Below are 144179 nucleotides of genomic sequence, written 5' to 3'. Positions count from 1 at the left end.
CCTAATTTACATTCTGATATTTATCACATGGTGACATTTTGACTGCTGGCAGGTGATGTCAGTGGAAGGAGATGCTGCTTGCTTTTTTGGCTGTTGGAGCCAGCTGTAAACAGCTGTTATTTCCCACAATGCAATGAGGTTCACAGACAGAAAACTGTCATGACCATGGTCCTGACATCACACTGTGGGAGGGGTTTCACCACAATATCAGCCATAGAAAGTCCCCTGATGATCCGTTTGTGAAAAGGTAAAGTTTCTCATGGAAAAACTACTGATTGGGATGAAGTTCAATTCTTGGTCACAGTTTCTCTTTAAGTTAGCAATAGTAGATATGTCACTCATTACCTACCCGGCATAGGCAGTGAGCCCTTGGGAAAGGAATGCCATTCCAGTGGTTTAGTTGCCAAGCTAAGCTGCTCCATCAACTGACTTAACCAAGATTGTCGCCTTTCTGCCCACTCCTTGGTCTGGCTCCGGTACACAGGGCCGGCCTTAGGTTTCACCGCCTGAGCGAAACCTGATTTTTGAGCACCCCCCCCCCCCCCCGAACTTTTTGAAGCCGTGAAACATCACGTCAAATGCTCAGATCTCCGTGACACATCACATATGTATAATAGAAAAATACTAATAATAACCATGAAATGGATGGAAAGAGTGCATTATCCCAAATACAATTAAAAATGAAGGCTAGAACCTTTCAGGAATATTAATAAAAACTGTCAGTGGGACAGTTAGCCCCCCTCCAATTTGGATTGTTAGCACAGCACTAACAATTTAAACTGTGCGTTATAGCCCCCCCCCCCCCCCCCCCAAAAAAAAATGCCTTCAGACTCATTATAGGCAGGTAGCCAGGTATAGCTGCCCTCAGTATAGGATCTCATGTGTTGGTGCCCTCAATATAGGTAGCCAAGCATAGGTACCCCCATTATAGGAAGTCAGTTGTAGGTCTCCCCCCATAGGTAGCCAGATGTTGGTGCCCTCAGTATAGGTAGGCAGGGGTAAGTGCCCTCCCTCAGTATTGGTAGCCAGCTATAGTTGCCCCCAGTATAGGAAGTCAGTTGTAGTTCTCCCCCCATATATAGCCAGGCGTAGGTGCCTCCTGTATAGGTAGCCAGGTTTTGGTGCCCTCAGTATTGATGACCAGGAGTAGATGCCCTCCCTCAGTATAGGTAGCCAGCTATAGTTGCCCTCAGTATAGGAAGTCAGATGTAGGTGTCCCCAGTATAGGAAGTCAAGAGTAGGTGCCCTCAGTATAGGTAGCCTGCTATAGGTGCCCCCTTGAAAGCCGGCGCCCTGAGCGACCGCTCCGGTCGCTCAAGGTCCAAGGCCGGCTATGCCGGTACAACATGCAATGTAGTCTTTGACATTCTCTTTACATTACTTTAAATTACAGTCATTTTTTTTTAAATACTACATATAGTTTTGTTCTTTATAGATATGGTAGTTACATCATATTGATGATAAAAAGGTCAGTAAATTCCTGAAATATTTCACACACACGATTTCCTGTTTGTTTTCTGACTCTCATATAAGATATGGATAATGGTAAAATATATCACTAGCAGGCAAATTCCTGACATATTTCAGAACACAATTAAGCATTTCCTGTTTTCTCTGTAACACTTGGGCATGTGACACCTTCATTTCCTGTCCCCCTCTTCCCTCTTTTTCCTCATTCATTTCTTCTACTTAAAGAGGAACTTTAACCAAAGATTTACCGTAAGTCCATTCTAATCAGTAGCTGAAACCCCCTTTCAGGGTCATAACTAGACTTAATAGAGCCCCCCTGCAAAAATGTTAGCATGTGGCCCTCTTGGTCTCTGAACCCCATGCAGGTCACAGGATCTGGAGCCAGCGAATGGCAGCAGAGAGTGTTTTGCTGCGAAGCAGCATCTGGAAGCAGTAAAAAATTACACATGCTCCTGCAGACAGTTTTTGTGAGCGAATAAGGAGGGTCTTTTTTGCCAATTGGCTGCACTTGCGGTTGGAGAGAGGGAGAAGGAAGGGCCCCCAAAGCCTCTGGGCCCCCTGCAATGGTAGGGGCTGCAGGGGTTATTGCTACGCCCATGCCCCCTTTACCATGGGAAATCTTCATCTTTTCTCGAATAGATCACCAGGGGGTTCTGTATGGCTGATATTGTGGTAAAACCCCTCCCACAGTGTGATGTCAGGACCTAGGTCCTGAAATCACACTGTGGGAGCCTTGTTGCATTGTGGGAAATAATGGCTGCTTCCAATTCCAAAGCAACCAGTGTCTCCCTCTGTGCAAATGTATATCTATAAAAAAACCTTTGTAGCCTATTGCATTGGTAGGAGTTTTGATTATACAGTAGATAGTGGCAGTTGGTGCTGTCTGATTTTTTTCATGTCTTCCAGTAGCAGAGATGATGACTAGCAGACTCATAGTGGATCAATAGGCACCAGTGGCACTATAAATTGGGCGCCTAGGGTGACCAAATTATGCCTCAATGCCGATATGTTATTAGGCCCCTATGGCGGTGCCCCGAGAAGTTATGTCTTTCAACGGGGTGGTAGTGGTGGATTTGGTGTGTGTGTGTGTGTGTGTGTGTGTGGGGGGGGGGGTTAAGGATAGGCATGAGGGGGGGGGTTAAGGTTAGGCATCAGGTAGGTAGTTTGTGCAGGGGGGGGGGATTAGGGTTAGGAGTCAGGTAGGTAGTTTGTGCGGGGGGGGGGGGGGGATTAGGGTTAGGAGTCAGGTAGTTCGTTTGTGCGGGGGGGGGGATTAGGGTTAGGAGTCAGGTAGTTTGTGCAGAGGGGGGGGGGATTAGGGTTAGGAGTCAGGTAGATAATTTGTGCAGGGGGGGGATTAGGGTTAGGAGTTGGGTAGGTAGTTTGTGCAGGGGGGATTAGGGTTAGGAGTCGGGTAGGTACATTGTGCAGGGGTTTAGGGTTAGGCATCAGGTAGGTACTTTGTGTGGGGGGATTAGGGGTAGGCATCAAGGGGAGGACACTGTGTGAGAGTATGGTTAGGTTTAGCCATTGTAAAATATCGGTATTTAATACCAATATTTTACTATCAGCACCAAAATTTCCATGTGCCTTTTTTTGATATACACCATGCCCTGTGTGCATATACAGGCGGAGCTCGTAAAATGAGAATATTGTGCAAAAGTTCATTTATTTCAGTAATTCAACTTAAAAGGTGAAACTAATATATGAAATAGACTCACTGCATGCAAAGCGAGATATTTCAAGCCTTTATTTATTATAATTTTGATGATTATGGCTTACAGCTTATGAAAAAATCTAAATATCTAAATATTAGAATATTGTGAGAAGGTTCAATATCAATATCCTAGGCATAAAGTGTCTGACTCCATGGGCGTAACAATAGGGGCTGCAGCCCCTGCAGGGGGGCCCGGTGGGTCTTAGTTACGCCCCTGTCTGACATTAATCAGCTAATTCATCCAAAACACCTGCAAAGGGTTCCTGAGGCTCTAAATGGTCTCTCAGTCTGGTTCTGTAGGACTCCCAATTATGGGAAAAACTGCTGACCTGACAGTGGTGCAGAAAACCATCATTGACACCCTCCATAGGGAGGGAAAGCCTCAAAAGGTAATTGCAAAAGAAGTTGGATGTTCCCAAAGTGCTGCATCAAAGCACTTTAATGGAATTAGAAAGTGAAAGTTATGTGAAAGGAAAAAGTGTGGAAGAAAAAGGTGCACAAGCAGCAGGGATGAGCACAGCCTGCAGAGCAGTGTCAGGAAAAGGGCATTCAAAACTGCTGTGGACTTTCACAAGGAGTGGACTGGGGCTGGAGTTAGTGCATCAAGAGATATGGTATACAGACGATCCTGGAGATGGGCTTCAAATGTCGTATTCCTCTTGTCAAGCCGCTCCCGAACAACAAGCAATGCAGGAAGCGTCTTACCTGGGCTAAATAAAACAAAAATAACGGGTCTGTTGCTCAGTGGTCCTCTTTTCTGATGAGAGCAAATTTTGCATTTCATTTGGAATCCAATAACCCAGAGTCTGGGGCAAGAATGGAGAGGAACACAATCCAGGTTGGTTGAAGTCCAGTGTGAAGTTTCCATAGTCTGTGTTGATTTGAGGAGCCATGTCATCTGCTGGTGTTGTTCCACTGTGCTTCATTAAGTCCAGAGTCAACGCAGCTGTCTACCGGGAGATTTTGGATCACTTCATGCTTCCTTCTGCAGAGGAGTTTTATGGAGATGCTAACTTTATTTTCCAGGAGGACTTGGCACCCTCCTACACTGACAAAAGTAACAAACCTGGTTTGTTGACCATGGAATTACTGTGCTTGATTGGCCAGAAAACTCGCCTAACCTGAACCACATAGAGATCTATGGACCATTGCCAAGATGAAGATGAGAGACATGAGACTGAACAATGCAGGAGAGCTGAAAAAGAACCCGAGGTGGGGGGGGGGGGGGGGGGGGGGTAAAAACAGGGGAGAGGAATTCCCTGTTCAAAACTCCCACTAGGGGCGCTCCTACAGGATTTGGGCAGCTCGCTCTCCCTGGCTGGGCCCCCTGCTGCTCCCCACGCCTGCCTGTATTCTGTGAGAGAGTCAGACACACAGTCTCTCCTTGCAGCGTCGTGACCCAGAGGGAGCAGCTGTTTTTGTGGCTACCTGATCCGCTCAGCCCACCCGGCTCAGGTAGCCTACTTTTTTTCTCATTTTATGAGCCCACCTCGGGCTCTCTTGAAGGCCGTTATTGAAGCATGCTGGACTTCCATAACACCTCAGCAGGGCCACAGGCTGATCGCATCCATGCCACGCCGCATTGAGGCAGTAATTGATGCAAAAGGGGCCCAAACCAAGTACGGAGTGCATGATTATACTTTTCAAAGGTCCAACATTTTTTAATGTAAAATCTTTTTTTTTTATTGATTTCATGTAATATTCTAATTTTCTGAGATTTTGATTTTGGGGTTCTCATAAGCTGTGAGCCATAATCATCAAAATTATAACAAATATAGGCATGAAATATCTCGCTTTGCATGTAATGGGTCTATTTCATATATTAGTTTCACCTTTTAAGATGAATTACTGAAATAAATGAACTTTTGCACAATATTCTAATTTTATAATTTTACCAGCCTATAAATCAATTCTTTCACAAAAGGATATCTTCTGAAGGTACTGCGGCCGATGATTTTCCTCCAAGGTATGCTGTTGATAAAGGCTGAGTGTGAGTCATGCCCTCCCACACAGTCCTGGATTTTACCTGGTTAATCTCAGTGACTGTGTGTGGTAAGGTGGTGAACTGCCCACTGCACATGGTCTACAAGCAAGGCGTACCTGCAGGGGGGCAGCCTCTGCAACTGCAGGGGATCCAGGGCTGTGAGGGGACACCATCTACTAACCTTTCCTTCCTCCAATAAATTTTTCGCTACTACAATGTATGGCACCAATATTTTATTTGGAAATAAAGGTGCATTTTTTCAGTTTTGCGTCCGTCACTATTTACAAGCCCACAGTTTAAAAATTAACAGTAATATACCTTCTTGACATACATATTAACCTCCTTGCCGGATATCCCGAGCTGGGCTCGGGGTAACCAGCCGCGGAGGATTTCTCAGGCCCTGGTGGGCCGATGTACATATTTTTTTTTGTTGCACGCAGCTAGCACTTTGCTAGCTGCGTTTATAACGCGATCGCCGCCGATTCGCCGTTAAAGGGCCCCTCCCCCCGAGACCCCGTGCGCAGCCTGGCCAATCAGTGCCAGGCAGCACTGAGGGGTGGATCGGGACTCCCTCTGACATCACAATGTTGATGACGTCGCTGCGTCATCATGATCGTCGCCATGGCGGCGGGGAAAGCCCTAAAGGAAATCCTGTTCAGAACGGGATTTCCTTATGGGCAAGCGTGCCGGCGGCAATCGGAGAGGTGGGAGGGATGCCACAGGGAGGGGGGCATCATGTAGCTAGCGCTAGGCTAGCTACATGATAGAAAAAGAAAATTATGCAAAAAAAAAAAAAACCTTCCACCGGAATCAGAACGGCAGGGAGGTTAAAAAAATTCAGTCCCTAAAGTAACTAATTATGTATTTTTTTTAATTGTATATTTTTTTAAAAAAAAAAATTTACAATTTTTTTTGGGAGATAACTATCGTGGAGTGAGGGAGGTAAGGGGTTAATTTCAAATGTAAAAAGAATGTCTTTTAATTAAAAAAAAAGTTTGTTACACCATGTGTAAGTATGGTTTTTTGTGAATGACGGTGCCGTCTCATAGACAGCCGCGGTCATTCACACGGGAACTTAAAATTAATGAATGGGAACTGTGTTCCCATTCATATTGTTAACATCCTGTGTTTAAAAATTAGTTGCTGTGCTGTGGCAGAGGAGATTCCTGAGCTGAGGGATCAAATTATGGTGGTGTTTAGTCACGAATGAGGGGGAATTAGAGAGGCCAAACTCTCTAAATACATGCAGGGTGCATTTCCTTCTGTCCTGCGCAAGAGTTGAGGTCCACTTTAATGTCACTGTAAGCATTGAACTGAAGGGTGTGTGTGTGCGTGCGTGTGTGTGTGCGCGCGCATGCGCAAAGAGGAGAAAAGGGGGGGGGGCACAAAAATCATTGATTTTTCGCTGATGTGTTCACATTTAGATGGTGTTAAAGCCTTTCACATGCATATGTCCTAATAACCTTCTCCAAGCTGTCGCTGCTCTTATGATGCCTGTTTTATGTGGCATTGATTCCCATGTTGTGTGTAGCAGGCTTGCTTAAATGATCCCAGTACAGCCATCCAGTAGCTCTGTCTGTATCATAGCAATAACCATGATGGGCTCATGTAGCCTGCAGGTACATGTATTGATCACTGGGTCATTACGTGTGATCAGTGAGTGACTTGCTGACCTTTCATGTCTCTCAGTGTGACAATTGGAGGAATAGTCATAGCGAGACAAACATGTCTAAGGGCTGGAACCCACTAAAGCGATTTCTTGAGCATTTAGGGAGCAATTCAAAATGCTAGCGATTTCCCTAAACGCTCAGCTAATGTTAATGTATGGGCCAAATTCCATTGGAGCGATTGTGATTAGCGAAATCGCAAACGCAGGACATGCAGCATTTTTTGAGCCTTGGCGTTTCAATGTAAAGTATATAAACGCTGGCGTAATTGCTTGTCAAAACCTAGACAGAGCGATTTGCTAGCGTTTTGCAATTATAAAGCGCTACCTAGAAGGCCTTGTGCTTCCCACACGGCCTTGTGCTTCTCAGAGGGCCTTAAAAATAGCCTCCTAGTTCCTGGTGACGTCTGCTGGATGCTCGGAAGTGCTACAGAGCTGCAGGCTGCGTGCAGAAGGAGATTTGGGGCGAAATGCCGCGCAAATCATGGTTTACCTCAGAGTATCTGATTGCTAAAGTGCAGCCACATGAAGTGCTGTATAATAAAAGCTGCCAAGAGTACAAAAATCTTCAACAAGTCATCAAAATATGGAGTGCATTGAAAATTGGAAAGAAGTAGAAACTTCTTAATTCTTAAAAAAAGTTGACTTCAACCTAAAAGTAGAAAAATCTTGGGCTGTTAAATGCTGAAACCTGCAGTCTTTCCTTGACCGCTGCCAGTCCCCAAGGGCTACCAACAGTGGATGCTGACTATACATCCTCAGAGTTACCTTATCACCTTTACTGAGTCAATAATCACCTGACCTGTGATTGTGTGTGTTTTTCTGCCCACCATGTACTGTTGGTGTGCCTTGAAGACAGGGATGGGTAACTCCCATGTCGATTAAATAAATATGGCAACATCCATATCTTGTTCGTTGCAGTTGGCCTTTAAATGTTATATGATTATAAAACTATCTCCCCATAAAGATGTATGCCTCCAACAGCAATGTAATGGGGCTCATGTTAAGGCCATAAACCTATAGTCATAGTGTTTTTGAATATTGCACAATTTAACCTTTATAAAACTATAATGTTGAGTACATATGTACACACAATAGATCACTCAAAAAATACTATCTTGTTATTGTTATTGTTCTGTTATGTTTGCTTCATACAGATAAAATCTTGTACTTGAGGTTGTTTTTTAAAAAAATAAAAAAAAATAAAAAAAAAAGGTTGTCAAACAAGAAAAAGAGGCAAAAGAAAATAAAAGTGAAGTAAACTACAACTATTGTCTTTGTGTGACTTCTTTAATGTGTGTATTTACAACACACAATTGATGTCTATTTATACAATATATTGTATGAAGTATGTGATGCTGACACTCAAAGAGGTGTGTAGTCTACTTTAAAAGCTTAAACACTGGCTAAATTAAAAAAAAAAAAACCTTTCAAAATTTGAATTAACCAATCAAATTGCTAATCGCTAAGCGCAAATCTCTAATCGCAATCGCTTACAAAACGCTAAGCACCTTTTGCTAAACAATCACTAAAATGCCTGAAAACGCTTAATGAAACGCTTGTAAATCGCTCATTAAAAATACTAGCGATTGTGATTAGCGATAGTACTTTGTAGTGGGTTCCAGGCCTCAAAGGAGATCTGAACCTGGATTCTGAAAACTCTCACTAAATACTGGGATTTTTGTTTGCACATGGCAAGCCGCACATAGCCCATTAGACTCGATGCAGGAAAAAAGGGCGCAGGCAGGGCCGGTTCTAGACTTTTTGCTGCCTGAGGCAGACTTGTGAGAATGCTGCCCCCCGTATAGGTAGTATCATTGCCCCCAGTATAGGTAGCCTGGAGGGGGTAGCAGCCAGGAACAGGAAGCAGCGGGCATAGCGGTGGGAAGGGGGGTCAGACCCCCCCTCCCTCACCTGGAGCTCCCCCCTCTGCGCTTCCCCTCTAGCTAATTGAGCAGAATTTCTGTTTGTGTCAGGGAGCGAGCGGGGAAGCAATGACTCACCTGCTTCCAGTCTAGACCCTGCGTTTCACCGCTGCAATGCCGTTGACTGTACTACGGAAGTACAGTGGGCGGCATTGCAGGAAGAAATGCGAGCAGTGGAACGCAAGCAGGTGAGTCACTGCATTCACCGCTCGCTGCCTGACATAAGTAGTAATGCTGCGCAATTAGCTGGGGGGGGGAGCGCGGACGGGGGAGCCCCAGGTTAGGGAAGGGGGGTCTGACCCCCCTCCTCACTGCTTTGCACGCTGCTCATCCTTCCTGGCTGCTACCCCCTCTAGCTCTGCGGCCCTTCCCACCCACGGCCAGGCGGGCGTTGCCCCCACACTACCGCCACCTGAGGAAGCTGCCTTACCCCGCCTCATGGGCAGGACAGCTGTGGGCGCAGGAGCCCTTATGGAAAAAAAATGGCGCCGCCATGGGCGCCTATAATAAAAGCTGGATTTAGAGGCATACAAAGGAAATTTGGACGCGCGCCGGCGGCCGATAGCATGCGCCTTAGGGCACCAAAATGTAACCATTTTTGCCGCAAATCGCGGCTGCTGAGCGATGGATTTAACTGCCAGGCAAATTATCATAGTCAGTTTTTGTTTACTTTTACACAGTCTCCCACATTTTATAAATGGGTTTCATCTAGATTTCTATGTTGGAAAAATTCAACTTTTTCTTTTTATTATGTTTTAATGCACCATTTTTGAAATGTAGGTTATGCAGAACGCCCACTTGTGCCTGACCTGGGCCTTTAACACAAGTGAATTTTACGTATAAAAATTTAATGTGTGAAAGACGCGTTTCCTTTAAATGGGGAAGAATTGTCATAGATTATTCATGAAATGGCCAGCCCAGGCCTCATGTGTTCCACTCTTTCCCTGTTGTATTGATAAAGCACTGGTGCTGCAGGACGTGGCGACTTCAAGGACAGAACGTCAATTCCTATGCACACAGGCTGTCAATCACAGCGGCAATAGATAATTGGGCTCACACAGGAAATTAATAGCACACTCACTTACGGCTACACTGCCCATTGAACTAACAGCGTAGGGGTGAAATCAGGAATAGAGTTGGGCCGAACCTCCGATTTTCGGTTCGCGAACCCTGTTCGCGAACCTCCGCGAAAGGTTCGGTTCGCGAAAAAGTTCGCGAACCGCAATAGACTTCAATGGGGAGGCGAACTTTCAAAGTTTTAAAAAATTCTATACACTGCAAAAATGATAGAAAACATGTTTCAAAAGCTCTAATGCCTGGAGTCACACCTAATTGAGTGAAATACACTTCACTGCTCGAGGACCCACTCTCCCTCCCTCCTCCAAGCAAGGTCCTTTATACCATTTGCCTTCCTACACTAATTAGTTATGGAACAGCTGCTACACACTCTGCTAGGGAGTTTTTACTCTCCCTCCTCTCTGCTAGGGAGTTTTTACTCTTCCCTCCTCCCTCCTCCCACCTCCCACCTCCCTCCTACCCACCTCCCTCCTACCCTCCTCCCTCCTCCCTCCTACCCTCCTCCCTCCAACCCTTCAACCCTTCAACCTATTCCCTCCTCCCTCCGGGAGGAGGGTGTCTTCTGGCAGGGAATTATACTTTTTTAAAAGCCAGTATATATCATACCATAGCTGGGAATCGAACCCAGATCACACTGCATGGTGGACACGTCAGTGCATCACCCTAAGCACTGTACCACTACAGTAGTAAGTGAAGCTACCGTAAAATGTACCATTAATGCTCAATGCAATAGAACCATTAGGTTGCTTAAAGGAGAACTGTAGTGAGAGGTATATGGAGGCTGCCATATTGATTTCCTTTTAAGCTATACCAGTTGCCTGGCAGCCCTGCTGATCTATTTGGCTGCAGTAATAATAATAATTATAATCCAAACATTTGTATAGCGCTTTTCTCCTGTCAGACTCAAAGCGCTCAAGAGCTGCAGCCACAGGGACGCACTCAAGAGGCCACCCTGCAGTGTTAGGGAGTCTTGCTTTGAACTCCTTACTGAATAGGTACTTGACCTAGCCAGGATTCGAACCCTGGTCTCCCATGTCAAAGGCAGAACCCTTAACCAGTACACTATCCAGCCACTGTCGTGTGAATCCCACCAGAAACAAGCATGCAGCTAATCTTGTCAGATCTTACAAAAATGTCAAACACCAGATCTGCTGCATGCTTGTTCAGGGTCTAGGGCTAAAAGTATTGGAGGCAGAGGATCTGCAGGATAGCCAGGTAACTGGTATTGCTTAAAAGGAAATCAATATGGTAGCCTCCATATACCTTTCACTACAGTTCTCCTTTAAAGGGAACCTTAACTGAGAGTGATATGGCTGTTTCCTGTAAACAATACCAGTTGCCTGGCAGTCCAGCTGATCTTTGTGACTGCAATAGTGGCTGAATCACACCCTGAAACAAGCATGCAGCTAATCCAGTCTGACTTCAGTCAGAGCACCTGATCTGCATGCTTGTTCAGGGGCTGTGGCTAAAAGTATTAGAGACACAGGATCAGCAGGCGATTCAGGCAACTGGTATTATTTTAAAAGGAAAAATCCATATCCTTCTCCGTTTAGGTTCCCTTTAAGGATTTGTAGCATAAAAGCCAACTCACATTGGCTGGGATTCGAACCTGGGTCTCTCTGTATGGTGGACAAGCACACTATCCACTATACCAACTGAAGCTGGCCTGAAAATGCTGGCCTGAAAATGCTGGCCTGAAAATGCTGGCCTGAAAATGCTGGCCTGAAATTGCTGGCCTGAAAACAAGCTGCATGCTTGTTTCAGGGTGTGATGCAGCTTGTTTTCAGGCCAGCAATTTCAGGCCAGCAATTTCAGGCCAGCAATTTCAGGCCAGCTTCAGTTGGTATAGTGGATAGTGTGCTTGTCCACCATACAGTGAGACCCAGGTTCGAATCCCAGCCAATGTGAGTTGGCTTTTATGCTACAAATCCTTAAAGGGAACCTAAACGGAGAAGGATATGGATTTTTCCTTTTAAAATAATACCAGTTGCCTGAATCGCCTGCTGATCCTGTGTCTCTAATACTTTTAGCCACAGCCCCTGAACAAGCATGCAGATCAGGTGCTCTGACTGAAGTCAGACTGGATTAGCTGCATGCTTGTTTCAGGGTGTGATTCAGCCACTATTGCAGTCACAAAGATCAGCTGGACTGCCAGGCAACTGGTATTGTTTACAGGAAACAGCCATATCACTCTCAGTTAAGGTTCCCTTTAAAGGAGAACTGTAGTGAAAGGTATATGGAGGCTACCATATTGATTTCCTTTTAAGCAATACCAGTTACCTGGCTTATCCTGCAGATCCTCTGCCTCCAATACTTTTAGCCCTAGACCCTGAACAAGCATGCAGCAGATCTGGTGTTTGACATTTTTGTAAGATCTGACAAGATTAGCTGCATGCTTGTTTCTGGTGGGATTCACACAACAGTGGCTGGATAGTGTACTGGTTAAGGGTTCTGCCTTTGACATGGGAGACCAGGGTTCGAATCCTGGCTAGGTCAAGTACCTATTCAGTAACCCTAACACTGCAGGGTGGCCTCTTGAGTGCGTCCCTGTGGCTGCAGCTCTTGAGCGCTTTGAGTCTGACAGGAGAAAAGCGCTATACAAATGTTTGGATTATAATTATTATTATTACTGCAGCCAAATAGATCAGCAGGGCTGCCAGGCAACTGGTATAGCTTAAAAGGAAATCAATATGGCAGCCTCCATATACCTCTCACTACAGTTCTCCTTTAAGCAACCTAATGGTTCTATTGCATTGAGCATTAATGGTACATTTTACGGTAGCTTCACTTACTACTGTAGTGGTACAGTGCTTAGGGTGATGCACTGACGTGTCCACCATGCAGTGTGATCTGGGTTCGATTCCCAGCTATGGTATGATATATACTGGCTTTTAAAAAAGTATAATTCCCTGCCAGAAGACACCCTCCTCCCGGAGGGAGGAGGGAATAGGTTGAAGGGTTGGAGGGAGGAGGGTTGGAGGGTTGGAGGGAGGAGGGTTGGAGGGTTGGAGGGAGGAGGGAGGAGGGTTGGGAGGAGGGTTGGAGGGAGGAGGGAGGAGGGTTGGGAGGAGGGAGGAGGGAGGTGGGAGGAGGGAGGTGGGAGGTGGGAGGTGGGAGGAGGGAGGTGGGAGGTGGGAGGTGGGAGGAGGGAGGTGGGAGGTGGGAGGTGGGAGGAGGGAGGTGGGAGGTGGGAGGTGGGAGGGGGAGGTGGGAGGTGGGAGGTGGGAGGTGGGAGGTGGGAGGTGGGAGGTGGGAGGTGGGAGGTGGGAGGAGGGAGGTGGGAGGAGGGAGGTGGGAGGTGGGAGGTGGGAGGAGGGAGGTGGGAGGAGGGAGGTGGGAGAGGAGGTGGAGGTAGGAGGGAGGAGGGAGGTGGGAGGAGGGAGGAGGGAGGTGGGAGGAGGGAGGAGGGAGGAGGGAGGAGGGAGGCCAATTAAAATCTCACTAGCAGAGAGTGTAGCAGCTGTCCCATAACTAATTAGTGTAGGCAGACAACTGAGTCAAATGGTATAAAGGACCTAGCTTGAAGGGAGGGTGGGCGGATCCTCAAGCAGTGTGTTTGACCATAACATGTCTGCTGACAGTGAAATGGAGGGTAAAAATTTTGTTTTTTGATGCGAACTGGGCGAAGCGAACTTCCGCAAACGTTCGCCTGCGGGAGGCGAACGCGAACCACCGAAGTTCGCCAGGAACCGTTCGCCGGCGAACCGTTCGGCCCAACTCTAATCAGGAAGTCCTTCCTTGTAAACAGGGATATTTTTGTGCCATTTATTTACAAATAGTGCAGAAGAGAGATACCCTCACCAAAAAAAAAAAACAGTGGTTGCTACAGAATTTTCGTCAAAGTAATTTTCACATCAAAAATGTGTTTTGATTTGGAGAAAATATTTGTGAAAACATTGTACAGTATTTTCACAATATGGTCAAAGGGAACAAGTTTTTCTATCAGATGCGAACATTTGTTGAAAATGTGAAAAGAAAGCGGAATGTGCAGAAAATCGGTTTTAGAGCGACAATTCGCTAAAAAGAATATCAGCATTTTTGCTCATCACTGAAATAAACCAAGTTCCAGCACTAAGGCTTCAATTCATCAAGCATTACCGCATTCTATAATGTTGAAAACAGCTGAGATTACGGAGCATTTAGTAAAAAGTCAATTCATCAAAGCTGTTACCGCATGGTAAGCTGAAATTACCGAGCAGTGAGGTAAATTACCGACTTGTGCTGTAAACACCTCCAATACATGTCAGCAAATGTCAATTCATGAAGATCAGAGCATCCACAGTAACCTACTCCATATTTACCGGCAGCTCTTCTCTGTCAAAAAAAACAACTTCGAATGCCTTCCATGTGGCAATACTGTACCCCAAGAAATATATGCGCTATTTTGTCTACTTTTTTTTTTTTTAATCTTACAGCCTTTGATGAATTAATGCCTAAGTTGGGATGTGCCTCCTAGAGTCTAAATATAGATGGGCATGTTTTATTTTTCTGAAGCCAGTTCCCAAATATTTGTAGATTGTAAACTTGATAAGGCAAACCCCTCTTCTTCTTCTGTGGCATAGTTTGTACTTATTGTGTATTGATGCAAAAATACCTTATTACAGTACAACAGAAGGAATTTGCAGCTTTATCTGAGCTAGAGTAATCTCCCATGATGCTTCGCTGGGCAGATATGCCTTTATGTCCCTGAAAGACACATGCACATCCAGAACAGCTCCAGCTCATGTACGATATGCCTATTGCTAATTCATATTACAGTACCATACTAATCTAACATACATGCAGCTGTTTGGGACTTGTGGGTCCTCATCAGTGCAAAACATGGAATAGTATGGTTCTATGACAGTGTACCCAGATAGCTCATGGTAAATCAGAACCACTGGAACAGTGTCCATCTTTTGGAGGCGCTAGCGATGCACTGAAGGACAGCAGAACAACACCAAGGGACCAGATAGACTGCTAGGGGCTGGAAGAAGCCCCAGGTAAGTACACCTCTGTTATTAATTGTACATTATTAATAATAAAATATTAGCAAATCTTTAGCAAACACTTCTGTGGCCGTAAAGAGGGGGCGGAGCCTAGAAGAAAAGAACCATTTGATAAGTATGCATTTTATAATGTAGCATCCCACACACCCAGAAACAGATTGTGATTAAATGGAACCCTAGATGTAGTAACTTTGGGCCCACCCTTGATGGTCACCTGGCTTTTTTTATTTAGAGAAGGTTAGCATTAAAGGATACCCGAAGTGACATGTGACATGATGAGATAGACATGTGTATGTACAGTGCCTAGCACACAAATAACTATGCTGTATTCCTTTTTTTCTTTCTCTGCCTGAAAGAGTTAAATATCAGGTATGCAAGTGGCTGACTCAGTCCTGACTCAGACAGGAAGTGACTACAGTGTAACCCTCACTGATAAGAAATTCCACTTTTTACCTCTTTCTTGCTCTCAGAAGCCATTTTCTGCTAGGAAAGGGTTTTATAGTTGGAATTTTTTATCAGTGAGGGTCACACTGTAGTCACTTCCTGTCTGAGTCAGGACTGAGTCAGCCACTTACATACCTGATATTTAACTTTTTCAGACAGAGAAAGAAAAAAAGGAACACAGCCTAGTTATTAGTGTGCTAGCCTAGGCACTGTACATACACATGTCTATCTCATCATGTCACATGTCACTTCAGGTATCCTTTAACAAGGCCCAAGGTCTATCTCCAGGCCCTAGGCATTTGCCTAAATCGTCTTGTGGATGATCTGACACACCACCCCCTCCAGCCCAGTTTTGTAATTGGAGATGCTGCATTGTAAAACTAACTTCAGTCTCTATTTGCTATAATTCTTTTAAGGAAACTTGCTGAATAACGTGTCAATGCTGTTTATTGGTTGGTAATAGGCACTCATAATTCTCCTCTCTTGGTTTGTCTTCTTTTTTCACAGGTCTGCACAAAGCAGAAAGCAAAAATGTACTCCTCCACTATGCCACTATAGCACAACTGTACACACTGTATACTGATGTATATTCACTTTCCATTAGACATACGGAAACTCACTAGCAGCTCAGTGCAGGCAGAGGTGTCTGTTTATAAAGAATGTGTAAATCCACAGATCAAACAGATCTCACTGCTTTTACAGCTCTAAGCCGAGGGGAAATAAAGAAGAAGAAATGTGATTGTTTGCTGTGGGTTGCACTTTGCACATATTAATCTTTGTTCAGTACTTTTTACAAATTTCGTACAGCTCTTTGATATCATAGATTGGCAGGAAATAGTACTTCCTCATTGATAAACTTACAAATATGTGCACACTGGGGTCAGAGATAAAATGCTTAGTTGGCAAAGGGGAGATGTGCATATGGAAGACTGAGGTTCATGATAAACAATGAGTTATGGGGTGGCCAAAAGAAGAAGAGGGTCACGAGCAGCATCGGTGGGCTTGAGGAGCATCTGAGAAACCTCTGGATCATCTAGAGGCTTTCTACTGCCCAGGTAAGTAACTATTATACAGTACTTTTGTTGCAATACGTTTTTATTCGTTTTATAAGTAGTAATTGACATTGAATATTGCAGTACAAAATTGTTCAACAAATAACATGGGGTTGTGGTCTTCAGTCGTTAATTACACTATTACGTTGATTACACTATAATGAGATAGGTGCATCCTCAGTGACTCTTGGCTAATCCATGCTGGGGAAGCTCCACTGATTGAAAGGTGGATTATTGTGGTTCCTGCCGCCCAGTGAAGGGCAGAATAAGCTTAAATGACTCAGTATAGCCCATGGATGCATAATGTCAATGGTTCAAACCCCCCCACCCGAGAACCAATACACCTCATTATACAGCCTTTTCATTCTTTATAGAAGACATAGGGGCCCATATGCAATTAACTTTTTCTCCTAAGTTCTCTCCTAGAAGATAATTTTTCATCTTGTATTTCAAACATTTTTTCAGCAATTAAACAAAAAGTCAGTGAAAAAGTACTATCAAAATTATTCTGACTATTTTCTTGTATGTTAGTGGCTTAAAAAGTATTTTTTGGCAAGTTGTGAAGATATCATCTAGGAGAACACCTAGGAGAAAAAGGGAATTGGATATGGCTTGGATATGGCCCAAGGTGCCCATACATCTAGTGATCAACCAATAGACAGATCTCTCTCTGATAGAATCTGATCGGAGAGAGATCTGTTGGCCGCCATAAAACGCAGGCTGATTCCCAACAAATTTTACCATGAAATCTTTTGGCAACCAGACTTGTGATGCCGGTTCGCCACCCCAGCTGCTGCCCCCCTAGTGTACATGTACCCCCGTGCCGCTGGGTTCCAACCACGTGGGGCAAGAACCCAAAAGAACCTGGAAGAGTAGTCCGGCAGGTTACGTAAAGGTAAAGTATTCATGCGGGGCACGGGGAGGGGGGGAAGTCAGGGGGGGGGGGGGGGAGGCAGCACATGTACACTAGGGGGACAGCGGCTGGGGGTTTCCACCACATTCGTCGTCATTCATGATTATTGCATGCCATCACCACCGTGCACCCGATCAAGCATGTTGGCACGATGTTTTGGTGCATGTCCATTTGGGGCCTGCTTTTGGCAGCACCGATTTTCATCAGTGTCTCCATGAACAGTGTGCGAGCCGCCGATCGTGGCTCGCACACGTAAACACGCGGGGAAGAAATCCCCGCTGTTTACGTCAATACGGCGCTGCTGCTCATCTGACTTGATAATAATTATCGAATCAGACGGTCAATCAGTCGCCATATCGGTAGATGTATGGGCACCTTAACATTTCTCAAGAGGCCCGAAGACCTTCAGAGTAAACCGACAGAAGAAAGAAGAAGATCAGGGAGGAAAGCAAAGGATGAGCGAGAAAAGAATGTAGACCTGGGCTAATTTTTATACTTTTATTCCTCACGCAGATTTGTTTTTTAAAACAAATGTCCTTTGCTGAAACCCTATATTTGTGGATATTGGGAGAGGAGGGTGTAGATTTCAGGGTCACGGCACACTGTGAGGCAGATCACTCTTCCACGTTTTAGGCGAAATTCCTCCTAAGCCGTTCCGTGCTATAAAGTAAAAGGCACAGATAATCCGCCGCTAGAATGTCCCATACCACTGAATCTTTTAAACTCTCCTCTGATGTATTTCACAACTGCGCCCATAAAGCTTACGGCCGACACGAATATTACTAAAAGGATTTCATATCTGGGGCGGCCATAAGTCATCTTCTTGGGATGCTTTCAAACGCTGGTTGCATTAATACGATTACCATAAGGACGGAGCTCGGGCCCGCTGGACTCTCTCGAGCACAAGGAAAAAATATTTGTAGACCTTTGTAGGAAAGCCAGTGACATGGATGTAGATATCCATTTAATTGTGATGTGGTTACAAAGGGATCATATTCTAGAGAAGGCTGCCAAAGTGACCGGAGGAATGTATTAATGATTTATAGCGCTTCGGCATGTAGGTCACGATTACTGTATAGCGTCTGGGGCTCTGGTATGGCTAATAGACTGTATGGCCGTATGGGTGGGATTTCTGGGAATGTATATTGTTTAATCGTGACAGTAAGGCTCTGACTCATGGGTAATACAAAGTAAAAACGCTTTTAAAGTGCATTTATGTAAAATAGAAAGGTCAATGGTATTATTTAATCTGTCTTCACGGAAAGCATTGAACACAGCTCTCGATCGAATATTATTATTATTGTTGTTGTTTATTTAGCTCTGACGTCTTCGATGCTTTACAGAGTCCATAATCGCGTCACTGTCTTCAAATGGGCTCACAATCTAATCTCCACCAGCAGGTGTGTAACTGCTAATCGTGGGGCCCCCCAGCAAAATATTGATGGGGCCCCCTTAAAGTGACACTAAAGTGAAAAAAAAATAATATGATTTCATGAATTGGTTGTGTAGTACGGATAATTAATAGAGCATTAGTAGAACATTAGTAGCAAAGCAAATAGTCTCATTTTTTTTTCGATAAAGACAAAAGAAATACCGAGAGCCCAATATAGTGTAGTATGCAAAACAAAGGGTTGGAAATTAAAAGTATATAATGTATATACTCACAAACGTGGGTTACCTCCTAGGTAACCACTGTATAGGCAGGTGAGGAGATTAGACCTGTCCTCACTCAGGATTAAAAGTCGCTCTCTGTAGATAAGGAAATAAGGGGCAACACCCCTCCACCAGAGGTGGATATTGATAATTTAAGAGTGAACAGAGGCGCCAGCAGGATAAAAGGTTCTAAAAGGCTTAAAATCCCTCAGGAGGTGGTGGACAAGATACCGTCAGTTTTAGGACAACAGGTTTATTAATATACTCCAAAACAAACAGTGCAACGCGTTTCACGGGTATGTTCCCGCTTCCTCAGGCAATAAACAGATAGGAGGAGTACACTGTAAAGACCAATGTATGTGTGCTGATGGTTTTTGGTGTATAGTTGTGTTAACGTGAATAATGGGTAAACAATGCTGTGGTTAGAGGTATATTGGGAGAGGGGGTGAGGAGCTGTGCGGGGATTGTTATAAGAGTACAAATCGTAGTGAAAAAAAAAAGGGGGGGGGGAGAGGAAAAAAAAAAAAGGGAGGGTTAGGGAGAAAATAAGGGTGGCAAAACACAATGCAATCAGATGTAGCAAAATGCAGCAAAACAGACTCACCAGTATAGTCTCAAGGTCATGAATAGCGCCTCTGTACCGGTGAGTCTGAAGATCAAGGCTTATATACCTAAGGGCTCATTCACACTATGTGCTGCGCTGTCTGTTTTGACGCAATGCACATAGTGTACGATCCACATGGCAACATGAAAGTCCATAGACTTTCATGTTACCATTCACATTACAGGTGTGCGTTCCCATGCGTTACGATGTAACGCTTCTGGGGACATAAAATCGCACGACGCACACGTTTCCCGACGGGTACGGCTGCCGGCGTATGCGCTCTAGCGCTCCCCGACGTGCATTCCGTGCGTTGACCGTGTGATGGCAGCGCAAGCACGAAATCGTGTTCGTGCTTGCATTGTGTAGTGTGAATGAGCCCTAAGAGTATATGGGTGGACCAATTACATGGTTCATAAGGGGTGGGGGCTGTGTGATGGGCAGGTAATGTGTTTCTATGGGTGGGGAGGAGGCAAGATGGGGGGCGTGTTTGTGGGCCAATAGGAGCAGGGGACTGGTTATGTAACCTATTTTGGGCCAATAGGAGCAGGGGACAGGTTATGTAACCTATGTTGGGCCAATAGCAAGAGGGGATGTGGTTGTATAAGTTCGGGGAACAGAAAATAAACGAATGTGTGCAAAGTGAATCGATTCAGAGGCTGAATAGAGTAGTGGTCAAGGGCTCTGCCTCTGGCACAGGAGACCAGGGTTCGAATCCTGGCCAGGGTCAGTACCTATTTAGTAAGGAGTTTAAGGAAAGACTCCCTAATATTGCTGGGTCACCTCATGAGCACGTCCCCAAGAGGTTCTTTTTTATAGACTGCTTGGGGAAAGAAAGTATACATAACAAATATTCATTCTAACAGACATCAAGTGCATATTGGTGCATAATTGCGCCCTAAAAGACTGTAGGCATAAAAGACATAATTAATCGTTGACATACAATGATATAATAAAAGTCTACATATAAAAAAATAAATATAATATAAAAGGTATAATATAAGACATATGAAATCGTTGTAAAAGTATGTACAAGTATAAAAAGAAAAAAGATAAATGTATATAAAAAAAAAAAGGGGTGTATAAGATGAAGTTTAATTTAAAAGAGAGGACCGTTAAAAGAAACTAATATTGGATGAGTATTAATGAATTTTTTCCAGTTGTTCGTTGAGACATTATTAGTAAAAAAATAAATGTTAGATGACCCGCTGTAAACTTTGGTGGAGATGCCTGATGCATTGTAACTACAATTACTGTACAGTATTCCTCACTTCTGAGAAGTCATTTAATAACAGCTGTCTACATAACAAGGTCAGTACACTGATGCTCCTCATGGGGAGCTGTTGAGCCTACTTTTCACAGCACAAAGTATTCCAGATGCTAGCTAGCATTACCTGACTGCTGACTGTACAGCCTAGCAGCGCTGCTACCAGTTACCTGCCTCTCACTAATAGCACAACCTACCAGGTGTGCTGCTTATCATCATGTCTGGCTCGTCCCGTACTTCTGTAATTGCACTTTCTGCAGCCAAGTTCAGGGGACACCCCTCCTTCAAAACCCCATAACTTGGGAACTGAGCATCATACCGACTCAGGACCCAGTGCAACAGAAAGCCGGGAGTTTCAGCTTTCTAAAAATGGTCAGATGTGTTCATGGGGGAGCTAACAAAACTTTAACAAAAAGCTGCCAAACTTTCCAGATGGGATAATATGTAAGTACCGAAAAAATAAATAAGGTGCAACATCAGCCTGAATTAGGACCTTTTTACTCCAAAAATCTCAAAACTGCAAAGCGATTGCGATTTTACTATGCAATGGGTTTTGTGTGTGTTTTGTGTGTGTTTCACAATATTCTTTTTACTGGCCTCAATCAAACACAGAAAAAATGCAACAGAGTCCACCAGAGCAGGACCATCCACAAGGCAACCTAAGCAGGTTACTGAGGCCTAGTGAATGGTAGGGCACCCAACGGCCACTTTTGCTGTCTTGTCTCTCACCTCAGATTGCTAAATGGATGGGCCTCATTTCATCCTAATTCATCAATGGGGTCCGCAATAACCGTTTGAGAAAATCTGTACCTATCAGACCAAAAGCGTGTACTGCCCCATCCAACCAACATGTTCAAAACATGATAAAACCATTTAAAACCAAATCAGCAGGACTCCAGAAGCTGCAGGGGGCCCCATGGGGGGAGGCGCTTCTTTTTCCTGTCCTGAGAGACTGACAACTAAGGGCACAGAGAGGAAAAAAACTTTCTGCTCTCTGCACAATTGTTCTAATGGCTGCATCTGCTCAGCCACTGATAAGGAATCATACAACATTTTGCAGACAAAGATTTGTAGACTGTCCCTATTCAGTGTGCAGCATGGCCCTGCGTACAGTGCCCTGCCCCCAGCCTCTCCACACCCTACCCAAGTGCTCTGTACTGTAGTGATGCTGGAGTCTGTAGAGCCAGTTCTGCTCCATTAGAGGTGGACAGAGTGAGTATAATAAGCTGAGGCTGGGAGCACACTCGTCTGTCATTTACTGTATGCATTCTCTGCACACCATGTTTGTCTGTATGTGTGGAAACATGCACGATTTATCACAGAAGCAAATGTAATTGATAGAGGAAATGTGTGCAGTGCTTCACTGCTGTCCGTTTTTATCTGCATTGGAAAAACATATTCAAGTGTGCCCTAGCCCCTAGGTTCTCAACGTGTGGTACGCGTACCCCAGGGGGTACTTCTGATGGGTCCAGGGGGTACTCAGGCTTGATATACTTAACCAAGAATAACAAATTTAGGGTTTTAGAAAATTATAACTCTTATTTAAACAACACCAAATGAGAATTTCAGCTAATTAAAAGCAATAGTAAATGCTTGGAAATTGTTTAGAACCAATTATCATGTACTACAATTAAATATATATTTGTCGAGGGGTACTTGTGATAATGTTTACTATCCTAGGGGGTACTTGGTGAATACAGAGTTTTAAAAGGGGTACATACCAATAAAATGTTGAGAAACACTGCCCTAGCCAACCGAATAACATTGGTTCTCAGTCTACCGGTGCAGAAAGCAAGGGGTAAGGGGGCCCCATCCAAGTATTGCAGGGGGGCCCAGTGATTTCTAGCCATGCCCCTGAACAACGGCCCACATGCAATTCACTGTGTCTCCTGAGCTTTCTCCTAGGTGATTTCACACCTTGTCACTAAAATGCATTTTAAAGCCACCAGCAAGCACGAAAATACTCCGAATTGTTTTGCCAGTACATTTTCACATGCTTTTTGGTACTTTTGCAGTTGCAGAATGCTGAAAAGTTATTTTTCACAGTAGATGAAAAATTATCTCCTAGGAGAAAACCTAGCAGGAAAAGTGAATTGATTAAGGGCCAAGGTGTTAAATTGATAGTTAAAGTGCAAACAGTGCAAAATTGATAAAGTAAATGCATAAAGTAAGTAAGAGCGCGATCTGAGTTGGTGGGAATGTATTTAGACATTTGAGAGAAGACAATAATGTCTTAAAGGAATACTGTAGGGGGGGTCGGGGGAAAATGAGTTGAAGTTACCCGGGGCTTCCAATGGTTCCCTGCAGAGTGCAGACATCCTGCGCCCGCGCAGCCACTCACCGATGCTCCAGTCTCTGCTACCGGTTCACTTGTGGAATTTCAGACTTTAAAGTCGGAAAACCACTGCGCCTGCGCAGCCGTACCCTCCCTCCCGCTGACATCACCAGGAGTGTACTGCGCAGGCCCATAGTCTGTGCCTGCGCGGTACGCTCCTGGTGACATCAGCGGGAGCTAGGACACGGCAACGCAGGCGCAGTGATTTTCTGACTTTAAAGTCGGAAATTCCAGAAGTTAACTGGAGGCGGGGCCGGAGCATCGGTGAGTGGCTGCACGGGCGCAGGACGTCTGCGGGGGACCATTGGAAGCCCTGGGTAAGTTCAACTAATTTTCCCCCAACCTCCCTACAGTATTCCTTTAAAGTAAACTTGTAAGATGTTATTAACCTCCCTGGCGTTAACAGGTCCAGATTTGTACTCTTTACCGCCCAAGGTTGCTGTCATAAGCCACCCCCCTTCAGTGTAGGTAGCGAGATGACCCCTCCCCTTCCCTCCAGTATAGGTAGCCAGATGACCCCCTCCCCCCTAATATAGGTAACCTGATGACCCCCCCTCCAGTATAGGTAGCCAGATGACTCACTTAATCCCGCCTCCCCCCCCCCCCCTTGAGAATAGGTAGCCAGCTCGCCTTCACACCGCAGCAGCCATCAGTGTCACTAATTTCTCAGCTTGCCTCCAGTGCAAAAGCTTCCTCTTCCCCTCTGTCTCCAATGCTGCCCAAGTCCATAGCCGGCGGCCACAATGCAAACGTGCACAGAGAGCAAGGCGGTTGCTGCTCAGGCGGCTAGCAGCAGAGTACCACGGTCAGGTGCTCTCCTGATCTCACCTGCAAATGCTGCATAAGTTCAGCCTGCTGCTTTGATGCCCTTGCCCCTGTGGTGCCCTAGGCCATGGCCTAGGTCGGCCTTGGCCTAAATCCGGCCCTGGGAGTTATGATTATTTCCAGATTCAGGCTGGTTTCACAGTGGGACGTTAAAGTCCCACGTTACAGCAGCCAGTAACGCAGCCTAACTCACAGCACTGTAAAATCAATTGTGCTGTTCACAGTGCCCACGTTGCGTTACATTGTAACGCAGCACGTTTAAACAAAGTGCTTAATACTGTACGTTATACTGGGCTAAGCAGCGTTAGACTGCTTGCACATGCTCAGTAATGTTGGAGGAGGTCTCCCCTCCTCCTCTGCGGCCAGCCACATGGCTAATTAATATTCACTGCACTGCAGAGACTCGTGGTAGGACTGTAGTGTTGTCCAGATCATGAACGAATCGTTCATTTTATCCGGATCTTTTTTGTGAGTCGAATCATCCGGATCATCACAATGAAAGATTCGGTTCACAGTGGATGTCTGTCTGGAAGAAACAGGAACATACAGAATGTACAGTGCAGGGAAAGTGCTGTCCTGCTAGTCATTTCACCCAGTCTGCTTCCCTAGTAAAATGATTCAAATGATTCGGTTCAAAGATCCGGATCTTTTCAATAATTCTATTCAAATGATCCGAATCCTTAAAAAGATCCGGACTTCCTATCACTAACCTGGAGCGGCTGCTTTGAGAGCTGCATAACGCGGCTCAATCTGACGTCCAACTTCAACACCACCATGCGTTGCGTTAGGGGCACGTTATGCGACCATAACGTCCCCTAAAACGCAACGTCTTGGTGTGAAAGTAGCCTTAGGAACTAAAAGCCGTGCAATTTTTTCACAAGCTTTTAGACCCTAAAAATAATAAGAAAAAAAAAACATACCACATACAGATCTGCAGCAGTGCCTGCATATAACTCACTCTGGCTCGGGATTACTGCTCTGAGCTGCGGATTTCTGTCCCGAGCCTGAATTGGGATTACCGCTAAAGAGTAGGACCAATGTCACGAAAATCTTAACATTTAAAAAATATGTAAACACATACAAACAAGAAGTACAATCTTCCTGAGTAAAATGAGCCATACATTACTTTTCTCCTATGTTGCTATCAATTACAGTAAGTAGTAGAAATCGGACAGATTTTGGGCTAGTCCAGCTCTCCATAGGGGATTCTCAGCATGGGATTTATTCTGTATAAAGACACTACTTAAAAAAGATTGAGGGTGCATTTCCTCTTGTGAATCGCCATGGTAAAAATTTGCATGCGGATGCGAATTTCGCATGCGGGTGTATGTGAATTTTCATGCGAATTCGCATGGATGACGATGTATGCGAATTTAACCATGGCAGTGCTGGTGTGCTTTTCCATTGTTTCTATACGAATTTGCATGAAAATTCGCATGAAAATTCGCATACCCAAACCTCATGCGAATTTCCTATTAAATACATTGTATGCGATTCGCATAGCGGTATGCGGTATGCGAATTTTGATGGCTCTGCCATGCAATTTTTTTCTGCACAGAAAAACGCAAAGGAATCCTGACAAGTGGAAACAGTCCCATTCACTTGTATTGCTATGCGAATTTGCATGCGAATTCGCGATAGTGGAAATGAGCCCTAAGTGATAGGAGAAATAGGAGAAAAGTAATTTATCTTACTCAGGAAGAAACATACTTCCTATTTGTATATGTTTAAATATATTTTAAATTTTATGATTTTTGGCTTTTCGTGCACAATCGCAAATTTGTGTTTGCGCGCAAAAAACTCAGAGGAAACTCTTGCAAATGGAGAACACACACACTCCATGCATAGTGTCCTGGCTCAGATATAAACCTGTGACCCCAGCACTGCCAGGTGACAATGCTGTCCACTATGTCACCAAGCTCTCCCAATGTTCTACCTGTGTTTGTGTGGGTTTCCTCTGGGCACTTCAGTTTCCTTTCACATCCCAAAAACATATTAGTAGATTAAAAAGACATTGGCCACAGACAGTGGAAAGGTCAATACATTGTGAGTCTATCTGAGGGTGAGTTAGTGAAATGAATGGATGGATTCACAAAGGTTCTCTATTGATCGGAAATATTTTGAATGGCCAAGCACCAGAGCCGGGACAAGGTCCTGCAGCACCCAAAGCTGAGACACCACAGAGCGCCCCTCCAACCCTCCCACCCCAGACGTCACACACTGATTGCTATTAGAGTAATGCTGGGTATACACGGTAAGATTTTCCGTGCGATTTTGCGACCTGATCATTTTTCCCGCACGATTCCGCACTCGATTCTCTTCTATATCTTCTTTCGTTTTTCTGATCTTTTTCCATTCACTGCTATAAGTAATTGAGCGCGGAAACGATCGGGGGGAATATCGGACATGACGGATCTTATCTATCGGATCCATCTATTTGCCCATAGGCTTCTCTGCAGACCATTTTAAAAGGCCGGTGCTGCTTCGAATGGAGCTTTTACTATCCTGTTTGCTTTTTGACTCTTTAAAGTGAACCTGTAAGGATAAAAATAGTAAAACTTAGATGCTTACCTCATTAGAAAGAATCTAATAGATAGTTTTATCCAGAGGTTTCCCCCATCCTCCTCAAACCCATTGATCCTGGGACCAGGGGTGTAACTAGAGAGGAGTAGCCCATGCAATCGCAGGGGGGCCCAGAGCTGTGGTGGCCTCCAATTACTATCCTTCCATTCCTCCCTCAGGCCTGGAACCCACTGAAATCAGCAAACGCGAAACGCAACCGCTAGCGTTTTGTCTGAGCGGTTTGCAAGCGGATTCATGCGCGTTTTCGGCCGCTTTTTGCAACAGTGTATTTTTTTGCTCAGCGGTTGTGTAGCGTTTTGCGTTTCACGTTTTTATCCTGATTGGTCCTGTGAATTATTTTTCATTTTGTTACAGTGTGCTGAACCGCAAAACGTTAGCAAAACCGGCGCTCAGTTTAGGTTTTGCTGAGCGTTTCCGCTAGCGTTTCAATACTTTACATTGAAGCGCTAACGCTCCCAAAATGCTGCATGTCCTGCGTTTGCGTTTCTGGGAAACGCAAACGCTCCTGTGGAAGTTGCCTCATCTATTAACATTAGCCCAGCGTTTTGGCAAAGTGCTAGTGTATCGCAGCGCTGCCAAAACGCTGCCAAAAGCGCTCCTGTGGGTTCCAGCCCATACAGGGGACTGTAATTCAGATCAGGTGTTTTTGTTGCTACATTTCATATGGGTGTGAAGATCATGATGGCCACACTAGTTTTATGAACCTTTCGAGATGGGCATCAAGGCAATGAAGGGTGGCCAAGGGGAGGCAAGGGAAGGGGTGTGAATATTGAGGCTCCATTAAAGTTTTGCTGGGGAGAGGGCATGAATTGTAGTTACGCCCCTGGCTGGAACGCTCCAAACAAATCCAACAAGGACCCACATACAAATACTTGTTTCTCCTAGGTGATATTGTCACACTTTGTCAATAAGATGACTTTTAAACCACCAGCCAGCAATTAAAAAAAAACCAAAAAACTGACACTTACCTGGGGCTTCTAATGGCCCCCTGCAGCTGTCATGTCCCGCCCCGTCCTCTACGATCCTCCGTTTCCCGCCGCCGGTCACAGTCTATTTATTCGTCTAACTATTCTAACTACATCAGTGGACCTCAAACTAAGGAATGTGGCCCCTTGAGGCTTTTTTACCGCCCCCCCCCCCACACACACACACAAAATGTATTATAGATGTGGTCAACTACATCTTTAACCACTTTACCCCCGCCCGTATGGATGGCCAGGACCAGGAGGCCGCAATAGCAGCATAGGGGGCGATATACAGGCTGGGAACGCGAACAATCACTCGCGTTCCCATGCCTGTCGGCCGGTGACGGGCAAACTGGAGGTGCTCGCCGGCGGGTCCTGGGACATCGGAGCGGAGCTGCAAGGGCACCGATCGGCTGCTGGGGGCTGAGGGAAGCCCCAGGTGAGTAAATCTCATTTTTTTCAGTTGACTTAAGGTTCACTTTAATGACATTGTTCTGAGTGAGATTTACTTTGGTGCCTAACTAAGCCCAATATTTTGTATGTGTTTGGATAGCACTAGGAGAGGCTAGGTTTTACTTCTACTGCTGTCTGGATTCACTAAGAAGAGAATTAATGTACTTCCTGTTGCCTCCTAATGAGCCTGACAGGACAGGAAGTGAGTGCAAAGTTTCTAAGTAGGGGCACAAATTGAAAATAATGATAATAATAATAAAAATCTCTCTAGAAGTGATTTGAAAACTGCTATGCTTTTCGTATGGTCGATGACTTTGATGAGGAAATTTCTCACATTTGCTGTAACATTCAGGGCTGGCGCACACCTAGAGCGTTTCTAATCGCATTTCAAAATGCTAGCGCTTGTCTAATGTTTTTCTATGGGTTGGATCCCACCAGAGTGATGTGATTTTTGGAAAACCACAAACGCGGGTCCTGCAGAATTTTTGAGGCGATTCAGCCTCAATGTTAAGTATAGTAAAATTCAAAAATCACTCTAAAAAGCGCTGACCAGAGCGATTTTCCAATCAATTTTTCGGTACAGTTGTTAACTTTTAGGTCAAACTGTAAAACAAAAACCCCCAAAAACGCTACACCAAAACGCTCCAAAAATCGCTAGGCATACCTGGAAAATTGCTAGGCACATACCTGAAATCGCTTTGAAAAAATGCTTCAAAAAAAGCTTAGAGTTTGCGATTATGCTAGCGCTTTTAGGTGTGCACTGGCCCTTTATGGAATTGACATGGACTGACTGGATTTTAGAATAGCTGATCAGTTAGGCCTCTTTTTTTGTGGAAAAGAGGCCTTAAAGGGAAGGTTCAGGGAGGGTGGGTAAAAAATAAAAATCAATTTCCACTTACCTGGGGCTTCCTCCAGCCCGTGGCAGGCAGGAGGTGCCCTCGCCGCCGCTCCGCAGGCTTCCGGTGGTCTCCGGTGGCCGACCCGACCTGGCCAGGCCGGCTGCCAGGTCGGGCTCTTCTGCGCTCCAAGGCCTGGCACTTCTGCGTCCCACGCAGCCGCGCTGACGTCATCGGACGTCCTCCGGGCTCTACTGCGGTATTTTTTACCCACCCTCCCTGAACCTTCCCTTTAACCTCCTGGGCGATAATCCCGAGTAGCGCTAGGCTAGCTACGTGATTTTAAAAAAAAAAAAAAAAAAAGTGCTGCGCCCCCTCCTGGGCGATGTAATTGTATCGCCCAGAGGGTTAATTAGTTGCTGGCTACTTCATTGGCAGCAGCCAAACCCGGCAGGCCAATGCAAATTTCTTGGTCTGCACCTGCAAAGTTCTGTTGCATGTTAGGTCTCTTTTGCAGGGCAGTTGAACTGTGTGTTCAGTAAGCAGTTACCAGGCAGCAGTGATCAGTTGTCAGGCAGCAGCAAGCAGTTGTGAGGCTTTGTTCACACTACAAATCGATAATCGCAAACGCTGAGCGTTTTTTTCTGGCGTTTTCCTCAATAGTATTTTCAGCGTTTTTTTTAACTGTATGGGATAGCGTTTTTCTGCGTTTTCCAGCGTTTTGCGTTTAGCGATTTTACTGCACGTTTGTCGCTCTCCCATACAGGAAATGGCCACTACACAGGAAACAGGTGTTTTATGGGTAAACTGCAGTGTTTTATGGGTAATCTGCAATATTTACTGAGTAAAAGCGCAGGAAAAACACTGACTATTGTGAACAGCCCAGCGCTTCTGCGACGATTTTGAAGTGCTCCTATCTTTAACATTGAAGCGCTAATCGCTCAAAATCGCAGGTTACGCGTTTGCGTTTCGGCTAATCGCTGAAACACGCAAAACACTTAAATAAGAACCGCCACATATACTTAACATTGACCAAGCGCTTTTCAAAACGCTAGCGATTTCCAGCGATGCTGAAATCGCCTGAAAAGCGCTCTAGTGTTAATGGGCCCTGAGAGTTTGAGAGGCATTTCACTGCCTATCAACAGTCTCTGGAAAAGAGGCCTTAGGGCTGGAACCCACAGGAGCGCTTTTGGCAGCGTTTTGGCAGCACTGCGATACGCTAGCAGTTTGCCAAAACGCTGGGCTACTGTTAATGGATGGGGCTACTTCCACAGGAGCGTTTGCGTTTCCCAGAAACGCAAACGCAGGACATGCAGCATTTTGGGAGCGTTAGCGCTTCAATGTAAAGTATTGAAACGCTAGCAGAAACGCTCAGCAAAACCTAAACTGAGCGGTTTTGCTAGCGTTTTGCGGTTCAGCACACTGTAACAAAATTAAAAATAATTCACAGGACCAATCAGGATAAAAACGCAAAACGCAAAACGCTACGCACCCGCTGGGCAAAAAATACAATGTTGCAAAACACGACCAAAAACGCGCATGAATCCGCTTGCAAACCGCTCAGACAAAACGCTAGCGGTTGCGTTTCGCGTTTGCTGATTTCAGTGGGTTCCAGGCCTTAAAGGGAACCTTAACTGAGAGGGATATGGATGTTTAAAGAGAGTCTGAAGCTTCCGAAAATCACCCTTTTTTAGGGCTCGTTTCCACTATAGCAAATCCGCATGCAGGCACTGCATGCGGATTCGCATAGGCAATACAAGTGGATGGGATAGTTTCCACTTGTGCGTCGTGCGGGTGCGTTTTGGTGTGCAGAGGAAATCTGCACGGCAGGGCCGTCAGATTTCGCGTGCGGCTTGAATGCGGGCGAATCGCCCGCAATGCTTTTAATAGGGAAATCGCATGCGGCTTTGTCATGCGGTTTTCCCCGCGATTTCGCGTGCAATTTCGCATGTACTGCTATGACAATTTACACAGGCAGTGACATGGTTAAATTCACCTGCTTCTTAGCCATGCGAAATCGCATGCAGAATCGCGGGGAAAACAGCATGCGGAAACGCATCCGCATGCGATTTCGTCTGCGGTGGAATCCAGGCGATTCCGCACCGCAACAGTGGAAACGAGCCCTTAAGCACTAATGGTTTCGCTGAAACGCCGCTATTCCGCGGCAAAACGAGGCTTTAATCACCCCGAAATGCCCGGGGCATATTGCGGGGCTCCTTCCTGTTGGAGGCAGTGCTTTGAGCTGCAGCTCTGTCTCCATTTGTATATCTCCCGCGGATCTCCGCCTCCTTCCGCCCCTCTCAGTCTTCTTTCACTGAAAGGGGAGGAGGCGGAGTTCCGCGGGAGATAGATGCAAATGGAGGAAGAGCTGTAGCTCAAAGCTCTGCCTCCCCGGGCAGCAAAATCCATGACCAGGAAAGTCATGGATTTTTGCCCCGGTATTTGGGGGTGAATAAAGCCCTTATTTTGCCGCGGGATTGCAGTGTCAGCTAAACCATTAGTGCTTAACAAGACTGGCTTAACAAAGTCACTAAAAAAAAATGAGCTTAACTCACCTGGGGCTTCCCTCAGCCCCCTGCAGCCGATCGGTGCCCTCGCAGCTCCGCTCCGATGTCCCAGGACCCGCCGGCGAGCACTTCCGGTTTGGCCGTCACCGGCCGACAGGCATGGGAACGCGAGTGATTGTTCGCGTTCCCAGCCTGTATATCGCCCCCTATGCTGCTATTGCGGCCAGGAGGTCGCAATAGCAGCATAGGGGGCGATATACAGGCTGGGAACGCGAACAATCACTCGCGTTCCCATGCCTGTCGGCCGGTGACGGCCAAACCGGAAGTGCTCGCCGGCGGGTCCTGGGACATCGGAGCGGAGCTGCGAGGGCACCGATCGTCTGCAGGGGGCTGAGGGAAGCCCCAGGTGAGTTAATCTCGTTTTTTTTTAGTGACTTTAGGTTCACTTTAAGAGCCCATTCACACTTGAAAGAGCAAAACGCCAGCGATTTTTGCCAGCGTTTTGCGGGAGGGATTTTTCCGCGATTTCACGCAGAAAAATCACTGGACAGTGCAGCAATTTCTCCGCAATCGCGTTTTGCGCTTCTATAGCACTGAAACGTGATCGCCAGAAAATCGTCTGAAAATGGAGCAGGCTACTCTTTTGCGTTTGGCGATTTGCCCAAGTACGGATTAACGCAAATCGCCCAAGTAAGAACGGGCCCCATAGGGTATTAAAGCACTTGCGCTTTCAAAATCGCCGGCAAAACGCTCTAGTGTGAATGTGGCCTTAACAATACCAGTTGCCTGGCAGTCCTGCTGATCTCTTTGGCTGTAGTGGTTAAATCACACACCTGAAACAAGCATGCAGCTAATCCAGTCTGACTTCTGTCAGAGCACCTGATCTGCATGCTTGTTCAGGGGCTGTGGCTAATAGTATTAGAGACACAGGATCAGTAGAAGAGTCAGGCAACTATTTTAAAAAGAAAAATCCATATCCTTCTCAGTTTAGGTTCCCTTTAAGCTGGAGTTTGATCACTTTATAGCAGTGATGGCGAACCTATGGCACGTGTGCCTGAGGCGGCACGCGGAGCCATCTCTGTGGGTACGCGTGCGGTGTCCGCTACCATCACTAATCCCACAACCCCTGCCGCCGAGAACTCCGCATGCAGTGATGGGTCGTTCGCGAAGAGCCAGTTCTAAGAGCCGTTTCTCTTCAGCGAACGAGTCATGGCCACGCCCATTTTTCGGTGTGGCGCACTTCGCGTGCCACAAACCCCCCTCCCCCCCCATTGGCACTCAGTGATAAGTTGATTTTGGGTTACAGTTTGGGCACTCAGCCTCTGAAAGGTTCACCATCATTGCTTTATAGGCTCATTACTACAACCTTGGTGTGAGAACAGACAGGACATGAGAGAAAGGCGCCTTTACACACTGGTACGTTTTCATTGGGTTGTGTTACTCTATTTTACCGCAAAGTGACACTAAAGTAATGAAAAACTATGGGGCCTTTCATACCTACCGCGGTGTGATTCCATACACTGGAAGCGTCGCATATGACACGAAAGCAACAGCGTGTTGCAGGCCAATTTGTGCAGCGACGTGCAGAAGTCTTTTAAATCTATGGTGACGCAGATATTTTCAAATTTTTCGCATTCATGTTGAGGTGCGCATGCGTGGAAGTGTATTTTTTCAATATACGTCCATGCAATTTGTTGTTTCGGTCGCAGGAAGTGAGCGTTAGAGAGCCTCACATCTTGCTTGGCTTGCAGTGAGATTACGGTGCATTGCTGCGGTAATCTCTGAAGGCTGTTTTTGATGTCGCGGCAATCACACCGCAACGAAAACGCCGGTTTCAGGTGTAACCCGGCCAAAATCTTAGCTTAGCAGTAACACATTTACAGAGGAGCCAAGCCTTCTGCATTTTACCAAAAATCAAATAATCGCTGCGTAATATGTTGGCGCTTTATAAATACAATAAATAGATAAAATGTAAACGATGCCCAAATTCTTCAATGTAGTCTGTGAGGCAGGGTTCACACTTATCAAAATCACATGCAGTTTCCTGCATGGGAATTTGAATTTAAAGCCAACGCAAGTCAATAGGATCATTTACACTTAAGGCCTCTTTTCCATGAACTGTTCCCAGGCAGTGAAATGCCTCTCAAACTCTCACAACTGCTTGCTGCTGCCTAGTAACTGCTTGCTGCTGCCTGGTAACTGCTCGCTGCTGCCTGGTAACTGCTCGCTGCTGCCTGGTAACTGCTCGCTGCTGCCTGGTAACTGCTCGCTGCTGCCTGGTAACTGCTCGCTGCTGCCTGGTAACTGCTCGCTGCTGCCTGGTAACTGCTCGCTGCTGCCTGGTAACTGCTTGCTGCTGCCTGGTAACTGCTCGCTGCTGCCTGGTAACTGCTCGCTGCTGCCTGGTAACTGCTCGCTGCTGCCTGGCAACTGCTTGCTGAGCACACAGCTCAACAGTTCGTGAAAAAGAGGCCTGAATGAGAATACCACATATCCACCCAAAAAAAAAAATCTCAGGACAGTGCAGCATAATTTCACACATCATGTTCCTTTTCTCATAGACAATCATTAGTTACTGTGGAAGAACAGTGAGTATTTAAAGCACACCTGAACTGAGAGTAAGAAGAAGTTAATTTTTAGGCCTCTTTTCCACGGACTGTTGATAGGCAGTGAAATGCCTCTCAAACTCTCTCATCTGCTCACTGCTGCCTGGTAACTGCTTATTGCTACATGATAACTGCTTACTTCTGCCAGGTAACTGCTTGCTGAGCACACAGCTCAACAGTTTGTGGAAAGGAGGTCTAAAGCAAATCTCAAGGGATGTAGAGGTTCCCAAAATGTTTCGGTCATGGGCTGGGTCAACGTACTTCAGACTGCTGGGGGGCCGGAACGTACATAAAATGATGTTGAAAAACATTACATTGAATCTAGGTATTGATTCCGCCAATCATGGAAGGAGGGGAACTTCCAACAGCAGTCATTCAGTCATGCGGTGCCAAAAAGCGTCTTTGTGCAGTAGACAGTGAAACCATAGTTCCCAACTGTCCCTCTTTCAGAGGGATAGTCCCTCTTTGAGAGCACTGTCCCTCTGTCCCTCTTTCCTCCTCATTTGTCCCTCTATCAGGACTTTGTCCCTCTTTAATGTAAATATATATATTTCTCTACTAAAATTTGTGTTTGTTTGACTCGAAACTTTATTCCCATCCTTTAATTAACCATCTTAGCGGTATGGACGAGCTCAGCTCGTCCATCACCGCTGATGGCTGCCGCTCAGGCCCTGCTGGGCCGATTTTGTTCAAATAAAAAGCAGCACACGCAGCCGGCACTTGGCCAGCCGCGTGTGCTGCCCGATCGCCGCCGCTCTGCGGCGATCCGCCGCGAGCAGCGGCGAAAGAGGGTCCCCCCAGCCGCCTGAGCCCTGCGCAGCCGGAACAAATAGTTCCGGCCAGCGCTAAGGGCTGGATCGGAGGCGGCTGACGTCAGGACGTCGGCTGATGTCCATGACGTCACTCCGCTCGTCGCCATGGCGACAGGAGAAGCCAAACACGGAAGGCTGCTCATTGCGGCCTTCCGTGTTACTTTTGGCCGCCGGAGGCGATCAGAAGAACGCCTCCGGAGCGCCATCTAGTGGGCTTTCATGCAGCCAACTTTCAGTTGGCTGCATGAAATAGTTTTTTTTTTATTTAAAAAAAACCCTCCCGCAGCCGCCCTGGCGATCTTAATAGAACGCCAGGGTGGTTAAATTGATATATTACTAATTGTAAAATGTTAATATGAAGGAAAATGATCCAGGATATAAAGGACCAGTGTGGTTTGAATTATAAAACAACATATTTTTCTTATTAAATCTTTATGCTATGCCTGACTAGGGGTGTGATCAGAGGTGTGGCAGGGGTGTGGCTTAAGTGTCCCTCTTTCTGATCTCAAAAAGTTGTACACTACTCACGTGACAACCTGCTCGCTGGCTTCTACAGTATGTGGATGGGTGATGCCAGCACTGCTATTCTACAGTATATGCGGGCAGCCAATATTTAAAGGTGCAGTGGGCTGCATCTATAAGTTATAGATTTTGTGTTTGGGGGGCCAGTGTAAAAGCCTTGGCGGGCGGCATTCGGCACTGCTCTAGGGGATGCAGAGATTGTGGCTGCACAGGGGCCCATGGACCAGAGAGGCCCACCAAGGGCCGGCGCTACCATTAAGGCAAAGGAGGCAGCTGCCCCAGGGCCCCAGAGCTTGTAGGGGCCCCCAGTAGTTACAAGAGGAAAAAAAAATGTCTCAAATCGGCCTTATAGTTTTTGAGAAAATCGATTTTAAAGTTTCAAAGGAGAAAAAAAATACACATTTAAAAACCTGCCGACTTTAATGGTTAATAGCAAATCCACCTTAAATGCTAGAAACCCTAAATTTGCAGGATATGTTAAGGAGATCATTAGGAATAAGAGGAAAAAAACAATTTTTCAAAAAGACTTATAGTTTTTGAGAAAATCGATTTTAAAGTTTCGAAGGAAAAAGTATACTTTTAAATGCGGTAAATGTCACTTTTAGTAGCAAACCTAACGGTAGTGTAATTTTACATGCATCAAACGAAAGCGTAATAAATGTCCTGACGGGGTTTCCAGGGGGTCCATACGCAGCCACAGCGCTTTGGCCAGGGATCGCTATACAGCCGCAATATGGCTGTATGAAGATCCCTGGCATTTTTTCCTATTTTCCCAATTTTTTTTTTTTTTTTTTATGTTTAGAGTGTGGGAATTTTTTTTTTTTTTAATTATGTGGGGTCCCCCCTCCTGAAACTTTTTAACCCCTTGTTCCCCATGCAGGCTGGGATAGCCAGAATGTGGAGCTCCGACCGATTGGGACTTCACACCCTGACTATACCAGCTTCAAAAAAGGTCCCCTAATGCCGATTTTTGTTCCGGGGTATATGTTGTGGGGGCCCCCCAGGTTAATTTTGCCCTGGGGCCCCATTGTTGCTTAAACCGGCCCTGCCAAGGGCCCACTCTCAGCTGCAGTATTAGCCCTCAGCTGCAGTATTAGCTCCTCAATGGTGTGATGCTGACAACAATCACTTCTATATATATGTTACGGCCAGAACCCGAAGTGTGGCCACCTCTAGTTCTGGCCGGCCAATGTGCGAACTGGCCGCTGCGGCCAATGTTAGAAATGGAATGTTTCCCTCGCAAGATTAATGTGTTTTCTGGCCGTCTGCCCAAATGTAGCAAAAGTTAGGTAATTTAATAAAATGAAGCCGGCGGCTTCCGTTCTCTCTCCTCCCCCTGCATCTCCTCTCCTCCCCAATACTAGCAGCCGGATGAGGGGGGGGGGGGGGGACATGTGTCCCCCAGAGTCGTTTGTCGTAACAGGCAATTCTGCCGTTCCTGCAGAGCGGGTGCTGGCAGAAGCGATGTCTGCAGCCTCCCCGCTCTGCTTCCCTGCAGCCACGAACGACTCTGGGGGGACTCGCGTGTCTCCCCGCCCCCCGCAGCGCCCATAGGAGAGAGAGAGAGAGGCAGGGGGAGGAGAGATAGCTGAAGCCGGCGGCTTCAGCCGCTAATTGCCGTTGGCTTCATTTCATTAACTAAACTAACTTTTGCTACATTTGGCCAGAGACGGCCAGAAAACACATTGATCTTCCCAGGGAAACATTCCATTTCTAACATTGGCCGCAGAGCAGCGGCCAGTTCGCATATTGACCGGCTTGAACCCAAAGTGACCGGCCAGAACGCGAAGTGGCCACACTTCGGGTTCTGGCCGTAACATATACATTGAATAGTGGTAACCATTAACCACTTGCCGACCAGGGGATTTTTCACTGATCGGTGCTGCGTGGGCTCTACAGCCCGCAGCACCGATCAGGAGTGCAGCAGGGCGATCAGACTACCCCCCTTTTTTCCCCACTAGGGGGATGTCCTGCTGGGGGGGTCTGATCGCCGCCGGCTGCATTTGCTTAGCGGGGGGGGGGCTCTTCAAAGCCCCCCTCCGCAGCGTTCTCCGCCGTCTCGCCCGCTCCCTCCCTCTCCCTCCCCCTGTGAGCTGCGCAGGACGGATTTCCGTCCTGCGCATTGAAGGATAGGCTTCAACCTATCATATGCCGGCGATCCCCGGCCAATCAGCCGGGGATCGCCGATCTGCCTTACGGCGCTGCTGCGCAGCAGCGCCGTATGATGTAAACAGCGGGGATTTCTTTCCTGCCTGTTTACATTTTGCCGGCAAGCCGCGATCGGCGACTCTCCGGCTGTTCACGGAGACACCCTCCGTGAACTGACATGGAAAGGCCGCTCGATCGTTTCCATGGTAACCCGCAGACGACCAGTTTACGCCAATCGGCGTTAGCTGGTCGTCTAGAGGTTAACATACTGCTCTCTCCTTTGCTTACACCTGTCCTACTGTGGATGTCCCTGGCAGGTTTTGTTGCGCCGTATGAATTGTTATGTATAGAATACTTAGGGTCATTATTGCCTGATTTGCAAAAACACATTGTATTTCTGCAAAATGGTCAAAGACATTGATTTATTCCTTTACGATGGCATTTTTTGCTTGAAAGTGGAATTCAACATTATTTTTGTTAAAACTAATGTGAAACGAATATCTACATTTTCACTCATCACTGCTTGAAGGGCCCAATGTAAAACGTGCACTGGGGCCCAAAGCTCTTTATGCTAGGTACACTTGCATGCAATTTCTGACATTTCTGACATTTTCTGTCAGATCGATTATTTCCAACATGTCTGATCTGATTTCCGATCAATTTTCCATGAAAAATCGTTTGAAAAATCGCTTGGAAATCAGATTAGACATGTTGGAAATAATCAAACTGACAGTAAGGGCTCGTTTACACTAGGGGCGTTTTTGACAACTTTTAACGCTGGCGATTTTCAAAATCGCCCTGAAAACGCTTGTGCCATGATTCCCTATGAGAGAGTTCACATCTGAGTGGTTTGTTTCCGATCCGCTCAGATAAGCGCTGCATAGACCATTTTTCAGGCGTTTCCGCCTCAATGGAAGGTATAGGAAAAACGCTCACAAAATCGATTTGTGCAGTGATTGCGTGAGCATTAAGAATAAATACATTGTATTTATTTTCCTCCGGATCAAAGTGCTTACTTCCTGATAGAACGTGAAAAAATGCAATCGCTCTGCAAAAGCGCTTAGAAAAACACTTAAGAAAACCGTCCAACGCACGGAAATCGGAAAAAAAACGCTTCAAAAACCGGCCAACGCGGACGGACACGCAAGTGTAACGCAATGCGAACAAAGCCTAAATCTGTCAGAAAATTGCATTGTGTGTAGCAGGCATTAGCAATGCCACTGACTGCATGGGTTGATTCTTATAATATAGAAGTTTGACAAAGGCTGAGTGTGAATGGTACTGTTAATAAAGATATCAGCAACAGCAAGGGAAATGTTTTATATATATATATATATATATATATATATATATATATATATATATATATATATATATATATATATATATACATATACATATGTCAGTGCAGTTTGTCCAGGGCTGGGACTGTGGCCAGGGTCACCCTCATTACCGCAGTGGCCGCTGCCGGGCTCCCCCGTAGTGCCGCAGAGCTGACGGTACAGCAGGCAGAGCAGTGCGGGCTGTAGGACCCGGGAGGATGCTGCGAGCTTGGCAGGCAGGCAGCGAGAGGTTACCTTAAACCCAGCCCAATGCCTGCTGCTGCGCCACTCCGAGAGCTGGATGGAGAGCCTCAGTCAGACGCTGCAGCCTCAGAGCTGGAGATCAGCAGCAGCAGTAGCACAGAGGCTGCAGCAGCAGGCGAGACACCTGTTCCCTTGCAGCCCGGCGGCGCTCCAGTCCGGGATCACAGGCTGCTGCCACCTGAAAACTTTCCTCTGCCTCCATGCTCCCCTGTCACCCCCTGCGTGCTCCGCCAGGATCCATGCTGAGCTCTGCGGGCTGCTGCTGCTACTGCTGCTCTGAAGCCAAGACAGCGCATGTCTTCCTGGAGTCAGGATCCATACATTCTGACGTAGCCTCCTGTACATCCTAAATCCCCCCCGCGCTACACGCTCACACTCTCTCAGTGCACGCAGCATCACCTGCTGCCCGATGGAGAAACTCCGGATTCCCCCCCTGGCCGACGCTGCGGCCACTGCCTGCGGATGGGCTGAAGAGGAGCTGCTGCTCGCCTGCTGAGATGTGCAGAGGAGCAATATGTCACTGCTAAGAAGTGGGGTTTCCTTGATGTCACCGCTAAGAAGTGGGGCTGCCTTGATGTCACCGCTAAGAAGTGGAGCTTCCTTAGACTGACACAGCTTTGACCTTGAACCCTGAAGCTAGCCAAAGCCACATTTATTATTTTTTTTATTATTTTTTTTTATTGATGCACTGAATGGATTGAAGATAAAGGCAGCAGCATCATCATCATCACTACCATCATCATCATCCTCCTTCCTCATCCCCCCCACCCCCCCTTTTTCCACCTCCAGTGAGTGAATCACAGGAAAGAGTGTGTATATATACCTTGACCTGCTATCTTCCTCCTTGATCTCTTCCACCAACCACCAGCAAGCAGCTGCAGTAGGCACACCATCGCTGATGGCTCCTCTGGCTGAAGTTGGGAACTATTTTGGTGTGCAGGATGCTGTCTCGTTTGGGAATGTGCCGGTTTTGCCCGTGGATAACCCTATGCTGTTGAGTGACCACCTGAGTCAGGCTGAGGCAGGGGGGCTGCCCAGAGGCTCTGCGGTCACTGACTTGGAACACTTAAAGGGGATTCTCCGAAGGAGGCAGTTGTACTGCAGGACTGGATACCATTTAGAGATTTTTCCCAATGGCACTATCCAGGGGACGAGGCAGGACCACAACAGATTTGGTAGGTGCCCCCTCTCCCCAAAAAAAGGAGCCTATCCTTCTATTATTTATTTGTTGTTAGTAATATTTGTTTGTAAACCTTAAACATCACAGGCTGCAGGTAGGACGTTTGTGAGTTGTTTTTGTTTATTATTATTATTATTTTTTTTTGGGGGGGGGGGGGCTGCTTTTACACATCTGCAAAACTTTGATCCTGCATAAGAAGTGCTTTGAAAGATGATCGCACAGTTGACAGATTAATCTGAGCAGAACAGAGGAGGGATGGGATTTGTCATAGCAGAGCAGCATGCCCTGGCATCTCTTATTGACCACTGAGAGTGGGCTTGACTTTATATCTTTTTTTGGGCAGTAAGTTATATTTTAGAGAGGTGTGGTCCAGGGTGATAATGGGCAAGGCGCAAGTGGAGTGCCATTTGCTTCCCAAATTCCTGCATGATTGCAGTCCAGAATCAAGGCAAGGTCCCATCTGCTGGAGGCATGGACAAATCCATAGTCTGGACTAATTTTAAAGAGCATACCACTGGCTTTATTTCTATAGGGTGCTATTTGTGACTCAGCAGACTGAAGGGCGCATCTCACCCTCCTCCTTTCTGCCATTAACCCGTCATATGCTGGTGGGACATTTTTTTTCTGCATTGCTGCAAGTGCAAAGTCACACCGTGACTACTGTAATGAGGGATGCCTAGGCAGAAACTGGAGGCTGCCGAGAGGTCATCTCACGGTGACAACTTCTTGCAGCAGCCCTACCTGACGTCCTTTTTAGCTAGTAGGGGGGGGGGGGGGGGGTGCAGCTGCGGTAGGGAAATCCTCTATTCCCAGAGGCCAAGGGGACATGTGACAGTAGCAGGCTGCATATATAGTCCCTGTACCTTTTAGAAAAAGGCAGCACTTTCAACCTGTCCTTCAGTAGAAGGAAAATGTGCTTTTTATGATCTATGCAGGCATTTCCTACTTAATAACTCAACTATCAGGAGGAAGAGACTAGGGTGAGCTCTGCAAGGAGGAAGGAAAAAGGTGCATTAGGCAAGTCAGGGGGGTGTAGCAGCATGCTTGGGTGCAGGAGGCAGTGAGATCACACTGACTCCTAAATATACAGTATTCAGTCCTACCACACACTGCAGTGTTGGATCACAGGGTTGGAAGTGATTGCTCTCGCCTGGGAAAACTACTGGTAAGTATCTCACAGCAGCATCCTCCTAATGCTAAGTGCAGATGCCCTGCATCCATCTACAGAGCAGCTCCTAGGCTGTGGCATTAGGCTGGGGTACCATGATTTCCACACCTGGTTCCGGTTGTAGGACATCACCCCCCCCCCCCCCCCCCCCCCCACCTCTCTATCTCTCAGTAAGGTGTTGTAGTGTTCCTAATGCAGCTCTGCATGAGATGACATCTGTATCCTCTCTTCTCCATGCTGGCTGCAGTGCCGAGGAGACCTGCTCAAGGATAACGGGTGCAGGGAGGATTCTCCCAGGGAGAAGGGAGGGAGCACTTTTAGCAGCAGTGATGGGTCAGCAGTTTGATGTATCAAAGCCAGCGCTGGCCAAATAGGAACGATAGTGGTGCAAAAAGTAGAGCAAGTCCCTTATAGGGATCAGAATCATTGATCCGGGCATCTGCTCCAATGTCACTTGTGCCTACACTGGGTGGGACATGGGAAATATTGTCATACTAAACAGTGTAGCTATATTGAATTATTGATCAGGGCCCCAATAACAGTGGCTAGTTCAGGAGAATTTTTTTTTTCTTTTTTTTTTTTTTACATCATCAGGCAGTTGGACACCTTTTATAACTTGTTTATTGGCTGACCTAAAAAGCAGCTGTGGCAGCACTTGAGAAAACGTTCAGCTTTTCTGTCTGGGAGGGGAAAGCAGTGGATACTTCAAGAGCCTGCACGGAGAGAAGGGAATAGAGTGCAGATGTTTTCAGCCTGATTCATCGTTCCTCTACAAGTGCTATAGAAGGGGCGAGCCGGTGCTGCTCTGTAATCCTGCGGTGATCGGCCTCCAGCAGGTGTCTAGCGACGCACGCCGGCCGCTCTTGAACGCTCCGCTTGCACAGCACGCTGCTGGCGGCCGCACTGCGCTGGGGCCAGAGCGGTCCTGACTTCTCTTCCCTGCTGATCGGCATGACGCGTGTGTTAACACGTTCACTGCTGAGGCCACATATCTGTCCTTATTTCACACGCGGCACAGAGTAGGGGGCAGAAGCAGGAGGTGGGCGTCCCGGGGGTCCAGGAAGCGTCTGTAGACTGCAGTGAGGTACGGAAGAGCTATAGCATTCCTTGTCTGGTAACCTCTATGCTGTGTGTGCGGTCTGCCTGCCAGCCCATCTACTTTTATTTCTTGTTTTGTGTAGTTGTACCATACTTTGTATCATTTGTTTGTTGCTTAGGTGACTTATAAAATTTCTAAAATGCCCCCCCCCCCCCCCTTTAGACCCAGAGCTTATCCCTGTCCACTTCTAATTACTTATGCCCACATTTTATGTTTCTATAGCACTTTTAGGGCGTGTTCAAACTAGGGGCGTTTTCGGCCTCTTTTCAAGCGCAGGCGATTTTCAAAGTCTCCCACAAAACGCTCGTGCAATGATTCTCTGAGAACGTTCATATCAGCGTGTTTTGTCCGCAAAGCGCTGCCTTTACCATTTTTTTTGGGGGGGGGGGGGGTATTTTGCTCTAATGGAAGGTTTAGGAAGAGCGCTAAACACTCACAAAGGGTATCATTCATAAAAGAGCTGTCGGTAAGAAGAATCAATGCGGGAAAACACCGCTGCTGGTATTTTAGCGTTCTGGGTGGACATTCATAAAAAAGTGTTCAGTTGCGATAGCAGTGCGGAGATTCCCCGAACTAGGCTGGCGGTAGGCTTGCGGAGACACAGGAAGCTGCCGAGTTAATATATTTCTCCGTGATCCGCTCTACTGCAGCTGCCTGGGAGGTCTGTGTCTCCATTAACTTTACATTGTTATCGCCACATCAGAGGGGCGGTATTTCCCGTCCTCATACAACTTGCGGTAATCTTTATGAATTACCATTTTTGTTACATTTTTTACGAAAATCCCCCGCACAAGGCGGTGATTTATCGCTCTGTTCGGTAGTGTCAGCTTTTCATGCGGAAAGAGGCTTTATGAATGCCGAACTTGCTAAGTGTTCGGTAAAGTCAGCAGCTGTTTTAAGCATTTCCGCATGCGGAAATGCTTTATGAATGATAGCCATAATCTCTTTATGTGGTGATTGCGTTTTTTAAGAATACATTGTATCCTTTTCCGGGTCAAAGAGTTCACTTCCTGACGTCAGGAAGTAAAAAAAAAAAAATCGCTCTGCAAAAGCACTTTGCTCAAAATCGTAGCGCGCAGTGGTGCGCACAGAAAAGCGCTGCCATCGGCGATTTTCGTTTTTAGATGTGAACAGAACCTCACAGGGCATATTGATCTGGCAACATTAGTAAGAAACCCTCAGGGGCTCACAATCTAGTGTGTGTGTGTGTGGGGGGGGGGGGGGGGGGGGTAAAGTAACCTACATAGGAGCTCACAATCTAGTGAGGGAGGGTAAGTAACCTTCATGGGAGCTCACAGTCTAGTGAGGATGGTAAGTTACCCTCATAAGAGCTCACAATGTAAGGGGGAGGGATATCAGGGGAAACCCCCACAAGCATAGGGAGATTGCATTGGCACCATGCAGCTAGTTGCAGGGATCTGGGATGCTATTGCTGCATGGTGGTTTTCTAGCTACTAAACGGCCATATAGACTGAACTGGTAGTCATGGATACGGCCTCCTGGTCCAACAGCCCGTGAGAGATAGTGGGACAGAGGCAGGACCGCTGTGGAGAGGTTAATGGGGCATTCTGTCCCTCGACTGTGCGTTCAGGTTAAAAATAACTCCATGTGCTACTTGCTCAGTAACTGTGATTATAATGTGGAGATCAGACGTTAGGGCCAGTAGAATACATTTATATTTGTGTGGAATTCCATTCTGGAATATACGATTTTTCTGTTGCCTTTTCCTGGTTGGAACCACATGCTAACAGCAACTGCAAGCGGAGGGATGCTCAAAATGGCCTATAACTCACTCTGCAGGCCTGCATTGGCGGCTGCCCCGTTCTGTCGGTGGGTCTCTGCTATGAGCTCCTCTTTCAGGGCTGGTGCACACCGAGCGGCTTTTTGGGCGTTTTCAGATCCGCTTGCGGCTGCGGATCTGCTTGGTCAATGTATCTCAATGTGGTGGTGCACACCAGAGCGGGGGGCGTTTTGCAGAAACGAAAAATGCCTGGGTGAGGCATTTTTTGGATTGCGGGTGCGTTTCTGCCTCAATGTTAAGTATAGGAAAAACGCAAACCGCTCTGAAAAACGGCACTTCAGAGCGGTTTTGCAGGCGTTTTTGTTACAGAAGCTGTTCAGTAACAGCTTTACTGTAACAATATATGAAATCTACTATACTGAAAACCGCAGCAGCAATCCGCAAAACGCTAGCAAAACGCCTCATAAAAATAAAAAAAAGCGTTTAAAAATCTGCTAGCATTTTGCGGATCTGCTAGCGGGTTTTGGTGTGCACCAGCCCTCACTTGTGACTTTTGTTCCTGTTTGGTTTTGCCGTTTTTTAAGTTTATCTCTTTAGGTAAGTTTTCACTGAATTTGCTGTAATGTGTATGCAGAACATCACAATGGATTTCAAAATCAGCATAGTATGGTAAAGAGCGTTACACCAGACGGTACCTCGCCACAATTTATTAAGGTGCGTATTGTCCAATAGTGCACAGCTTGGCTGGCATTCTGATGGAACGCAACACACAGAGGAGACAATGTGCCGATGCAAATAGGCCTAATGTGGGACCAACGCATGTTATAACAGTGCAACAGAAATCCCGCGAATGCACATATTGTCTATTACTTTGTATCATGTGTCTAGGTGTCTCAGCATTTTTATTGCTTTCTGTCCAGCGCTCATGCCCTAAATGGTCATCCTGCTGGTGGTAGCAACTTAATTTTCGGTGCATTTGTCCAATTTTTGACAAATCTGTGCACGGGGGGGGGGATCGGGTACTTTCCCAACAAAGAAGGAAGGCTCTGTATCCAGTGTTCCCCCAACCCTGTCCTCAAGGCCCACCAACATGTTTTGCAGAAAACCACACACATGCACAGGTGATGTAATTGGTGTCACAGCAGAGCTGATTAACTAGCTCTCTGGATTTCTACAAAACATGCACTGTTGGTGGGCCTTGAGGACAGGGTTGGGGAACACTGCTTATAGAGTCTTCATTGTCCCCATCTTGATGCACTTACCCAAGCACTGTCTACTGTTCAAATGTACCTCCTTTGGGGACCTTCAATAGGCTTGGGAGCACTTGTGCCCCTGAGTGCTACTGAAGATTGGCAGTTCCGTACTGTGCATGCAGGCAGGGCTGTGGAGTCGGAGTCGGGACAATTTTGGGCACCCGGAGTTGGAGTCGTTGATTTCATAAACTAAGTCAGATGATTTTTGTACAAAATCCACAGCCCTGTTAAGTCGAGGAGTCGGGGCCATTTTGGGTACCCGGAGTTGCAGTCGGAGTCGTGGTTTCATAAACTGACGAGTTGGAGTCGGAAGATTTTTGTACCGACTCCACGGCCCTGCATGCAGGACACTCAGGGACATAAATGCTGCTAAAACCTTCTGAGGGTCTCTGTAGACTTAGTTACCAGGTGGTTGAATACATGCAAGGGGAGGGGGGTGACAGTGCTGGAACCAGGACACCTAGAGGGGACAGGGGAGGCTCTACAGGATCTAGAGCTCAGGTGTCGAACTCCAGTCTTCGTGGGCCAAATCCATTCCAGCGTTTAGGACATACTGAGACATGGAGAAATGTGTTGTACTTGATGAACCACACCTTTCCTATATCAGTCCCATCAATTAATTTGCGCTGTGCCAAAAATGTGTGTGGACCTCGGCCCCTTGAGGACTGGAGTTTGACATCTCTGATCGAGTCTTCTGTCTCTATAGGCAAGTATGATGACTTGTGTTTTTTTTTTTTTTTGGTTTTTGTTTTGTTTCGGTTTTACTTTAAGACGGAGTCTGTGTTGCTAATGAACTTTTGAAGTATAAAAAGCATTCAATTCGGTCTGTGTTACTCTTGTTCCTATTTAATAGCCAGTCCAAGGCCAGTCTGTGGAATTTCCCTCCGAGGATCCCGGCTTCTATGTTCCATCAGGCCCTATCTCCCTTGCACCTGCTCCAGCAGATTATGAGCCAGCAGGGAATGGGTTAATGTTTAAACACCCATCATAAAGCATCCAGCTGTCTCCATACTGCAGGAATGTCATATTGTGACCATTGCTGAGTGTTTCCTCATCTCCCCAGCTTTATGGTATAGTTAGTCCCGGCAGCCAGGCATGGGCAGAGGTCTGGCTGTGTGTTTTCTGCTAGTGCTGTGCATTCCTGTGACTCCTTGCCCCGCAGCACTGGCAAATCTGCATTCGGTTTGACAGATAAGTGCTTATCTCTCCGCGTTCCACACTTCTATTGCTGCTAATTGCTTGAAGTAATTGTTGCCGCGAATATTCTGAAGGCCCTCGTGTCACGACTAATTAATAGGAACAGAAAATATTTCCATTTTGGTCTGTGGCTTCTAACTGATACAATATACTTAGAGGAAACCTTAATCATGTAACCTTTTTTTCTCCTCTCTACACCGGCTTACTTTAAAGAGAATCTGTACTTTAATATTCTTACACTAAAAAGCATACCATTCTACTCCTTATTTTCTCCTGTGCCCCTCTGTGCTATTTCTGCCACTCTCTGCTGCAATCCTGGCTTGTAATTAACAGTTTTAGGCAGTGTTTACAAACAAACTAACCAGCTTGTGATAGGCTCACATAATCAGTGTGTGTGTGTGTCATACAGAGCCTGCAGGGGGCCTGCAGAGGGTGTGTATCACTTCTAACCAATCACAAGCAGCCCTGCACATTCCACACATTCAAGCCTTAGCCCGACAGTCACGACAGAGGAAAGGAGATAAGATTTATTACAGAGACAGTGCAATTAGGAAAGGCTGCAGTAAGCCAGAGCACATTCGAACAGGCATGTGAACTTATAGGATAGAAGAACTAAGGCTGAAAATTTTGTTAGAGTCTATTTAAGGAAACATAGATAATGTGGTTATAAAAATCTGAATAATGTGGTCTAAAAAAAATAATTGCTCACTAATAATTTTAGTATTAATGAGTACCTGTTAAATGCAGAGGGCCGCAAGTGTGGCTCCTGATATCGGCAAAAGGTTTGTGTTAGGGATGGTCAATGAAATGCAAATAATTCTGATGCAGAATTATGTAAATTCTGTATGCAAACAGGATTTACCATAAGGCACTGTAGGCGCGTGCCTACAGGCGCCTGATGATGGAGATGTGTCTCGCTCCTCTCCCCGAGTGTCTCCCTCCCTCCTGCCCTGTGCAGAGTCCCGAGCTAAGTGTAAATGAGAGGTTCTCACCCAGCTCTTGGAATTCCACTGACGAGATGTCTATTCAGGTTGGGCCACCACTAGCTATTTAATGCTTAATGTATCTCCTGGCTATACTAGGGGAAACCTGTAGCTACCTATGAGGAGGTAAAGGGGGGAAAAATAAGTAATAGTAAACCTTAAAGAGAACTCGAGGTGGGCAGATAAGGTGCAGATGGGGCACAGAGGCATGTTCTCTGCCTCATGACATGCCTCTGTGTCCCCACACCGCCGCTTTCTGCCCCCCAACGCCATGCTATAGCCCCCTGAGATTGGTGACATTATTTGTCTCCGTCTCGGAGGTAAACACAGGGAGAGGGATTCCCTGTTCAAAACGCCCCCCAGGGGAGTTCCTGCAGGATTTCCAGAGCTGCCATTGGGCAGCTCTCTTTCCCTGGCCATGCCCCCTGCCGCTCCCCTGCCTTCCTGCGCGCTGTGAGAGAAACAGTCTCTCCGTGCAGCAGCGTGACCTGTAGATCACAAAAGTGAAAGTGGGACATTGCGGCCCACGGGAGCGGTGGTTTTTGCGGCTACCTGATCTGCTTAGCCACCCGGACCAGGTAGCCTATACCCCCCCCCCCCCCCTTTTTTTGTGTGGAAACCATTACTGAGAACTGCAGCACGGTGGCATAGTGGTTAGCTCTCTCGCCTTGCAGCGCTGGGTCCCTGGTTCGAATCCCAGCCAGGGCACTATCTGCAAAGAGTTTGTATGTTCTCTCCGTGTCTGTGTGGGTTTCCTCCGGGCACTCCGGTTTCCTCCCACAGTCCAAAAACATACAGATAAGTTAATTGGCTCCCCCTAAAAAAAAATTGGCCCTAGACTGCAGTACTTAATATAGACATATGGCAATGGTAGGGATTAGATTGTGAGCTCCTTTGAGGGACAGTTAGTGACAAGACAAAATATATATATATATATATATATATATATATATATATATATATACTGTACAGCGCTGCGTAATATGTCAGCGCTATATAAATACTAAATAATAATAATAACTTCTTGCTTGCCAGTTGTTGAAAAGGTATTATGGAAGAATTCAGTAGAAAAGTTAATTGAATAAGAGTCTTTGAGGCAGGGAGAGCAGAATTGCATGCGTTTTCCACATAGACAGAAACGCATGGTATTCTGCTGAGTGGGCTTCCTGCCAGCCATGGCAAGAGTTTAAAGTGTACCTGTGAGAAGATATAGATACCTCTATAGAGTGAAGCCTCTGGATATTCCAGAGGCTTTTCCTGTCCTCCTCAACCTCGTCATTCCAGTACAGGGGATAGTTGACAGGCTTTTTGAGTGGCTTTGTGATACCACGCAGGTGTGGGCCATACTTGCACCTGTGCTTATGCGGTCGCGTTTCTACATGGATGGTAGCACAGCCTGGAAGAGGGTCTGCAGGGTTGGGGTAGGTGAGGATTGGATAAGTCCCTGGATTATATAGAGCCTTCCCTCAGTAAAAGTTTCTAACTTGTTTTTTTTTCCTTGCCAGTAGACTGCTGCGTGTGGTGTGTGGTGTGTTTTTTTTTTTTTTTTTTTTTTTTTTTTTACTACCAGAGAGAGTCTCGGACTACGTCATGCATTCTTGTGGAGCTGAACAGAGTTTGATGATGTCATCATGGTGCGCCTCCCCAGGGTTTTATGGAAAGTAGTGTATGATGCAGAGTCTTTGTGCTCTTTTAGGAAAGCAAAACTGACCCTGGTATAGCTTCTTCAGTAGATAGTCATGCTGGTTCCTTTTTGTGTGTCTACAAAGATCCTAGATGGTGTCAGTGAGTTAACCCCTTTACCTTACAAGTGCTACACTAGGACCCTGTCAATCTATACCTTGGACTGCTAAAGGGCAAACAAGTGTTCCGCAGGTTGTATGACATGACTGATGTACATCATGAATGGGTTATTCCATAAAGGGAATCTACAAGGAGGAAAAAAAATCAGTTTAAAGAGACTCTGAAGCGAGAATAAATCTCGCTTCAGAGCTGATAGTTAGCAGGGGCACTTGTGCCCCTGCTAAACTGCCGCTATCGCGCTGCTAAACGGGGGTCCCTTCACCCCCAAACCTACCCCCGCATTCGTTGGTCGTAAATTTGGTCATATATTTACACTACCTGGAGGCAGGGCTAACGGCTGCAGCCCTGCCTCCAGTCGCGTCTATCAGCGGCGCATCGCTGCCTCTCCCCCGCCCCTCTCAGTGAAGGAAGACTGAGAGGGGCGGGGGAGAGGCGGAGATACGCGCTGACAGACGCACGTGGGGCAGGGCTGCGGCGGTTAGCCCTGCCCCAACCAGGAAGCGCTCCCCTGCTGCAGCGAGGGGATTTGGGGGTGAAGGGACCCCTGTTAAGCCGCGAGATAGCGGCGTTTTAGCAGGGGCACACATGCCCCTGCTATCTATGAGGCCTGAAGCGAGATTTATTCTCGCTTCAGACTCTTTAACTTACCTGGGGCTTCTTGCAGCCCCCTGGAGTCATCCTGTGCCTGCACCGTCCTTCCGATACCCTCCAGCCAGCAGCGATGACCCACTGAAAGCTGGCCGGCCATGCTGCTTTCTATGCATGCACAGAACAATTGCTACTGTGCATGCGCAGAGTGCTCTTGGCAGCGGGAGCGCAACCAGGATGCTTGGAGCTGCGCAGTAACCTCTGACTGGTCAGCTTTGAGCGGGAGCCCAACAGCCGGTACACCACTCTGTTGAGTTCCTGGACCTGTTGATGGTCTCCTGTCTTGTATGGATGACTTTTCATGGGTTGGATGGGGTTTAGGCTGCATTTCCACTTGTGCGGTGCGAATCGCCGCGGTAAAAATTCGCATGCGGATGCGAAATTCGCATGCGGGTCCATGCGAATTTTCATGCGTATTCGCACGCGAATTCGCATGGATGACGATGTATGCGAATTTAACCATGGCAGTGCTGGTGTGCTTTTCCATTGTTTCTATGCGAATTCGCATGAAAATTCGCATGAAAATTCGCATACCCAAACTTCATGCGAATTTCCTATTAAATACATTGTATGCGATTCGCATAGCGGTATGCGGTATGCGAATTCTGATGGCTCTGCCATGCGAATTTTTTCTGCACAGAAAAACGCAAAGGAATCCTGACAAGTGGAAACAGTCCCATTCACTTGTATTGCTATGCGAATTTGCATGCGAAAAACTCATGCGAATTCGCGATAGTGGAAATGAGCCCTTAGCAATCTGGTATGTAGGGATGGTCAAGGAGAAGCAAAATAATTTCGAGTTGATGCTGCATTATGCAAATTTTGTATGCAAATGTATGCACCTTGAAAATGAACCAATCAAATATTGCTGAGGTAAAATTGGGTCCCTTTTCAAGCTGCATACATTTGCATAATCCTGCATCAACTCGCAAGGATGTGCTTCCTTCTCATTGACAATACCTATGGCCTGGAACCCACTGAAATCCGCAAACGCTAGCGTTTTGTATGAGCGGTTTGCAAGCGGATTCATGCTCGTTTTAGCGAGTGTATTTAAAAAGTGTATTTTATGTGTCAGCGGTTGTGTAGCGTTTAGCGATTCGTGTTTTAATCCTGATTGGTCCTCTCAATTAATTTTAATTTTGTTAGTGTGCTGTAACTTCAAAACGCTAGCAAAACTGCTTTGTTTAGGTCTTGATAAGCGATTACGCTAGCGTTTGTATACTTAACATTGAAGCGCTAACGCTCCCAAAATGCTACATGTTCTGCGTTTTTGCGAAACGCAAACGCTCCTTTGGAAGTTGCCCCATGCATTAACATTAGCTTAGCGTTTTGGCAAAACGCTAGCGTATCGCAGTGCTGCCAAAATGCTCACAAAACCGCTCTTGTGGGTTCCAGCCCTAAGGGTATGGAATGCTTGTTAGGCCTGCGACTCACTAGGAGCGCTTTTGCAGCACTTGCCGATCGGCAAAACCATACGCCAGTGGACCCCTATGGAGTTGGCTCTACTAGCATAGTTGGATCGCAGAGTGATTGCATCAGTGACTACAGTGGCCAAATCACGATTGCTCTGAGAATCGTGGTTAAATCGCGAGAACTATGCAATTGCTGCAAAGTACCCATAGTGGGTTCCAGGCCGAAATGACCTGCACATGGTCCTAGGCTTCACGTGAACGCAGCTCCATTCCTCCACATTTTCCTGTCCTGTGAATCGTCCCCATGGGGTTTATCGTTTATCTGATATAAGGCCTCATTCACACCTAAAAACAAAAAGCCAACGTTTCACGTTTTTGTACGCTTTTTTTCCCCTCCCGCCACTCCACTCTACTCTGTGTTTTTTGAAAAGGCGCTTTTCTAAATGCTTTGCCAGAGCGGTTTTGAGATTTGCTCCCTGACGCAAGTCAGGAAGTGAACTCTTTGCCTTGGAAAAGAATGAATACAATGTACGTATTCTAAAAAATGCAAACTCCATCGCCGCATCAAGCGTTTTTTGAGCGTTTAGAGCTTTTCCTATACCTTCCATTATAGCAAAAACGCCCCAAAAATGGTACAGCGCACGAACCGCGCTGATATGAACCTTCTTATAGAGATTCATTGCACAAGCGGTTTGTGGGCGATTTTTAAAGGGAAACTGCAATGTTTATTTCCTTTGAAGCAATGCCAGTTGCCTGGCAGCCCTGCTGATCCTCTGCCTCTAATACTATTAGCCATAGCCCCTGAACAAGCATGCAGCAGATCAGGTGTTTCAGACTTTTTAAAGTCAGAGCTGACAAGACTAGCTGCATGCTTGTTTCTGGTGTTATTCAGATACTACTGCAGAGAAATAGACCAGCAGGGCTGCCAGGCAACTGGTATTGATTAAAAGGAAACAAATTTGGCAGCCTCCGTATACCTCTTACCGAGCCCTGACACTGCTCTCTGTTATGTAGCTGGTTTAGATGTAAATAGTAGTTAGCAGAGTTCTGCTTTAAAGGGGACCTGAACTCAGAACTTCCTCTCTGATTCTAAAAATAAGCAACAGCATAATAACCTTTAAAGAAAATTAATTTCTTTGTTACAGCTGATACAAATCCTGCACTAAAGCTGCAGTGTATCAACTTCCTGCTTTCATGAAAGCAAACCTAGGCTTAACCTCCTGTGTTTACACATTATTTGCTCTGCAGAGACAGCCAACTGACCTAGCTGAGAGATCAAATTACAGCTTGTGATTAGTCACAGATGAGGGTGCATTAGACAGGCTAGACTCTCTAAATACATAGAGGGTGCATTTCTCTGTTTTTCTTCCGTCCTGCGCAAGAGTTCAGGTAAAAAATAATCAATGTGGTTTCACAGAATGATACAGACTTTTAAACGGGCAACTAGGCAGCAATTAGGATCTTTATCATTATAATTGCCTGCTAGTAGCAGTATCAAGTCTATCTTATTCCTGCTGTGAACAGAATCTGAATGTTTGCTTTTTTCCCTTCTCTTTAAAGCATATAGTTCTTTTTTCCTTCATTCAGTGACTCTTCATATTGTAGGCGTACATCTCGCATCAGCAGATCCTCTGCACGCACGGCATTGGGGAAAAAAAGCGAAGAGCGTGCAGAATGGCAAAGTCACTAGAGTAGGTCACCTCCATTGGGTGACGCAGGGCGAAGCATATATTTAAATGCTGCATTTTGTATTCGCAGGCAGAGATGTGCTAGCACAGCCTGGCATGCTGATATGGGGCAGGGCTGCCCTCCTTGCTGCCACACGCCGCTTTATACTGCAGAGCCTTGCAGATTAACTCCAAGTGGCTCTACACAAGCAGGCACAGCAGAAGGGACAGCGCTGTTCTCCTGCAATGTCCCCGATGCCCTCTAGTGCCAATCATATGTGGGCAGATCTGCCTGTGGAGATGAGACTGTCCTTGTGACAGACTGTCTGATGTGACCTGCTCTGTGGCATAGAATGTAGTGAGCCTCTGACTGCTCTAGGTTGTTCTGATTACAATTACCTGAGGTTTAAAAATAACCTACAATGTATTTTTAGCAAACTAAAGAGTTTTTACGAAAGTGCACCTGTAGTGACGGATTTATGGGAGCTGCTATGGCTGAGCTGGCTTTCTTGGCTGGCTGGTCATCTTCGGTTCTACCTGTAAAGTGAGCCTTAAAGGAGAACTGTAGTGAGAGGGATATGGAGGCTGCCATATTTATTTCTTTTTAAGCAATACCAGTTGCCTGGCAGCCCTGCTGGTCTATTTGGCTGAATAAGTGTCTGAATCACACCAGGAACAAGTATGCAGCTAATCTTGTCATATCTGTCTAATTTGTTGCATTATCCTATACCGCAAGGGGCTGCAAAAGCAATGGAAGCCTATGGAGAATTTCACACGTATTGAGGTCCTTTATGGTGCAGCAGAAGTATCCGAGCCGACGCAAGGGCAGCAGCGCGTTACTGTGAGCACCGCACCTAATGCACGGAGCTTGCGGTAATAAAGGTCCTATGGGCAATGTAGTAAGTGTAAAAGACGGAGCGCGGTGTGCCACAGCACGCATGTGCAGACAGATGGGAATCCAAGTGTTTTATGGTGTTTTTTGTTTTTTTTTTATCAGTGAGGGTTACTGTATAGTCCAACCCAGATGTAAACTGTCACTTACATACCTGATGTTTAAGGCCTCTTTCCCACTAGGACATTGAGTTTTAGGGGATGTTATAGGTTGCATAACGTGCCCCTAACGTAACGCCTGGTGGTGTTGTAGGAGGACGCTACCAAGAGCCGCGTTATGCAGCTCTTGGTGCGCCTCTTTTATGCTATGGGATGCGGAGACCACGTGATCCGCATCACGTGGTCCCGCCGGCAAAATCCCGCACAGAGCGGCCGCTCCAGGAAGTAAACACTGCACGTCACTGAGTGCAGTGAATATTAATTAGCCATGTGGCTGGCCGCGGAAGAGGAGCGGAGACCTCCTCCTCCAACATTACTGAGCATGTGCAAACAGTCTACATTGGCTTAGCCGCGTAGAATGCACAGCATGCAGTACTTTGTTTGAACGTGCTGTGTTACACTGTAACGCAACGTGGGCACTGTGAACAGCCCATTGATTTTTCATTTCTGTGCGGTGGGCTGCGTTACAGGCTGCACTAAGGTGCGCCTGTAACGTCTTACTGTGAAAGCAGCCTAACTCTTTCAGGCAGATAAAGGGGGGAAAAAAAGAAACACAGCATAGTTATTTGTGTGCCTGGCACTGTACATACGTACGTCTAGCTCATGTCACATTAAGTGTACTTTAAAGAGGCACTGAAGCGAAAAAAAAAAATGATTTGTACTGTATGTGTAGTAAAGCTCAGAAATAAAACATAAGCAGCAGAGACATAAGTCTAATGTTGTTTCCAGTACAGGAAGAGTTCAGAGACTTCAGTTATCTATGCAAAAGAGCCATTGAGCTCCACCACTTTCAAAGTGGCAGAGAGCTCTGAGATTGAAGGTTGTTATCTCTGCTGTCAGTCAAGGATTTTCTTTTTCTCTGCCAGAGGACAGGTCAATACTTCACAGACTGCTCTGTAAAAACATTTAGAATGCCGAGTGTTGTGTAAACTACACATATTAGAGAATGGTGCAGTGTTATGAAAAACACTAACTGAAAATAAAAAATATGAGAATATTTTCTTTGCTGCTAATCTTCTAGTAATTATCTGTACTACACAACCAATTCATTATATCCCTTTTTTTTCCGCTTCAGTGTCTCTTTAAAGGGGAACTGAAGAGAGAGGTATATGGAGGCTGTCATGTTTATTTCCTTTTAATCAATACCAGTTGCCTGGCAGCCCTGCTAGTCTATTTCTCTGCAGTAGGATCTGAATAAAACCAGAAACAAGCATGCAGCTAGTCTTGTCAGATCAGACTTACAAGTCTGAACCACTGAAACACCTGATCTGCTGCATGCTTGTTCAGGGGCTATGGCTAATAGTATTAGAAGCAGAGGATCAGCAGGGCTGCCAGGTAACTGGTATTGTCTAAAAGGAAATAAAAATGACAGCCTCCATATACCTCTCTCTTCAGTTCCCCTTTAAGTAAAAATAAACTGATGAGATTACCAATAGTATCTATCCTTCTACTTTTAAAAATGACCTTTAAATACCCCACAGTTTTATGTTTAAAATGTTAAAGTAGATTTGTTTTGCCACAGCGCAATGACACAGTCTGTCCCCTGCCTCAGAGAACTAAAATATATGAACTATTAACCTTTCATTTATTTATTTAACCCCCTGCTGGCAGAAGCCCAGTTCTCTGCTATGAGGAGTGTATGGTCCTGGTAGGCACATCAATAGGTAGTTTCCCATCAACTTCTTTACCACACACCACAGCCAGCTCTGCTGAGGTAGGAAGCCTGCATTGTATGGAGGCCACCTTGCTGAATGATTTAGAATTTTCGGAGCACTTCTTTAACTGTAAATTGCTGTTTAGCCTACATGAAACAGTTTCCAGTCAGGCATGGCGGATACTTCAAAAGACTGTGTATCTCCTGTAACAGAATACAGCTCATACAGCTTCAGTGTGGCCAGAATCAGATGGCCTATTCATTAGATCCTGCAATTTATTCTCTGAAAACTGTTCAGGATTTCTGCATTAAGGTCTCTCTATTCCACAGTTCCTGAATGAGCAGCCCTGAGGGATGTATTTTATCTGGTTGTGTCTGACTATGACTGTATACATAACTCCCTTGGGATGAGTTTGCGTTCCCTTCCTCAGATTCTGCCATGCATGTGGAGGCTGCCATCTTTATTTTAAAAGCATCATGGCTGTTTTCTGCTTTGCCTTCAGTAGTGTCTAAATGGAGCATCTCCAGCCAGCAGGCAGTGAGGTTCGACTAGAGTCAATCGTTTGATCTCTGAGCTTACTGTGAGAGAGTGCCCATTAATGGTACAATTTTGGTGAACAATCGTCTTTTTAATCGGACAATTATCGTTTTGTATAAAAAAGACCAGCTGGTGCACCCAAACAGTCGCATTATCGATCATTTCCTGGGCAGCATGGGGGTGTAGAGGATAGCAATCTCCCTGGTTCTAATCCCAGCCTGGGCACTATCAGCGTGGAGTTTGTATGTTCTCCCCATGTCTGCGTGGGTTTCCTCCTGGCACTCTGGTTTCCTCCCACATCCCAAAAACATACAGATTAGTTAATTAGCTTCCCTCTAAATTGTCCCTAGACTACAATGGAGGTATGATGAATATGTAGGCATTAGATTGTGAGCTCCTCTGAGGGAAAGTTGGTGACAAGAATAAAATATACTCCATAAAAGCGCTGCAGAAGATGTCAGTGCTAGATAAATACATATTAATAATCATTTCTGTAAAGAACTTGTCGATTGGCATGAAAGGTTGTGTTTTTGTTCTGGGTTTTTTTTTTTTGTTTTGCAATGACAAGTGGGTTCTAGGCATTAGAGAAGGATCACTTTTTTTCTATTTTTCTCGACTTTTCAAGACTGTTTCATGCTTTGATGTAACTTTCAAAATGTTTCTTTTATTGTTTCAATAAAATCTCTGAAAAGCAAGAAGAGAAGGATCCGCACAATAACTCCTGCTGGTCACCTGTAGTAACTGTACCCAGAGATTCATTTGGAACAAACTTTTGGAACAAACAGATGAAATCCAGCAAGTTCACAGCTTGGGGTGAGATTGGTGCGATTGTTTAGAGCCTTGACTGCCACCTGAGGTTATAGCCCAATGGTAGAAAACTAGATTTACTGCTTCTGTCAGGTGCCTTCTACTCAGAAGTCTGCCATGCTGGGAAATGTTATTGATTGCTGATTACCTGTAGAAGATGCTAGTGGGCAGGGCTGTGGAGTCGGTACAAAAATCCTCAGACTCCTCCGTTTATGAAACCTCCAACTCCAGGTACCCAAAATTGTTCTGCCTCCTCAACTCCGACCCCACAGCCCTGGTTAATTGGCCCGCGTGTGTATGTATTTGTTGCACCATTGTACTGTGTATGCCTGAAATATTCCACATATGTGGCTCTGTACTGTAATGCAGTGCTGATCTAATATATCAAAGCTATATTACGTCTATACTATTCATATGCTTCTGTTATTGCAGTGCATGCAAGGTGAGATCTCTCATGTATAATCTCTAGGATTGTTTACTGTGGCGCAGGCCCCTCCTTTTTTTTTTTTTTTTTTTTTTTTTTTTTTTTTTTTTTTTGTGTGTGAGATTTTTATATTCGGCGGGTCTTTTGTTGCTGGCTCTTTGAGGATCTGTTGCGGCCCTTATGCATTTGCAATAACAATCATTCAAAACTGTTCTTGATTATTTTGGTCAGCCTTCCCCTGTACAAACACCCTGTCTCTCCGCTGATCAGTGAGTTCTGCCCTATAGGGAGGGGAGAGGAAGGGAGCAGGGGCGTGTCTGTGGCGGGACATAGTTTTGATTGGTGATGGTTGTCTGGAATGTCCCACTGCTAACTAGCTGTTGGCAGATATGGGGCTCACACACGTGAAAGGGGTCCCCCTAAATGAGCTCGAACAATTGTTTAGTAAGTTGATCATGCACACACAGTGTTTTTGCTCCCAAAGATGCATTGTGGCTTTTTTTCAGGGGATGTCTTTTTTTTTTTTTTTTTCCCCCCACAAACCTCATTCAGGCTACATTCACGGTGGGACGTTGCGGAACTGTATTATAAAGTCTTATAACGCACCTTACCGCACTGTAATGGTAATCCTTTGCGTCATTCACAGTGCAGCGTTATGGTAACACACTGCTTGCAGTGCGTTACCTCTAAACACGTTACCAGGTACAGGAAAGCATACTTTTCATTGCCTGTATGCTTTACTGCACCTATTGTATGGAACGGTAAATCAGCACAAATGTGCGTTACCACCTTTCTTTTTTTTTTTTTCCGTTGCAATGCTGCGTTGCGACTTTAATGTCGCATTACAACGCAACGTCCCACTGCAAATAAACCCTCATCAAACATGAGCACTTCAGAAATCTGATTAAACTGTGTATGGCCCAGTGCACACCAAAACCGCTAGCAGATCCGCAATACGCTAGCGGTTTTGGGAGCTGTTTTCAGAGCGATTCTAGGTATGTTTAGAGAGGTTTTCTAAACACACCTAGCGGTTTTGGGTGTGTTTTTGTGTAGCAGATTACACATATTGTCACAGTATTGCTGTTACTGAACAGCTACTGTAACAAAAACGCCTGGCAAACCGCTCTGAAGTAGCATTTTTCAGAGCGGTTTGCGTTTTTCCTATACTTTGAGGACGAAACGCTTCCGAAATCCGCAAACGCGCAGCAGGAGGTGCGTTTGCGGCTTCGCAAAAACCTCAAACCGCCGGTGTGCACCATCCCATTGCAATACATTAGACAAGCGTTTTTATAGGCGGATGCGGCCGGCGGATCGCTCCAAAAACCGCTCGGTGTGCACTGGGCCTATAACAGGGACTTCATGACTACAAGCAGGCTTATTGTTAGCAATGTGACTGCTTTTGGGGCGTACGTTAAAAAGGGGCGATGGGAAAAAAGGGCGCCGGGTTTTTAACGATAAACATGGATTACGTTTAAAAATGTATTTCGTTTAAAAGTAATGTTTTTAAACGTTATAAATCATTAAATAATGTGTATTAAATCGGCAATTGTAAAAACGTTAATCTTTCGTTTAAATAATGAAACGCATAATAACGTTTAAAAAAAAAAATTACTAAGTAACCCTCCCTGTACCTACCCCTAACCCCTAGACCCCCCTGTTAGTGCCTAAACCTAAGATCCCCCTGTTGGTGCCTAAACCTAAGACCCCCCTGTTGGTGCCTAAACCTAAGACCCCCCTGTAATTTTTTTCGTTTAAAAATAATGTAAAAAAAAAAAAAAAAAAGTAATGTTTTTCGTTTAAAAATAATGTTTGGGAAAAATATTGTACTGGTTTTCGTTTAAAAATAATATTTAAACATGTATAAATCATTAAATAATGTGTAATCATGAGAAACAGTAATAAAACATTAAGTCTCCGGGCGCCGCTTTTAAAACGTTAGTTTTCTCCGGCGCCCTTTTTTCCTACCGGGCGCCCATTAAACGATATTTATTATAGAAGTGAATGGCGGCGCCCGATTTGTCCACTAGCCTCAGGCGCCCGAATTTACTGTTTCCGCTTTTGGGATAGTTCCAGTTGAGGGCAGGTAGGCTCTGCTCCAGTAATGTAGGAGGATGCCCGGGGGAATTCTGTATACCATTCATCAAACCTGGACACCATTAATTAAACATTCTTGGGAAAATGTATTTCTTTTCCTTAATAAATCCAGGCAGCCTGAGTTTTAAGTGCTAAAAATTTCCCTCGAAATAAGCTGATGAGTTACACGGTTGTTAACTTAACTTTAACTTTCCTAGAATCCCCTATTTATATTTTGTATTTTAAAAGCTTAAACAGTCTAGTTTTTTGTTAGCTTTCTTTCCTACCCCCTGCAATCAGAAGTGGTACCGTTTTTGTTATGGTTTAGATATTCAGCAGAGATGCATCATGGGAGATCTCTATTGCTAAATAATTGCAAATACCATCTGTTTTATTATGGGGAATTTACATTTTAATTAGTTATCAGTGAGAGTTATGCTCAAGTCTGATGCTGGGTACACACGCTAAATTTTTTTTTTTTGTGTGCAATTTAGCCACGCGATTGTTTTCTCTGCACAATTTCACATAAAGCTGGTTACACACGGTACAATTTTCTGTCAGATTGATGGATCGATCAGATAATTTCCGACCGCTCTGGTTGGATTCCGATCGATAATGCGATCAATTTTTTTTTTTTTTTATTTTTTTTTTTGTAGTTCTAAACCTGAAATTGATCGCATTATCAATTGGGAATAATTTGGATGTCTACATACGATGCAACTTATCAGATCACCTGTCGATTTTGATAGAAAATTGTACTGTGTGTATGAGGCTTAAAAGGAGCACAGCCTAGTTCTATGTAAGATTGGAACTATAAACACGTCTGTGTAGTCCTGTCACATGACAGTTCAGGTACCCTGGAATATTATTTGAGTGGAAGGCTTGGCATGCTGTTGGCTCTGCATTCCAATCCTGAATGAAAATTCTCACACTGCAATTATTACACCACTAATCCAAAGGGCCGGGTTTCTTGAAAGGCGCAGGCCTTGGGTGGCTGCAGCCCATTGGGGCACCTGAACATGAGGGGTTGCTATATATGGAGGCTGAAAATGGGGAGGAACACATGAGAAAGGGACACTGATGCCCTAGGGAGCGTCTTGAAAGAGAAGGGTTGCTGTACATTGATGATGCTCATGTAAGAGTGGGCTGCACATAGAATGGGAGGGGCACTGCTGGACATGAATGATATACATGGGAGAGGGAGCTGCGCATGGAATGGGAGGGGAGCTGCTATACATGGAGGATACACATGGGAGAGAGGGCTGCACATGGAATGGAAGGGGCTGCTGGACATGGATGTAACACATGGAAGAGGGGGCTGTGCATGGAATGGGAGGAGAGCTGCTGTACATGGATGATATACATGGGAGAGGGGGCTGCCCATGGAATGGGAGGGGCCCTGCTGGATAAGAGAAGCCACAACATACTTGGCCTAGGGGCACAAAAAGTATAAATCCAGCCTTGCTAATCCAGTACAAAGTATAAATGCTTCCTGTTTGGAGCTTATGACAGACATAAAGGGATTCCTTGCTTTACGCACTGAGGAAGCTCATGCAAGTTCATTTACTCGCAATTCCAGAATTAAAGAGCAACTCTGCCCTTGTTGAGGAAAATGCAGTCCCTTCAGTTCAGAACTATATTGCTAGGATGAATGCCCCGGTAGCAGAGTTGAATTTGCGCTTACTGTGAGTTTAGGAAGTTCTTGGCTTGTAGCAAATGGAATTATGTTCATACATTACAAAAACAGTAATGTTTTTGTCTGCATTTACTTCCCTTGTCACCTGCTGGCCAGCAAAAATAGCAACTTCATCAACCATTGGAACTTCTCATCATTTGCAGGATATTGGCGGCATCCTGTCATTTCTGGGAACCATGGGAAGTGTAGTCATATCCCTCTGGTATATTTTCAACACTCTCTATATTGGATTGCAGTTGTTTAGGTCACCGTCCGATCGAGCAAGTATCACAGATGCTTGTAGGGCTGGGGCTCACAATGGCAGTTGCGTTTTGAAGTGCTTTTTGCAATTCATTTATTTTTAGCAGCATTTTACAAGGGCGATTTCTGGTGATTTTAAAAGTGTTTCAATTGAATGGTAGGGATTGTACAGCGATCGTGTGTGTGTTTTTTTTTTTTGGGGGGGAGGGGGGGGGATTCTGGGTATTAAAATTGCTTAGTACGGGAGATTGAAACTCCTATTTTTAAAGCAATTCTACACTTCACTCCAGAAATGCCGCTGGACCCCCAATTACTATTATGAGGCAATCGCTCCTGTGGTATCACCTCCATTGACATTTTTGACCTTAGCGCATTTGGAATCATTGGGCTGGCTTGTCCTTATTTTCTGGAGCACTGGACGCAAAGCGTAGCTACGAGTACATGGCTACTCCTAATTTACATTTAAAGTAGCGCTGCCCACCGCAGAGATGGTGGTTAACTTACCAATGCCGCCTATAGCCAATGCGTTCCACTACTTCCTTCTTCAAACCTGGAAGGAGGAAGTTGTAGAGGTACGTGGAACGCAATCTCCCCCTCTACTGTGGGCAGCGCTATCTAATTTAAATTTCGATTACGAATAGCTACACTTAGCATCCAACACTACTTTTCAGTTGCTATGCATTACTGTACTTTTTACATACTTCGCTATTTGATTTGTTGAAAAAGTGTTCTTTCTCAGTTCTTAATGGATCTTATAGTGTTGCATATATTTTTTGTGGTGCAAAAAGTATTTAGACAAACGCGTAAAACAAAACTGCAAGCTGGCTCTGGTGGCCTAAGATACGCCGCCTGTTTGATGGCTGGAGAATGGATTGTTAACATAAATCGCCTGCCATGCAGTTTTAAAGTAAATAGAAAGTATTGCATCATTGCGTTGCCCATTGTGGCGAGCCTGACTGGCTGTCTCTGTGTCTTGAGGGTGGTGGAGGGCCGGTGAGTCACAGGATACTGTGGTGCTATCATTTGCTTAATATTCTTTCCCATAAACGTGTACTGAGCTTGCAGATTCTCATGTATGTAATACGTAAACCCTCCAGGGAGGAATATCCATCTGAATGCTGTCTAGCGGTGTGCTAGCGCTATTGTACTAGATGTGTAAGCAGACAAGAGTTATGGCGAAATCAAATAAACAGAGCATGAAAACAGCAGGATCATCGCTTTCCATTCTGGATTGAGCAGTAAGGGGTTTGCTTATGTTTTGTTTCTCGAACACCTGGTACACACCATGCAATTTCCTGTCAGATAGACGGGTCCAATTGATTGTTTCCGACAGGTCGATCTGATTTCCAATAAATTTTGTATAGAAGTGATCGGAAAATGGATCGGAAACAGGGCTGTGGATTCAGCAAATTTTGGGTGCCTGGAGCTGTGGTCGGTGGTTTCATAAACTGAGGAGTTGAAGTCAGATGATTTTTGTACCAACTCCATAGTCCTGCAAGGATTGTGCAGTCGCAGTTGAAGTCTGAAAATTTTTGGGTACAATGGCAAATCGAATTGAATTGAATCCCAATCGGACATGTTGGATTTAATCGGATCGTAAATAGAATCGTAACCGAATCTTACAAAGAATCGTATTGTGTAGATGGGGCTTAAGAGCTTATCCAATCAATCAAGGTATTTTCAATCTGTTGGCCCTTATACTACATAGATTTGGCAAATCTGTACAATCAAGATTGTATGGTGTGTGTTGAGCTTTATAAAGACATTGTTGGTCATGTAGGAATAGTTGAACAATGGAGTTATACTTTCAACGCCACCAAATCTTGTCTGAATATATTTTAAGTGTGTACCGGTGTTCCCCAATTCCATTGGCTTCCCAACAGCAAATCCAACAGTATAGATTACTTTCATCCAACCGTTATTGCTGCATTGGCGTCAATTCATCAAAGGCTGTTCGATATTTCAGACATTAATGTGCTAATTCATCAATATTTTCATATGTGTAGTAGAAGTTCGGTAATTTACCAAATCCCACTTTCTGCAACAGCAGAAGTGTGTGCAGAGATAGCATTACAATAGTAAGCGGCATCCCGACACATAAATGTTTTATTATACTATTTGTTATATTGCCCCCCTCCTGGCTTTGAATATGTCCATTTAGTCTTTCTGCACATTATATTTAATTGCCACAGCTTAGAAAAACTTCCAGGAGACATTACACATGCCATGCTTAGGTGATTTCCCCACTAGCTCCTCCGCATCTTAAAACTGGTTAAGTGGTTAGAGGTTAAACTGCCAAAGGGAGGCAGGGGAAGCCTCTTTGTTCCGTGATATCTCTACTCGCTGCCTGGGGGGTAGAAAACCTAGACCTGCCAGAAAAGACAACGGGTCCTATCAAAATGCATCATCGGGACTTGCAGGAGACGGGCTGTTTCTATTGGTTTCTGCTCCTGTCAGTCATAGGTAATCGCCTCTGCTTCTGTGAGTTCTGTGAGTGCCGCACTGATTCTGACAGAGAACTGCCGATAATGGAACTATTTTAACGCATGCTGGAACCTTGATGAATTGACATTTACTGACGTGTTGAGGTATTATCCGCACAAGTTGGTAATTTACCTCACTGCTCGATAATTTCAGCTTTCTATCCGGTAACAGCCTTTATGAATTGACATTTTCCTAAGTGCTCGGTAAACTCAGCTGTTTTCAGCATTTCTGAATGCGGTAATGCTTTCTGAATTGATGCCATTGTGCTGAAACTTAAGGCTCATACACACATCAGACTATAGTCTTTGGAAAATGAAAGATCACAGACCAATCTTACCACCCTTCATGTAGTATGAGAGCCATACCTACACAGTCTATTCTATGGAGCTGAACTCCCCATCAGAAAAAAATCTTTGCAAGATGCTGCACACACAGATGCTGTACGGACACAAAAGATCAGTATCTGCAAAAGATCTGTTCCTGCCAAAGATCCACTCCTGCAAATTGCATTCATATCTGCAGATCACCATACACCTCTTGTTTAACTGACATTCATCTGCAGATCACACAATCATCTGCAGATCTGAAAATCCATCCTGGTGGATCTGATCTGCAGATGAATGTCTGTTAAACAAGGTGTGTATGATGATCTGCAGATATCATAGACTATGAATGCATTTTGCAGGAATGGATCTTTTGCAGTAACAGATCTTTTGCAGATACGGATCTTTTGAATGTCTACAGCATCTTTGTGTGCAGCATCTTGCAAAGCTTTCTGTCTGATGGGGAGTTCAGCTCCATAGAATAGACTGTGTAGTTATGGCTCTCCTACTACATAAAGGGTGGTAAGATTGGTCTGTGATCTTTCATTTTCCAAAGACTATAGTCTGATGTGTGTATGAGCCTTTACTTTTTTCTCTCTCCTGGTCTCCTCTCCTGTCTCCCTTTTTTCTGACAAATCATTGGCCAATCAAAATTGCATGTGTGCGCACTATCAGTAAATGGACAGGACTAGTGCAAAACAGCAGCAAGCACAAATCCTATACAAAAACAAATCCATGAAATCTGTTCCTGAGAAATGTCGGGAGGTTGCTTAGTGTGGTCTGGCTGAATCTGAATGACGGGACAGGCTGGACAGAATGGCTAACCTTTTGTTAGACCATCAGGGGCGCTGTATGACTGATATTGTGGTGAAACACCTCCTATAACAAACTCTGAGGACCGTGGTACTCCTGGCAGTTTCCTGACTGTGAACCTTGTTGCATTGTGGGAAATAGCGGTTTACAGCGGTTTCCAACTGCCAAAAAAGCATACAGCAGCTACATCACCTGCCAACAGTAAAAATGTAATAAATGTCAGAATGTAAATCAGGGATTTAAAAGCTTTTACAATGGGCAAACTGACTATATCATTTATACATAATAATTATTGTAAAAATGAAGCACTTTTTTATTACATTATTTTCACTGGAGTTCCTCTTTAAACACAGACTCAGATTAAAACAGCTGTTGATTAAAGTTCAACAAAGATACAGTTTATTTAAATACTCTGCAATGCATTTCACAGGTTCTATCCCACTTCATCAGACAATCATAGGAGTAAAAACTAGTACAAATCTTGGTCCAAGTCAAATGCCTCATAGGCATCCGGAACACCGTGCACGAAAATCGCACACGTACTTAGAGTGTGGTGTGTTTTGTTTTTTTTTTGCAAAAGGGGCTGTCTGGTTCCGCTTGTGTTTAAAAGTGGACTATCCCTTGAAATTTGTAGTAGCGTCTTTGTCATTTTTACACTTTAGAAGTTCTTTACTATATACAGTACATGTAGTTATCTGCTAAAAACTTTTGGGCGGAAAATACAAATATAAATATGCTCCCAGGTGCCATTATAGAAATTGGATGGGTTTTTCTTTACTGAATATGAGGGGATCTCATAGAAAAAAAAAGCATTTCCTATTCCCTAAACTGAAGGCAAACTAAAAGGCAGTAATCATCCCCAACGCCTTCTTTGAAAAATGCTGAATACCACGAAGATATGCCAGTACATAAAAAAAGATTAAGTGATTATAAAATGGGAGGAATTCATAAATAGCGAGTTTTTTTTTCTCCCTTGAAGCATGTGTTTATAAGAGGAAATGTGCTTTTAACTTGGCGCTGTCTATAGAACAGGTATTTTGGGCAGATTATGGGATTTCTGTTCTTGATCACACATTTGTCCTCTACGTGCTCCATTGTTCCATTGTGACTGCGGTATCTGGTGTCTGATTGGTCTACGGGTTTCTTTAAAGATTTACCGTAACTTGTGCTAACCTGTTCCAAAGCCCCTCCCCTTTGGCTTGGCATTCCTAACTTTGTTGATTTCAAGCTGTCTGAGCATACTGTGCCATTAAAAGAAAACAAAATAAAAAGAAGTGCTTTCACAAGATAAAGAGGAACAGCAAAAAACGTCAAACTAGAATGGAAAAATACATTGGATTACATTTATGAAATCCTCTACAGGGGTTGAATTATTTTCTCCTGAAGCCTTCAGGGTTAGGATTTTATGACGGTCGGCTCTTGCCCTGCGGAGTAGTTGTATGTAAAATGCAGATTAGATGCATGGGGATGTGTTTGTTTGTACCCTTTTCCTGAAAATAAGACCTACCCTGAAAATAAGCCCTAGCTGGAATTTTAAGCATGCTTCAAAGGTAATAAAGTGTACATACTGCGTTGCCCTTTTTTTTTTTATCACCAGGTGCAGTGAGTGCAATACAAGTCAATGGAGCCTTGCAGAGTAAAAGCGGACCTAAACCCTTGTACAAGGCAGAAGGAAAACCTAGAGAAATGCACCCTGTATGTATTTAGTGAGTTTAGCCTGTCTAATTTGGTGATTGTGACTAATGCTGCATACACACTTGAGATAAAAGTCTTTGGAAAATGAAAGATCACAGACCAATTTTACCCCCTTCCATGTAGTATGAGAGCCATACTCTACACAGTCTATTCTATGGAGCTGAACTCCCCATCAGATAAAATCTTTGCAAGATGCTGCACACAAAGATTCCCGTACACACTCAAAAGATCATTATCTGTAAAAGATCCATTCCTGCAAAATGCATTCATAGTCTGATATCTGCAGATCCTCATACACACCTTGTTTAACAGACAATCACCTGCAGATCAGATCCACCAGGATGGATTTTCAGATCTGCAGATGATTGCCAGATATGCAGATGAATGTCAGTTAAATCATGTGTGTATGAGGATCTGCAGATCTCATAGACTATGAATGCATTTTGCAGGAATGGATCTTTTGCAGATAATGATCTTTTGAATGTGTACGGGCATCTTTGTGTGCAGCATCTTGCAAAGATTTCTGTCTGATGGGGAATGCAGCTCAATAGAATAGACTGTGTAGAGTAGAGTATGCTCTCATACTACATGGAATGGGGTAAAATTGGTCTGTGATCTTGCCTTTTCCAAAGACTTTTATCTCAAGTGTGTATGCAGCATTAGTACAAATTGTAATTTGTTCGTGTAGCTGTGCCAGCTGGCTGCCTCGGTAGAGCAGCTAATATGTAAACACGGATATTAACCCTATTTCTGCTTCCATGAAAGCAGGAAATAGACACACTGCAGATTTATTGTAGGATTTGTATCAGCTGTAACAAATGTTTTTCTAAAAGGTTATTTATTGTTGCTTATTTTTTAGAGCAGAGAGGAAGTTCTGAGTACAGGTCCGCTTTAATGCGGTGTGATGTGCTGGAAGCATCCAATCTGATGCAAGGTCTGCACCGCGTTACCACATGAACCGCGCTTTAAGTAATGCAAGTCAATGGGCTACAAGGGCAGTGTGCATAACACCTGCAACATGGTATTTGGAGTTCATCATTTTTTATTTTATTTATTTTTTTTGTAAATTTTAAAGGATACATCCAGGGAAAATTAAAAACAAAAATCCACTTCCCTGGGGCTTCCTCCAGCCCCTGGCAGCCGTCCTGTGCCCTCGCCGCAGCTCCGGTGGCTCCCGGTCTCCTCTGCTGCAGAAGCCAACCTCGCCAGGTCGGCTTTGGGTCGGCTTCTCATGCGCTTCAATGCTCCTCCGCTGACGTCATCAGCACTGCGCAGGCACAGAACTACTGTGCTTGCGCAGTGCAGCGCTGATGACGTCAGTGCGTTGGAGCGCATGAGAAGCTGACCCGAAGCCCACCTGGCGAGGTTGGCTTCTGCAGCGGAGGAGACTGGAAGCCGCCGGAGCCACCAGAGCTGCAGCGAGGGCACAGGATGGCTGCCAGGGGCTGGAGGAAGCACCAGGGAAGTGGATGTTTTTGTTTTTCATTTTCCCTGGATGTATCCTTTAAGCGTGAATTTGAACTTTATAGGAGGGTCTCCGGGAGCCTTGTAGTGACCTTGTACTCAAGAATACCCAGGTAAACTGAGAGCCCAGTCATGTACAGTAGTATCGTTTAACACATGTTTATCGTTAACACAAAGTATGTACAGCTTTACTAACCAGAGTGGGTTGCAGATCTCTGCAGCCACTGTATAAGCCAGTGGGAAAGTAACCGTCCCCCATTCAGTTCTCTGGGTCCTACCAGAAGCTGGATGGTCACTCTCCTGGCTTTGTAGTTTTTGGAGGAAGAAAGACCATTAGGCCCGGTTCACATTAGCGGTCGCCGTCCGGAATCGCCGTGCCGGAGCCGGACCGCATGCAGAACGGACGGAACGGACGCACGGCATAGCAATGAAAGCCTATGCGTCCGTTCACATGCGTCCGTTTCGTCCGGACCGGATCCGGACTCCGGCATAAGACCCAACATGCGCTATTTTTTGGTCCGGCTCCTCCGGCAGACGTATCCGGAGCGGAGCCGGACTGTTGCATCCGGCCAATACAAACCAATGAGAACCGGAGAGCGCACAACACACTGGCTAAAAATCCGGATGTTCTACCCCACTTCCTATGCGTATTGTAGCGGCGATTTTGGATGGGGACACATGGGCAAGCATTTTGGAGTGGAGCAGCAGTGACTTTAAACGTGCTGGAGATGTTGGCAGTATGTCGGAGGTGGAGGTGAGTGCTAAACAGCGGAGGACCTGATTCCACAGGTCCACCTTCTGCTGACCTCCCAGACCCCAACATTTTTATTCGGTTTCTACTATCTTTTGCCAAACTGATCCGGATCGCATCCTGATGAACACCTGATGCAACCTGACCGGATCCAGATCGGATCCGGATCAGAACCGTACGGATCCGATCCGGTCAGGTCATCCGGTCCGTTTGGCAGGGAACCGCAAGTGTGAACCGGCCCTTACCTCCGAAGAAGGTTCATCTAGATTCTCATAATATTTTCTCTCTAATTGTTAAAATAAGAATGAGAGGTAACCTCTTACCTTACCCGATGACAAAAATCGCAGTAGTACTGGAAAAGTAATAATTAAAAGCACAAAATAGACAATGCGTTTCACTGTTACTAGCCTGCTTCCTCAGGTCAACACACAGTGCCTTGCAGCAAGGTGATATACGATATTGGTGCCTCTGATAGCTTCTGCACCTTATAGTGTAGTAGGGTTTTTTTTTTTTTTTTGTTTTTTTTTTTTGAGAGGAATATGGAGTCTTCCATTAATGATCTTCAGCACTAAAATAAAGTGGAGGCTTGTATTGTAGTTGTCATAGCTGAGTCATGGGCTCACTACCGCCGTGTGGCTCTGATATGGTGATCTGGCTTCAGTCGGTGACTCTAGAAGTGTTTTTTGAATGCTGCCTATATTGAGGCCCCTCCCTCCCCTGTAGCTGCAGGCAATCCAGCGCTGGCTCCCCCGAATCCTCCCCACAACAAGCTTGACAAGGTTTGATATATTCACCTCCCTGGGGTCCAGCGCAGGCGCAGTAGCAACTTTTCGTTCAGGCTAGGTGAAAATAGCCGAGCCCAATCGTGTTCGCTCTACTGCGCGGGTGCAAAAGGACTTGCGCCTGCGCAGTACAGCGGATCAATCGCGTTCAGCTATTTACATCTTAACCAGAATGAAGAGCGGCTTGTGCGCAGGATTGAGGTAGGTAATATTTACTTCGCCATGATTTGAGTACTGAAGGGGGAAGCCTCATTAGGATCCAGTGGCTTCCCCCTCCTGAGGCAAGTATCCCCCAGGGGCCCTTTTTTTTTCTCCTTACAGATTTTCTTTAAATAGTAAAGGTAAACTTTCATTCTAAAAATAGATTTTTCCTTCACTTTTAGTTTTGCAAAAAATATTGGATTATGATAAAAATATTTGTGGCTATAACGGGTAACTGACCATAACCAGAAGTTACTGGACTACGCACTATTGTCAGTAGATCAACGCTTCCATTTTAATGTTATCGCCAATTATCTTTCCTTTTTTTGTCCAGTACGAAGGCCTTGCCCTGGGAGGTTTGTTTACACATGATAGTGCTGCACTTGGCTGTGGATTACAGTCCTATTTCTGATCTACTCTATAGATCTATATAAAGAACTAAATAAAGAGACTCTTTGACCATTAATTCTCCTTCCCTTCCTTGTAGGATGTGAGGCTCGGTCATCTGCTGCGCTGTCTGCAGGCAGGATGAGACTGTTCGGAGTTCTTCTAGCAGTGCCTAAAGGGATGTGCAGCCTTAAAGGGAACCTGAAGCGGGAGACATATGGAGACTGACCTATTTAATTTTTAAATTATACCAGTTGCCTGGCTGTCCTGCTGATCCTCTGCCTCTTAATAAATTTAGCCATAGACCCCGAACAAGCATGCAAATCTGATGTTACAGACAAAAATCTATCAAGATTAGCTGCATGCTTGTTTCAAGAGAACCAATATTGTTTACAAGGAAACTAATATGGCAGCCTCCATATAACGCTCAGGCAGGGAACACACTAGGCAGAAACGCTAGCATTGCAGAAAACGCACATAATGCAAGTCAATGGGCTGTATGAAAAAATGCATACACTTGTGTTCTGCAATGTGCGTTTTTAAAAATGCTGGTTTTGTGGCATATTTTTAAAAAAACTCAGACAATGAAAGTCAGTGGTGATGCAGAGGTATTGCTTTTTAGTCCTCTTTGTATGCGTTTTGCATGCGTTTAAAAAAAAAAAATGTTTGCTGGATTTCCACTTCCTGTTGACTTCCTAGTGATTTGCATAAAACGCATTAAGAAAACATACAAAACGCATATGTGATTTATATATGTGAAGCGCAAATGCTTTAAAACGCATGCAAGGCAAAACGCATGTGCGGGAAAAAACTGCAAACGCACTACAAACACGAACGCATATGCAATAAAACGTGACCTTTTCCACATTGCCAAGCGTGTACCCAGCCTCACTTTAATTTTTGATGGCTAAAATAATTGTGCTTGGAAGTTTGGCATTTTTATGGCGACTCAACCATGAAATGTTTTTACCTGTAACTTCCCTTGTCTCCCCTACATCAGTAGGCGGGCACCTGCAGACCGTCAGATGTAAACTGAGGCTACCGGAAGGGTGTGTGTCTGTGTGTGTGTGTGTTTTTTTTGTTTTGTTTTTTATGCTTACATAGTTGAAAGAAGTGTATCTGTGTAAGTTCTGGGATTAGTTCACATTGGCATTTTTGCTACACACAGTATTTTTGTAAGAGGGCATTTTGGTCCGTTTTAGCCCCTTTCACATGAACATGCTAAATGCAGTGCTGGAGACTTGGGCGCAGCAGCGCAGGAGACTTGGGTGCAGCCGGCGCCACCATAGGCCGTAATGGGAACTACGGCTATAGGAGGCACCGGGAGTAACTTCAACGCCGTCAGATGACGGAGCTGAAGTTGCTTTTAACCTCCCTGGCGTTATAAAAAAGTGCTGCGCACGGCAGGGAGGGTGTTTTTTGGCTTTTTTTTTTTTTTTAGCATGTAGCTAGCCTAGCGCTAGCTACATGCTTCCCCCCCCCCCCCCCCTCCCTGCGGCGTCCCCCCGAATGCGCCGATCGCCGCCGGCGCATATACCCATCCGGAAATCCCGTTCTGAATGGGATTTCCAGGAGGGCTTCCCCCGTCGCCATGGCGACGGGCGCGATGACGTCACCGACGTCGTGACGTCAGAGGGAGTCCCGAACCACCCCTCGACGCTGCCTGGCACTGATTGGCCAGGCAGCGCACGGGTCTCGGGGGGGGGGGGCACCCTCTGATGCGACGGGTTGCGGCGAATCGGCGCGGCGGCGATCGTAAGTTACACGCAGCTAGCAAAGTGCTAGCTGCGTGTAACAAAAAAAAAATTATGCAAATCGGCCCAGCAGGGCCTGAGGAATCCTCCTGCGCGGCAGGTTACCCAGAGCTGAGCTCGGGATAACCGGCAGGGAGGTTAAAACAATAATTCGGCTTCCAGCAATTGCTGGAAGCCGAATTATTTCATTCCCCACCATCCATAGCGGCCTGGAGGGGGAATAGTAATTAACATGGCCCGGACCATATATCGGCTGTATCCTGCGCCCAAGTCTCCGGCGCCGTTCTCTCTCGTACGCCTTTCACACGCCTAGGAGTTCTGGTTCACCATGAGCTTGCTGGGTAATCTGTAACTCTTAAATGTGTATATAATCACTTATCAACATCAGTTGATTTATATGCATTCATAAATGTGTTTTTTAAAAGGCCATTTTGGCTCTTTGAACTTCTGGTGCTTCCACGTGGTTGGTGATGCTTACGTGTATTTACATGCATTTTGTGCATTAATGTGCATTTTCATGTACTTTTCTGTATGTCTTTTTCTGTCTGTTTTTTAGTAAATTACCCTAAAGCAATGCATGCAACTGGTAATCTGGCACCTGGGTTACATAGATCGTGTATGCTTGCATATTGCTGTGAATGGGAGATCTATCTATCTCAGCGGTGGCGAACATTTCAGTTGCCGAGTGCCCAAACTGTGACCCCCAAATCCACTTATTGATCGCAATGTGCCAACATGGCCATTTATACTGAACACTGGTTTTAGTTAATAAAAAAAATAAATAAAAAAAATAATAATCATACATTAAAGGCCACTCTACAATTAAAATTCAGCAATTGCCCCACGTATGAAATGCAAAAATTACCCTCATATATAAAATGCAACAATTACCCCCACACATAATGCTGGACTGCCTAGCCTGGCTGACAGTAATGCTGTGCTGGCCTGGCTGTCGGTGATGTGGTAATGATACTGGCCTGGCAGGTGGGGAGCTGGCTGCAGGGTGCTGGCTGGGGGGTGGATGCAGGGTGCTAGTTTGGAGCAGGTTGCAAGGTGCAGGCTGAGGCAGGGGTGCCACTACAGACCTCAGATCCATGGTGACCTCCAGGTCTTCGCTGTGCTCCCGCAGCTGTCCTAGCTGCTGCTGCCTGAGGTCTGCTCTTTCAGTCATAGACCTCAAAATCCGCAGAGCCAGAGAAAGTGTACAAGCTGCCCGCGCCTAACGTCCTCAAAATGCATTAAGTGACTGACGTCCCTTCTGCATTTGCAGTACACTAGACGCAGGTAGCGTGTACCTCTCTGGCTTGACTGTTGTCCAGGATTCTGAGGTCTAATACTATGAGTGACATAGTGGGGGTCAGGCAGCGGTGGTGGGGACGGCACTGGAAGCACAGCGTTCAGCAGTGGTGGTGGGGACAGCACACGTGCCCTCAGACAGCTCTGTGTGCCGCCTCGGGCACGTGTGCCATAGGTTCGCCATCACTGATCTATCTTCTGCATTGTAATTTTTTATTTTGTTTCCTTTTTTTAGGACACCTGAAGTGAGAGTAATATGGAGGCTGCTATATTTATTTCCTTTTAAGCCATACCAGTTGCCTGGCTGTCCTGCTGATCTTTCATGCATCAGTAGTGTCTGAATCAAACACCTGAAACAAGCATGTGGCAAATCCAGTGTAACTTGAGTCAAACATCTGATCTGTATGCTTGTTCCGGGTCTATGGTTAAAAGTATTAGCGGTAGATGAGCAGCAGGACAGCCAGGAAATATACATATTTTTTAAAAAAAAGAAAATCAATATGGAAGTCTCCATATCCCCTCTCACTTCAGTTTAAACTTTAAACCCCACTTTGTAAAGTCTAGGTCAAACCCATACACATGGGTCATATACATAGAATCCGCAGCTGAGACTGGGTCACTCTGCTCTGCTATCGCCACCAAGTGTCTGTACAGTGCTTGTGCCCAGAACAGACGCCTTAACGATTGATTATCGATTGTAAGCAGCGACAGTGGTTGAGCAGATAGTACTTTACTGAGGGCAAAACCATTGAACCATTGATTTTGCGGCACAGTTGAGACATTGCAAGAGATAACAGAGCTATAAACTTGTCATATCAGAAGGAGAGCGTAAGTGCAGATGAGGCTTTTTTTCTGGAAGAACGGGTCTGTCTACCTTCCTAGTGTTCATTGATGCGCCCCCCCCCCCCAAAAAAAACAACAACTATATACTGAGGCTGGTCTCACCATTTATACTGACTTTAGGTATGCGGTGCGTCGCGCCTGCCGCGCCGCATCGCACAGTCAGAAACAGGTCTTCAGGGAACACCGCATTAGTACACAGTGTTCCCTGTCTGGCATTCGGCCAAGCAGGAAGTAATGCGTGCTTGCACTCACTTCCTGCTTCTGGTATGCGGAAGCTCATTGTAAAAATACGCTTCCGCACATGCGCCTAGACGTCTCAACGCCATGGTTTCAGAAAACCCTGCATCGCTATAGACTAACATGACTTCCGGGCCAATGTAGATTGCTGCAGTATCCACGCGGTAACATAGGTATGCGCTAGCGTTACTTTGGGCACTTCCGGCGCTGCATACCACAACGTGGAAAGTTTGATCTTCCCCATAGGATTCCATTAGGCTGCGGTAATTTGGCGCACCGTGCCAGTGTGACAGGGCCCTGAAGATGTGGCTCGGTGTATAGCTGATCAGCATCTTGATACAGGAGAAGGCTGCCCTAAATGATCAACAATCTTTATTGGGCATACTTCAAATAAGGGCGCCTAGAAAAAAGGGATGTGGGGTATAGACGAAATTTTATGTCGTTAACCATATTTTAATTTCATAAAATTGCTATAAATATTATAAACTATGAAAATAAAAATATATTTACCATCTTAACAAGCATAGTAAAACGTTTAAATATTACTGATATTTTACTAAAACTAAACCTAACCCTATTCTCACACAGAACCCTCCCTCTACCGATGCCTAACCCTAAGCCCCTCCCCCACGTAAGTACCTAACCCTAATGCTACGTACACACATGCGACAACGATCGTTTGTTGAGAACGACGAACGAACTTTTAATTGATGAAAGAACGACCTAAGTAAAGTTAGTTTTAAAAGGTGTGTAACGATCTGATCGTTAGAACGAACGTTACATCACGTAAAGCAACTATTGCGCCTGCGCATAAAAATGAGAAGTTTCATGGAGAAATTGGGAAATGCGCATGTCAAGCCTAGTACGAACGACCGTTTCCAACGATGTACTACTTTTGCAAACGATCGTCGTTGGTTAAAATCCGCCGAGACAGAACTTTCTTTTGTAGCGATTTGGCTCGTTCGTCGTTTGCCTTAATAGTCGGTGGTTCGTTTTTTGTAACGATCGTCGTTGGTAAAGATCGGGGAACGATCGTTACAAACGACTATAGTCACATGTGTGTACGCACCTTAAGGCCCCCTTCCTTACTAATAACCCTAAAACCCCCTTTCTGATGCCTAACCCTAAAATCCTCTTTCTCCGCTACAAATAACGTTAATACAAAAAGCGACAATTTATGAAATGACTCAAAACTAATTTAAAAATGAGTTAAAAAGTTAAAACGATCATTTTGCCAATTATCAGAATGAAACCTTTTTAGGTTGAACTGGCTAGCACCCTCTATTTATTGGATGACCAAATTTCTTTTCTGGTGCCCAATAGGCGATATTTTGCATTAGTGCCTATTGGGGCGCCCAAATGGTCCATTAGCCCCAGGCGCCCCAAAGTTCCTGATTCCCATTATTGGAAGTTTGGGGCCCGGCACCTAGGAACATCTAGATTCTTGTATTCCCTTGTAGGTGGGTATATGTTAGATTCCTGTTCTATGTGTGAGGGTATTTTGAGGCTACATGACGTAACCTTCTGCCAGCTACATCTGTGTGCATCAAACTCCTCTCACTTTTGCTCTAGATCTATTTATAGGCTACAGCTACACAGCATTCTATGTCTGAGGAGAATTTACACACAGATCGGGTGAACTCCTAACAAATACAAATGCGTCAAACGGGTGCGTGAGATGATGTTCCCCACAGCGGGAGGGCAACATCCTCATTAATGAAGGGGTGTATGCTATAATAACAATGAGAAACACTTCTCTACACCATAGGGAACCAACAGTTACACGTGCTTAGTGATCTCTGCAATTATTTGTGCCAATCTCACACAGCTGTATGGGGTGGCTGGGAAACAGTTAAAAATTTGGAACTGTTCCAAAGCGTGTGGCTTGTGGTGGTGTATGTGGGTTTTTTTTGTTTTTTTTGTTTGTTTTTTTTTCCCATTTTTGAAAACCTAAAATCTAAAGCTGTTTTATGCTGGTGCAAAAGAAAAGCCATTCTGATATCTGTTCTAATACCAGTCTAATATCCTGTTCCATGTGATCTGGCATGTATCCGGCTATCGCTGTTACTCCGTTTGCTGTCATCATATTACAGATCATCAGTTCTCTGCAGTTTTACCCATTTATGATTGCCACTCAAAGCACCAGAGCTGCAGCCACTAGGACGTGCGCTATAGGCAGTAGTAGTATTACGTAGTCTTGCCCGAGGCCTCCTACTGGTGCTGGTTTACTGATTAGGAAGACCTGAGATTTTAACTGTGTGTGTGTGTGTGTGTGTGTGTGTGTGTGTGTGTGTGTGTGTGTGTGTGTGTGTGTGTGTGTGTGTGTGTGTACATACATACGTACACACCGCACCACACACCACACACACACCACACACACACCACACACACACCACACACACACCACACACACACCACACACAGGGCTCGTTTCCACTATTGCAGTGCGGAATCGCCTGGATTCCACCGTTGATGAAATCACATGCGGATGCGATGCCGCATGCAGTTTTTGCCGTGAATTCGCATACGAATTCACATAGGTGAGGGTATATGAGATTTTAACCATGTCACTGCCTGTGTGAATTTACATTGGTACCTATGCGAATTCGCGGCAAAAAACGCATGGGGAAAACGAGATTTCCCTATTAAATACATCGTGTGCGATTCGCCTGCATTCCACATGCAGGCGAATTCTGAGGGCTCTGCCTGCACAGAAAAACGCACAGCAAAACTGACAAGTGGAAACAGGCCCATCCATTTTTGTAATGGCTGTGCGAATCCACATGCGGACAACGCATGCGTATTCGCGATAGTGGAAACGGGCGCACACACACACTACATACAGTACACACCACACATCACACCACATCACACACCACACACATCACCACTCACGCACCTACCTTTTTAACTTTTAGGGCCCATTTCCACTATCGCGAATTCGCATAGCCAATACAAGTAGATGGGACTGTTTCCACTTGTCAGTATTTCTGATCGTTTTTGTCCGCATCAAAAATTTGCATGGCAGGGCCATCAGAATTTGCATACCGCTATGCGAGTGTATGCGAATTTTCATGCGAATTTGTATGGAATCAATTGAAAAGCACACAGGCACTGCCACGGTTAAATTCGCCTACAGCGTCATTCATGCGAATTCGCATGGAAATTTGCATACAAACACCTGCAAAATTCGCATCTGCATGCAAAAAAAATTTCCGTGGCGATACGCACCGCACAAGTGGAAATGGGCCGTTACAATTTTTTTTGCAATGGTTATCCTTATCTGGCATCTTGTGAATCAGGACTATTGTTTCTGCTGACACAATGGGTCTTTAAGGCGCGTACATACATGCGACTATAGTCATTTGAAATGGATCGTTCCTCGATCATTTCAAACGACGATCGTTAAAAAAACCGCAATCTATCATTAACTGTAACGATCAACGACCATAATAGTTTGAAACGAAATTTCCGTCCTGGTGGATTTTTTTGTAACGACGATTGTTATAAAAAAAAGTGTGTATAGAGATCGTTACAAAACGATCGTTCCCAAACTATAGCACATGCGCAGAAACCATTTATACTTTGTAATTACCAGAGATGTGTATGTGTTTTGTGATAAAAATCGTGTGTGTGTGTGTGTGTGTGTGTGTGTGTGTGTGTGTGTGTGTGTGTGTGTATTGATGTGAGTATGGTATGTATATGTGCGTATCTATAGATATATACAGATATATATGTATATGTGTGTGCAGCAACCTCTGTAATGATTGCAAGCGTTTTATAATATAGGTCTGACGTCATTTCCTCTAATCTACAGAAAGAACGTTCGTTTGGCGAACAAACACTACGCAACTTCCTATTTCCTACAGTCCATCAGCAATGATGTTCTTTCCGTTTTGACAAACGACCTTATGGTTTTGCATAGTTACCTCCCTCTGAAATCTACGTAACATCCTGGATTGTTTGCAAACGAACGATCTTATCGTTGAGGCCTTTTTCTTCAGCAATCTAACGACCATTTCTTCAACGATATGCAAATGATCGTTTGTCGTTTGTTGTGAACGATCATTATCGTATGTGTGTACGTGTCTTTATGGTGAAAACTAGGGATGATGAATGAGATGCAAATAATTCTGAGTTGATACAGGATTATGCAGATTCTGTATGCAAATATATGCTGCTTGATTGATTGGTCCATTTTCAAGCTGCATATATTTGCATACAAAAAAATTACATAATCCTGCATCCTCATCGGTATTTGCAGCTCATTCATCATCCCTGGGCATGACCTCACAGGTTTAGGCCCGGTTCACATTAGCGTTCCAGGTCCAGCTTTCCCGGACCCGGAACGCTCCGTACACAGCGGATGGTGAATGGATACATTGTTAATCAATGTATCCATTCACACTCGTGCGACCGTCTGGATCCGATCCGGGAATGCAGCTCCGGGACGATCCGGCTTTTTTTCCAACATGCTCTATTTTTCAGTCCGTCCCAGTGCGGCTGCGGACCCGGGCCGGATCCTGACCCGAACATGCGGCCATGCTGTGCAATGAGAAACGGATGTTTCTCATCACACTGGCAATAGGACCGGATGCTTCCAGCACCGGTCCTATGCCACTTGGGGGGCCTGGACTACACGCCGGTATCCCCCATGCTTGCGGTGCCTTTCCGGCACTGCAATGTATCTAGTTCCGACTACTTTATTGTAGCCGGAACCGATACATTCCGGATCCGCAACTTGTGGCCACCGCAGAGACCCGTACGGTCTCTTTGCGGCCCCCGGACCTGGACACTTGCGGACTCGAACCGCAAGTGTGAATGGGGCCTTATAAATAGGCCTATACGGTTATTAATCCTCCAATCTCTTTGTTTTATTTCTCCGTCTCACTATCGCTTGCTTTTTGTTCATTTTGAATCCATTATTTGTTTTTTGTTTGTAGCCAGTATTTATAGACTTCAATAATTTCCTATGCCTTGTTTATCAAAGAATTTGGGGCCAGATGTGTAGGTATTGTGTTGGTGCTGTTTCTGGTGCTCTGCATTATAAACCATTGTTTTGCAGGCTGTGTCATGTTGTGACTGGTTTCCTTTTATTAATGGCAGGACTAGGTCCAATCCTTGATCTAATGCACCTATCTACAAAATATATTCTGAGATTTGGGATTACTGTAAATCCTGTTTTCTGTAGTAACTGAGCACACTTTTCACACCGGCTTGTTAGATCGAAAATCTAGGAACGGTTGTGTTTTTTTTTTTTTTTTTTCTTCCTGCAATCGCGTTTAGTGCTTCTATAACACTGAAACCCGATCGCTGGGAAATCGCCTGAAAATGAGGCAGGCTATGCATTTGCCGATTTGCGTTAATCGCTGGCGATTAACGCAAATCGCCCAAGTAAGAACGGGCCCATAGGGTTTTATAGCACTTTAAAAGCGCTAGCGATTGAGCGTTTTGGTGAAATCACCGGCAAAACTCTCTAGTGTGAATGGCCCTTAGACTGCAGGTGGTTTCCTAGTTATTTTACATTTAAAATGACACAATGTGTTCATGATGATCGAGGCGCACACGTGTTTTCAAGGACAGCCGCCAGGGTCGATGGATTCCAGTCAGGAGATTCTACTGTTCAATGGTTAGATTGCTGTCCTGATATCTGTATGACAGTAGTAGATAAGACACCCAAGGTGTGCAAAGGGTGACAGTAGTTGCAGCAGAAGGTTGAATTATCAGAGCAATTATTCTGCATCAATAAGAGGATTTTCTTTAACCTTTTATGCAGAGAAAAAAAGCCTCAATATGCAACACAGGATAAGCAGGTAATAAAAAATGCTATAGATTTCCTTCTGTGAAAACGCAAACCGTATTTATCTCTTTAAAAAAAACGAAACTCCTCTTGGTTGTCTTGGAATTGCTGATAGTGATGGTGTTGTGAGAGAATAGAGAATTTAAAGAGATAAGAAGTAAAAAAAAATAGAAGATAGATTAAAAAAATGACTGATATGATTGCTTGGCAGTTGGAAAAGCTGTTATTTCCCACAATGCAATGAGATTCACAGACAGGCATTTGTCAGGGGCCATGGCATCACACTGTGGGAGGGGTTTCACTACAATATTAGCCACACAGACCCTTCTGATGATCTATTAAAGAAAATCCTCACCCTTTCAGTGATGCTTAGCATAGACTGATTATATATGTTACATGTGATAGAGAGGATTTTACTATGGACAAACACTGAATAATTGTATCCATGAATACTTTAAAAATAGACATTTTATTCATTACATTATTTTCAATACAGTTTCTCTTTAAACCGAGGGAGGTTCAGTGACAGACTGGTGCTTCCCCCTCACAAGCCTTCCTGTACAGCAGGGGTCTCAAACTCAATTTACCTGGGGGCCGCAGGAGGCAAAGTCAGGATGAGGCTGGGCCTCATGTGGGCGGGGCTAACTAATGTAGTTGCATACAAAAAAAATCTTTTTAGCAGTTACTGCTCGTAATGACAGATAGCGTTACCCCAGTAAATGCATATAGGAGACATCGTTACCCCAGTAAATGCACATAAGAGACAGCATTACCAGTCCAGGGGAGTGCTCACTCAGTCAGGCAGGCCTGATGGTGGTTGGTGGTGGTGCCTGCTGCTGGTGCTGCTAGGCCGCTCAGCACAGGAGGGCAAAAAAACAATTTGGAAGTTGGCTGGCTACAGGACAGGAGTCAGGAGGACACCCACCCACCTACCCACCGCACCCTGCACCCACCTTGTCTCGTCGGAGTTCCGACTTAAGTTCCGAGTCCTGCCTGCCTCTGCCTGGCTGTCTAGCTGAGCTTCCGGGGGGCTTCAATAGGGGCTAATGATGCGCCAGCCGGAGCTGAAGCCTGGGTAAGCCCTAGCGTGGCGCCGCCCCTGGCTGCAGAGCCCCCAATTCCCCCGGGGGGCAATCTGTCCGGCATTTCCTGGAAGGGGCAGAGCTTTCAGCTTAAGCTCTGCCCCTCCTGACGTCAATCGCGGCGGATCGCCCCTCTCACTCTCCCTTCAGAGGGGCGGGCAGAGGCGGCGATCCACCGCGATTGACGTCAGGAGGTGCTGAGCTGAAGCTGAAAGCTCTGCCCCTTCCAGGAAATGCAGACGAATTGCCCCCCAGGGGAATTGGGGGCTCTGTAGCCCTCATTTTGCGGCGGGGACAGGCGGATTAACTATGGGAGCACTGAAGCGAAGAAAAGTAGTTCGCTTCAGTGTCTTGCCGGCGCGGGCTGCAAATCAATGTAACGAGGGCCGCAAATGGCCCACGGGCCGCCAGTTTGAGACCCCTGCTGTAGAGCATCCCATAATTCCCCCATGCTGCATCCTACAAAGCACTGGCTACACCCCCAATGGGAATGAATTGGAGGGAGTGGTCAGTGGCTGTAACAGCACTCTCCAGTAATGCAAAGGGTCAAGGTAAAGTGTGTATGTACCAGACTCCCAGAAGGCACTGCGGGAGGCCAGGCTGCTGTGATTGGGTAGCCGGTCTCCTGGTGGTACTGGGAGCTTGCATGTGACATTGCCAGGGGATGCTCGCTAGGGAACTTGAGTATAGTGATTATATAGGAAGAGGTGAGCAGAACATGTCAACTCCCTGAAATAGGAACTTAAGTGAAAAGGGGGAGAAAAATAAATCAATATATGCAAAGTAATAGGAGAAAGATCAAGAAATGATTGATATTCGCCATGTAATTTGTTCATGTTGTTTGATCCACATTCAGCCTACATGTAATCATCTTTACTACTGGCAGACATGAAAATAACCAGACAGCAGCAACTACCATTTTATATATATATATGTATGTGTGTGTATGTATGTATATGTGTGTGTGTGTGTGTGTGTGTGTGTATACACCACACGGTGGAAGGGGTTTCACCCCAATATCAGCTATACTGACCCCCTTATTATATATTTGATAAAAGGTAAAGATTTCTTTGTAGGAAGAGGGTATCTGCTACTGATTGGGATGAAGTTCAAGCCTTGGTTACAGTTCCTCTTGAGGACAGTTTCCTGTACAGGTTTGCTTTATCCTACAACTTGAACTGCCCTCAGTATGGACACAAAATGATTATGCAGATGAGCTCAGTCACCATTCACAGCTTGAGAAGTGGAGTGAACCGATTCATTTATACTCCCAATATACCGTCCGTGAAGTAGCATTCAATATGCCACACCGCGGCCTCCTCTCTGATCAGACTGTAGGTAGAGATGTAGCGAACGGTTTGCCTGCGAACGGTTCCAGGCGAACTTTGAGGGTTTGCGTTCGCCTGGACCAGGCAAACTTTTGCAGAAGTTCGATTCGCCCCATAATGCACTATGAGGGTCAACTTTGACCCTCTGCATCACAGTCAGCAGGCACATTGTAGCCATTCAGGCTACACTAAGCCCTGGAGCCCCACCCCCCCCTTATATAAGGCAGGCTCGCTGGCCATGACACTCACTTGTGTGCCTGCTGCAAATAGACAGACTAGGGAGAGCTGCTGCAGATTTTTTTCTCCTAGGGAAAGATTAGTTAGGCTCTTGGCTTGCTCCTGACTGATTGTTGGGACACCTACATATGCCTACCTACCTATACTGGGTCTCCTACCTATGCCTAGCTAACTACTGGGTCTCCTACCTATGCCTACCTACCTATACTGGGTCTCCTACCTATGCCTAAATAACTACTGAGGCACCTACCTATACCTACCTACCTATACTGGGTCTCCTACCTATGCCTAGCTAACTACTGAGGCACCTACCTATGCCTACCTACCTATACTGGGACTCCTACCTATGGCTACCTACATACAAGAAGATAATAAGGTCGTTGCTTCATTGTGGACAGACCAAATTTGATCAGCTGGACAGTCACTGTTGTTCTATCATTGAGCTACCACAGCCCGGCGACCATATGGGCTGGAAAACTGCCACGGCCTGCACTCTGGCCATGTTGCGCATCACTCCAGCACGGCCGTCACTACGCAAACAGCTGTTTGGGGTGCGTTACACATTGAGTTTGGTGTGTGAGTGTGAAGCAGAACTCTAATTACACTCCCTGATTGATGTATACACATGCAAGATGTTTGAAAGCACTTTAGGCCTGCAATTTAGCATTCAATGTGATTTCTGCCCTTAAATCGCTGCTTTGCGTCACATCCAGATTTTTTCCCGGGACTTTGGCCATATATCCCACTCCGCCATGCCCCCCTCCAGGTGTCAGACCCCTTGAAACATCTTTTCCATCACTTTTGTGGCCAGCATAATTTTTTCTATTTTTTAAAGTTCTCATCCCCATTGAAGTCTATTGCGGTTCGAACTTTTACGCAAACCGAACCTTCCGCGAAGGTTCGCGAACCGAAAATCGGAGGTTTGCGACATCTCTAACTGTAGGTTGGTATCCGTGTAGTCTGCTTGCTATGCTACCTTTAACCTCTTGAGGACCGCAGTGCTAAACCCCCCCCCCCCCCTAGTGACCAGGCCATTTTTAGTAAAATGGGCCACTGCAGCTTTAAGGCTAAGCTGCAGGGCCGCACAACATGGCACACAAGTGATTACCCCCCCCCCCCCCTTTTCTCCCCACCAACAGAGCTCTCTGTTGGTGGGATCTGATCGCTCCCCCCCCCCCCCCCCATGCTTATATATTTTTTTTTTTAAATAAATATTGTTACTTTAAAAAAACAAAAACGTTCTTTAAAAATGCCCCCCCCCCCCCCCTCCCCACAGCCAGCCAATTATGGCGATCGGCTGTCATAGGCTTCTGCCTATGAGAGCCGATCGCTCTCTTGTCCCCCAGGGGGACAGCCGTGTGACACGGCTGTCCCCAGTACAGCGCTGCTGCCGATCGCAGCACTGTACATGGAAATAGACGGCGATAACGCCGTCTTACAGTCTCCCGAGCGGCAATAGCTGCTCGGAGACTGAAGGCGGGGCGGAGCTCCGCCCCCCCAAACAGGAGACGCGCGCACAGCCTGCGCTCGATCTCCTGCAAAGCAGGACCCCAGGACTTTACGCCAATCGGCGTTAGGCGGTCCTGGGGCTGCCGCCGCGGCCACGCCCATCGGCGTGACGCGGTCGGCAAGAGGTTAAGTTTTAAATGCAGTACAAAACTACCCCTGTCTAAAGGAATGATTTACATATTCTGCCCATAATCTTGTTATAGTAAACTCCAAGGGACCAGGAAACCGTTTGCTATATCAGAAGCCCTGGTACATTTTCTGCTGCAAAGGACCAACTCCGCTGTCTCTGAATAGGGGCAGCCACTTGCTTCCTGTGAGTGGCTCTGGTACCTCTGCGGGCGAGACTTGCAGCATGTGTCCTGCAGAACTTTCTGCTCACACTTGAACCAATCATGAATCCTCTCCTCAAAACCTCAAAATCCAGACGTTCCTGATAAGCCACTCACATTTTTAATGCGAGTGGCTCCAATACCTCCCCAGGCGGGACTTGGCACTTTCCTCTCCACTCTCCTTAGTATTCCAGCAAATAGGCCCACTCTGTTCTGTACTACAAGTGAAAGTAGCCTGTACTGCACTCCACATGCTACCAGGAGCTTCATTGCTAACAAGGCAAGATATGCCCATGAGTGCGTACAATGCCGCGGGAGGACTGTGACAATATTCTTATCAGTGATTGCAACGTGGAAGTGGTAACACTGTATCCTCTTTTGTTTACGTTCACATTGTTCCTTGTTTTCCCCAGGCTGCTTATTTGTACAGTAGTGTGTTATTCCAGCATTCTTCTTGTCTTACAAATGTCATCCCGCATCAGCTCACTTGCAACCAGCCTGAAGAGAGCAGCCGGCCATTGGTTTTACACTGACATATGATGCATGCACCGCCCACTGTTTACTATATCCAGGCGTCACGTAGGGGACAAAAAACATGTTTACTATAACACAAGTTTTATTATATTTGAGTTGACTTATATTGGAGATTGGCCAGGAACTGGGGAGGTAGCGTGCTGTCCCGAATGTTTGTTTACTATACCAGAGTTCATGATGAGATTATACTATATCCTGAAGTGATGCATTTTGGGTAATGGTTTTTGCTCATGTGACTGGGGAAATTCTCTCAAATTCCTTCTGTTTCAAGAAGGCAGCGCTGGTGCTTTGCAGTAATATAGCGCCTGTTCCTAAAATATGCTGTGCAGGATTCCGCCTGCACGTTTGTGTGTGTTTTTATTCTTGTCTGTTGGTTGGTAGTCACCTGCCAGTGCTATTTACATACGTCTGTCAACATGAGCGGCTCAGAGTGGAAGATCTGATTGCTGGAGTCAGGAAATGGGAACAATTATCTTTTCTTTTTATGTAAACAGATGACATCTTGTGTCGGCTCTGTGCTGTGACTCGGTTATTTCTGTCTGCTGTTTGCGCATAAATGCTTTACCTGTGCCCCCCCCCCCCCCCCCCCCCCCATGTGCTGCCTATGAAGGATATCGCAGGATACTAAACTTGCTTCAGTAACCTGAAATTCCACTTCTGTTTGGGGGGGGGGGGGAAGAGAGAGGATCAGTTACCTTCAAGTCTGCTGTATACAAGGCAAGAATTTGAGATGACAAGATATACCTTGCCCAATTGTTACTATTCTATGCCAGACGGGCTATTGCACTAGCCTGGAAAAAAGCACATGCACCTTCTAGAACTTGGGTCACATGTCAATAATGATCTACCCATATTTATATGGGAACAGAGGCTCAGTTAACCATTTCTTCCAGCTCTTCTAGAATTTTTTTTATCTACATTTAGGGCTGCTCAAATCCGGATCCGGGAGACACCCGGATAGTTGCTATCTGGATATCTCCCAGTAAACCTGGGCTGGGGGGGGGGGGGGGTCAAGCTTACCTGGCTGACGTCTTCTTTGTCCTTCCCTGGCGTCTCCCACGATGCGGTCACGTGACTACAATCACTTCCTCCTTCCAGATTGAAGGAGGAAGTGTTTGTAGTCACGTGATGCGCGCGGACCGCATCGTGGGAGGCGCCAGGGACGGACGAAGAAGACGTCAGACAGGCAAGCTTGACGCCCACCCCGCACAGGTTTACTGGGAGATATCCGGATAGCAACTATCCGGGTGTCTCCCGGATCCGGATTTGAGCAGCCCTATCTACATTCCATATCTATATTTAATTTCTATTATGTATCTTCTATCACTGCTGTTGAATAACTTATCTGCATTTTATATAATGAACTGGGGGGGGAGATTGTGGGGCGGGGAGGAGACTGGGATATGTTGTAAATATTTTTCACTGTTGTATGTACTGTATGTTTCATATTGCAAAATAAAAATTTTCTCGAAGAATTCCAGATGACTGTTATAATGTGTAACTTTGCTTTCGTTACACACAACTTTGGTAATTTTGAGTTATTTAAATGGAACTGCAAGTGAAAGTGCTATGGAGGCTTCCAGGTTTCCCTTTAAACAATGCAAGTTGCCTGGCTGTTCCCCTTGAACCTTTCTCTAATGCTTTTAATTGATGAGGAATTGATGAGGAAAAATTATTATTTATTTCTTTATTATTTATTTCTAAAGCGCCAACATATTCTGTGGCGTTGTACAATGTAAGAAAACAAACGGGTACATTGGTGGAACAAAGTGATGTGTGTAGTAGTGTCAACCAATGGTATGGGGTGTGGAAACAGGAGGGGGGGGGGGATGAAAAACCTAGAATGAAGTGATATATGGAAGGTCCTAATGATCAAGGGCTCTGACCATTACACTATCCAGGCGCACTGCCCATAGGTTATTATAGCAGTTAAAATGGAAGATCTCTATTTAAAACCAAAAACTACCGTGTTTTACTGCAGCCCCGTTCACTATGCTTTCCTGCTGTGAACTGGTCCTTACACTACCGCATTCATGACTGCAGGACAACAGCTGTAAGATTCTGCATGCATGAGGAGCTGTGCGCTCCTAATGGGAACAGCAGTGGCATTGCTGAAGACTTCCAGCCTCTTGGCTGTAGAGCATCTTGCAGTTTGGTGCAGTTCCAGCATCTTTAAGTAGAAGAACTTGCATCCAAGATCCATCGATCAGCATCCTGCTGTGTGCTGATGCCTAGATTGGATTGGGCTCAGTAATGCAGACTCTTCAGAAGTAAATGACTTTCCAATATGCATCCATTTGCACTTTTGACCACTGATAATGGAGGGGGGGGGGGGGGGGGGGGGGCAATATTTGAATCAGAGCAACAAGGTTTTAAAGTTGCATGGATATTTTTTTGGTATCAGTTAAGGTGGCCACACACAATTAGGGCAATTGGATACAATGTTTTTGTTGTTTTTTTTTCCATTAGAGCAAGAAATCTGATCGGATTTCCTGTTTTTAACCGATAAAATTCTATCGGGATTGCAGGATTTTTAGGACAATTGAATGGTGTAGGGTAGATTGTCAGTGTCCTTGTATATACTGCCATGCAATTTTCTCATTTTTTTTCAATCTTTTTCATAATTGGGTAAAAATTGAACACAGGTATGTGGTACATTGGTCAGATTTTTTTTAAAGGTTACAATGTTAGTCAGAAAAATGTATTGCAATTCTTGAATTGAAAAGATATTTTAAAAATTGTATGGTGTGGCTACCTTTTTATTTAGGTCTTACAGTCCAAAGCAGATCAGTTCAGTCTTGAGGCAATCCTGGGGTTTGGACTGAGGGAGTGACCTGCGTACTCTATGCAGTTTACGAGGTTTAGAATGGATGGATGGATAAAATGTGCATAATATAGCAGGAGGCCTTGTTAAGGTGCCCATCTGAGCCGGGATGTTCACCGGATGCTCTCACGAGTAATAAGGAGTGATGTACTCGTGGTTCAAATGAGGTTTAATTGGCGCAGGTGTGTGGCGGGGATACAAGGGAATGTGTCCTATTGGTTGCGTTGCAAGCCTCACACCGGGCGCATTTCCTCCTTCAAGCAGGAAGGGGGAAGTGCGCCGGTGTGAGGCTTGCAACGCGACCGATAGGACGTGGGAAAGGCGGAATTATGGGTAAATAACCCCTTGTATCCCTGCTGCACACCTGTGGCAATTAAACCTCATTTGAATCATGAGTAATAACTCGTGAGAGCATCCGGTGAGCATCCCTGCATCTGTGATGCATTGTAGAATATTTGTAGAATCTTACCAATCTTCCAGTGTAGACAGGACTTCCTGCCACTGCTGTATTCAAAATGTTGCTTTTTATTTGTGGTGTTGTTGTTCCTGGGTTAAAGCATTTGTACAGTGGAGAGATTCAAACATTAGAGGATTCCCTTAACAGGGTAAAGTTCTGGGGCAAAGGACAAGGGGGTGCCTGGTCTAAGCAGCCTAATGGCTGTTTTGCGCCACTAGGTGTTTCTTCCAAGGGGGTCGGGCAAACTGCATGACATTGCTGAATGCAGCAACCGCGGGACGCTACATGCAGCATCCCAGAAATTTTGTTCAGCCGCAACTTTAGCCCAAATTACAGTAAAGGCATTGGTATGAACACTGCCATTCATCTCGATGCGGGTGTCTGCGAATGGATACTTTAGGTAATCCCTCAAATGGCATAGAAGCTATGAGATTGAACAATCAAGATTGTAGCATTAATGGGCACCTTTAGGATCATGATGGGCAGGGAGGATTATGCGCTCACAATCCAGGTATACAATGTGAAATAATGTGTGCTGTTAAACATCCAGTAGTTGGGTAATGTTCTACAATAGTGGTGCTGTCCCATGTGCTCTCCGTGGTGCTGATTCTGTGTTACAGGGAAACATAACTCTTTGTTCTCAGTTCGGCTCTACATAATGCAGAGATAATTTGCATATTATTCTAGATTGCATATTTTGTCTTTATGGCTAAATTCGGCAAGGTTTCTGACAGAGGGCTGGTGCACACCAAGAGCGGTTCTGAGTGTTTTTAAAAAACTGGCATTGTTCACCAGGAAATATATATGACAGCCTCCATATCACTCTCTCACCTTCGGTTCCCTTTAAAGAGTAACTACATTGAAAATAACAAAATGAAGAAAAGAGTGCTTCATTTTTACAATAATTATGTATAAATGATGTAGTCAGTGTTTGCCCATTGTAAAAGCTTTCCTCTCCCCGATTTACATTCTGACATCACATGGTGACATTTTTACTGTTGGCAGGTGATGTCAGTAGAAGGAGATGCTACTTTTTTGGCAGTTGGAAACCGCTTTTATTTCCCACAATGCAACAAGGCTCTCACAGTGTGATATCAGTACCCCTTATCGGTTAGAGAACAGAAAACCTTCTCATGGGAAAGGGGGTATCTGCTACTGATTGGGATGAAGTTCAATCCTTGGTTACGGTTTCTCTTTAAAGGGAACCTTAACCAAGAGGGATATGGATGTTTACTTTTTAAACAATACCGGTTGCTTGGCAGTCCTTCTTCTAATCTCTTTGGCTGCAGTAGTGTCTGAATAACACCAGTAACAAGCATGCAGCTAATCTAGTCAGACTTCAGTCAGAGCACCTGATCTGCATGCTTGTTGAGGGGCTGTGGCTAAAAGCATTGGAGACAGGATGAGCAGGAGTCAGGCAACTGGTATTTTAAAAGGAAAAATCCATATCCTCCTCAGTTTAGGTTCCCTTTTTAAATAACAGACTTTTATGGCCAGTCCATAATGAAAGTAGTATTTTCTTCATAATTCCACTCTGGAAAGGTTGATATTTTTCACATTTACTGTATCAAAATACACGTGGGGTCTGTTCTCATGGAATAACTGCACACAAGACATGCAGGGCCGGTATCCATGTGGGAAGAGAAAGCAGCTGTTCTTTGCCTCTTATGCTGTGAGGTAAATCTGCTGATTGCTGTAACTCTGAGGAGAGTAGCAGAATCAGCCACTGATGACATTCAGAGGGAAGGTGGTTGGATTTATTCCACGATGAAGCAGAATCTGATTGGTTGGCCATTTTCAGAAACTGCACGACATACAAACATTTGCCCACTGGTTCCTGATATTATTATAAGCACATCTATGGTATGTAGTAAGTAGAAACGATGCAGTGCTTATTTCTTTCTTTATTTTTCCTTTATTCTGGTGAAAGTTAAGGCTTTTTAACCCTTACAATAGACATATGGGAAATTAATCTTTGGAATTGGGACAGTGCTGATCTTGTTGTCACTTGTTGTGAGTGAAATGACATGCAGAAGACAAAGACCTGGAAAATGGGCACAAAGGGGGTTATTTCAAAATGAAATTTAAATCTTGTTATACAATTGCCATGGCTCAGGGCTGCACAAGTCTTAATGTAACTTCATTGTATTAAACATTATTTTTCAACTTGGTTTACTGACTGTTTTGGAAATCCTCCTCTGGCTGAGGTCACACGGCATTTCTTTGCAATCTGAATATTCTGTTTGGGGTACTTTTGCCACAAAATTATCAAATGTATTTATTAATGACCTAGTAGATGCAGTAGTGAGCAATGTTGCTATTTTTGCAGATGATACAAAATTGTGCAGAATCATCAACTCTCAGGAAGATAGTGTCATATTGCAACAGGATCTGGATAGGATGGCTATATGGGCACATACATGGCAGATGAAATTCAATGTTGACAAATGTAAAGTCATGCATTTTGGTCGTACCAATGGTCTAGCACCATACAAAATAAATGGGATACAGTTGGGAACATCAAACTTGGAGAAGGACTTAGGAGTACTCATCGACAACAAGTTAAATAATCGTACTCAATGCCAAGCCGCTGCAGCTAAAGCGAACAAAATTTTGGGATGCATTAAAAGGGAAATAAAAACTCGAGATGCTAGCATAATATTGCCCCTGTTTAACTCTCTAGTAAGGCCACATCTGGAATATGGAATTCAGTTCTGGGCACCACATTACAAAAAAGATATTGCAGTTTTAGAGCAGGTGCAGAGACAAGCTACAAAATTGATACGTGGGATGGAAGGTCTCGCTTACCAAGAAAGGTTAGATAAACTGGGTTTATTTAGTCTAGAGAAAAGACGCCTTAGAGGAGATCTAATTAACATGTATAAATACATTAGAGGGCAATATAATAGCTTGGCGGATGAGCTTTTTGTCCCTAGGCCTTCTCAAAGGACTAGAGGACATGAGCTGCGCATGGAGGAAAAACGTTTTAGCCATTTATTTAGGAAAGGGTTCTTTACAGTAAGAGTGGTTAAGATGTGGAATGCATTGCCACAGGAAGTCGTTATGGCAAACTCTATACCTGCATTTAAAGGGGGCTTAGATGCTTTCCTTGCGTTGAAAGACATCCATGGCTACAATTACTAGGTTATGCCTAATGATGTTGATCCAGGGATTTTATCTGATTGCCATCTGGAGTCGGGAAGGAATTTTTCCCATTTGGGGCTAATTGGACCATGCCTGGTGGGGTTTTTTTCGCCTTCCTCTGGATCAACAGGGGTATGTGGGGGACGGGCTGGAGTTGTACTTTGTACTGGTTGAACTCGATGGACGTATGTCTTTTTTCAGCCAAAATAACTATGTAACTATGTAACTATGTGCTCCTCACTGCTACAGTAATTAAAGGACCACTATCATGAGAAAAGTAGGCAGTTAAAATCTGACAGAACAGACTTTTGGGCCAGTCCATCTCCTCATGGGGGATTCTCTGGGTTTTCTTTGTTTTCAACAGCATTTCCTGAACAGGAGTTTCAAAGTCAAACTGTCAAAATAGTGTGTAAGTGATTAGGGAGGCTGGCTGGTATCCTACTATTTTGGCAGTTAAACTGCTGTTCAAGAAATGCTGCTGAAAACAAAGAAAACCCTGAGAATCTCCCATGAGGAGATGGGACTGGCCCAAAACCTGCCAGTTCTGTCAGATTTTAACTGCCTTTTTTTTGCGATAGTGGTCCTTTTTTAACGATTGGCTCTTTCGGCTAGATTAATCACCTGCAGTAATCGATTGACTCACATCAAACTTTGACACTCCTTATTGTTTCTGTTTTAAAAACAGATTTTCTTTCTTTCTCTTTTTTTTTTTTTTTTTGGTTAAATACCCCAATTTTGAGCTAAACAGCATCTGTCATGTGGCCACCTCTTCCAGGTCCCCTAAGCAGCATTGCTTATTTGGGAGGGGGCCAGGCTGGCTTGTCACTCGCCACCCTCCCCAATCAAAATATGTGGGTGGAGCATTCCCAAGCTGTGACTGACCCACATGTGGGGGAGGAGTTTGCACAATAAGAATTTTGGGGTTTGCCAAGGATCACCGGATTAATCCACAGTACATCTGCCAAACCTAAATTTATATTGTTACTTGTCTGAGAGTGTTGCAATGGATTTAAAAACTATTTTCTTAACATGTTCCGTATAGGGCCAGGTTTCTTGAAAAAGGCAGTGAAGGCCTGGCCTGCATGACCAGGTGCTTAGCATGGTCATAATTGGATTGGAAGTCGGGGTGTGGCATTGTTATGACTGGTGGGTTAGCAGAGGTGTGACTGGAGAGGTGTCAGGGGCGTATCTTAATGTTGTCATTTTATGTCAAAAGGTTTGGAGGCTGTGTAGTTAGATGATGGAACATAAGTTCTGTTTTAAAAACTGTAGGTTCGAGTCATTTCCCACCACATCTCTGTGCATTATTGAACATTCCAAGTACAGTATCTCTCAAAAGTGAGTACACCTACCAAATTTTTCTAAAGATTTTACTGAATCTTTAGGCTAACATGAGTATATGGGGCATCCTCAAACTGAAGGTGGAGGGGTACAAGGTGCACCATCTTCGTCATGGAGCAGTGACAGTGGATTCTAGTGGCAATCTGTGAAGCTCTAGTTTACGCCATGCCCAAGAGAGTCAAAGGACACCTGAACTGAGAGGCATACAGAGGTTGCCTTATTTATTTGACCTTAAACAATACCAGTTGCTTGGCTGTCCTGCTGATCTGCCTCTAATACATTTAGCCATTGACCCTGAATAAGCATGTAGATCAGATGTTTCTTACTGAAATCTGACTTAATCTAGTCTGATTTTAGTTGTAAGCTGAATGCTGACTATTTAGGGAACCTGAAGCGAGAAGTTTTTTTTGGAGGCTGCCATATTTATTTCCTTTTTAAATACTAGTTGCGTGGCAGCCCTGCTGCTCTATTTTGTTACAGTAGTGACTAAATGACACTAGAAACAAGCAATGCTGCTAATCTTGTCAGAAACCACTGATCTGCATGCTTGTTCCAAATCTATGGCAGCACTGGGCAAACTACGCTAGGCGGCAGGATACCTCTACTCTCCCTCCAGTCCCTACCCGCCAACCACCACTTCCGAGTCTCCATGGCCACAGGGTCGTCATGTGAGATGCCATCAGGACATGTCAGTGTATTGCATGCTGGCAGTTCCTGATGCTGTATCATGTGACGCCCTGTAGCCATGGAGACCTGACGCAGGAAGTGGTGGGTAGGTGAGCGTTAACCCTTGGTTTCCTTCTGCTCGTGACTGGGGGGGGGGACGAAGAGGAATCCTGCCACCTAGCTGCTGGCCGGATTTACAGCACATGCGGGCCGGATACAACTCGCGGGTCATTGTTTGTCCAGCGCTGCCGTACGGCCCGGGCGTGCAAAGTTTGCCCGTCTTTGGTCTATGGATGAAGGTATTACAGGAAGATGATCAACAGGATATCCAGGAAACTGGTATTGCTTTTAAAAGAAATAAATATGGCAGCCTCCATATATCTCTTTCGTCAATGTCCTTCAAAGAGTCCTATCTTCAGGGTTTTCCCATGACAAGCTATAATAAAATATTTTACAAACCGGTGAGAGGTATACTCCCTGTATGTAGCTGTGTCATCCACTGTGTGCAATAGCTGAGCGAGCATCTGTAAGGTTTGGCTGCTTAGCAAGTCGCACATAGATCAGTGAAGGCTGTAAGGGAAACTGAAAGTGACATGCAGTGTTAGTCAGGGATGACATATTGAAGATATCTGCATGAGCGAGCCATGCGAAGCAGCCATCCACTCGCTCTAGTCTATGCCTCTCTCTCTCCCCGTATGGATTCCATTATTTGTGAGACATTTGGAGAGCAGTGTGTGGTCTGCAGGCAGCACGAATCGAGGAACAAAAGGACAACAGGAGGCGAAGGAAAGGCCAGAAAATCACTTACATGCGAGGCCGTGTAGAAAGTGCTGAGAATTTCTGCTGCAGAGCGCGGCGTGTCTGCATGCCATTTCCTTAACTAGAGTCAATCGCAATTCATTCTGGGACTGTCAGCTATACTCTGCACAAGTCATGGTCCTCATGAGCAGATTCCTTTCATGATTGATTTAATATTATATGGGATCAGATGAGGACAGATAGAAAATGAGACTTTTTTATGTGGTTATTTTAGCAAAAAGAAAAAAATTGTCCTTTCTGGGTGAGAGAATAAATTGGTTCACATTGGTTCACAAGAAGGGTGAAGGAGGCCCACCTATGTCCATAGGGAGCAACCGTCCCTACTCGGGAGGGGATCTTCAACGCCACTTGTCGTCAACCGATCATACTGCTTTACATCAATATGTTTTATTCAATCCTGAATCATTTATTATGTAATATTTAATTACGGTTCCTCTTTAATCAGTATATCCACAGGGTTTGGCCTCATCATGATTTGTGCATTGCATGGTGGTGTAATGAATAGTGCTCTCGCCTTGCAGCAGTAGTGTCCCCTAGTCAAACCTGGGCCAGGGCACTATCTGCATGAAGTTTGTATGTCCTCCCCTTTTGTTTGCATGACTTTTTACAATCCATTAACATACAGATAAGTCAATTGGCTCTTCATCTCCTTCCCCCATTTCCCCCCCCCCCCCAAAAAAAAAAAACAAAGCAAAAAAATCTGCTTTTTAGGTTATGGTTGGGATTTAGGACTATAGTAGTGATCGGATTGTGATCTCCTCTCTTTTGGGGGACGGTTAGTGACATGACTATATACCAGTGTTTCTCAAACCTGTCCTCTTGACTCCCCAACGGTGCATGTTTTGCAGGTAACCACACCTATGCATAAGTGGGGTAATTAGTGTCTCAGCTAGGGCCCCATACACACATCAGACCATAGTCTTTTGAAAATGAAAGATCAGTTAAATCATGTGTGTATGATGATCTGCAGATCTCATAGACTATCATTGCAATTAGCAGGAATGGATCTTTTGCAGGAACAGATCTTTTGCAGATACTGATCTTTTGTGTCTGTACAGCATCTGTGTGTGCAGCATCTTGCAAAGGTTTTTTTCTGATGTGGAGTTCAGCTCCATAGAAAAGACTGTGAAGGTATGGCTCTCATACTACATGAAGGGTGGTAAGATTGGTCTGTGATCTTTCATTTTCCAAAGACTATAGTCTGATGTGTGTATGAGCCTTTAGTGAATTCCATGTAGCGGAGACACTAATGACCCCACCTGTGCAGAGGTGAGGATGCCTGCACCGGTGGGTCTAAAACACCACTATATACTCTAAGGGCCCATTCACACTTGCAAATAGCAAAACTGTAGCGCTTTTGCTAGCGTTTTGCTCTGGCGGTTTTTTTTTTATTTTTTGCGATTAACGTGAAAAATCGCCATTCACACTTGGGGCAATTTTCCACGATCGCGATTAGCGCTTCTATAGCACTAAACGCGATCGCCGGGAAATCGCAGAAAAATGTTGCAGGATACAAATTTGCGTTTGGCGATTTGCGTTAACCCCCGGCAATTAACGCAAATCGCCCAAGTGAGAACGGGCTCATAGATTATTATTGTACAAGCACTTTGAAAAACCCTAGCGCTTGAGCATTTTGCCGAAATCGCCGGCAACACGCTCAGATTTGAACGGGGCCTTAGGGCTGGAACCCACTAGAGCAATTTTGTGAGCGTTTAGGGAGCGATTCAAACCGCTAGCGATTTCCTTAAACGCTCAGCTAATGTTAATGCTAATGTCAAATTCCACCGGAGCGTTTGCGATTACCAAAATCACAACCGCAGGACATGCAGCATTTTTAGCGGTTAGCATTTCTGCAATGTAAAGTATATAAATGCTGGTGTAATCGCTTGTCACAACCTACACAGAGCGATTTTGCTAGCGTTTTGAAATTACTGCACACTGTAAAAAAAATGAATTGAAAGGACCAATAAGAATTAAAAACGCTAATTGCTACACAATCGCTGGCAAAACTCTTACACTTTTTTAAAAATTGCTACCAAAATTGCCAGAAAACGCTAATGAAATCGCATCCAAAACGCTAGCGATTGCGATAGCGATTTGTAGTGGGTTCCAGGCTTAAGACATTGCAAGAGATGTAATGTCACCTAGGAGAAAACTTGGGTAATAAACAGTTAATTGCATATGGGCCTGTGTTCTAATATAACATATCCAATACCAGGCAGGTGCTGTGTAAATCTACCAAGCTGCCGGTTATATCCCTAGAGAAGATATGTGCCTGAAGAAACGCATGGATGAATGGGAGCGATGCCTTGCTGATATGGGTGCATGCATTATTCAGGGGTGTACGCAGCAGTCCTGTAGCACGCTGCGCCTAAAGGGCGCCAGCCAGGGTTTTACCCAACCAGACAAGTATAACTGAGATTTACAGCGTGTAGTTTTACCAGGCGGGTGATGCTGTTTTAGTAATTCACTAGTATTGGATTCAGCACACAGGTAGACAAGCGGCAATTTTGTATGAGGAATCTAGAAAGTGCCATTCATCCATAGGATATTGATGAAAATGCCAAAATATTATTGGAATGATTCTTTAGTCCAACTGCTGCTACACCCTGACAGTCATTGGAGAAAAGCGATCATTTCAATCTTACAAATCTTTAGCAGATAAAGTACTGGTTAAGAGCTCTGACTCAGGAGACCAGGGTTTGAGTCTCGGCTCTTCCCGCTCAGTAAGGCCCAGTGCACACCAAAAACATCTAGCAGATCCGCAAAACGCTAGAGGTTTTTGAAGCAGATTTTCAGAGCGATTCTAGACATGTTTAGAGAGATTTTATAAACATGCCTAGCGTTTTTTGGAGCGTTTTTGTGTAGCAGATGTCATATATAGTTACAGTAAAAGCTGTTACTGAACAGCTTCTGTAACAAAACCGCTCTGATCTGGCGTTTTTCAGAGCGGTTTTCCACTTTCCTATACTTTAACATTGAGGCAGAAATACTGTATATTCCTGCGTATAAGACTACTTTTTAACCCTTAAATCTTCTGAAAAGTTGGGGGTCGTCTTATACGCCGGGTATCATTGATGCCGGGGATACCCCCTATCCTGTTACTGCCTCTCAGATCTCGCTGCTGAGGACTGTAGTGAAGCGGCGCAGGCACATATGTGTGAGATCTGAGAGGCAGAGAGGGAGGTAAATGGGATACAAGGGTGGGCCAGAAGGGTGAAAGAGGCGTATTTTATGGAAACAGCACGATCTATTCTTCCATACCAAGGAGAGTTGACCAATCCAACCAGTCAATTGACTATATACTGGGTACCACATACAGTACAGCACTAGTATATGATTTTTTTTTTTCAATTTGGTGTACGTTGGAAGAGGGGTAGTCTTATACGGTGAGCATATCACAAACTCTCTATATTTTAACTGAAAAAGTTAGGGGGTCGTCTTATACACCCAGTCGTCTTATACGCCAGAAAATACGGTACCTTAGAAATCTAAAAAAAATGCTGCAGGACCGGAGTTTGCGTTTGAGGGAGAAACAAACCACTCTGGTGTTCACCAGCCCATTCACTTTCATTAGCCAAGCGGTTTTCCCCCTGCAAGCGTTTTAAAAAACGCTTCAGAACCGCTCTGGTGTGCACCAGCCCTAAGCCCTAAATCAGTTAAGGTTCCCTTTAAGCACTGGTGGTGGGAGTATGAAGCTTGCAGTGCAGGTTAGAATACTTGCATGTCCAATTCATGGTGACATGCTGGCGATAGGCAGTGGTGTGGTTGAATTCGCACTCAGGAAGACTTGTGGCCTACTGTCCTCATCCTGACAGCTGTTTCGCCCAAGGGTCCTCCTCAGAGGACCGACCCGCTACCTTTCTGCCGCCTTCCTTGACTTCTAGTTTTCTAAGCTTCTAGAGTTAAACAGGCTTAACTCTCTCTAAATACATACAGGCCTGGAACCCACTGAAATCAGCAAACGCAACCGCTAGCGTTTTGTCTGAGCGGTTTGCAAGCGGATTCATGCGCGTTTTTGGTCGTGTTTTGCAACATTGTATTTTTTTGCCCAGCGGGTGCGTAGCGTTTTGCGTTTTTATCCTGATTGGTCCTGTGAATTATTTTTAATTTTGTTAGTGTGCTGAACCGCAAAACGCTAGCAAAACCGCTCAGTTTAGGTTTTGCTGAGCGTTTCTGCTAGCGTTTCAATACTTTACATTGAAGCACTAACGCTCCCAAAATGCTGCAGGTCCTGCGTTTGCGTTTCTGGGAAACGCAAACGCTCCTGTGGAAGTTGCCCCATCCATTAACATTAGCCCAGCGTTTTGGCAAACTGCTAGCATATCGCAGTGCTGCCAAAACGCTGCCAAAAGCGCTCCTGTGGGTTCCAGCCCACAGGGTGTATTTCTTTGTTTTCCTTCTGTCCTGTGCAAGAGTTCAGGCCCGCTTTAAGGGCCCGTTCACACTACACGCGTTTCCAGCCGCGTTTTGGAAACGCGTGCGGGTGGCCCAACACGCAGGACATCAGACAGTGCATAGAGTGCACTGTCTGATGTTCACACTGCATGCGTTCTGGACCTGTGCGGTCCGGGAACGCATGCTGCACGCAGATTTTACAAAAACGTGCAGCTGTCCCATTCACTTTTCAGTGATGGGATCAGCCACGCAACGCATACGAACGCGGATGGCGTGCGTTCGTACGCGTTGCGTTCTGCATGCGTGGCTGTCCGCGTTTTGCAGTCTGAACGGACCCTAAGCCTGGGATACACATCCAGTTTTAATTAGCCAATGTGTATTGAGAGCTTACCTACACATTCACTGGCCAATCAAAATCGAATGTGTACGCCCCTTTGTCAGCCCTGAACATGCTTAGCTGTTTTCTGATTGAAGTGTAAAAAAAATCTTAATGTGTTAAAAAAATAAAGTGTGCAGCTCTGATCTCTATTCCCCCCCCCCCCCTTTTTTTTCTTCTTCTTTTTTTTTTTTTTTTTTACCACACTATGTGGGGTGGGTGGGGGGGGGGAAGTTGAACTTTCCCGGGGCTAATGGTCCCCTGCAGACGTCCTGTGCCCGCGCAGCCACTCACCGATGCTCCGGTCCTACCTCCGGTTCACTTCTGGAATTTCCGACTTTAAAGTCGGAAAACCATTGTGCCTGCGCGGCTGCTGCCCTCGCTGCAGCTAACACCAGGAGTGTATTGCGCAGGTCCAGCACGGTCTGTGCCTGCGCAACACGCTCCTGGTGACGTCAACGAGAGCAAGGATAGGGCCGCACAGGCACAGTGGATTTGAAGTGAACTGGAGGCGAGGGACCGGAGCATTGGTAAGTGGCTGCGCGGGCAGGGAACGTCTGCAGGGGACAGTTAGAAGCCCCAGATAACTTCAACTCTTAAGCGATGGGGCTGTTATTGAATGTATTTCAGCCAGGCTAGGCTGGGTGGCTTCGCAATGGCAGCCTCTTGAAGTGCAGAGAGCCCTGACGCGAGATCCAATCAGTGCTGATGGAATGAATGTGAAGCCCGTGTGCAGGGAGCCGGAATCACAGAGCAAGCCCTTCAGATGTGTCTCCGCCGCTTAGATAAAATGTGCAATGCACATGAATCATTTATGAGACAACTGGAAGGAAAGGTGAAGTGTTGACAACAAAGGATTCTGAAGTGTTTCGTAGTCGGCCTGAAAATTGCTGTTGGCAAATAGGGTCAAGTTGTGTCAATACATCAGCCACACGCCTCTCTCACACTCACAGGGAACATGGTGCGGCTGTGCACTTCCCATGCACGTGTGTCAGCTGTAAAACCTGGCTGGCTGCAGGCTATTGCAGAGGATGGGGTGGTAAATGAAAGAATATGATGCTTGTGTATACAGAGCTCTACAATGCCTAGTCTTGTCACTGTGCCAACAGAATAACAGTAGCAGTGGCTGGATAGTGGTTAAGGGCTAAGGCTCTGACACAGGAGACCTCAGTTTAAATCTTCCTGTTGAGTAAGCCAGCCTTTTATCAGTAGGATACCTTAGGCAAGACTCCCTAACACTGCTACTGCCTATAGTGTGCACCCTAGTGGCTGGCTGGTAGCTCTGGTGTCTAAGATGAGGCCATTATAGATTCTGCTGAGTTCCCCATTCGGAAGCTATAGAAATAGCAGTGAGCCATTATACTAGTGCACAACAGCTTTTCAGATTAATTGCAGGCTCTACTGAAAACAATTGTTTCATAATGGGTTACTTCGGGCCATTTTCTGTAACTGTAATTACTAAAGCTAAAACTTTCAAAACCATGTTGGCTGCAATACCGCTTACGAGTGGGAAAGTGTTAGAATGCACTGTGTGTTGTGTTTTTATTGTCTCCATTTGACAGACCTTCTTCTGGCGTCTTCCTTGGCATGAAATCGGGAGTCTTCCCGATGGGGACAGGCCGATCAAACACTCACACGTGTCTGCAATTTTATTTTTGTGTAGTGCAGACTGTCCTATTGGAGATGGCTTTTCCCACTTCCTTGTGCTAGTATTGTTTTTTGTTAGAGTGCCAGAAATCTTCTCAAACTAATGCAACCCTGAATAGCTCCGCTTCTCAAGCCTCCCAGTTGGTCAGCGAGGCTGCATTAGATGAACCTCGACCAAGGCGGCTGATAATGACGGCCTCTACCCAGAATCCACCATGTGTAAGGCAGCCCCTGAGGCCCCCTGACTGTTCGGCCAAGCGATGGGAGGTTACATTGTTCTCCCCAACTTACATCGCTCCCCCACCCCTTCCTTATGATGCCACTACACCTGCCAAATAGAGCAGAACAGGTCGCTTGCTTGCGAAGTGAGCAACATGTCTGCACAGCCTTGGCCCTGCAATAGCGCCTGATGGATTTCGTTCCCGAGCGAGTCTTTAGCCCAGTTAAACCTGGCTATGTTGATTTTAGTGTTTTTTTTTTTTTTTTTTATGCCTTGTAAGTGCTAACAGAGCAGTTTTATCTGTATGCAAATGAAGCAGTTGATAGGAGGCGGGGCTCTGCCATGGGTAAACGGAAGCAAATTAGCTTTGTCTGAGTGAGAAAACACTGCTGCTAACGAGAGTTGAAATGTTCATTATTTCATATTGTCCTATGCCCTCGTTGTAGCTGCCTCTCATTACTTTCCACCCCTTCCTGCTGACCTCCGATCAGATCAGGACTATCCACCAGGCAACCTTGGCAGGTGCTTGGGTCAAGGGCCCCACCTGCCACCTCCTTTGACCTCTCTTCACTTCAGTTTACCAAAAGGACCAGAAGGGGCCGCAAATAGATTACCCTGCCTAGGGCCCCATTACATCTTAATCCATTTCTGCCCTGCTTTGATACAGCAGCCTGCTCTCCTCTACCTTCTTGTTTCAGTGTTTTCCTGCATGATGCCATGCAGACAAATTTGGGACCAGGAGGCGGAGGAGAGCAGGCTGCCACAGGAGGACAGAGGACTCAGGGGTGGAGTAGGTAAGATCCCAGGACCACCCATGAGCTTATCTGATGATGTTGCAGGGAGAATGAGAAGGGGCAGCATAGATAAAGTCGAGGAAGAACCTTAGCTTCTCTCCCTTAGATTAATGGCGAAAGGTGTGTGTGTGTATGCAGTGGCATAGCTGTGGAGCCAGGGCCCCCAGTGCAAGTTTTAGATAGGGCCCCCAAGTACTTTATTGGTATTGAGCATCTTCAGTATCAGAGGTACAATCAGGGGAGGGAGACTAATTGGGGGGGGGGGGGGGGGGATGGAGGTGGAGGTGGAGGAAATGGAGGTGGAGGGTTATGTTGGCTGCACCTATGGTGGTTGGTGGAGTTTATGGTGGCCACTCTTGTTATAGGGGTGATGACAGGTAAGGTTATGATGACTGCATGACCTCACATTATCACAAGGAGGGGGTAGTAATGTAGGAAGATGGGCCCTACCAGAGTTTTGCTGTGGGGTGGGGGTTGTGGGTGGGCTGTAGAACGGTTTGTAACAGCGCCTCTGAAAGCCTGTCCTGGAAATTTGAAGTGAAGCTTCGTTGACTGCAGAGGCATGCTGGAACTTGTAGTCCCACCACGGGTAGAAGGTCTCCTGCTCTCCTCAGATCTCGAGGATGCTGTGTTTCTAGACATGAAAACCACTCAGCTGTATTAATGTATTATGTGCTAATTCCCAGGGATTAAAAATAGAAGCCTTTTTACTGCACAGTCACAACATGATGTAAGGAGGGATTTGTGGGCGGGGTGCAGTGTGCCACTGCTTTTATTGCTGTGACACTATGCTGCTATCTGCAATGCATCATTCTCATCAAGTCTTGGGGGAAGATTAACTCCTGCGTGGCAGCCGGATGCTCGGCTCAGACTCGCCGGGCTCACATGGAGGAAATCACTCCTGCTTATTAATGGCTAAATGGTCCTCTGTGCCGTCCTGCTTAGGATCTGCTAAATCCTATCCTAAAACCACGTGCAGATTTTCTGTGTCAAGGTGGATATACACTATGATCAATTTAAAGAGGCACTGTAGTGCCTTATTGTGGAATGTATTAAATTATTCAGAATACTCATGTTTACTGTAAATTTTCCTGATTTCAGCATCAGAAGCCCTTCCTATAGCCAGATATTGCTGTATATTAAATGTAGACCTGCCGTCCCAGTAATGTGTAACCTAGGCTGTTTAGCCATGCGGAAATCCCCCCTCCCCCCCCCCCCCCCCCCCCGAGCTTTCTGGGAAACCTGGTTTCAGAACTCTCACTAACCAAACATTCTGCAGAGCTGCGCCTGACAGGACTAAGGATGTCGCTGCCTGTGAATTGTCAGAATATTGTAAAAAAAAAACGAAAAAAGCAATTTTATTAACTGTTTTCTGTACAGTTCCTCTTTAAATCGTAATCGGTTTGCATAGGTGATCGCAAACAAGAGACCATTCACTAATGACGGCTGATTTGGCGATGTCAAATTGTTGCTGGAATGATGGTGTTGTAGTGTGTATAGGCACCTTACATCCCTAGTTCAGGCTCTTCTTACCTTTACAGAAAAGCCTCACCGCAAATTTTACAGCGGTGTCATAAGACAAAAAACCTATAAACAAGGATGGAGCCTTCGTGTGAAGGAAGGGGTCACTTTGTAAACCGTTAGTTTAGATTTTTGCAGGTTGATTGGCTCTAAATTCGAACACTGGGCTTACTTATTAGTTACAATGAAAAACAATTGCTACCATAATAGATATCCGAGTCCCTGCAGGGGAGATGGTTAGAGGTTTGGTACCCATGTGCACCTCTACTTTGTCGTATTCTTTCTGGACTGAGAAAATGGGATATGTGGAGCTTTGGCCACTCTAGCCACAGTAGAACCCGGGGCCACAGGCCCAGAAGCTGCATCAAAGCATGGGACAAATGCCAACATTACTGCAGACATTCGTAGCAGGGCTGTGGAGTCGGAGTAATTTTTGGATACCTGGAGTCGGTCGTTTCATGAACGGAGTTGGAGTCAGATGATTTTTGTACTTGCTCCGCAGCCCTGCAAGGAATGTGGAGTTGGAGTCGGAGCAATTTTTGGTACCTGGCGTTGGAGTCGGTGGTTCCAGAAACGGAGGAGTTGGAAGATTTTTGTACCGACTCCATAACCCTGGTGCATAGTGGTGGCCAATTTTTTTTTTTACAAGGTCATGCTTACTGGATGCTGACACACAGGCCTGTCATGGTAATACTTTATCTAATACATCCGTGTATTCTTTCTTCCATGATGACAGAAACATTCACGTTAGGAATCATCAGCCTGTAGTTAGGATGAGAGATTAGGCAGAAAGTTTTGCATTACAAAAGATGTCTGATGGATGATTGGACAGAAAGAGCAGCTTTATGGCATCAGTGGTGGAACTTGAGAGGGAGAAGGGTGAATGGGTGACAGTGGCATTGAATGATGGCCATACTGGCTAGGAGTTAGCAGTGGTGCCTGGGAGACATCTCGAGCTCACTCCAACCTGAATTATCGCAAATTCTTTCTGTTTTAGGAAAGAAAACTTTTGTTTGGCTAGGAGAAGTCCTGTTCATGAACATTCCTCATGGATAAAAATACATTGATAATTTATATTTCAATGATGACTATTTAGGATGCAATTACAAACCACACACTGTACTTTAAACAATAAAACAGAGCAAAAGTAATGACCCTTTGAACTTCCCTGCAGTAAAAGCTTACCTGAAGTTGTCTCACTGGGAAGTGCTTCAGAAAATAGGACGGTCTCTGACCCAAGTTGGGTTGGAGAGCTTAGAGCAGCTCTTTTGCATAGATAACTGAAATTTCTTAACTTTCCTGCACTAGAAACAATATGAGATTTTTTTTTTTTATTTTTTTTTGCTACTGTTTCATAGCTGTACTAAACATACAATTCAGTTATACGTTTTTTTGTTTTTTATTCACTTCATATTCCGTTAAGGCCTGGTGCACAACAAGCGTTTTTGGTAGAGTTTTCAAAAATTCTGCCGCCTGTAAAATCGCTTGGCTAATGTATCTCAATTGGATGGTGCACACCAGCGGTTTGAGGTTTTTAGCAAACCGCAAACGTGGCTCCTGCAGCATTTTTGCGATTTGCAGATACGTTTCTGCCTCAATGTAAAGTATAAGAAAAGCTCAAACCGCTCTAAACGCTAGATCAGAGCGGTTTTCCAGGTGTTTTTGTTACAGAAGCTGTTCAGTAAGAGCTTTACTGCAACAATATAGGAAATCTGCTTCACAAAAACGCTCCAGAAAACCCTAGGCCTGTTAGAAAACCTCTCTAAACATGTATAGAATCGCTCTGAAAATCTGCTTTAAAAACCTCTAGCGTTTTGCAGATTTGCTAGCGGTTTTGATGTGCACTGGGCCTAAGTGCGGTTTCCACATGCAGGAGAAAAACATGCTGCCTGCACTATTTTTGCACCGCTTGTTATTCCAATTGCCTATTCAGCTGATGTTATCTGGTGCATTCAGAAATGCACAATAAATGAATAAAAACAAAAATTGTCAGATGAAAGCCACATCCATTTTCTGCGGACCAAAGTGGAGTCCCTCCCTAGGCCTTTATGGATCAGTGCATGGCTGCACAAAGGTGTTTTTTTTTTTTTTTTTCAGTGTGGAAAGTCAATATCCAAAGGTACTGGTAGTATTTTTAGTGTATACTAATCACCAGGCTTGCTTCTTAGAATCACATTTTGGGCTGTTGGAGCAAATCATTAAACACATGCATTAGTAATTGCTTCCCAGTATAAATGTCATTGTAACACTTTATTTTTTTGTTTGTTTTACTGTAGGTATCTTGGAATTTATTAGTATAGCAGTGGGACTGGTCAGCATTCGAGGTGTCGACAGTGGACTCTACTTAGGAATGAATGAGAAAGGGGAGCTGTACGGGTCGGTAAGTTCTTCCATATCAGTCCCAGCATGCTTTGTGTGTAGCAAGGCATTTTGGAGTTATCATCCCTCTAGAGCTTAGCCCCAAACTGATGCTCATTACACAGCCTTATTTGTACTTATATGAAATTGGAATTTTAGTAAATGCTTTGTTTTATTTATTGTGAGTAAGGCTTGTAACTGGTTTAAGATTTTTATTGTGGTTTATGGCCCTGCTGAGGAGGAATTCATGTCTCTGGCACCATAGTAGAGAGTAAGGTCAATTAAAAAATGTCATAATTGTCACTGGAGCAGGAGACCTGGTTTGATTTTTTATTTTTTTTTATTTTATTTTTTTTATTTTTTTTTAGTATTTAGTCTGGAGTATTTTAGAGAATATATATTCTCTTGTAACTTAACTGTCCCTCAGAGGGGCTCACAATCGAATCCCTACCATAGTCATATGTCTATGTATCGTATATTGTATGTAATATAGTCTAGACCAGGCATGGGCAAACTTGGCCCTCCAGCTGTTACGGAACTACAAGTCCCACAATGCATTTGCCTTTGAGTCATGACTGTGGCTGTCAGACTCCTGCAATGCATTGTGGGACTTGTAGTTCCTCAACAGCTGGGGGGCCAAGTTTGCCCATGCCTGGTCTAGGGCCAATTTTCGGGGGGAAGCCAATTTACCTGTATGTTTTTGGAATGTGGGAAGTAACTGGAGTGCCTAGAGGAAACCCACACAGACAACGGGAGAACATACAAACTACTTGCAGCTAGTGCCCTGGCTGGGATTCGAACCAGGGACCCAGTGCTACAAGATAGGAGCGCTAACCACTACGCAACTGTACTGCCCAATCTAAATCTCTAAATGGGGACATCTGTTCTGGTCACCGCTACAAAATGTGGATTTTCTCTAATATCCTGTTGTGATTTTTGAGACTGGATTACAGGGGAAAAGCGAATCAAGAACAGAGAGAATACAGTAAAAATAAGCCTTCCACGCATTGATGACTTATACCAGGGGTCTAGTCCTGGAAAAGAAGTGAGTGGACTCGCCCTAAAAAACCAAAATGGGCGTGGTTAAGCATAGCGTGGGCGTGGTCATGGGTAGGGCCAAATATACATGGCCTTAGCCGTGGTATAAAAGGTCTGCCAGGGGAAGTTTGAGCTCTGTCGTAGTGTATCCCCAAAAAGTAGATGTAATCTGACAGCATTTCACCAAAAATACACATAATCTGGCAGAGGTTCCTCCAAAATACCGATAATATGGCAGTGGTTCCCCCAAAATAGACAATTTGGCAGCAGCAGTTCCCCCAACATACACATAATCTGAAAGCAGTTCCCCAAATATGTGAAACCTGGTAGTGGATCACCCAAAATACACGTAACACCCAAAATACATGTAATCTGGCAGTAGTGGTCCCCCAACATACACAATCTGGCAGTGGTTCCCCAAAATACACGTAATCTGGCATCAGCGGTTCCCCAAAAATACAGATCTGACAGCAGTTCTCCCAAAATAGATACCCCCAGTATAGCTAGCCAGGTCTATAGGTGTCCCCAGTAGAAGTAGCCATGTGTATAGTTGTCCCCAGAATAGGTGTCCAGATGTAGAGATGTCACCAGAATAGGTAGCCAGGTGTATAGATGTCCTTAGAATAGGTGGCCAAGTGTATAGATGTCCCCAGAATAGGTAGCCAGGTCTATAGGTGTCCCCAGTATAGCCAGGTGTCCCCAGTATATCTAACCAGGTGTATAGATGCCCCCAGTATAGCCAGGTGTATAGGTGCCCCCAGTATAGCCAGGTGTATAGGTGCCCCCAGTATAGCCAGGTGTATAGGTGTCCCCAGTATATGTAACCAGGTATATAGGTGTCCCCAGTATAGCCAGGTGTATAGGTGTCCCCAGTATATGTAGCCAGGTGTTTAGGTGTCCCCAGTATATGTAGCCAGGTGTATAGGTGTCCCCAGTATATGTAGCCAGATGTATAGGTGTCTCCAGTATATGTAGCCAGATGTATATGTGCCCAGTATATGTAGCCAGGGGTATATGTGCCCAGTATATGTAGCCAGGGGTATATGTGCCCAGTATATGTAGCCAGGGGTATATGTGCCCAGTATATGTAGCCAGGGGGTATATGTCTCAGTATATGTAGCCAGGGGTACATGTGCCCAGTATATGTAGCCAGGTGTATATGTGCCCAGTATATGTAGCCAGGTGTATAGGTGTCCCCAGTATATGTAGGCAGGGGTATATGTGCCCAGTATATGTAGCCAGGGGTATATGTGCCCAGTATATGTAGCCAGGGGTATATGTGCCCAGTATATGTAGCCAGGGGTATATGTGCCCAGTATATGTAGCCAGGGGTATATGTGCCCAGTATATGTAGCCAGGGGTATATGTGCCCAGTATATGTAGCCAGGGGTATATGTGCCCAGCATATGTAGCCAGGGGTATATGTGCCCAGCATATGTAGCCAGGGGTATATGTGCCCAGCATATGTAGCCAGGGGTATATGTGCCCAGCATATGTAGCCAGGTGTATAGGTGTCCCCAGTATATGTAGCCAGGGGTATAGGTGCCCAGTATATGTAGACAGGGGTATATGTGCCCAGTATATGTAGCCAGGGCTATATGTGCCCAGTATATGTAGCCAGGGGTATATGTGCCCAGTATATGTAGCCAGGGGTATATGTGCCCAGTATATGTAGCCAGGTGTATAGGTGTCCCCAGTATATGTAGCCAGGTGTATAGGTGTCCCCAGTATATGTAGCCAGGGGTATAGGTGTCCCCAGTATATGTAGACAGGGGTATAGGTGTCCCCAGTATATGTAGACAGGGGTATATGTGCCCAGTATATGTAGCCAGGGGTATATGTGCCCAGTATATGTAGCCAGGTGTATAGGTGTCCCCAGAATATGTAGCCAGGTGTATAGGTGTCCCCAGAATAGGTAGCCAGGTGTCCCCCCAGCTGGAGGGGAGCAGCGCAGCAGAGAGGAGCATTGTGCGCAGCGTGGGGAAGGGCGGTCGCCTCCCCCCCGCCCCCCCCCTTCCCTTACCTTGGGACTCCTCTCCCTGGCTCTCCCCTCCATAAAGATTGCGGCGGTGGCTGGCAGCGGCATCAGTGGGCGGGACTTACCACCTCCAGTGTTCCGGCAAGTGGACGCTGTTCGTGCAGGCGGTGCAGCTAGTCTGGTCTAGTGAAGACCAGAGCAGCGGCACGCACAGCGTCAACCCGGAACACTGGAGGAGGTAAGTCCTTGCCGCTGCCAGCCACCGCCACAATATTCATGGATGGGAGAGCCTTCCCCACGCTGTGCACAATGCTCCTCTCCACTGCGTTGCTCCCCTCCAGGGTGCTAGGGGGGACGGTGTTCACTCTCCAAAAAAAGTGAGTGGACGTCGTCGTCCCCACGTTCACGCAGGACTCGACCCCTGACTCGTACTGTAAATACACAAGCCGCTTTATAAAGTTTTAAGCTGCGGTTGAACCGGTGTTGCATTGTGGTTTTCCGAACACCTTTATATTTGGTCATTTGCATCTGAAGTTTTTGTGTTTTGATTGGAGTTCTGTTCTCAGTGTAAACGTATGCAATTTGCAGTAGCCTATAGCAACCAATCAGAATTGAATAGTTTTACAGACTTTCTCACTGTAAACCGCTTAAATATAGCTATAGGATAATTTTGAATAGCTTCATTGAATAAGCTTGAAAATGGCATTTCTATAACTTCTACAATCAGGAACTGAGAATATGACATGCATGTGTGCAGTAGGGTAACACAGTGCTTTATGGAGTGATACACAGCCATTCTCCACTTTACTTAAAGAGGAACTTTAGCGAAAAGGGGAAAAAATAAATTGATGCATTGAAAAGTGAAACGTTAAAAAAAAAAAAAAAAAAATAGAAGCGACATCAAGAAATGATTGATATTTGCCATGTTATTTGATCCACAATCAACCTGCATGAAAACATTTTTACTACTGGCAGACATGAAAAAAGACCAACTGCCTTTATTTATAACCACACCCACTAACATTACGATATGCTAAAAGGTTTTTTTTTTAATAGGTATACATATACAATACAATAATACAATAACCTTTCTATAGCGCTTTTCTCCCATAGGACTCAAAGCGCTTAGGCTCTCTGATTCAGTAATTGGTAGTAGGAATGCACAGAGGGAGATGCTGGTTGCCTGGCAGTTGAACAGCTGGTATTTCCCACAATGCAACAAGGCTCACAGACAGGAAACTGTCAGCACCTAGGTCCTGACATCACACTGTGGGAGGGGTTTCACTACAATATCAGCCATACAGACCCCCATGAAAATCTATTTGAGAAAAAGTAAAGATTTATCATGGCAAAGGGAGTATCCGCTACTGATTAGAATGAAGTTCAATCTTTAGTTACAGTTCCTCTTTAAGGCCCCTCTATCTGTTGGCCACATTGACCAATGTATGGCCAGCTTTAGACTATGACAAAGACATTTAGCTTGTGAGCTCTCAGGGGGCTGTTAGTGACATCACTTGTTCAGTGTATCCTGAGGAGGGCTGGAGAAAATGTCCCTGCTCTATATGATGGGCAGCTTGTGGAAACGGACTGAAAGGAAAACGATGATGTGTGTTGGGGGGGGGGGGGGGGGGGTACATAAGGGTGGCAAGGCTGGATGGGTTAATATGTGATAGATGTACAAAAGTTAGATGCACGCCAATATACAGCATTGTAGAAAGACCACCATAAATCAAACCTGTCAGCCCCCTACTGCTGTCCACCCCCCAGTCCCTCCACACTGATCTCCATTCATATGTTCCCCGAGATGTCCTAAGGGTGATACTGCTGGTCAGAAGGGGAAGCAGAACTTGCATAATAAAGTAACCTGAGGCCTTTGAAAACAAAGTGGACAAGGACAACACAGAGCCTCCTCATCAGACAGAAGCTATCTGTCAGGGAACACACGGAGAGATCACACAGCACTGCAGAAAGGGAATTGCAAACCTAGCACTCTCCGCTCTGCCCTCCACTGAATGGAGATCAAATCCATGCACTGCACTAAGGGCACTGCATCTGCTTGTATCGCCCTTTTCTAGGAACACACAATGTCCATGTAGAGATCACAGATGGTCCTGTCCTCCCAGACTTTATGCTCTTCAGTTATCCTAGCCTGCATTCAGAGACTCTCTCATTGCCTCTGAAAAAAACAGGACAAAACTAATTTTGTGTCTTTTACGGTAGAACTGAAGTAAATATTGAGTCATATGTCAGGAGCACCTCAAGTAGGGCCTTAATGTCATTCTGAAGTCCTGAGATGAGACCTGCCAACCCGGTTTCTATCTTGAGGTTTCCCATGAATTGCAAAAGTTTCCTTCAGAACTCGTGTTTGTTGCCCAATCTGAGTCAAAATTTTGAGGCAGAAGCAGTTGGAGGAGTTGGAGTTTTCCTGCCACAGGGTGGCGATTGTTGGTCCACTTCTATTTGTTTGCCCTCACCTCTCCATAGAACAGAACAGAACAGGCAACTGGCTACTCAGCTGTAATCAAGCCAAACATCTGTACAGTGATGATTTTGGTACTTTAATACTCAAAATTATCTTTTCAGGGGACAACCATTGAGCTTACATGTATGTACAACTGCATTAACCACTTGCCGACCAGGGGATTTTTCAATGATCGGTGCTGCGGGGGTTGTACAGCCCGCAGCACCGATCAGGAGTGCAGCAGGGCGATCAGACTTCCCCCCCCCCCCCCCCCTTTTTCCCCACTAGGGGGATGTCCTGCTGGGGGTGGGTCTGATCGCCGCCGGCTGCATTTGCTTAGCAGGGGGGGCTCTTCAAAGCCCCCCTCCGCAGCGTTCTCCGCCGTCTCGCCGCTGCCTCCCTCTCCCTCCCCCTGTGAGCTGCGCAGGACGGATTTCTGTCCTGCGCATTGAAGCATAGGCTTCAGCCTATCATATGCCGGTGATCCCCGGCCAATCAGAGGCCGGGGATCGCCGATCTGCCTTACGGCGCTGCTGCGCAGCAGCGCCGTATTATGTAAACAGCGGGGATTTCTTCCCCGCCTGTTTACATTTTGCCGGCGAGCCGCGATCGGCGGCTCTCTGGCTGTTCACGGAGACACCCTCCGTGAACTGACATGGAAAGGCCGCTCGATCCTGCGGCCGTTTCCATGGTAACCCGCAGACGACCAGTTTACGCCAATCGGCGTTAGCTGGTCGTCAAGAGGTTAAAGAGCAGTTCCCTCGATGATTCAAAATCTTGTTTAATATGGAGTTTTAACTGTTGTCTGTGTCCCTATCGATCAGAATTTCTCTCACATTCTGATCCTGTTGGAGAGATGGAACTCTTCCTGTCAGGACAGGAACAGGAATTCATAATTAGTGTAGGGAAAAGTTAACTCTGATACACAAGCTAGACGGAACTTGGCCAAAGTAGCTGCCAGTGGCCGTCATTACCAAATTTTCAGCATGTGTACAGGTGTCAGTTTGTTTACAGATGTGACATACTGGATATTTAACTTCTGCAAAGGCCAGGCATATTGTTCCCCTCTTTATCCCGCCTGCTGGAAGTTGCTCTGGATGATACAGAGGCTTTCCAGATCCTCTTTGAGCCTACTGTTGCGCAGGACCTTCTTCGTGGTGTGTCCCCTCCTGTGTACGAGTGCATCCGTATTTTGCAAGCACGAGTATGTACATATGTTCTGAGGGCCTCAGAGCATCTGAGCACTTGACAAGCTCTTGTCAGATACGTTCTGAGGGACCCATTGCATCTGAGTGCAGTCTATGCATGGCCAGTAGAACAGCGCATGAAAAAGTGGCCACTACTGAGGTATCCATTTTATTTTTCTCCACTTCAGGTATCCTTTGAGGAACCCAGCAGTTCTAAGAACTACTCTCAGGAGGCCACCAGATAAATGAAGCTGGCCACTTAGGTGGACTCAGTCATCACTGTTTCATGCTAGAAGAAAATTCTATTCAATCTTAGTCTTTTTCACACCTCTCGACTTCTTTGTTAGAAAAGCTGTGCATCCTAAGCTATGGACATGCGAATTGGCCTCAATAATCAGGGGGGGGGTTTTACACATCATGGAAAACCACTAAGCAAATTTGCCCTATTAAAAGGGTTGAATAGAACTCTACCTTCAGACTCTTTAATGTTCTAATGAACAATATGAAGGTGTTATCTTGGCACAAAGGCCTTTGACACATCTCTGTGTGGAGAGCAATCATGAGGAAACGACTGTAAACTTGAAACCATTTCCTGCTAGGGATGCGCTCATTCTGTGGGCAGTCACATGAAACTGGCCTGGTTTCACCTATGAGGAATACGTGCCAGTAATACAGGGGGCTGGTCACATATGTGCATGGCAACGCTTGGCATGCAGTCAGTAGGTTTAATTTGTGTCTCTAAAACCTATAGAGATGATTTGACATGGATATAAACAGGCACTGTGGCAGAATGTGGTAAATTGTACAATAGGCAAAGCAGACCTCACTGGGAAAATGCTGCATGCAGTGCAATTGCGATCGGCGGAATTCACAATTGTGCTGCAGTGTGAGTAATCCCATAGGATTACCTGTGCTGCAGCGCTTTGCTGTTTATCGGTGCAAAGCGCAAAATGCAGGCTGAAAGTGCCCAAGTGTCAACGAGGCCTTAAACAGAAACTGAGCGAAAAAATACATACAGCGAAGCCTACAGTCAATAAAAGGTATGCTTCACTGCACCTGTTAACGCGCACATTGATGCATCCATACCACATCCCATAATACCGCATCGCTACCGCCATGCTGTGAACTTCACATAGGTGGTGCAATGCAGTGCAGTAAGTCGCGTATTAAAGCGGCTGTTACACCACAATCACTGTGAACAGGGCCTAACTGTCCTCTGAACCTCTTCTTATGCTTTTCTGTGAGTGATTGGGAAAGCTGCCTTGCACGATTTCTCAGGGCCCATTCACACTCAGAGAAACTCCGACCAAGAATTGAACTTTATCCCAATCAGTAGCTGATACCCCCTTTTACATGAGAAATCTATTCCTTTTCACAAACAGACCATCAGGGGGCGCTGTATGGCTGATATTGTGGTGAAACCCCTCCCACAAAGAAATTCTGAGTACGTACTTTTGGCAGTTTCCTGTCTGTGAACCTTGTTGCATTGTGGGAAATAGCTGTTTACAGCTGTTTCCAACTGCCAAAACAGCAAGCAGCAGCTACATCACCTGCCAGCAGTAAAAATCTCACCATGTGATAAATGTCAGACTATAAATCAGGGATTTAAAATATTTTACAATGCGCAAACCCTGACTAAATCATTTATACATAATTATTGTAAAAATGAAGCACTTTTTTTATTACATTATTTTCACTGGAGTTCCTCTTTAAAAGTAGAAAAACGGTAGTGCTTATGGCTGCCGTTTTGCGTGGGTGATTTTACAGCAAATAGCGAGGTAAAATCACGGTACACTCTTGCATTAAAAACGATAGCGATCAGCGCTTTTATAAGTACTGTATCGCGATCGCTCCTGCATCGCAGCAAAATGCTGCAAAGAACAAGTTTTTGCGATTGCCGCTAATCGCAAAACACCTGTGACCGGCGGCAATTGTGGCGATGAGATCACTGCCATAGGTTAACATTGCGTTAGCACTTTAAAAAGCCCTAACACATCGGCAATTAGTGGGAATCAGCCGGTATCCGTTTAAGTGAGAACAGGCCCTCAGCTGTTACTCATGCGGGAATAATTGGACCAGAACAGATACACACGGCAGCATCTCCAATAGGGGTGCAACTACAAATGCATTGTTAGCGCCGCTGTATAAATGGTCCATTCAGGCCTCATACACATGGCATTCATGGTTTGCCACTTTTCTAGAATGCAGAAACGCATTAGAACAGACAACTTGTTATTCAATGGGATGGTTCACATCTAATGCCTTTTTTTGTTCAGGGTAACTTTACAGAGCAATACTAATCCAGCATGCATACTTGTGTTGTGGACCTGGTATGTCCTAATCAGCGCAAGGTATGGATTCCTATAGCTCTGGTTTTTGAATTTTTGTATTCAAATGCATTATTAATGGCCCCAGACGTGTGCATTTAAGTGTGTACAAGCATGCAATTTATGCATCGGAAGACCTGTACAGGAATGGGAATTATAATGGGAATTAAGCTAAATTTTTTTTTTTTTTCCTTTATTCCATTAGCTGGTTACCAACAATTATCTTCAGATCATACACAGGATAGACTCACCTTTTAGCTTTTGCTCACATGTCCTGAGTGACTCGGTATGTTAAATTTGTTGGAGTGTCAACTAAATTATTACCTAAACTGCAATATAGTAAAACGACCACAAGATGTCACTGTAAAAAATACAATGGTGATATTTATGGGATTGTCATTTCCTGTACTCTCTCTGTTCCAAGCAAGCTGCAATTCCTGATAGTGGTGTAAGATTTATATCTGCATGGTTTTCTGCAGTAAAGAGTTTGAGCTTGTTATACTAGGTTTCTATCAGTATCTACAAAACACTAAGCTCCAACAAAATTACTGGCCTTTCTCCTGTAAGTAGACATGGGAAGATAACAGAAGCCTTTTGTTTACATACATCTGTATCACACAGCCTTGCCTGCACCCCTAATCTCTTGCATTGCCATCCCTACAGTAAGTATTGCTGCACTCGGATCAGCTTAATGACTGGGCTGATCTCCAGGCCAGTCTAGATGTTCTTTCCCCAGCAACACAGCAGCCAGTACTGCATTAGGCCTGGAACCCACTGCAAACCGCAAACGCTAAACGCAACCGCTAGCGTTTTGCCTGAGCGGTTTGCAAGCTGATTCATGCGAGTTTTCGGTCGCGTTTTGCAACAGTGTATTTTTTTCCTCAGCGGTTGTGTAGCGTTTTGCGTTTCGCGTTTTTATCCTGATTGGTCCTGTGAATAATTTTTAATTTTGTTACAGTGTGCTGAACCGCAAAACGCTAGCAGAACCGCTCAGTTTAGGTTTTGCTGAGCGTTTCTGCTAGCGTTTCAATACTTTGCATTGAAGCGCTAACGCTCCCAAAATGCTGCATGTCCTGCGTTTGCGTTTCTGAGAAACGCAAACGCTCCTGTGGAAGTTGCCCCATCCATTAACATTAGCCCAGCGTTTTGGCAAACTGCTAGCGTATCGCAGTGCTGCCAAAACGCTGCCAAAAGCGCTCCTGTGGGTTCCAGCCCTTACTGTTGATCAGGCAGGATATGGAGACGGCATGAAAGGTTCTGGACTAGTGCTGTGATCTAGAACTAAAAAAGTTTCTTTTACAGTTCATATAGTCTTAGTGTAATGTATCAGAACAAAGGGGTGGGATGCTGGCAGAGGCGTATGTAGAGGGATGCAGGTATGGCTAGAGCTATGGGCGCCCCCTGCAGCATGGGCGCCATGTCTGCACCCATGTTGTGCTGTAGCCGCCTGGTGTGTGTCCCTATTAAGGAGACACAGTCACAGGCACAGCTGCTGTTCTGTGCAGGAGAGAGATGAGAGGAGGCGCCACTAGGGGGAGCTCCAGGCAAGAGTGCACTGAGCTCTGACGTCTCTGCAAGAGAGTGGGAAGCACGCTGAGGATGGTGGGGCTGGAACTGCACAAGAACTGTAGACATGGTGACTGGGACTGATCCTCTCCCTCAGTCTCTTGCCAAGCAGATCGATCCCGCAGAATGGGGAGTACAGTCATTGTGGCATGCAAGGTATGTAGATTAGGTCTGCACTGGGGGGAGGGAGCTGTATATGGAGCACAAGCTTCCCTGTGAGGCTTGTGTAGTGTGACAGGCTGCCCTGCAATGTGAGCCTCATTATCTGTTATTGCTGTCTGTGTGACCCCCCCCCCCCCGTCTGTTATTGCTGCCTGTGTGTTCCCCCATCTGTTATTGTTGTCTGTGTGACTCCTTCTGTCATTGCTGTCTGTGTGACCCCTCTGTCTTTTATTGCTGTCTGTGTGACCCCCCCAGTCTGTTATTGCTGTCTGTGTGATCCTCCTGTCTGTTATTGCTGTCTGTGTGATCCCCCTGTCTGTTATTGCTGTGTGTGTGATCCCCCTGTCTGTTATTGCTGTCTGTGTGATCCCCCTGTCTGTTATTGCTGTCTGTGTGACCCCCCTGTCTGTTATTGCTGTCCGTGTGACCCCACTGTCTGTTATTGCTGTCTGTGTGACCCCCCCTGTCTGTTATTGCTTTGTGTGTGAGACCTCCTGTCTGTTATTGCTGTCTGTGTGATCCCCCTGTCTGTTATTGCTGTCTGGGTGATCCCCCTGTCCGTTATTGCTGTCTTTGTGACCCCTCCTGTCCGTTATTGCTGTCTGTGTGACCCCTCCTGTCTGTTATTGCTGTCTGTGTGACCCCTCCTGTCTGTTATTGCTGTCTGTGTGACCCCCCCTGTCTGTTATTGCTGTCTGTGTGACCCCCCTGTCTGTTATTGCTGTCTGTGTAACCTCCTCTGTCTGTTATTGCTGTCTGTGTGACACCCCCTGTCTGTTATTGCTGTCTGTGTGACCCCCTGTCTGTTATTGCTGTCTGTGTGACCCTTCCTGTCTGTTATTGCTGTCTGTGTGACACTCCCCCTGTCTGTTATTGCTGTCTGTGTGACCCCCCCCCCCCTCCCTGTCTGTTATTGCTGTCTTCTGGCTGCACTCTGACTCTCACAGGAGGGAAAGATGTTTGATCAGCAGTCACTGTGGGTTCAGGCTTTGCTTCAGTGTAAAGGATGTGGTGTTAGAGGGGGTGTTAGAGGGCAGAGGGGGCTGTAAAGAAAACTATTGTAATCTAAAAATGGACATTTACAGAAAAATATACTTGGAGAATGATTATCATAAAATTTGCACTATTGTATATAGCAATGGAATACAGTACTATCTCTGGTGTTCCTTCTCTGCCCACTGCTCTCTCACTTTCTCTCCTCCTCTCTTTCTGTCTCTCCTAGCATCTCTTGGACCGCCTGTTCTGTTTTGCTTTTTCCAAGCGTTCACAATCACTTTATTTCACCATCTGCCAATGTATTTATGTAGCAGTAACGTCTTCTGCAGCACTTTACAGAGTACATAGTCATGTCCCTGATTGTCCCAAACTAATCCTACCATAGTCATAGTATAATGTCCTACTATATTATTATTATGTATTTATTGATACAGAACTGACACAGAGAAAAGGGGGGGGCGCAACTTCAGTGTTTGCCATAGGCGCTTTATTACCAAGATACGCCCCTGGATGCTGGCAAAAAGTATAAATAAGGCACAGTTACAACTTTATGTAAACACAGACGCTACTGTCCTCTCATTATCCATCATCTAATAGAAGTCAATAATAACATATATTTGCATTTATTGATTGGGGGCTACAGTTTTAAGTGAAGGTCTACTTTTATTAAAGGACTTACGAGGCGAAATTGCTAAAAAAAAGTAAATTACCTGCCTCATCTTTTATGGCAGGGAGGACGCCGTCCGCGCCCTCTGTGCCGAGCCGCCGGGTCCCCCCGCTTATTAGCCCCCCGGGCCGGCTCTCCTGCCTCTCGCAACATGGCCGCTTCCTCTGGCCGCGGCTGCGCAATCCGCCTGCCCGCGAGTGTGGCTGCGCAGCTCTAGGGCCAACCCCCCTGATCCACGCTACGTGGAGAGGACTGCTCAGCCGCGGCCAGAGGAAGCGGCCATGTTGCGAGAGGCAGGAAAGCCCGGGCCGTGGGGTCGGCAGCCGGCCCGGGGGGGCTAATGAGCGGGGGGACCCGGCGGATCGGCACGGAGGGCGCGGACGGCGTCCTCCGTGCCATAAAAGATGAGGCAGGTAATTTACTTTTTTTAGCAATTTCGCCTCGTAAGTCCTTTAAGGAAAAAGCAATTAAGGTGAGTTTAAAATTGCAATTGCAGCACATTTGCAATTTTTCAAGTAAAAGGTCCCTAATTGCTGTTTTTCAAACAGCAACTAGTACAAAATGTCAGTCAATGAATCAAGACTGCCTAAAGCTGATCTGTGATAGGCTGGTACCAGTAGCTACTGGGGGTGCAACCACTGCACCTGTAGGGGGGCCATGGTAATGGGGTACTCCAGCTACTCATTGTCCCTCCGATAAAGCGTTTGGAGGCAGTTGCGGTGGCCACACCATCATAAGAGGAGATCACGGTGGCCACACTTGTCATGTGATGCCTGACAGATGGGCGCATAGGCTGTGGAGTCCGTGCACTATGAAAGGAGGTGGTGCAAGCATTGGGAGGGCCCTACCAAAGTTTCACTGGGGGCCCCATAATTTGTAGATTACGCTAGAGGCCTGAGTGGGACTAATTTTTCAGATCTGCACCTGCAGCCCCGCTACCCGCTCCCGATCCACAACCCGCTTTCTGGTGAATCTGGTTCCCCACCCACACCCGCAGACCTGCTACCAGCACCCGACCCACAACCCAAAAATCAGAAATGGCACCATACCTGCAGGTACCTGACCTGATGCCCTGTGCGGGTCTAATTTTTCAGACCTGCAGCCTCGCTACCCGCACCCGACCTGCAACCCGCTTTCTGGTGAATCTGGTACCCACACGCCACCAGCACACCCGCTACCCGCAATCCGATTAAAATGAAAAACTGGTACCCGAACCCGACCCGCGTTGCGGGTACCCAACCCGATGCAGGCCTCTAGTTTACGCTCCTAAGCACGGCTTTGCCGCTTTCAAGATCTTAAAGAGGCCTATATTTCCAAATCATTCGGTGTCAGAATGTCTTGATCATAGTTTCCAGCGAAGCACGCAGCTGTTAAGTGCTGTGCATATCAATGTATACATTAAACTTAGCCTATTATCTAAACATGCACCAGAGGAATGCAGGGACAGTAAAACCACCAGCAGAGTCAAATATGTAAACAGAGGGTGACAAACAAAGGCAGCAGTAATAAGAGTAAACCTACTGACATTAGGGAAGTGTCCATATTTCTTTGCTTGTAAAGAGCCTAGCAATGTCAAGCATGTCTTGGCTGTTCCAAAACCAGACAATAGCCATATTGTGCCCCAGGACACAAAACTCAACGTCCCATTGTGTCGGCCAGCAGAATTCTATTGGCTGCAATATAAAAAAAAGAAAAAAAAATTTTGGCCGCAAAATAAAAAATACATTTTTTTTCCCCACCCTTTTTTATTCTTAAATTGCAAGCACCACAGTCTTTAAAGTGGACCTGAACTCAGAGCTTCCTCTCTGCTCTACAAGATAAGCAACAGCAGAATAACCTTTTAAATCATTTTTTTTGTTTGTTTACGGCTCCTGCAATGAATCTGCAGTGTGTCTACCTCCTGCTTTCATGGAAGTTTGTCTAGTGCAGCTAAGAAATAGTACATTAGCAGCACAGATATGAGTCTCCTACTGTTTGCAGTGCAGGAAGAGTTAAACTTCAGTTATCTATGTAAAAGAGCTTCTCTAAGCTCTCCAACAGGCTACAGTGCTGTTTTCTGAAGCACTTATCTCAACTTGTCTCTCACTGTTTGTAAACTGCAAATAGGAGAGAATGATGCAATGCTATAAAAAAAAAAGCTATAGAACTGAAAATAAAAGACTCTCTTCTTTGCAACGAATGTTCTATTTCTTAGCTGTACTACACATACAATTCATTATATCATAAGTTTATTTTCACTTTAGTGTCACTTTAACCTCCTGAGCTGTGTCGGGCATGCCGCTCTAGAGGTTTTAATAGCCTCAGAAGTCCCCGAGGTGAATCCTATTAGATTAAATGTGATCAGAACATATTGGCTAGAACTAGGCTAGCTAGTATAGGTGGCCACTACCCCCCGATCGCTCCCTTTCCCACCCCCGATCCAGCCGCTTATACATTAGCCAGCCTGGTTCCAGCGATCGCCGCAGCCTCCCCGCACAGCTCCGGCCTTCCCTATGGGGAAGATCGAGACTGCGGGATTACGTCATGATGTCATGTGCGAACGTCCTCCTAAAGAAAAGCGGAACTGTTTGGGGAGGCTGTGCCTATCACTGGATAGAGGCTGGGTAATGTATAAGCAGCTGGATTGGGTGGGTCAGGGGTGATCGGGGGGTAGTGGCCACCTTATACTAGCTAGCCTAGTGCTATCTAATATGTTCTGATCAGATTTAATCTAATAGGTTTCACTCGGGGGGGGGGGGGGGGGGGGGGACTCTGAGGCTACAAAACCTCCTGTGAGACGTAACGCTCAGGAGGTTAAAGCTGAGTTCCCCAACCCTGTCCTTAAGTACCACCAACAGTAGATGTTTTGCAGAAAACCACAAACATGCACAGGTGAGGTACTTAGTGTCTCAGCAGAGCTGATTAACTACCTCTGTGGAGTTGCACAAAAACATGCCCTGTTGGTGGGCCCTGAGGACAGGGTTGGGGAACACTGCTTTAAAGGGTCTCGGCCACTTGTTTTGCTTTTTGCCGGGCTGTATTAGTAAGCGCTGACTTGTTTCAGTTATTTCCGAGAGATGATTTCATGTTGTTGTGGTGAAAGTGTCAGTACGATAGAAGAGCTCGTGGCTGCGTGTAATCTCATCGCTGCTTATCCTGGGGCAGAGATACCAACACAGAATGTAAATTCCATCTACATATTCTTTTCTCGTGTTTTCATTCGCTAATACATACATGCCAGACTCTGGCCCACAAGCCGAATGTGGCCCACAAAGCCATGGAATTTGGTCCGCAAGTGGTTTCCACACTTTGCATCATGTTTGCTTCACTCTAGAGCACCAGGGAAGCTATATTGGATATGAAGTCCTAGATCACCAGGGAATACATATGGGGGGTGGGGAATTCACTAGACACCAGGGAACTGTATAGGGGAGAGGTGGGGGCACTAATCACCATGGAATTCTGTAGGGGAGGGAGGACTACAAGACACCAGGAAACTGTATAGGGCAGGGAGAAGGCATTGGACGCCAGGGAACAGTATAGGAGAGGGGAAAGGCCACTCGACACCAGGGAACTGTATAGGGGAGGGAGGGGATCATTAGACACCAAGAAGCCTTATAAGAGAGGGAGGTATCCACTAAACAGGTTGGCCTGCAACTTGGTCCCAGTGTTCAATTTCGGCCCTCCTTGTATCGGAGTTAACGCTAACTGAGCTAACGCTAACGGAGGTCGCTATCCCGTTTTATTCACCCCGCCCAACAAAGTTCATTATCATGGGAAACCAGTGGACCTTGGCTCAAATATGGACTAGGACACATCTGCATGTAAATAGTTTGTGGTCCCTGTGCTGGGGACCCAAGCGCTACCGGGCGAGGGTGCTAACCACCATGCCACCCTGATAATCATGAATGATCATCTCAGGCGACAAAACTATGGTGTCTCTATGTAGTTTAAGCCGGTATTCTCTAACTTTTAATGGGTTGCTGTGGTTTACATCCCTTTTTTATGTCACAGAATGTAATGCTACATGATCCTTAAAAAGCTTGTGTGCATTACACTCCCTGTGTGGCACACTAGCAGCTGTGACTGTAATTTTCCAGGATAACAGGAGTTACTGTATGTTATTGAAGAATCCTCTACTACTGTTTGTCATATAAAAGATTCTGTTTATTTAGGTGCTTGTAAAAGGAGGAGGGGGGGGGGGGGGTAGGAGGGCAGACCAGCCTTTTGTTTGCCTTCCAAGCACTGTGCATGTCACTCCCAGTCAAGAGATTCCTCTAGTGATCTTAAATAATGCATTTTACCTTCCAAGCAGATAAATAATTAAAAGTCTGGAATAGCCCACTGATCGGTATGTTTTATGATGGCGGTAAGAGCACTGATTATTAAGGACGGCGCACAGTATATGAACTATCTCTGAATGTAAACATTGCAGGTTCCAAGCAGTGGGATGTACGTTTAGCATGTATATAGATTATCCTATTACAAAAGTGTTGCCAGTTGGAGATGACATGCTATTTGGGCCTTAGCTGTATAGTAGGCATGTAGTTGCCCGCAGCACAGCAGTGCATTGCTAAGCTTGCATTGTGGAATCACTGTGGTGTGTGTAAACAGGAGCGTAGCAATGGCCATAGTGGCTGCTTTAGGTCCCTGGAGCCGCGTGTATGAAGAAGAGGCGCAAAAAATCTTGGCCGCTCAATGTTGGCTTGTAGAATCTTTGTCAAATTTACAGATCTAGGTTTTGAAAGTAATTTAACCTAACACTATTCTCACACAGAAGAGTTATGAGGACCAGGAATTGGGGGGGGGGGGGGGGGGGGGGTGAGTTATGCGAGGACAATGAGCAGGGACCAGGACACATCTGAAAATCTAGCTCAACATGGGCGTCCTTTGATAGGCTTTCCTCCAGTTTGGGGTACTTGTAAAGCTGTGGTTCACCAATCCAAATGTCTCAGTGTTTGTGAAGTATACTGTCCTGCAGATCTATACGTGTTACGATGAGCTCCCATTTTCTCATTGGTAAAGTTCCTCAATAGGAAAAGCGCTGGAAAAGTTATACATATTGGAGATGGATTAGATGGCAATATAGTTGTAAAATGATGATTTTTCAGCAGGGCCGGCTCTTCCATAGAGGTAAAGAGGACAATTGCCCCAGGGCCCCAAAGCCTGTAAGCCCTCCCCCCTCCTCTCCAGCTATGGTGACCCTATACATGCCTGCAGGGAACAAGGAGGAGTGGCATAGAGCACAGTGCTGCCTCCTGTGCCCTGCCTGTATTATGTAAGACTCTGTAGTGTGTGCATTCTGCATTTGTTTTCAAAACATTTTATTGTGGTGAAGATACATACAGATGTGAAATCAATCGCCAATGGCAATGCATTGGTAATACATTTTCCTAGATCTTTCATAACCACATTATTTTAACTATAACTCATAGCGCTATTCTTGAGTATGTCATATTGAGGTATTGAAATTATCATGGTAACCATAAAAGATTACAATCGAGGGGAACCAGTGGCTTCTAATAGGGACCCCAACAATGCTTTTTGGGGACATATAATGGACACCTAAGGATAATGTGACAACCAGCTTGGGGGCCCTCCTGGGTGATGAATTGGGTGTGGGGGGCGGTGCTAAGGGGGCCCCCAATTCCTTTCATCCCAGGGCCTCATTGTAGTTAGGGCCGGCCCTGTTTTTCAGAACCGTTTCTGATCATTGGAATGGAGTAGGTCTTTTTTTTTTTTTTTTCTCTAGCAATTTTATTTCCAAGTAAATGGCACAAAAAGAAAAACATGTTGGCCTGTGACCTGTCTGCTTATTCAGTTCTCATGCCTGAAAGAAGCACAGAAATAGGCTATAGCAAGCTGTTTTCTTCACACATAAATAAAATATCTGCACACACACGCTAAACTGGAACAGTTGAAACAATTTGCCAGAATGACAAACCTCAATACAAACATACAAGTTGCTTAGGGGTGAACTGATTCTCCAAGGACACCACAGTGCTTTATTTTGTGCTGCAGTGTGCTAGGATTTATTTCACTAGAAATAACTGTGGATTTGCAGTTCCTACGTTCTGTAAACAGAGGGCATAGCTGCATGTACAGGGAGAGCAACTGTCCTCTGTATTATGAGGCTGGGGGGTCCCAGCCACGGATCAGGTGAATTGGGCGCAGAGATCCGCAGGGGTCTAATAGACACCTGTTCTTCTTATCGGTAATCAGTCGCCCAGGGCATTGGATGCGGTGGTGGTAGCCTATTGGCAAGTTGGGCATTGGATGCGGTGTGAGTTGGGCATTGGATGCGGTGGTAGTAGCCTATTGGCAAGGGTTGCCCTGTTTAATTCCCCCTCATTTGTGTCTAATCACAAGTTGTAATTCGATCTCTCCCCTGTGTCACATGACTGACTAGATAAGCTCATTTAAAAGCACAGGATGTTAATAGAGATGCCCGAACCTCCGATTTTCGTTTTGCGAACATAGTTAACTGAGTTAACTATGTAACCTTCGCAAAACGGTCGATTCGCGTCAACTTTCGCGAACCGCAATAGACTTCAATGGGGAGGCGAACTTTGAAAACTAGAAACATTTATGCTGGCCACAAAAGTGGTGGTAAAGATGTTTCAAGGGGTCTAACACCTGGAGGGGGGCATGGCTGAGTGGGATAGACGCCAAATGTCCCGGGGAAAAATCCTGGATTTGACGCAAAGTGGCGTTTTAAGGGCAGAAATCACATTGAATGCTAAATAGCAGGCCTAAAGTGCTTTAAAACATCTTGCATGTGTATACATAAGTGTAATTCGAGTACTGCTTCACACTGACACACCAAACTCACTGTGTAACGCACCACAAACAGCTGTTTGCGTAGTGACGGCCATGCTGTACTGGTGTGCACCATGGCGAGATTGCTCTTCCTCAGTGATATCCGGTAATGTCTGACTGCCTTATCAACTTTCGATGGTTCTTTCTCTACCATTGTTTAAGCTTGCATCTATTTTTTTAAATACTTGTTCTGCTTGCTGTCCAGTACCTGCAATGAGAATCTTTTATGCAGGGCAAGTCTGCCATTGTAAGTGACCACTGTTAATGGCCGGGGAATCCTGGTTCGATTCCGGTCTGGAGTGGGAGCCTAAAACTGCTACCACCACACATCCAAGGAAGGCAGCAGGCACGCTGTGGGCAAAGGAGTTGGAACGGCTACCACACAACCAAGGAAGGCTGTAGGCTTGGCATGCACGTCCCGAGGTAGTGACCAAAAATAACCATACAGGAGCACTTTTGAGGCCCTGCTGTATATGAGATGAATCAACTTTAAATCCATTAACGAGAATCTGTTATGGAGGGCAAGTCTGCCATCCATTCAAGTGAAAGGTATGCACTGACTTGACTAATACAATGTGCAGTCACACAGGTGCAGTTAACAGGTATGCACAGAGTGGTATATCGCACTGCGTGCACTCACGTAGGTAAGTGGGTGCACTGAACACAACAGCTAGGTATATGCAGTGATGAGGTGGGTGCACTGAACACAACAGGTAGGTATATGCAGTGATGGGTATTACAATGTGCACCTGTCACACACAGACAGGTAGCAGACATGCACAGTGACACTGCGTGCGCTCAGCTCACCTGTCACACACACAGGTAGTCACTGAATGTGCTGGGCCTGGCAGTGGCACACACAGTATTAATTATCAAGGCTGTCTATGCAACACGAGTGTCAGTGGTTCACACAGAAAAAAAAATAGATCACAAGAACAAGATTAGCTCTCAAAAGAGCTGTTGTGGGGTGCTATTTTCGCAATAAAAATCAGCAAAGAGCAGGCTATGAAGCCTACAAGAGCCTAACTAATCTTTCCCTATGAGAGAGTCTGCAGCAGCTGTCCCTTCTCTATTTACTGCAGGCACACGAGTGAGTAAAATGGCCGGCGATGCCTGCCTTTTAAATGGGTGGGGGGGGGAGTGGCTCCAGGAGGGAGTGTAGCCTGATTGGCTACAATGTGCCTGCTGACTGTGATGTAGAGGGTCAAAGTTGACCCTAATGGTGCACTATGTGGGTGAATCGAACTTCCGGTAAAGTTCTCTGCGATCGGGAACCCCCGGAAGTTCGCCTGGAACCATTAGCCAGTGAACCGTACGGGCCATCTCTAGATGTTAATATGTCTGCTTCCGTTAATCAGGATGTATAAACAGTGCAGATTTATTTTAGGATTTGTATCAGCTGTAACAAAGAAATGTTTTTTGTTTAAAGGTTATCATGCTGTTGCATATCTTTTAGAGCAGAAAGGATGTTTTGAGTTCAGGTCCGCTTTAAGTGGAGAGGTTAGAGTTAAACATCTGTTAGGCCAGAAACCCACCAGGAGTGATTTTTCTGAGCATTTTGCGATTTGACAACTCTTGCTAATGTAATGCTATGGGAGTGATCCCACTTGGGCGATGTGATTTTGTAAAAATCCCCCATAGCATTGCATTAGCAAGAGCTTTTTCAAATCACTAGCGATTAGAAATCGCTCCTAGTGGGTTTCTGGCCTTAGGATGGTTGTTAGGCTTAGAAAGGTAGTGTAGAAGAAAGTGAGTAATATTTGTTAGGGTTAATTGTTCAGAAGTTAATGTGAAGGGGAAACCATTAGTTGGACATTAGAAAAGTGTTACATTTAAGGGTGCAGGTTAAAGAGAAACTCCGACCATGAATTGAACTTTATACCAATCAGTAGCTGATACCCCCATTTACATGAGAAATCTATTCCTTTTCACAAACAGACCATCAGGGGGCGCTGTATGACTGATATTGTGGTGAAACCCCTCCCACAAGAAACTCTGAGTACGTACTCCTGGCAGTTTCCTGTCTGTGAACCCTGTTGCATTGTGGGGAATGGCTGTTTACAGCTGTTTCCAACTGCCAGTAGCTACATTATCTGCCAACCGTAAGAATGTCACCGTGTAATAAATGTCAGAATGTAAATCAGGGATTGAAAAGATTTTACAATGGGCAAACACTGACTAACTCATTTCTACATAATTATTGTAAAAATGAAGCACTTTTTTATTATTTTTCACTGGAGATCCTCTTTAAGGCTATGGGTCATGAAAGGGGTTCGGTTGGGGGAGGTACAATGAAAATGCCACTGAGTCGCCAAACTGGAGATTTCAGCCACGTGACTGATACCCCACACTAGCCCAAACACATAAAAGGTGCTGAATTTAAGCATACTCTGGCCTACCAGGCCTATGCTACAAACTACAAGAAATGTTAACCGGTGAGATTTCAGCGAACAGATAGAATGGAAGCTTACACACACACACACTTTTGCCTTCCCTCAAATATATGATAGATAGATAGATAGATAGATAGGCAACAGTCTGGTATGTTCTATTCACAAGTATGTCTGGGTGTTCTTTTACCTGCCAAATACTGGAGCAGCACTGAAACACATGCATACACACATGCATATGCAAAGTACCTATTGATTATAGCTTAAGATTTTATTGATTACAGCAGACCTATAGTTCTAATTATTCGCTAGGCTAGCTTTGTCACCCTTCATTATTCCTGCATTGTATTGCAATTGATTGTCCTTCTGGGTGCTTCGTTACATAGTCATGTGAGAGGTACACGGGTTGACCGATGTCATCTGATTAGTTTCTGTAGGAAGTGACAGGCCTGTGATGTCAAATGTTTACAAGCAGGCCCTTGCGTATAGCTCACAGTAGATGCAGATGTGTGAAATTGATCAGAATATTGAACAGTTACTGGAGGAGGAAAGAAAACTGTCACATATCCCAGATATAAAGTCCTTGACCTTATCCCAGGCTCATTTTGCTTATGTACCCTGTTACAAAGCTACTACCACCCCTAATACCACTAGTTTTCAGAGTAATAATGGGCCTATCCTCTAATTTGTGAAAGGACCACTATCGCAAAAAAATATAAACAATTTTTTTAAACACACTAATATATGTGCACGGGGTCAGACCCGGTAGGTTTCAGAAGGTTTGGGATTGGTTGATCAAGAGGAACTCCTAGACTGGTAGACAGATGGTTCTCTTCCTTCTTTCCCCTGGTGTTGCTGTCACCCCCCCCCCCCCCCCCGCTTAATCCTATTAGTTTCTCGAATGGTGTGTGATCTATATCCAAAGAGATATATTACTGGTACAGTTACCTTAATAGGCCCTCAGTTGAACAAAATAGGTACAGCTCAATGCCCTTAAGTTTCTATGCTGTACAACCAGAGGACTTTCCAGGGCATATTGCCAAAGAACCAGATGGCGTAGGAGGACGGCAAGGGAGTGATTTGCCTGGATGGGGGCTGGAGGAAGCCCCAGGTACAGTATATAATTTTTGTTTTCCACTGCCCATCTCTGATTCACTTTAAGCATACTGGTTAGATTCACTCGTGATTCTGTGGTTTCATGATTACACTCCTAACTAAAGTCCAACCCAGCTTTCTACTGTGCTTTCATGATTGGTATCAGTGTTAAGATGTCATTGCTACGATGTGTGCCACAATGTTCTGTATGACCGATGGTGCTAAATGTCTGACTGGTTCCTTCTGTTTTACAGGAGAAGCTGACGCAGGAGTGTGTGTTTCGAGAGCAGTTTGAAGAAAACTGGTATAACACGTATTCATCGAACCTCTATAAACATGCGGACACTGGACGTCGATACTATGTAGCATTGAATAAAGATGGGACGCCAAGGGATGGCACTAGGACTAAACGGCACCAGAAATTTACACATTTTTTACCCAGACCAGTGGACCCAGAAAAAGTACCTGAACTTTATAAAGATATTCTAAGCCAAAGTTGACAAAGACAGTTCCTTCACTCAAGCCTTTAAAGAAAAAAAAAAACCAAGTAACCACTATATTAAATCAATGGTTTCTCCAGTGGGTTCTTATTGGTTAGCTGGGTCATCACATCAGCTGCACTGTTGCCAAACTTTGTCGCATGCATTATATATGATGGAGGCTTGGATGAAACATGCTGATTCTGTTCTGCACTTAACGGATTGTCCTCCTGGAGGAAAGGCTGTGCCCACTCGTGCTTGATTTATTACAAGGCAAAGAGCAAAAAAAAATATTATACATATATATAGAAGCAAAGGCAAAGAGGAATGAGGCCTGATGCATGCTGGGAAATAGACATGCTTTTAAATTTTTGATCACCCTTTAATTCATCGTATATCAGTGTAGCTGCCATACTTCGGTTCATCAGGATTTTTGGCTGAAGGCCTGCTCAAGTTGTACTATTCATTATTAAGGCATGGATGGGTGCAGTCTTACTTAAAAATGACTTTTCAGTTAATTGCTCATTGATGCGCCATCTCACTGAGCATAAATCAAAGACCTCTCCATAAAGGAAAAAAAAAAAAAGGAAGAAAAAAAGAAACAAAAGTAAAAAATACACTACAAAAAAAAAACACTTAAATTTATTTATAGAAATTCCAAAGGCAACATTATATTTATTTTATATATTTATTTATTATATAGAGTTTATTTTTAATGAAATATGTACAGGCCATATAGGCATTTTCGAAGCTTTAGGCTCTGTATGCATTAACTGTTAAAGGCCATTTTGAACCTGTGGTAAATACATGCAAGTTTATTACCAACCTGCATGGATTAAAAAAAAAAAATTAGGAAAGAAAAAAAAAAAACAGAAACAAAAAAAAAAACCAGTATGACCCTCAAGTTGACAATCTATTCTTCACCCATTTCTCTGTTTAAGTACAGTCAAGATTACCACTTTTCATTACTTCATACAGAGACATGCAAGCAGCTCTAGACCAGCAAATGGTTAAAAAAAAAAAAGCCAATGGAAAAATTTTAAAGCATCGACATGGGTATGGTCTGTTGCTTTAGGCCCCATTCACACTTCCAAAACGCAAAACACCGGCGATTTTTCCGGCGTTTTACAGGAGTGATTTTTTTTCCGCGATTTCACGTGGAAAAATCACTGAACACTGCGGCGATTTTACCGCAATCGCGTTTAGCGCTTCTATAGCACTGAAACGCGATCGCCGGGAAATTGCCTGAAAATGGTGCAGGCGGCGCATTTGCGATTTGCAGCGATTAGCGCAAACCGCCCAAGTAAGAACTGGCCCATAGGGTTTCATTATGAAGTCGCGGCCAAACGCTCTAGTGTGAATGGGGCCTCAGTTGCATTGTAAGTTCTTTTGGGGATTGCTGTTAGTTTGCAGTTTAAGACCCTAAACAAAAGCAGCTGTGAGTTATGCTACAATGGTGCAAACCCTTACCTGCATTTTGGTCTTTGTTTGTAACCCACTTATTTGTGTAAGACTGGAATTATTATTTTTTTTTCATTTTCAGTGCAGTGTAGCCGGCAGTTCCCTGCGGAACTACCTCATGCTGAAAATGTCACTATTCATCTCTTATTTCAGAACCATTCACCTCATATGCTCACCCAACTAGCCAAGATAGAAGCTTCCAGTTTTTATGCTGTGACCTTTCCAAAAACACACCCTCTGTTCAGTAAGTGGCTTATAATATTCAGTCATGGTCAGTCTTTCCCTGCTGTTAAAAGGCACCTAAAGTTTACTATATATGCATATATATATAATCTACCTGTTTTAGTACATATTACAGAACAGATTGTAAAATAATGTTCTTTTTTGTTAAGGAATTTTAAGCATAAACGCATTTGTTGTCATAGTTAAATTCTTTGTGCAGTTAAAATAAAAAAAAATGTAGGTGCCTTTTTTACAGCTGTATAATACATTTGTATGGGTACTAATGGATGTCCTACAGCAGCTGCAGATAGTCCCATATTCTGGTAATTTTATAAGGTGGGTATTAAAAAAAAGAGAACCAGGTTTCACAGGATAACTTGTATGTTAACATGTTTCTTTATCTTCCGGAAAATGCAGCAATCTTAGGGGGTCAGTGTAACATCTGTCTATTGAACTGCTTTCAACATAAACTGTCATTCTACATTAGCGCCCTATTTTTTTTTTTTTTTCAAAGGAATAACTTGCAAAATGAACCTAATAAATCTTTACGAATAACTACAAGGGGAAAAGTATTATACTTTTTTATTTATCTTTTTTCCTTTTGCTTTTTTTTTCTCAGCTTTTTGTTTGTTTAAAAAACTGTCTGCACATCCTAATTTTGCAGCCGTCAGAGGCAAGTTTGAACTGTGTGAAGCGTTATGAAAAGGAATAAAAACATGTAATTTTTTTTAAGCAATAAGCATAGAAATAAATATTTATTTACAATTTGTTCTCAAATGTGTAGTTGGGCACAAAATTATATTTTTCATTCATCCGGTTGAAGAAACTGAAATACAAATTTGTGGTCAATGACACAGACAAATGACATCTTCGGATCCATGCATTATCCAAAGTGATAATAAAAAAAGTGTTAATGTCAGTAGACCTGCTTTAAATAGGAACAGATTAATTTTAATGACGATACAATGATCACGTGGGAAAATTGCCATTTAGTGGCAAAACATTTTTAATTTATCAATGAACAGGTTTAGAGAACTCTATGGCATCCACTTTTCCCAAAAATAATTTAGTTTACTTTCACACAGGTCTTGTTTCCACTATTGCGGTGCGGAATCGCCTGGATTCCACCGCTGATGAAATCGCATGCGGATGCGATTCCGCATGCGTTTTTGCAGCGAATTCGCATAGGTAAGGGTATATGCGATTTTAACCATGTCACTGCCTGTGTGAATTTACATTGGTACCTATGCGAATTTGCGGAAAAAACGCATGGGGAAAACGCATGCGATTTCCCTATTAAATACATTGTGTGCGATTTGCCTGCATTCCACACGCAGGCGAATTCTGCAGGGTGTTCGTGCAGATTTTCTCCGCACAATAAAACGCTCCCGCAGACGCATAAGTGGAAACAGGCCCATTCACTTGTATTGTCTATGCGAATCCGCATACGCAAGACGCATGCAAATTCGCGATAGTGGAAACGGGGCCACAAAGAAAAATTCTGTAAGGCGGCATTCACACTTGCCAGTTTTCTGTGTGCGTTTTGCTGCATGCAGTTTGTGCATGTTTTTCCACCGCAGCTAATGTCCTTGAGGCTGGAAACCCACTTGGAGGGATTTCTAGTCGCTAGTGATTTGAAAAAGCTCTTGCTAATGCAATGCTAGGGGGGATTTTTATAAAATCAAATCGCTGAAGTGGGATCACACCCATAGCATTACATTAGCAAGAGTTTTCAAATCGCTAAGCACTCAGAAAATCGCTCCTAGTGGGTTTCTGGCCCGATAGAGAAAATGCACACAGTGTGCAGGATTCTTCCCTGTTTTTCCTCTGCAATGGAAAAACACATTGTAAGTGGTATGATACTCAGCATTTCCTCTTTGCGCTAAAAGATTATTCCCAGTATAAAATCTACTACCACAAAAAAATGCAGCTCTTTGTTCTGTAGTGGAAAGCTCCTTGCCTCAGTGGACAGCTTCTGGCCGCATCTGAAGAGGTGATGACATTATCTTTTGTTTACATTCCTTTGTCAAATACATTTAGTAAACACTAGCAAACTGCCAAAACTGGGGAGCAGAAAGAGCTGAGAAGGGATCACAAGATGAATTTAATAATATATAAATACAGCACCTATGCAATGGCAGCTTTCAGAGCAGATAACCTGCACTATGGGAATTTGTAGACAATATTATCATATTATTTTGTTTGCATTGGGTGCAATCCATTCGGTGGGATCCATTGGAGTTGAGCATGACACGTTGTGGGTGTACCAGAAAACTTGCAGGTTTACAGTGGAAGTACTGTCAATGTACTGTGTGCTTCCCTGTTGGTGTGACATCACATGGCTGTCAAATGATGTGAATCTTTGGATCGCAACGCAATGTGCGAAGTGTGAAAAGATGCCTATGGTACCCACAAATGATACAATCTTTTTGGTACATTCTTACCAAATCCATATAGTAGAGGTTCATATTTAGGTAGTTCTCGATTACAAAGCAATGGTGAGATTGGATAAAAATTCTGTATCATCAGTGGGCATTTTTTAGGTGGTCATTAACGAGACAATCCTGCAGCCGATCGATCATTTCTGATCACCGCAGTAATGGTTGTGCCCATTAATGGCCAAATTCCTCCTAAACAATCAGATCAGATTGATGGGATTGATTTGAAAAACGGATCAATTCCATTAATTTGATCAAATTGGTTAGTGGGAATACAGGTGTTAATGGGTAGGACCAATCATTTCCCATCGATTACCGGGGCAATCAGAAACGATCAGCCGTGGGATTGTATCGTTAGTGGCCACCTTTTTGTGTTTTTGCCCAGCTACATAATTTATTATGTGCACACAATCTTCATCCTTCAAGAGACCTCTTACAGAAAATCCACTGTGCTGTTAAAAAAAAAAAAAAAAAATCACTTCATCATTTTCATTAAAGTAAATGGGAATCTGGTACAAAAAAAGAAAGCCAGATACTTGCCTAAGGAGAGGGAAGGCTCTGGGTCCTAATGAGCCTCCCTGTTCCTCTCCTGGAGCCCTCGGTGCAGCGCTGGCTCCCCCATTTAAATCCCCTGCCGCGGGGGACTTCGGGCGTCGAGTTCTCCCAAAGACAGGCAGCTCCATACTGAGCAAGTGCATACGAGAGGGAGCTCGCACATGTGCAGTATGGAGCATCCCATCTTTAGGAGCACTCGAGGTCCCGAAGACTGCTGAAGCCTCACTTCGGCGGCAGAAATAGCAGTATTTGACCAATTCAGTCAAATACTGCTAAGGGGGAGCCAGCGCTGGAACGGGCACTGGGAGAGGAGAGGGAAAGCTCATTAGGACCCTGAGCCTTCCCTTTCCTTAGGTATCTGACTTTCTATTTTTTTTTAAGGGGTTCCTATTTACTTAATGTACATTTTTTTTTTTTTTTTTTTTTTTTAACAATTATGTTAGAAACTCAAGCTCTTATTCAAATAAGAATTTATCCTGAGTTTTTTTCTCCTAAGAGCTAATTTTTCATCTTCTCTTTTGAAGGACCACTATCGTGGGAAAAGTAGGCAGTTAAAATCTGACAGATCAAATAGGTTTTGGGCTAGTGCATCTGCTAATGGGCGATTTTCAGGGTTTTCTTTGTTTTCAGCAGAATTTCCTAAACTGCAGTTAGTTAGACTAACTGACAAAACAGTATGCAAGTAATTAGGGAGGCTGGCTGGTATCTTTTGATTTTGGCAGTTAAACTGCTGTTCAGGAAATGCTGTTGAAAGCAAAGAAAACCCTGAGGCCATAATCCACTAGGAGTGCTTTACTGAGTGCTTTGTGAGTTGAAAAGCTCTTGCTAATGTAATGCTATGGGAGTGATCCCACTTAGGGGATGTGATTTTATAAAAATCCCCCATTGCATTAGCAAGAGCTTTTTCAAATCACCAGGGCTTAGAAAGTGCTTTTAGTGGGCTTCTAGCCTGAGAATCCCACATGAGGAGATGAACTGTCCCAAAGCCTGTTAGTTCTGACAGATTTTAACTGCCTACCTTTTTTGTGATGATCTTCAATATTTTGGGTCATTATTTGTACCTTATTTATTATTGCCACTTGAATTTGGCAATAAGATGCTAAAAACTCCAGCTTGCATGTAATCCATTTTGAATCCATCCACTCAAAATTGTCAGGGAATGCTTTTTGATTTGTTCTGATTCCAGGTTGCTTACATTATGCATTTGTATGCAAGCTGGAATAAGCATTTTATTGACCATTTCTTATTGTTAATTGAGGTCAATGTTGTTGCCAAAGGATTCTGAACATTATACGTAATTACCGGTACATGGATTTTTGAGTGCAGGCTCAGAAAGTGGCTACTTCATTGAGGATGAAGAATTGGCCAGCAATGGCGGTGAGTACCTCAGTGTTTAGTCCATGACCATCTCTTCAAAGGATTTATACAGACCATCGAAGTACCTGAAAGAGAAATATTGAGTTTAGTGAGGGTGGTTAAAAGGAGTCACAATGTCCTTTTCTATAAAAGAAGGAAAATGGCAGCTCTTCCATACACAGACTGCACCCAAATTGTTCAGCTGCATAGATATGCAGAGACTGAAACACAGGCAGGTTACACAACGTGCATGCAAAACATATGCAGCAAATGGAGGATGTGCAAACAGTCTGCGCGCAGATTGTTCTGTACTAGACTCTTCCATGACGTATCCAAAGGAGGGGTCTGCCCACAGTCTTAGTAAGGGCTGGTTCAGACGGACGTTTGGAGACGTCGCGTTCGTTGGCGTCGCGGCGGCAATGCGTTTGGGCTTTCAGCAGCGTTCGCATTGCGTTCGGATGCGGTCGCGTTTTTCTTCCTCTAGAGGAACATTAGCCGTCGCGGTTAACCGCCCCTGGAAGCAACATGTAGCTTCCAGGGGCTCCTTGAATGCTAGTGAAAATCGGGACCCAAACGCCGCGTTCGTGTAAACGCGCGCAAAAGCTTGGTACAAACGCTCCCATTCACTTGAATGGGAGCGTTTAACGCCAAGCCCCGAACGCTGGCTGTAAACGCTCCGAAAGCGTCCGTCTGAACCAGCCCTAAAGCAAAATGTGCAAGTTTTTATTGCTCCGTTACACACATGTAATGTTCATCTGACCGTTTTGGCTGATGATCGTTTTGGGGGCCTTTAGGTGTCTCCTTTGTCAGTGAGCAGGGCGAGAGATGCATATCCTTGCATGTATTTTGACACTGAGTGCATTGTTTGAATCCCAGCAAGAATTTTTTTAATACCAAAGTTAATTTGCATAACGGCTGTTTTTGTCTCGTCTGAGATTGTCAACAAGATGGTATTTATTGCATCTCTTTTTACTGGTGAGGTTGTATGTTTTTTCTGCCTATGCCTTGACAAAGGGGACCCCTAAAGGCCCTGAAATGATAGTCGGCCAAAACGGTCAGATGAATATTGCATGTGTGTAATGGAGCAATGAAAACTTGCACTTTTTGCTTCACTAAGACTGTGTGCGGACCCCTCTTTTGAATACTTGTTTATGCTGTCTAGAAGTCCTGCACCAGCACTCCCACAATAAGGTGTACGGTTCTCTTTCTACATTGGATCTTCCATGACATTCACGTGCCCTTATGGAACCACTAACCATTAAAACATAGTGTAAACCTGGGTCTGCTAGCCATAAATGGTATACACATTTTTTTTAAAGAACAGCAAAAAATTGACAGTGCTCCTAACCAGCCTGCAACTGAAATGAAACCAACAGAAGTGTGCAGCACCCCCCTAGGGACTTAAAGTGAACCTAAACCGAATGACAATTTCACTTACTTGGGGCTTCTACCAGCCCCCAGCAGCCGACCTGTGCCCGTGCAGTCCATCAATGATCCTCCGGTCTTCCCCCGTGGCTTAGTTTTGCTTTTCAGTGACTGGCCAGTCAATTGCCCTGGGCATGCACGTCCTCTTATGCTTTCAACCCGGGAGCGTGCTGTGCAGCCATGGAAGGGGACCGGAGGATTGTTGATGGACGGCGCAGACACACGTCAGCTGCAAGAGGCTGGTAGAAGCCCCAAGTACATTTTTTTTTTTCGTTTTGTCATTTGGTTTAGGTTAATTTTAAATACCCACCTTTAATACAAATCTGTTGCAAACTATGCACTAAACTTCAATCTAGATAAATTGAATGCAAGCTGATGCACATGAATGCAGCTAGCCAGCCACAAATACACTTACATGTTGTACAACAGGATGAAAAAGGGCAGCGCTTCCACGTGGGTTAAAAGGAGTAACAATGTCTTCTTCTGGACTTCTGTGCAGAACTTCTGATACATGTTGCTGATTTTAGACTTTGGGTCAGCTCACAGTATGCTGGACCAACCGGAGTGGGTAGCATATCCAATGTTCTTTCTTTGGTGAACCACTGGAGGTGCTCACATTGTCTGTGAGGTAGAAGCGTGCTATATCCTTGGACATGAAAACGTATCCGCTACTTACTTAATTTCCTGCAGGTCAAGATATGACGGAGATGCCCATGTTCGGAGCTAATGGACTGTGAAAAAATCCGGAGGAAAGCATGGTTCTGTTCTACATGCTGGTCCACTGTCTCCTAACCCTGAAACTGGTCCAGTACACCATGGCCTCGATTCATCATTGTCTTTGCGATAACTTTTTCCAGTTCGTTAAATTACCGAATTCGAAGTTTAACGATTTCTAGTTGCATTCATCAAGGTTTTTCCGCATCCGGTGTGACTTCGATAAAATATCGATAACAATGCCGTAACCATTCGGTAACGTGTTGATATTTCCATTTTACAGCGGTAATTTAAAGAGAATCTGAACTGAAAATAAAAAGTCAAAATAAACATACTCAGGTCATACTTACCTCCCATGTAGTCTGCTCATCAATCTTTCTCCTCTCCTGCGTCTTGTTTGACCACTGTGATCAATGGAATTCTCCGTCCTCCATTTTTAAAATGACCATTACCCTATAACAGCTTCCTGGTCAGCACACTGTTAAACTGTAATATCACCCACTTGAGCCATAGGGAAATATGGACATTACCTTGCGCATTCAGTTGTAACTGACAGCAGCTGGTATATTTTAGTTCTGACAAAATATTGTCAGAACTGGAAGGGATGACTGTAAGAAGAAAATGGTGAGCTTCTGAGAGGAACTGACGGTGAAGTAAGTATGTAATATTCATTTGCAGCTACATCATGTGTTTATTTTATATAATTTTACTCAGTTCAGGTTCCCTTTAACACAAGGCCATAAGATTCCCGTGGAATTGTGGGTAAAAAGGCAGTCCTTTGAACACCACGTAGCAACATTCCCAATAGGGCTTAACACCTGGACCAGTATTCTGGAAGTAGGAGAGAGGCAGTACAGCGGGAGATGAGGACGCTGCGACGTTATAGCGCTCGCCGGAGTCTTCATTTAGCCACCCATCTGCACTCTAGCCAGCGTGGCTGAAGGAGGGGAGACCAGGAGGAGCCCCAGACACCGCCGCTGGAACTGGAGGGAGGTAAGTTGCACCTACACCTAACTACACTATACCTGGCTAACTACAGTGGGTTGCAAAAGTATTTGGTCCCCTTGAAGTTTTCCACATTTTGTCACATAACTGCCACAAACATGCATCAATTTTATTGGAATTCCACGTGTAAGACCAATACAAAGTGGTGTACATGTGAGAAGTGGATCAAAAATCATACATTATTCCAAACATTTTTTACAAATCAATAACTGCAAAGTGGGGTGTGCGTAATTATTCGGCCCCCTGAGTCAATACTTTGTAGAACCACCTTTTGCTGCAATTACAGCTGCCAGTCTTTTAGGGTATGTCTCTACCAGCTTTGCACATCTATAGACTAAAATCCTTGCCCATTCTTCTTTGCAAAACAGCTCCAGCTCAATCAGATTAGATGGACAGCGTTTGTGAACAGCATTTTTCAGATCTTGCCACAGATTCTTGATTGGATTTAGATCTGGACTTTGACTGGGCCATTCTAACACATAGATATGTTTTGTTTTAAACCATTCCATTGTTGCCCTGGCTTTATGTTTAGGGTCATTGTCCTGCTGGAAGGTGAACCTCCGCCCCAGGCTCAAGTCTTTTGCAGTCTCCAAGAGGTTTTCTTCCAAGTTTGCCCTGTATTTGGCTCCATCCATCTTCCCATCCACTCTGCCCAGCTTCCCTGTCCCTGCTGAAGAGATGCATTCCCTGAGCATGATGCTGCCACCACCACCATATTTGACAGTGGGGATGGTGTGTTCAGAGTGATGTGCAGTGTTAGTTTTCTGCCACACATAGCGTTTTGCATTTTGGCCAAAAAGTTCCATTTTGGTCTCATCTGACCAGAGCACCTTCTTCCACATGGTTGCTGTGTCCCCCACATGGCTTGTGGCAAACTGCAAACGGGACTTCTTATGCTTTCTGTTAACAATGCCTTTCTTCTTGCCACTCTTCCATAAAGGCCAACTTTGTACAGTGCATGACTAATAGTTGTCCTATGGACAGAGTCTCCCACCTGAGCTGTAGATCTCTGCAGCTTGTCCAGAGTCACCATGGGCCTCTTGCCTGCATTTCTGATCAGCGCTCTCCTTGTTCGGCCTGTGAGTTTAGGTGGATGGCCTTGTCTTGGTAGGTTTACAGTTGTGCCATACTCCTTCCATTTCTGAATGATCGCTTGAACAGTGCTCCGTGGGATGTTCAAGGCTTTGAAAATCTTTTTGTAGCCTAAGCCTGCTTTACATTTCTCAATAACTTGATCTCTGACCTGTCTGGTGTGTTCTTTGGACTTCACGGTGTTGTTGCTTCCAATGTTCTCTTAGACAACCTCTGAGGCCCTCACAGAGCAGCTGTATTTGTACTGACATTAGATTACACACAGGTGCACTCTATTTAGTCATTAGCACTCATCAGGCAATGTCTATAGGCAACTGACTGCACTCAGATCAAAGTGGGCTGAATAATTATGCACACACCACTTTGCAGTTATTTATTTGTAAAAAATGTTTGGAATCATGTCTGATTTTCGTTTCACTTCTCATGTGTACACCACTTTGTGTTGGTCTTTCACGTGGAATTCCAATAAAATTGATTCATGTTTGTGGCAGTAATATGACAAAATGTGGAAAACTTCAAGGGGGCTGAATACTTTTGCAACCCACTGTATAATGGAGGCACCTACACTATACCTGGCTACCTATACTGAAGGCCCCTACACCTAACTACACTATACCTGGCTAACTATACTGAAGGCACCTACACCTAACTACACTATACCTGGCTAACTATACTGAAGGCCCCTACACCTAACTACATTATACCTGACTAACTATAATGAAGGCCCCTACACCTAACTACACTATACCTGGCTAACTATATTGAAGGCCCCTCCACCTAACTACACTATACCTGGCTAACTATACTGAAGGCCCCTACACCTAACTACACTATACCTGGCTACATATCCTGAAATCCCCTACACCTAACTACACTATACCTGGCTACCTATACTGAAGGCCCCTACACCTAACTACACTATACCTGGGTAACTATACTGAAGGCCCCTACACCTAACTACACAATACCTGGCTAACTATACTGAAGGCCCCTACACTTAGCTATCTGTACTGAAGGCACCTATAACTAAGTACACTATACCTGGCTTCCTATACTGAAGGCCCCTATACCTAGCTATCTGTACTTCAGGCACCTATACCTATCTACCTATACTGAAGGTACGTATACCTAGCTACCTAAATGTTGGTACTAGATCTCCTGGACTCTGCAAATTTTTTAAAGTAGCTCGCGAGCCGAAAAAGTGTGGGCATCCCTGCATTAGAGCATGGCTGATATACTGTCTAGAAAACTATGTTTGTAAGTGAGTATAATCACTATATTTCAGTGTAGAATCAGTTGTTTAAGCTTAGGCATATGTGTTTAAATTTCCTTTGGTTGGGAACCCATAAAGCAGAAAGCTGGTCATGGTGTAGTAACTTTAAGGCTACTTTCATAGTAGGACTTTGCGTTTGATGCGACGTTGAGGTCGCACAACACGGCCCTAACGCAATGCATATACACCTTCACAGTGCAACGCCAAACACTGACTACATCATTTATACATAATTATTGTAAAAATGAAGCACTTTTTTATTACATTATTTTCACTGGCGTTCCTCTTTAAGCTTTCCCCCAATCTCCACCATCCTTACTTTACATTTTGGTATCCTCAGAAACACCGGATAACCAATAATAATAGCTTGCTTCAGGTATGGAAAGTTCCAGTTAGGAGTCGGCACACCGTCTATTTATTCCCGGGTGCCTGACAAAGTGGCAAAGGCTATGCCACATCGATACAAATGTTCCAAGGATTGTCAGCACACCGTTCTTAATAGCACATACTTTATTGTGCCAGTCTCCACAAGGTAGTCCAACAATTGTTTCGGGGCCACGCAGGGTCTCCCTTCATCAAGGCATGTGGTTACAAGGCATTTCAACTACATTCACTTTTTATATAAAAAAAATCCCCCAATTACCCCACCCCACACAAGTGACCTCACAACAGACATCATATTGATTGACAGCGGTAAACAATGAACACTTCTCATACATTATTTGTAATCAAAAGAGATATTCAGGTTTCAAATGTAACCAGTGTACTCAGTACTACTGAAGCCATGGATCTTACCATCCAGATCTGCCCACACTGTCCCAGGTGCCATCAGCTGCCCACTGTGTCAGTGAAGTTTGAATCCAGCACCGCCCATCCGACCGTTATGTCCACAAACTCACGGTCCCACCATTGGCTACGGGCGGCTAATTCCTCCACCGTTCGTTGCTGAAGTGCCGGGATGTGGGCGGGGCCTAATGCCCACGCTCACTCTCCGCTGGCGTCTCAGCATCCAATCGCCGCTGACAGCCGTGTCCCGCCTCTGTGCACGTGGCCCCGAAACAATTGTTGGACTACCTTGTGGAGACTGGCACAATAAAGTATGTGCCATTAAGAATGGTGTGCTGACAATCCTTGGAACATTTGCTTCAGGTATGGGGTTTAGGGCTGAAACCCACTAGAAAGCGCAAATCGTTATCGTAATCGTTAGCGATTTGTGATAGTGTTTTGCGATTTTGGGAGCGATTTCCCTGCTCCTATACAATGCATTAGAATGGAAATGCTCCCAGAATGCTGCATGTCCTGCAATTGCATTTAGGGAAATCACTAGCGATTGAAAACACTCCCTAAACGCTAAAAAAGAGCGCTCTGGTGGGTTCCAGGCCTCAGACACTACCGCAGCCAAAGAGATCAGCAGGGCTGCCAAACAACTGGTATTGTTTAAAAAGAAATAAATATGGCCGCCACCATACCATAGGGCTTGTTCACACCTAGGGCCTTTTCCTGTTTTTTTTTAGTGCCGGCGAATTTTAAAAACACCCTGAAATCGCTAGTGCAATGAATCCTTATGGGATACTTCATATCAGCGAGTTGCGTCCGCTTTCCGCTCAGCAAAGCGGTGCATGTACCATTTTTGGGCCGATTTTGCTACAATGGAATGTATAGGAAAAATGCAATATGGTCACAAATCACTATCCGGCGATTGCGTTTGCGCTTTTATAAATAAATACATTGTATTTAATTATTTCCGGGTGAAAGAGTTCACTTTCTGACTGACGTCAGGAAGTGAAAAAACAGAATCGTTCTGCAAAAGTGCTTACAAAGCGCTTTGTACAAAATCGTTGCGCGCAGTGGAGTGTTGGGAGGGGGAAAAAAAAACCTAAAAAAATCGAAAATCGCTGGTGTCCGCTATTTCGATTTTAGATGTGAACAAAGCCTTAGACCCCCAGAACCAGGCAAAAAAAAAATCATACCATAGCGAGATCTGCGGCAGCCCTGCACTTACCTCCCTGGGATCCAGCGCTGCAATTCTGCCTCCGTCTACTGGGTGGGGCTGTATCCCCTATAGTAAGATTGCCATACACTCACCTAAAGGATTATTAGGAACACCATACAAATACGGTGTTTGACCCCCTTTCGCCTTCAGAACTGCCTTAACCACTTCCCGACCGCCTAACGCACAGGGGCGGCCGGGAAGTGGAGCCCTTAGAGACCGGCTCACCCACAGAGGCGGCGGTCCATTTAAGGGCATGGGCGGAGCGATCGCGTCATCCGTGACGCGATCCTCCGCCCGGGATCGATGCCTGGGCATTTTGTCTCCGCTCGCCGGCCACTTAGCAGAGCCGGCGAGCGGAGGAATCCGCAAATTTAACCAATCAGTGAGTATAAGGCACTTTGTTAGGTAAACAAAGTGCCTTATACGTGCATCCTCCTCGCCTTGTGGTCTCATTGTTGCAGAGACCACCAGCGAGGAGGAAGCCTTTTGTGAGTATCACAGCACACACGTTTTTTTTGGCCTACAGCCCCCCTGATCTCCCACCCCAGGCCTCATACCCCCCCCTGATCACCCCAGCAGACCCCTGCCAGCACCCTTGCACCCCTTTAAAAACCCCAACCCCCCCACCTATCACTAACTTTAAACGCTATCCCCTGCGTTAGGTCCCTAACTGCCTCCTAGTCACCCCTGATCCCCCCCCCACCTTTAGATCACCCCCACACCCCATCCCAGACTACCCCCCTATATACTGTATACATCTGTATACAGCTACCTTACCCCCTGATCCCCCTCTGATCATCTGTCTATCACCTGTCCATCACCCCTCAGCACCCCCACCCATCAGAGCAGACCCTAACTGCCCCGCGGGGGTAACCGATCACCTGCCCAGGCCCTTGATTGCCCTTATACCCCCCTTCTGATTACATCCCCTGCTCTTTGTTTACATCTGTCCTCCCCAGCAATCACTAACTGATCTTTGATCAGTAACCCCCTGTGTCTGCCTCTCATCAGATCAGGACTCAGTCTGCCCCGTGCAGGCTCCTGATCAACCCCCCACCCCCTCAAATCGCCCTCAGACCCCCCCCTAATCACCGTCCAAGTGCATTGTATTTGACTGTGCTGCGATTGTATTTGATTGTCCCGTGATCTGCTTCGATTGTCCCGTGATTGTTTGATTGCCTGAGACCCCACTTCCCACCACACCCAACCCCACCCTCCCCCCCACCACACCCAACCCCACCGTCCCCCCCCACCACCTCCAACCACCACCTTCCGAGTGCATCAGATTTGCTTGTGCTGTGATTGGAGTCGATTGTGCTGTAATTGTATTTGATTGTCCCGTGATCGACTTTGATTGCCCCGTGATTGTTTGATTGCCTGAGACCCCACTTCCCGCCACACCCAATCCCACCCTCCCCCCATCACCTTCCGAGTGCATCAGATTTGATTGGGCTGTGATTGGATTCGATTGTGCTGTAATTGTATTTGATTGTCCCGTGATCGGCTTCGATTGCCCCGT

General features: G+C 45.2%; 1 protein-coding gene across 1 annotated transcript; it reads left to right on the top strand.

Moving 5' to 3' along the window:
- The first annotated feature begins 38971 nt into the window (after positions 1–38971).
- FGF9 (fibroblast growth factor 9) lies at positions 38972–131537 on the top strand. Its single transcript, XM_068266951.1, has 3 exons — positions 38972–40110; positions 105901–106004; positions 128902–131537. Exons 1-3 carry the CDS (start codon positions 39834–39836, stop codon positions 129145–129147), a joined length of 627 nt encoding a protein of 208 aa, XP_068123052.1. The 5' UTR covers positions 38972–39833; the 3' UTR covers positions 129148–131537.
- The last annotated feature ends 12642 nt before the right edge of the window (positions 131538–144179 follow it).

Source organism: Hyperolius riggenbachi, chromosome 2, assembly GCF_040937935.1.
Source record: "Hyperolius riggenbachi isolate aHypRig1 chromosome 2, aHypRig1.pri, whole genome shotgun sequence".
Classification (NCBI taxonomy): domain Eukaryota; kingdom Metazoa; phylum Chordata; class Amphibia; order Anura; family Hyperoliidae; genus Hyperolius; species Hyperolius riggenbachi.
Note: the sequence above shows the minus strand (reverse complement) of the source record. Positions and strands in the feature narration are given on the sequence as shown.

Coding starts and splice junctions, on each gene's coding strand:
- FGF9 (XM_068266951.1), top strand. CDS start 39,834: ATGGCTCCTCTGGCTGAAGTTGGGAACTATTTTGGTGTGCAGGATGCT. Junction 40,111..105,900: donor GCAGGACCACAACAGATTTG/GTAGGTGCCCCC, acceptor GTTTTACTGTAG/GTATCTTGGAATTTATTAGT. Junction 106,005..128,901: donor AAGGGGAGCTGTACGGGTCG/GTAAGTTCTTCC, acceptor TCTGTTTTACAG/GAGAAGCTGACGCAGGAGTG.